This window comes from Ictalurus furcatus, chromosome 27 (assembly GCF_023375685.1).
Source record: "Ictalurus furcatus strain D&B chromosome 27, Billie_1.0, whole genome shotgun sequence".
Taxonomy (NCBI): domain Eukaryota; kingdom Metazoa; phylum Chordata; class Actinopteri; order Siluriformes; family Ictaluridae; genus Ictalurus; species Ictalurus furcatus.
This window is the reverse complement of record NC_071281.1, coordinates 6708200-6852378: the sequence shown is the minus strand read 5'-3', so window position 1 is coordinate 6852378 and position 144179 is coordinate 6708200. Positions and strand designations below refer to the sequence as shown.

Genomic DNA, 144179 nt, shown 5'->3' with positions numbered 1-144179 from the left:
AAAACAAAACAAAGGCAACCCGAGTAAACACACAATACAGTTTTAATCTATATTGTTTTAACTGAAGTAAAAAAAAAAAGTTATCTAATACCTATCACCCATGTGAGAAACTAATTGCTCCCTTAAAATTAAGATCTGGTTGTGCCACCTTTAGCTGCAGTAACTACATCCAAACGCGTCTGATAACTGGAGATCAGTCTTTCACTTACTTCTAGGGCTAGGATTTACTCCTATGCTTTGGATCGTTGTCTTGCTGCATAATCCAGTTGCAATTGAGTTTCAATTTACGGACTGAAGACCGGACATTCTCCTTTAGGATTTTGTGGTAGAGAGCAGACTTCATGTTTCCCCACAATTATTGTACATTGCCCAGGTCCTGAAGCAGCAAAGCATCCCCACACCATCACACTTCCACCACCATGCTTCACCGTAGGTCTGATGTTCTTTTTGTGGAATTCTGTGTTTGGTTTACGCCAGATGTAACGGGACCCTGTCTTCCAAACATTTCCACTTTCAACTCATCAGTCCACAGAACATTCTCCCAAAAGGTTTGAGGATCATCAAGATGTGTTTTGGCAAAATTCAGATGAGCCTTAATGTTCTTCTGGGTTAGTAGTGGTTTTCACCTCGCCACTCTTCCATGGATGCCACGAACGGTGACCTTTATTGATGCAAGAGAGGCCTGTAGGTCCTCTGATGATGTCCTTGGCTCTTTTGTGACTTCCTGGATGAGTAGTTGCTGTGCTCTTGGAGGAATTTTGGAAGGTTGGCCACTTCTGTGAAGGTTAACTACCATGCCGAGTTTTTCAACTTGGAGATAACGGCTCTCGCTGTGGTTCTTTGGAGTCCCAGAACCTTTGAAATAGCTTTGTAACCCTTCCCAGACTGATGTATTTCAATCACCTTCTTCCTCATCATTTCTGGAATTTCCTTCATCTTTGGCATAGTGTGTTACTGGGTAAGATCTTTTAACCAACTTCATGCTGTTGTAAAAGTTCTATTTCAGTGTAGATTTGATTGAACAGTGTTTGCAGTAATCAGGCCTGGTTGCATGTAGTCCAGCTGAACACCATTATGAATGCAGTTTCATAGATTTGGGGAATTAGTAACTACAGGAGCAAATACATTTTCACACAGGCCTTGGATAAGTTTTTTACTTCAATAAATATCATTTAAAAACTGTATTTCGTGTTTACTCAGGTTGCCTTTGTTTTATCTTGGATATTGTTTTAATTTCTGAAACAATTTAGTATGCGATATACACCAAAACAAGAAATCAGTACTTTTTCACAGCACTGTAGAAATCAATAGGTTTAGTTAAACTGCACTTTATTGATCATATATTGGCCATTTCTCAAATTCAAACAGTAGAAACTGCAATAGACATGTCACAAAATGTGGTTGGAGATTTATTTAATTAAGTAGTTAGTTAGTCGGTTAAATATAAACATTTTTTTGCATGTGAATGGGAACCATGTTTTTTAAAAAAAACCCAAAAAAACTCATTTATGTATAGAGAAGCATTTAGCTAGTGAGCAACTGTGAGTAAACAAATTTTCACATTCACTGCACACTGTGAAGGCACATGATGAAGGTGAATCCCGCAGACAGTGTGACTCAGGTTAATTTATGGCTGAAATGCTGTGGAGGAAACGTACACCGATTGTTAATAAAATGTTGTGATAAAATCACAAACCATTGTAAAATGCTCGAAATGTATTGTTGTATGAAAATTACATGTCACTAGTAGACAGGAAATACTGTTCTTTCACCACTGCCAGGGTTAAAAATGCATGACGTTGCTGGACACACACACACACACACACACACACACACACCAATCTCGCGCTGATTACAGGAAGCCCACATCAGGGACAGAGCAGCATGACGATCTAATTATAGCTTAAATTCTAATGAAATGCACACTGTGAGGGCAACCTCTTTATATCACACATATACACATACACACACACACACACACACACCCCTACACCTTCGGCAAACCATGCACTGGGGTCTTGTGCTGGTGTCACTCAGAGAAAAATGTACAGCTGAAATTGCTTTAGCAATCATGCTATATCTACTCTGTGTAACATGTGTGGTAAGTGTAGCTGAACTTGAACACATTTCCCTGCACTGAGAAATGAACAGAACTTGTTTAAACTCACTTAAAATGGACGTCTAATGAAAGGCTTATGTAGCACCAGTGTAATGTGGTTCAGCTTGGTTAAGACTTTGGAGGAAGTCAACAACTGCCCTTTGACATCCATTATAAGTGGGTTCTGCAGTTGTTGTTTTTTTCTTTCCTCAGTAAAAGGATGTGTATCAGAATTCTCTCCTGTGGTACTCACACATACAATTGGAAAATAAGTGTGTGTGTGTGTGTGTGTGTGTGTGTGTGTGTGTGTGTTTTTGGAAATGAGCAGCCCCAGAGAGGATAGAGTTCAGGACTGCAGCAGCAGGAACTTCTCCATGAGCACAGCCAAATGTTCTTACGCACTCGCTGCATGCGGACTACAGAAAAAATGGCATCATGAAATCTGGTGTAAAGACATGGACTAATCCAAATCCCGCTACATCAGATCCTCCATCTGTGGGAGGGAGGAACACATTGCTTAAAGCACTCACCTGCTTTACAATTAAATCTGCACTTAGCATCATGCATTCCCAAAGTAGTGATGGCTTAGTGGAAGAAGTGCCCGTTTAAGTGAGCTTCATCAGGCATGGGTCAGTGTGAGAATTTTCAATACTGATACTCAGCAGAGTTCTGCTTATACCGCTCAGTGTTCTGGGTAAAGGACTCTGTGCCTCAGTCCCAGTGAAGAAGGCGTGGTATCTGTGCCTCAGTCCCAGTGAAGGAGGAGGTGTGGCTTCTGTGCCTCAGTCCCAGTGAAGGAGGAGGTCTGGCTTCTGTGCCTCAGTCCCAGTGAAGGAGGTGTGGCCTCTGTGCCTCAGTCCCTGTGAAGGAGGAGGTCTGGCCTCTGTGCCTCAGTCCCAGTGAAGGAGGTGTGGCCTCTGTGCCTCAGTCCCTGTGAAGGAGGAGGTCTTGCCTCTGTGCCTCAGTCCCAGTGAAGGAGGAGGTCTGGCTTCTGTGCCTCAGTCCCAGTGAAGGAGGAGGTCTGGCTTCTGTGCCTCAGTCCCAGTGAAGGAGGTCTGGCCTCTGTGCCTCAGACCAAGTGAAGGAGGAGGTCTGGCCTCTGTGCCTCAGTCCCTGTGAAGGAGGTCTGGCCTCTGTGCCTCAGTCCCAGTGAAGGAGGTGTGGCCTCTGTGCCTCAGTCCCAGTGAAGGAGGAGGTCTGACTTCTGTGCCTCAGTCCCAGTGAAGGAGGCGCTGCCTCTGCAAGTGAGGTTCATTGTTATTTGGTCAGTCCCTTTACTAAAACAAGTACTTCACAAGATCACACCAACAGACACAGATGATGTACCATGGTGAAATCATCTGCTGCAGCGCCATCACAAATAAAATTAATAACAAAAAATGACAATTCGAATTAAAGCTGCGAAAGTAATACATGTACAATCTGCTTTCGTGTGATCTAGGAGTCCTCGCCTCAAGTGTTCATTCTGTCTTTGTGTTTGCATCCTCATTTATTTATTTGTGTAGGAGTTTAAACAGCCTGCACTGCTGCAATAAAATATACTTTCTTGGGTCAGCAAGAAGTGAGAGCTGAATCATAGACCTGATATCTCCATCTTCATTTCCCATTAAAAGCATGACCCGAATAAAGAATCCAATTATGTCTGAAAACGGCCAACTGTTCTCCAGTGGCTTTCACCCTCACGCTCTGTTCACTACTGAGCAGTGTTCCGTCCCACTGACCCTGGCCATCCCTCGGGTTTATAGCAATACAAATGTAACACTGAGTTTAAAATGTGCAAGATATCAGCTGCATCTGAGTTATTAACTAAAAGCTCTTCACCTGCTCAGGCACCCACCTGGAAATGAGAGAAAAAGGAAAACTGCTATCACTAAACCAGTCAGTTTAATACTTTTTTAACATTTAGCATTAGCTTGTGTCTTCCTCAGACCACTGATTCATAGTTGTGATATTTTTCAAAGATATATATGACAAACAACCCCTCCCTCATGTCCTATTGATTACATTTATTGTAATGCCATCCACTCAAATGACATGAATTGTTGTTTGAATAGTTTTCAGGGAGATGAAATGATGCATAGCAGATGAGTGATTGGTCAGCTTATTCTTCAAAGCGTGCATGTTTACAGGAGGTGTATCGTATTAACAAAAACATTGGCATTATTTTAATACATTGACAAATCCATCAATTTTCTATACTGCTTATCCTACACAGGGTCGCGGTTTGTCTGGAGCTTTTCCCAGGGAACTCAGGACACAAAATGGGGGACACCCTAGACGAGGTGCCAATCCATCACTGGGTGCAATCGCACATGCACACGCTCATACGGACAATTTGGAAATGCAAGTCAGCCTGCAATGCATGTCTTTGGACTGGGGGAGAAAACCCAGAGTACCCGGAGTAAACGGCCGAGCACAGCAGGACAGAGGCGGGAATCGAACCCCCAACCCTGGAGATGTGAGGCAAACGTGTGAGCCACTAAGCCACCGTGCTCCCCTACAGTGACGAATCAAAATAGCAAATTAAAGCACTATAACATAGATTATATCCTGTACAAACATGACCTCGATTTAGTTTCTCATGGCTTCATTAAGGCTGATATAAAGGTTCGCTATATTATAAAATAAACATAAAAAAAAATTGTGTTGGATCAAATCCTTCCAGCTAATGAGATTGGAAGCCATTTTGTTCAGTTAAACCAAATTTGCAGTGAACAATGTGACAATTGCAATTACGACTATTCATACAGCAGTATATTGGTCAGTGTACTAGAGTCCTATTCGATGTTTATTTTAAAGCTTGCCATCTTCTCATTCATAAATTGTCTTATCAATCTTTTTATTTATTTTCCATTTGTAAATTGTCTCTTGCTTTTACGCTACAGTATATTACAAAGCTATTTCCTTCTTCATTCTTTATTAACCATCCCTGATTTTATTTGGGCGTTATAGCGAATGTTTGTGTTTAAAGATGAGATGCTATCGAGAAACTCTGTCTCAGACACTTATACTGATGGAAAAATTTTGCAACCTCCCAGGCGAGAACCACACACTGGCAATTTGCATAATCTGAAGAGCGCACCCAAAAAAAATCGATTTAAGCAGCTGCATGGCCCATCTCTGAATACATGTAACATTCTCTGTGTAAATATTGACATAACCTTTGGATGCCAAATCTGAATCCAGCCCAAAGCCCTGACATTTTCTGTTCTAGTTTCCAAACCAGCAGCATTTTGGTGCTGGAACCGAACTGTTTTAGCCGACTGTCCTACGATAGAACAGTTTCAAATCTTACACAAGCATCAACAACTAGTCGAGTGAAAAGGTGTGTGTGTGTGTGTGTGTGTGTGTGTGTGTGTGTGTGTGTGTGTGTGTGTGTGTGTGTGCATGTGGCTCTTTATATCTGTTCTGCTGCGTTTTTATTTTTTCATATACAGTAGCCCACCCTCTGCCTAGTGCCATAATCTTATTACCTTTCTCTGTCTCTGTTCTTCTGTCTCTGTCCCCCCCCCCCCACACACACACACACTTACTCCTGCTTTGTGTTCCTTCTTTATCTCCCCCTTTGCCTGCTGTGATCACTCCAGCATTTCATCACCTCTCCCTCTCTCTTTATATATACACACACACACCTGCGCAGCTCCGAGGAGATTGGGATTTGGCTGAGTGTCCACGGTCTCACACACTCTGGATGCCAGCGGCTTGAGTTGGATTTGAGCTGTGTGTGTCCTGGCATGGTCTCCTCCTCTCCTAAACTGATCTGCATCATAACTCACACGCAGTCACTCGAAACCAAGCAATTAACATCCTGTCCAACTCTAATTACCCTTAAGCCTGTGCTGATCTTCAACTTCCACCTCACAACTGCCTAATCCTGTCTGATAGTTTATAACATTATTGCAAAACAATATTAAATCACTGCTTTACTAAAGAATGGTTCATCAGTTGAGAAACAGATTTGTCCACCATGTTGTTGTTGTTGTTGTTGTTGTTGTTGTTTTATTTAAGGCTCTGTCCAGTTTACAGAATTACGACTCTACCGAGAACGATGCACATGACACTGTCTTCAGATTTCTCTAAAATTAGGAAACTGGGGAGGCAGCTGTCCTTGTGCTGTTCTTTATTTCGGGAACATAAAATGCTGCCTACCTAGGCAACCTCCTACTAAATGGCACACGGGGGTAGTGGCAGAATTTGGAAGAAGCAGTGTTATATGTGCTGAATGTTACTATATATCCCATAACTGATCATTAGCACATGACTAATTATGGAAGTTTATATGAGAATACTTGTTTGTATTATAATAAAAATAATAATAATTATTATTGTTATTATTATATTAGGGCTCTCTAATGTAGAACTGGTTGAAATGTAAACAATTTTAACTCGATGCATATCATACTATTTTGGAGCATGACCCTAACATGTTTTAGGCTACGCTTATGTTTATATTCAGTCCCTCCAGGATTTTGCGATCGCAGAAATTAATGCAAAATTCAGTTAACTTAAATTTTATTTGTATAGCGCTTTTAACAGTGGACATTGTCTCAAAGCAGCATTGCAGAAATATATAAACACAAGACACAGATTTTAAATGTGTGAATTTGTCCCTATTGAGCAAGCCGGTGGTGAGGAAAAACTCCCTAAGGTGAAATGAGGAAGAAACCTTGATAGGAACCGGACTCCGAAGGGAACACATCCTCATCTGGGTAACAACAGATAGTGTGAAAGTAAAGGAAAGTTCATTATGGTTTTTAAATGAAGTCTGTTTTGTTGAACTAATCCACTGTTCACTAAAGGAGACCTGAGTGCAGAACTGTATGTGGTAATTGCAGTCCTAAGGCCATCGCAGCAACCGTAGTCCCCGCAACCACAGCAAAAATGTCCATGTGGAATTGAGGTCCAAGCAGCACCATCCTCAGCAATCTCCAGGCTGCAGTGCTTGGGGTCGTCCTCAGTGGCAGAATGTAGCCTCCAGTTGATGAGAGCTCCATCCAGAAGTAGGGCATCAGGATGCATCAGGCAGGTCTGGAGAGCAGAAAGGGTCAGGATCACTGGAATTTCCATAAAATCACGTGTGGCTCGACAGAAGGAGAGCGGGAGAGGGAGGTGAAGAGAGGGAGAGATTGTTAGGTATGCTTACTATCCCATATTGGATAAGACTGTATTTTACATAAAAGAAAGTCTATTCATGGAAAGCTTGAGTAAACAAATATGTTTTAAGCCTAGACTTAAACACTGAGACTGTGTCTGAGTCCCGAACACTACTTGGAAGACTGTTCCATAACTGTGGGGCTTTGTAAGAGAAAGCTCGTCCCCCTGCTGTAGCCTTCACTATTCGAGGTACCAACAAATAGCCTGCACCTTTTGATCGAAGTAGGCGTGGCGGATCATAAAAGACAGAAAGTTCGCTCGGGTACTGTGGCATGAGACCATTCAGTGCTTTATAGGTCAGTAGTAGTATTTTATAATCAATGTGAAATTTCACTGGGAGCCGCTGCAGTGTGGATAAGATCGGGATGATGTGGTCATATCTTCTGGTTCTAGTAAGGACTCCTGCAGCTGCATTCTGGTCTAACTGGAGTTTGTTTATGCTCCAACTGGAACATCCAGACACCAAGGCATTAATAATAAAATCAAGGAAATTCTGCAATATTTGCAGGAGCTTGCAATCTTTCAAAATTACTGCAGATTTTTTGCAGATTTGGGCCAAGACACGTCATTCAGCCAAAGCACTCTTCGATTTACGTGCGTCGAACATGTGTACAGCTAAATGGTCTCATTTACCAACAAACATCAAGGCGAAAGACCGTGCAAATTTCACCAATTCAAGTAGTTTTCCTCCAAAAAAAATCCCACAAAAAACTACACTAATTGCATCACAAATTTTGAAAAAAGCCACAGCAAAATTAAGCATTTTTGGCTGCAACAATCACAGAAAAACAACAACAAAGTGAAATCCTGTGTGGGCTGTATATTATGAAAATTACAGTGAGTTTGCAGTTTTCACACCATTTAGTTATGAGGAAACAAAATATATAGAAGACGTCTGTCTTTAAACTTCAGTAATTATGTGTGGTGTAAACTAGATAATGTCATCAAAACATCCTGATATCAGAAACAAGCAGACTGTATCTCTCTTTGCTTCATGGTTTTGTTTGCCTCTGTTATCAGTCATCTGTTATTTTGTTATGTAGATAAGCTTTCTTTGGGCATGATCTCTTTTGAATCATGGTTTTAATAGGTTGATGATGGCAGCGTGCCCAAACTAAAGGCTTTACATGATTCGAACAAGCAGTTTTTAGTTTTCTCTTCTTGCCGTTTTAGTGAAGTTATTTTCAGGCACCAGCCAGGCCTCCCACTCTCTCCTGGGTCCTTTGTGAGTGTCTTGCTTCATTTTATGTTGAGTAGGAAGCCATTTTCAGCCAAGCTCACTAATCTGACTTCTTCAGCATCAGGAGTATTTCTCCTGCTGAGACAAAATGTACACTAGGCAACCGGGGGCGAACGTGGAGTTGAGATGCGTCTTGAATTATTCACTACAGCAAAATGAGATGGCAACGTGTGAATGCTATTATGGAGTCAGCGAGTGTAGAGAGAGAGATGCTGATGAAGGTGGGGAAGAAAAGAGTGGCTTTGGTCACAGCACAGGTTAACTGAATATGCATTTAAAACTCCGATCCAAACAAGGTTGTTTATGGAGGCGGTCCTCAAGGGTGCCATCATTTACCACTTTATTTGTCCCGTTGAGCTAAATGATCCTCAGTTCAGCTCCTCTAATTAGAGCCTGCTTAATTCATTTGAAAAAAGAAAGCGATTGCATTTTGCTCATAGAGGAGACGCGACACTTTGGCATCTGCCACGCTGCTTTCCTCAGCTTGTGTACTGGCAAGGTTTTAAAAGCTATTCTCCATCTGTGCATATGCATAGGATGAAAAGCTCAGTGAGCACTAAATTAATCATCAGCGCACTAGTTGAACCTCATTTAGAGTCTGCGTGGAGCATAAACACACGCTTGTTTATCTGTTTATCAGCCCTGCTAATGTCTGTAATTAATTTATAGTTTTCAGAGAGCTGAAGGCCAGGATGTCTGTGAAGTGAGGAGAGAACATCAGAGTGGAGGAATACACACACACACACACACACACACACACACACACACACACTGTGGAAGCACTTATCCATGTGTATGTATATAATGCTGTGTTCTAGGGTTGCATGTGGTAATGGTACTGTAAAAGTATTAAGGAAAGAAAAATAGTGAAAATAATACAAATATACTGTATATAATATATGATCACAGAAAAAGTGGGAAAAGATCTGACACGGTTTAAACTTTATTTTTGATTCTTTTTTTTTTATATCCACTGTATATACTCTCACCAGCCACTTTAATAGGAACACCTGTACACATTTATGCAGTTATCCGATCAGCCAATCATGTGGCAGCAGGACAATGCATAAAATCATACCAATACAGCTCAGGAGCATCAGTTAATGTTCACATCAATCACCAGAATGGGGAAAAAATGAGACCTCTGTGACTTTAACCGTGGCATGGTTGTTGGTACCAAATGGGTTGGTTTGAGAATTTTAGAAATTGTTGCTCTTCTGGGATTTTCACACACAACAGTCTCTAGAAATCATGCAGAATGGTGCGAAAAACAAAAAAACATTGAGTGAGTGTGACAGAGAGTGAGTGTACAGTCCCCTCCGAAAGTATTGGAATAGCAAGGCCAATTCTATTGTTTTTGCTATGGTTTGAGATCAGAATATGAATATCATCTTTCATTTCCTCATATTTACATGTAGATGTCTTAAACAATTTAGAACAGGGCACCTTTTGTTTGAAACCACCCATTAAAATATATTGGAACATGTGACTGATAGGTGTTTCTTGCTGCCCAGGTGTGCCCTGTTAAATTGATTGTTTAAAGAATTCATATATTAATATAAGTAGACCTTATTTTAAAAAAAATAAATAAAATAACTGAATGTCTACTCTTGGTTTGAGCCCTGGGTATTGCCAGTGGAGACTGCATTTATAGTTAAAAACGATAAACCAACGTGAAGATCAGAGAGCTGTCTATGAGAGAAAAGCATGCCATTTTGAAGCTGAGAAAAGAGGGAAAATCAATCACAGCCATTGCAGAAGCATTGGGCATAGCCAGTGCAATCAATCTGGAATGTCCTGACAAAGAAAGAAACCATTGGTGTACCAACAACCAGACATGGAGCTGGTCGGCCGAGGGAAAACAACAGCAGCACAAAAACACTGTGAGAGCTGTGAAGTAAACCCAAAAGACTGTCTGTGACACCACCAGCAATGTATAGCAAGAGCAATAGAAGTTTCCTTGCTGTTCCAATACTTTCAGAGGGGACTGTATCTTCAGCTAGTTGTTGTTGTAATTGTCAGGTACAGATGTCTGATTTGGGCAGAATATTTTGCAGTGACAGTTCTCAATATTTTCAGTTCTCACCTGCATTTGTTTATATGAATCTCACTTTGCAAAAAATAAATGTAAGAAAAAATATGATGAACAACTTTGCTAAAAGAGAGCAATCATAATATTGTGTTTAGTCTTATGAGTCCACAGCAAAATGCTTATACAGCTCTAACAGTTGCTCAGTAAACAATATCAAAACTGTAGCTGAAGCTGCAGTGACCCAGAAACCTCAGCTGGGTGTCTGACAACTACCATATTACTCAACAGGAATGAATAAAGCATAGCGTACTGTATGCATGGAATAGTACTGCAAAGTGCTTGAGCAGCAGTAATGCAGGAATGGACACTTTTCCATCTGTTTAATACCATATGAGATCCAGTGAGTTTGCCTTCCTTGTTGTACATCTACGATGGGGTCAAAGATTCTGAGACCACTGGTGAAAAATGCTTTTATTATTCAATATAATGTTGATGTGTGTATGAAGGGCACAGGCATCAGCATAATGCTTTGCAGTGGTTACTAATTCACTGTTCTTTTGCTGATTCTGTATATTTGCAGAGGAAGAGGAAGTGTTTTTGTGGCCTGTCTGTCTTCTTCATTTTGCAAATGCCAAATAACGAAAAATAACACGCTGTTTTCAACCAAATGCAACATTATTACATCATCATTTAGTAAAGCTAATGAGGGACATTTAAAGATTGATAAACCAAATATTTAGTTTTTAATGAATGTACTTTTTTTTTTTAAAACTAATTAAGCAGTAGACTGTTGTTGAATTTCTTTTCTAAGACAAGTGCAAGTGGGATTTTATACTATTTAAAAAAAAAAATTCAAAATATGGGAATACATTATACTTTTCAGCTGTTCAGAGTGTGTGAGAGTGCTGTTGCTTGGTGTAGATGGTCTATTCCCATCTCCTGTCTCTGTCATGAACTGCACATAGAAATCCTGCCTTCAAATGGCTCTTTTCACATCTCTGCCTGTCAACCTTTCTCTCAGTAAAGCCTCACTCAGTAAGCAGTAATATTTTTTGGCTGACTGGTACAATGTGATGCAGTTTGCAAATCTGTTCATTATTCTCTCACTGTGAGGCATAGAGTGAGTGTGTGGTTGGGATAGTCTTCCACCATTGTTTCAACGTGGATCTGTCTTGCAAAATTGTGAGTTATTATAACTCCTCTTCGGGTTGTGCACTAGGAATGGGCCGATAATTGGTTATACCAGGGTTCTGGAAAACTTAGCTTGCAAAGTCAAATAACACAAAACGTCAGCGTGATAATCTATAATCCAGAGATTAAGCCGCACTTCGTTGTTGGTAGCTGGATCATTTTTTCTTCTTTACACCCATCTTATTACAGCACAGTGATGAGTAAGGAATAAAACCCGATGGTTTTGCTGGTATAAGAAAGTATTGACAGGGTGGTGTGACGCAGCCCAAACTGCAGAGACCTTACCTGAAGTTGATTTATTTTCCAATAAGAGCACATCTTAAAGTGTTTTATTCCTCTGATACCATAGCAATTTGCCATTTTATTTATTTATAATAAATAAAAATCAACACGTCTTGCATCTTATCCCTGTAGTTATGTTATGGAGAGTCCACCATACTGGTAATACAGTGATATTATATCAGCAATAAACAGTCATTTCGTCACCCTCTCATTTTTCATGTTACTGAGAAACCTCAAAGAACACAAATATAAACCTGTGATTTTTGCCTTGCAGTCAGCACTACTGTCCGAGCTGCTGCTATAGAAAATTAAACAATACCTTCAATCAATCAGATTTGAGAATTCAAAAATGCTGTGGTATGTTAAAAGTATTGAGCAAATAATGATAATGAGTCTTTTATTAATCACATACTTCACATACCCCAGCATGTCAGAAAGCTGGGGTCAGAGTGCAGGGTCAGTCATGATACAGCGCCTCTGGAGAGACCTTCCGATCAGTAACCCAGAGCCTTAACCGCCATGCCACCACTGCCCCTATAGCGGTGTATTGAGCAAATCCTGCAGTGTTAACGTAACATTCCCTGGTTTTGTTCAGGCTAGGCTCACATGGAATGTGTTATTTTTTGCCCTGTCAATCCTCTTGTAGTAATTCACAGTCCGCTTGAGTAGATGTTTGCACACGTACTTCAAACACCAGCTCTGATACGTTAAACATCATTGTGTCCTACCTTAGGCATGAATGAAGTCTGACTACACAGTGACCAGGCAAATGCTGGCAACCAATCAGGGAGACTGAGAGAGTCTATTATAATCCAGTAGAGAAAATGGATTCAGGACTGAGATTGAGCTATTTTCTTGTATTTGTTTTCTTCTCTAATTTGGTGGGAAGCTAGGGATTTATTCACATTTATGGAATTCATATCGTTACCCAGTTGGGAAATGGTTTTAGCTAGAGAAATTATAGTTGTCAAATGGAAAACTAGTTACATTTGGTATGTTTCTATGTATTTTTGTATTTCAGGCTGTATCTCACTCATGTGAGAGAGATCACATAAGTATGTGTAATTGTGTATCATCCATCTATCTGTGTCTTTTAGCGACCAGACATGATAGTTTTGTTCTGATAGTTTTAGCTAGCTAGAGTTAGTAGGCTAGCTTACTACTGGGGGTGGACGTAGCATAGGGGCAAGCCTTAATTATTCAATCCATGGATTACTGTTTGTGAGATTCCAGTAGACCAACACTGTAGACCAGTAGACCAAATTTTATGTTTTTTTTTTTTTTTAAATAAAGATTTTCCTTTTTTTTATATCCTAAAATACTATACTGAAATACTGCTGTACTAAATGGTACCATTTTCTCTTTCCACTCTTGCTCATTAGGATTTCTACAATGCTGCCTTGTGATAATGTCTATTGGTATAAGTGCTATACAGCTGACATTTAATGGAATTGAATACTGAGAAAGTAGACATTTGGTGTCCTTATTTACACATACTGCTTAATGTGCAGCATGATGTTTGGAACACAGCCTTGAATTCTCACTGAATGTGTATTGACTTGGCAGTCACGGCTGTGAGATTAATCTGCGTGTTGGACATGTTATGAGATGTTTTGACACAAGTCAATTGCAACAGCAATTTCTCTACCAGAAAATTTGCACATCAAACATCTTTAAGTGTGGACACAATCAACTTTCTCTTAACTACAATTTTGAGTCAATAATTTTAATTGAGTAGGATGTTGACATGATCATCAGTATAATTTTTCTGCGTTTGTTCTATCCCTAGCATATCACCTGTCTGAATAATATTGAATTGAATTGCATCTTTTGTTCTTTAAAGAGCATTTAAGGAAGAAAAGGTTTTGCCTGGAGCAGTGACGACAGCTCTGATTGAAGTGTGTAACTGGAGGCTGTTCAAAGGATGTGTGAGAAAGTGAGACAGAAATAACCTTCGAGACGTCTTTTCTGCCAGACTATAAATTTCCATTACTATTACTATTAATTTGCATGATTACAGCGAGACACATCCTCAGCGGTCTGTAGTCACTGCTCCACTGTGGCCTTGTGAGCCATGTTAGTGTGAAATTGATTGTAGGATTTAACTCTCACACTGCTCTTGCTTCATTAGCATACAGAAGGCATTTCCTCTAGTAATGAGCTCACAGTTTGGATCATTATGTTCAAAACTTTTGACTGGTCTTATTTCTTTCTTTGACTTCCTGAGTCTGGTTTGAAGATAACGGTTCTGTCTTTCCCTACCAGTTGCTACATTTAATGAACCACAAATATAATATTAGGGATCGTTCCTGGGATTAGTTGTTCACTTGAACTTTTTCCGTAAATAAATAATTAAATACATCTGATCAAAGTGATGGTTTATTGCAACAGTGTTTATATGAAGCTGACCTACAGTGATCTCCAGTCAGAGAGATGGAGGCCATTGTTATTTGTTGTTTTTTTAAAGAATGAGTTGTATTTATTTGCTTGCAGATATCCCGTTATATGCACGAGGGGTGCGACCGGCCATAGATATAGGAAAACAGTAAACACTGTATAGGCTGACGTAGGCTAAATGAACAGTTATACAGAATTGATTGTAAGCTATAAGATGAACCAGCCTTAAGCAAGTGCTTTGCTATTATTGATGCCTTTAAATCCGATAAAACACATTCGATAATACCAGTAATGATATAATACTAATAACAAATCAGCGACAGTTATATGTCAAGTCCGATAACAGGAATCAGCAACAGCAAGATCACTTAACATCAAAATAACTCATGGAAGATATTTTTACAACAGCAAATTTACCATAAACTATTTGAGTAACAACATTAGCTAAAGCTGAAGTGACAGACATGGCCTCGAGTCAGCTTTACACAAAAGCAAATCTATAAACTGAATTTGTTTAACCAGATGTACCACCACATATTAATTTAAAATTTTACTTACAGAGCGGAGATGGGAATAGGTGAAATGAGAGGGGGGGGGGGATAGAGAGAGAGAGCGAGCGAGCCCTGCCAAGCACCCAGTGAGCATGCCAGAAAACTATCATACAAGCGAACACTATATTTCCTGATAGAAAGAAATGTGGTTCAATGTAAAGCACACACGCATCAATCCTGTGTCCCTGCTTTTGCATTCAGCTGCAGAAGTATTACTATTTATTTATTGTTTGCACATCATACTTTCTTATAAGTGCTCAGCTGTAGTGTCGACCTTGGTGGACAAGGAGAGAGACAAGAAAAGCAATGGAAGCCCAATGAGGAATCAGTAGATTACGTATGATTAGCCACATTGGACATGCAAAGAAAAGTCTGAGAATGAGGTCTTAGTCCACAATAACTAATAATTTTTATTCTTTGGCCACACTAGTGTTTTCAGTTTGTTTCCCAAAAGGTTCCTATCCACAAGGAAATGCAAATAGAAAACAGTATGCTAGGCATGTGCAGTGTGTGTCTAACCCAGGAGCTTTGCACCAATTTATTTTTTAAAATTTTTTTTTGACAAAACATGTTTTCTTACACACCCTAGCATTGTTTGTAGTCCATATAAAGCAGTCAAACACGAAATTCCACCCATCCATCCATTTTCCATACCACATATTGTACACAGTGTCGTGGGGGGAGCCTGGAGCCTATACCAAGAGACTTGAGGCACCAGGCGGGGGACACCCTGGATGGGGTGGCAACCCATCACAGAGCACAATCTTGTGCACACACACTCACATACCCATTCCCACACTATGGACAATTTGGAAATGCCAATCAATCTACAGTACATGTCTTTAGACTGGTGGAGGAAACTGGAGTACCCGGAAGAAACCCCTGAAGCACAGGGAGAACATAGAACATGCAAACGCCACGCATACAGGGCAGAAGCGAGCCACAACCGCCCCCACCCACCCCAAACCACCCCAAACCACCATCAGCTTATACTGAAAAAAGCATCACAATAGGTTCTGTCATATTGAAAATTTGGTTGTGATCACAAATGTCCATTTTCTCTTATCCACATTGCAACACAGAAACATGTTTTCAGTTTTAGCCACTTTGGAGAGTGGATTTGAAACTATAGTGCATAGGATGAAAATGTTTCTGAGATGCTGTGAAGCAGCTTGTCAATTCTGTAATAGCCATTTACAGGCAGAGCCGTGTCAGGCGTGTCTGTCAAATGGCACATCATCATGCCCCAACTTCAGGCACAAAGAAGTCCAGCTACACAGTGATTGGCAGAGAGAGAGAGAATGAAGGAACTATAAACGAACGAACAAAGCAAATGCAAGTGAGGGAGTGGAAGAGTCTGAGATTACACTGTAAGAGAAAAATGGATTCAGGCCAGATTGAGTTTGAACTTTTTTCTGGCTGAACAAGTAATGATGCACAGGCTCTGCTGCTGGATAAGGCAGTCACAGTAAGCACTAACCGGCTTACCTACCGTACTGTAAAAGACAAGCTCTTGTTGAGGTCTTCCTCTGGTAAATGTGACAGTCACCTTGATTTTCACAATAAGGTTATGTTATTTACATAACACTTCTGTAATACTAAGCATTTGTGAGTCTCAAATACTTGCTGCATATTTTTGCACCAAATAGGCAGTCCCTCCAGGATTTAGCGATTTTGCGATCACAGAAATGAATGCAGAATCAAGCAAACTCCACAATATTCAGAGGAGCTGGAAATTTTTCAGAATTACCACAGATTTTCCCCAGATTTGGGCCAAGACACGTCATGTAACATCACAACATGCATTCAGCCAAAGCCCAGTTCGATTCACGTGCATCAAACATGAGTACAGCTAAAAGGTCTCATTTACCAACAAACATACTGCAAAAGACCGTGCAAAACAATTTTGGGCAATTGCAATTTTGCCAATTCAAGTAGTTTTCCACAAAAAAAGCACCACTAAATTTTCATCGCAAATTTTTTAAAAAGCCACAGCAAAATCACTAGTTACAGAGGTAACTGTGGTTCTGTGAATTCTGGATGACCACCACAGGCGGTGCTTAAGCACTAATGGATTATCACAGTGCCAGCTAGATTGAGAGAATATACCAACAAAGTCACGTGGTGACATAGGCTGAGCTTTGAGGATACTAGCCACATTAGCTCAGCATTCGGCCTTGGTACACCTTTCTCGCGCATTTAGAGTGAAAAGGAAATCTGGCGGTCATCAGGAATTCACAGAACCACAGTTACCTCTGTAACTAGTGTTCTTTTTCCTGACTGCAGAGGTGGTGCTTAAGCACTAATGGATGACTCCTACCAACATAGTCATGAGGAATGCCACTCATCAAAAAAACTATCACGGTTTCTCCTTAAGAACTGCTGAACTCACAGCATGCGTGGCAGCCACATTGACTTTGTAGAAGCGTGCAAACATGCATGGAGAAGCCCAGGTAGCAGCCGCGCTGATCTCTGCCATGGAGACTCCCCTAAAGGCAGCCCAAGACATACATATTGCCCTAGTAGAGTGACAGGAGATACCTCCTGCCACTTCCACAATCCAGTTCGACAGAGTTTGCTTTGACACCGCGCCACCTTTCTCTGCACCAGCATAGCAGACAAAGAGTTGATCAGTTTGCCTTAAACTGACGGTAGCATCCACGTAACACTTCAGGGCCCGAACAGGACACGAGGAGCTCCCTCGACCCGGTCGCTTCAGACGAGCCTTGAAATGCAGCCAGATTAATGGACTGATTTACAAATTGAGGAAACTGCACCTTAGGAAGAAAAGACAGATTTGGCCACAGCACCACGCCAGAATCCTCTGGCAACAACGCGTGCATAATTTACTAACCAGCAATGCATGTAACTCATTAACACGCTTAGTGGAAGCAATGGCTAATAGAAAGGCAGTCTTCAGAGACAACCACTTGAGGTCAGAAGACTGCAGGGGTTCGAATGTTGGCAAACATAGAAAGTCAAGCACAAGCGGTAAATCGCATCTGGGAAAATGGGGGTTGCGGGCCGGCCTTAAGCGCCTTGCACCTTTAAAAAACTGCTCACCAAGATATGGGAACCAAGGGAAGAGCCATCAACAGGCACATGATATGCAGAAATGGCCGCAACATATACTTTCAACATGGAAGCAGCCCTGTCTGCAGCCAAAAGATGTTGCAAAACACTCAACACCCCTGGAATATCGAAGCATGCAGGGTCTAACCCACGATTCTTACACCATGAAGAGAAAATATCCCAATGTGCAGCATAGAGCTGACGTGTGGATGCAGCTCTAGTGCTAATGACAGTATGAACAACAGCAGGTTCACAATCAGCCAGAAGAGGGTTGGACTCAGAGGCCAAACCTAGAGCTGCAGACTGGTCAGGTCTGGGTGCCAGACCCTGCCATCCACCTGTGACAGATCCTTCTGGATCAGAATCTGCTATGGTCTGCCCACCAATAGGCTCAGAAGCATGGGAAATCAAGGTCTGGCTAGCCATCTGGGTGCTACGAGGAGCATCCTATGGTTGCTCTGGGAAATCCTGTGTCTCTCTCCCACAACAATGGGATAGGAGGGAATGCATGAAGTAGGCATGTCGGCCATTCATGAGCCAGTGCATCCAGTCCCAGTGGGCTGGCCATCTCTGTCCTCGAGAACCACGACCGACAGTGAGTGGTCACTCATGATGCAAAAAGATTCACCTCTGCTTCGCCAAACTGACGCCATATGCTGGGCACCACTTCCGGGTAAAGCCTCCTTTCTCCCAAACACAAAAGGTCCTTTAAGAGAGTATCTGCTACCTGGTTGTTGGACCCATGGAGGTGCACCGCCCTCAGGGACGCTAGTCGGGGAAGAGATCAGGTGAGAATTCTGTGAGTGAGACGCAAGGAGTTGACCGACCTTGTGCCACCCTGATGGTTCAGGTGAAACACCATTGAGGTATTGTCGGAGCAGATGAGCACATGATGGCCTGCTGGAGCCAGCAAGGAGTACCGCAGGGCTAAGAAAGCTGCGCGTAACGCCAAGAGGTTGATGTGGTCCGTGGACTTCTCTGGAGACCAATGGCCACACACACCCCTGTGATTCCACATTGCGCTCCACCCAACAAAGGAAGTGTCAGTCATGACCACTTCCTGGTGAGACGGAATGGCCCCTATTGGTACACCCATCATTAAGAACGCATGCCAATTCCACTGTCAGTGCATGGACACAGTGGTGGGAAACATATCAACCCATGACGATGTCTGGTGGGGTTCAACTTCAAACTGTTGTTCCACCACTGGAATCACTGAAGTAGCAGCAGTCAGCATTCCCATAAGCTGCAGGAACACACTGTATGGCAACATCGCTCCCAGTCGGAAATGAGCACTGGAGCATGCCCTGTAAAGCCTCATCGGGCGACTCCACTAGAGCTGCAACAGATTGCTCAAGTTCTGGAGCTCGGGCCACTCCAATAGAATCTGCGTCAGAAAACCCAGGGTTAACATCCTAGGGGGAAGGTTGTACAGCACCATCCAGTTTTATTGTTGTCATGAAACAATGATTCGGAGGCACTTGTAGAGAGCACATCCAAGTCAGGCTGACATGAAAGAAAAGGAGAGTTAGGAGACTCATCCCCAATTCTACTACTTGCTCTACCCTGTTCCACCTGTATTATAGCTCGTAGTCTCTTCCATACAATTCCTCCGGGTATTTGCCTGTTTTCTGGATTGGGGGCACAGGCTGCGGCAGATGCACAACGTTTCCGAGTCCGTGTGGCGGGGGTAGCTCTGACCTCACAAGGCCCACCTCCAAACTGGGGCCCAATTCCACGAGACGGAGCCGTCTCTTCGACATGGGCACGGGACTACAGTGCAGGCACAGGTCTGTGATGGCATCTCATGGACTGAATAGTATGTCACTACATCATTGGTGTCATTACTAATTAGGCATATCAGTTAGTGTGTGTTGTGCAGTTTGAGATGCAGTTTTGAATTCTATCTAAATGTGCACACTCGCAGCTGTGAGATTAATGTATGCAGTGGAGGCACAACCCACATTACAAAATGTTCTTCCTGGAGGCACAATACACATTACAAAATGTTCTTAGCTTGTATTAGCACTAGATCTATATGTGATTTTTATGTGATCTATTTAGACCAATCACAGAAAAATAGGATTTTAATGGTGTTTTATCCTTGCAGATCCGGTGGCTCTTGCTCATGCTTCTGGTCTCACTTTTCTCTCATCCTCTACATTCCTCTCTTCTGTCTTTTTTTTTTTATTGGATGTTGCATAATAAATGTATACATATATTCTTGAAGACAGTGATTGAGGGGGCTGTGCCCAGTGCAAGCCCCAGAGTGAACATGCACATAAAACGCAGCACCCGCCTGGCAGGAAACCTGGAATAAATCTCTGCTTTAGCAATCCCATAAACCCCAGGCTCATCTGTCAGACAGAGAAAGGGCACTTGGCCTGCGCCCCCCTCCACTGACTCAGCCTCATAAAGGATCTGGTCCAAGTTCTACATACGCTCATGAACTTTGGCTTTGCGGGCGATTCGCAGAAAGGCTGTGCTTTGTTAAAAAAATACTTGCAAAGCACTTCGTCTATAAATCTGTAAACCTGGTTCTTACTGGAAGATTAACCATTTGTTATTGGAAATGTTATCGTATAGTATGAGTGTTGTGAAATAACCTCTAAAGTTAGTTATATTATCTAACAATTAACTATGCTGTCAGGCTTGGCAGGCTGTTGATTATAAAGAATGCCAAATCATATTGCTTGCTGCCAAGTAGTTGATTAGGTAACTAAATTATATAGGCTGAAACCGAGCAAAGTAATGATGATGATCCCTTTTCTAGTAACGATTTTTTTTTATAATGAGGTATCATTGTACACTGACCACATACTGAGTGTGACTGTAATAAGAGTGTAGTTATATCCTGTTTGTAGAGCATTCTTTTTTGAGACTTACTATCTATCTCTTGTGTGTGTGTAGGTTCTGTGGTGATTGCCTTCAGCCGTGTCTCCAGGTGACGTCTCCTCTCTGTCCACTGTGTCGCATGCCTTTCGACCCCAAGAAAGTGGACAAATCTTCCAGTGTGGAGAAGCAGCTTTCCTCTTATAAAGCACCATGCCGAGGGTGCAGCAAAAAAGTTAGTCCCTTCTAACGCACACGCATGCACGCACGCACACGTGGTTTTAACACATTTCCTTTTAACCCATATTTTGACCAGGTTATTTTTTTTAATGTTTTAAAACATTGTTTACCTTTGCTTTTTGGATATTCTTATTTACTTTTAACCTCTTTTCACTTCTTTTAAAATGCACTTTTTCCTTTTAAACCTTTTGTGTTTGAAGTTTTAATTTTTTTTATTCTTTTATCCTTTCTCACTCTTCTTCTCCTTCTGTCTGACCCTTATTTTAAAAAAAAAATTCTTTTAACCCTCTCATGAATAAATTATTTTAAGAGCATATCTAGATTATTTTTTTCTTATTAAAAATAATCGTATGAAGTTTGCTTTTTTTTTTAAAAAAAATCTTTTTTTTTTTTTTTTTAAGACTTCACTAATATAATTTAGACAACACACATGTAAATGGATTGTCCATGTGCAGTGCAATACAATGGTTAATTAAAGGATAAAATATGATACCAGAAATAAAAAGAAATAAAGAAATCACCCATTGTGTTCATAAACAAACGTTAATATTGAGGTCTAAAAAGATTTAATGTTGTGGGCCAAAATTATAGAAAATATCATAAAATATACAGTGCTCTCCACTAATATTGGCACCCTTGGTAAATATGAGTAAAGAAGACTATGAAAAATTGTCTTTATTGTTTAACCTTTTGATCTTTTGTTTAAAAAAAAAAGATCACAAAAATACACTGCTTTCATGGATATCAAATAATTACAAACAAAACACAAAAAACAAAACAAAAAAATGTCCATGAAATGGACATTTTCAATGCTTGTGCTATTTTCTTATAGCCACTTCCCATTTTGTGAAGCTCAACAACCTTTTGCCGCACATCACAGCTACATTCCTTGGTCTTACCCATTGTTATGAATGACTAAGGGAATTTGACCTATGTGTTACCTCATATTTATACCCCTGTGAAGCAGGAAGTCATGGTTGAACAATTTCCTGTTCCTAGGTGTACTAAAAAAAAATTAAAAATATTAATGGGAATATACTTCAAATATATTTTTCTCATATGAATTCATGGGGTGCCAATAATTGTTGCACACCTTTTATTCATTTTTTTTATTTTTGATAAACCTGTTTTGTTTGCAATTGTTTGATATCCATGAGGGCTTTTTTTCTTTTCTTTTCTTTTCTTTTTTTTTTTAAACAAAAGATCAAAAAGTTAAACAATAAAGACAATTTTTCACAGTCTTCTTTGTTCGTATTTTCCAAGGGTGCCAATATTAGTGGAGGGCATTATATGTAATTTGTTTCTATGAATCCCAGATCCATCAGGTGCAGGGTAAAACATCATTTCATTTTTTTCCCCCTTTACTTTCCTATTTAAACCTCTTTTCTTTTAAACTGACTGTTGTCTTTTATAATTATTGTCCCGATCCTCTCTGCTAACTATTTTAACTCTATCGTTAACCCTATCTTTTTTTTTTTTCTTTATTGAATGGTAGATCACGCTGGTCAAAATGAGGTCACACATCTCATCTTGCACAAAGGTGCAGGAACAGATGGCCAACTGCCCAAAGTTCATGCCTGTGGTTCCCACATCACAGCCGATTCCCAGGTAAGATCAATACACCTGGGTGTGTGCACTGTCTAAAACTGCTTTACAGTGAATGAGAGGGAGCTTGGCCCCGGAGCCCCAGTGCTGGAGATGAATGAGACAGTATGAGCCGTTTCCTCTAGCTAAACACACACGGGGTGTGTGATCAGTCACAAAATAACTGTAAAAAAATGGTGTTTGTGTTCACAGTCCCACCAGTGTTGTTAAACATCACAGCCGAGTGAAGAGCAGTGCCAGCGTCAGGTTTGTATAACTTCAGTTAAAGGGAAATCTGTTTTACGTCTGTTTTGTAAATACAATGTTTCCTTTTTTATGAATTTATTCTTCATATGAAAGTATGACGATTGCTTGAAATGGGATTATGTTAATGAGTCAGAAGAAACTGGAAGTCATGTTCCAGAGACGTGCACTGCTACTACAGTTCCTCAGAGTTCTTACTGCTGTAACAATCATCCCCTCAGCGTCTTCCAAGAGCTGAAGCAGATGTGTGAGAGCAGGAAGAGCATGAAGCAGTGCAGGGTCTGGAGTAGTAAATGTGCAGGGTTAAGATATAACGCCATTCATTAGCCCGCTAGGCAAGTCTGCTCGTCCAGTCCTATCTTTTGGAAGTCTGGTAATCTCTGGTAATGCTTACAGTTGACCCTATTAATCAGAAAATGTTCTACATCTGGGGAAATGCATATCTTCCACAAAATCCCGAGCATTACCCATAGGCTGAAGCACCACTTCGATGCATTTAACACAGCAGGCAATCGCTATCGAACATCAATTTAATATAGCGGTTTCATACTGTAACACATCAAAAGATCATGCTGATACATCCACAGGTTTTCGCTCACATAAATTTGCAGATAATTATCAAGCTGTTTCTTTTATAGCTTTTAAAATTGAAGATAAATTGGGCCAGGGATCCTCGTCTGTCTCCACTGTCTACAACATTGCAGCTGCAGACTAAACATGTGTTGCCTGAAGTGTAGCAAAGCTAAAAGTACTATGTGCTGTGAACAGTGAACTATGTACTCATGTACTGTTACAAGAGTATAGGTAGCATGTCACTTTCCACCCCTGCTGATTAGCAATCTGATATATACTCCATTTCCTTCCTCTGTACAGGGTTATATTTCATCATTCAGAAGGGATTGCTTCAAATACAAGCTACTTGCAACTACTCTGTTTCTGTTATGTTCCTTGCAACTGCTATGTATCTGTTGAAAAGTTTACACACCCCTTCTGCTGTGTGACAGTGATGCACACTTTAGAGTGTTGAGGATGATGGTGTGTCCAAGACAGTATTACAACATAAAGGTTAGAATCAGGATGTAATAAATGATGCTAATAGACATTTAATAGAAATCCTACCTACATGTTGATGAGAGTGTGTGCACGCACATATGTTCTAGTCCCCCCCCCCCCAATTTGGTCTTGCTCATTAACTCTCCCCATCACACAACAGCTACCAACGTGCAAAGGTGGCCAATGCTCTTTTTTTTCTGTTGCTCTTTTTTGCATCACCAGGATTTGAACTTGCGATCTCTGTATAATAGGACGAACGCTTTTCTGCCATTTGCGAGCCTTGCGTGTCAGCTTTGATCAGGTAACTGGGGAAAAAGAAACACAAAGGGGCAATTAGGTCTTCAAAGTTACTGTCTATGAATATGGTCTCTGTTGGGTTCTGCTATTTTTATAATTATTAAAATATTTAAAAGCTTAGTGTAGTAAGTGAACAATACAGTCACGTACAGGCTGCCCACAGTGCTGAAGCTCAGGGAGCTCATTATAGCATTAAACTATAAAAATACTACTCAAAAGCCCACCACATCTGTTATTGTACCTTTACAATGCAATTTACAGCTTTGAGTAGTACAGTTACACAACTAATGCCACTTGCTTAAAACAGATTTTAAAAAGTGTATTATGTGTATAAGTATGTTTATATTTCAACATAAAGGGTGATTTCCTACTAAAACATTTTCGTGTTTTAATCATGTAGCTATTAAGACATTAGTAAGTGTTATTTAGCAAATTTAAAAACAGTTTATATTTTATGGTAACACTGATTTGCTTTAACTGTGAAGTTCAAAACTGTCAGTCATAGCCAAATATTATCATAAACATTCTCAATATAAGGTACTAAAATGTTACTGGCATGCCACCTTCAGATGTATGCCTTTTTGTACATGTCCTTTATTTGTTAAAGGAAAATAACAGTATAGGAACATTTCGAAGTACAGTGCCTTAATGGACTTAATTGGATTTTTTTTTTTTAAACAATTTTTTACAACGTTTAACCAAAAAAAGCATTTGTTTGTTGCATAACTAGGCACAATACCTTGAAAGTACAGACAATACTTGGTAGAATAGGTTTTCTTCTAGGATTACCCTGTATTTGGCTCCTAGAACGCGATGCTGCCACCACCATGCTTCACTGTGAGGATGGTGTTCTCAGGGTAAGCACTGTTGGGTTTCTGCCAAATGTAGCACTAAATGCCAAATAGTCATCAGGCCAATGACCATATATATGAGTGGATGTCATGACAGGGAGACCAAAGTTACACCAAAATGTCTCTGAGGCCATCTAGTGGCTGGCTGCAGTATAATTTTTTAACCCGCCCATTCCCAGGTTACTGAATGGAGACTGAGCAAATTTTATTTTAAGTTTCAACTCCACAAATTTTTGGGAATAGAGTTCTGTAGTTTTTACTACAGAAGTTTTATTAGTACAAGTTAAAGTACACCTTAATATCGCCCCCAATATTTTCCCTTAATAGATAAATAAGGATAAATAAGGAATTATAGTAGTTCTTTGGTGATAAATTAAAGGGTATGATTGATGGGGTGATTGATGGTTTCGGAGCCTCATGGACATGCATGCATGAACCATAATCACTTCTGCAGCAAAGCCATGTCTTGTTCTTCTGTAAAATGTTCTAACAGACCATGTACAGGGACTTGTTTGCATTTTTTTCAGTATGTTGATCATTTTGATGCCTAAAAAACTGACGTGAGTAAATGAAGTGACGGCATAAACCAAGGCAGCTAAGACTAGCTAAACTATATAATAATGTATGGCCTGTATGACCACTCAAAATATCTTGGTGAGGTTAGCCAGTCGTTCCTTTATAAACAAACTATACTGAGAGAAGATGCGGAGCATAAAAGTGCACTTAACTTACTGCGTGTGTCTGAGCTAGATGGAAATCATGGCAAGCAGCCTTTTTTTTTCTTCTTCTTTTCTCCAAAATAGTTTGTGTTGAGTGTAAATGTTGACTGCTGTTTACCAGAATATTTTTAGTTGGAGCCTTGCATTGGCTACTTATACTTACATGACTTTGATTAAAAGCATGGATAATGTCAGCTCGCTAGCAGACGCTCAAACAGTCAGGACTCAAAGCTGTAAAATCTTTTCTTTCTTTGCACATCCCTTGCTTGCAACAATTGCATAAAGCCAGTCATCCACTGATATCACCAAACTGTTGCATTCTTCTTTTGTGATGCTTTTCCAGGCTTGTACCACAGCATCTTTCAGTTGTTGTTTGTTTTGGTGGGTTTCTCCCTTCAGTCTCTTCTTCAGGAGGTGAAATGCTGGTCAATTGGGTTAAGCTCTGCTGATTGACTTGGCCAGTCTAAAATCATCGCCCCCGCACCCCCGATGAAGTCCTTTGCTGTGTTGGCATTGTGTTTTGGATCTTCATCTTTCTGCATCTTGAAGTTCCCCCCGATTAGATTAGATGCATTTCTCTGTAAATTGGCAGACAATTAGATTATGTAGATGTCTGAATATTCATTCTGCTGCTACCATAATGAGTTACATCATCAATAAAGAGTAGTGAACCTGTTCCAGAAGCCGCCACGCAAGCCCAAGCCCTGACATTCCCTCCCGCATGCTTGACCGATGAGCTTGTATGCTTTTTGATCATGAGCAGATCCATTCTTTCTACACACGTTGGCCTTTCCATCACTTTGGTAGAGATTACACAACTTTTTAATAAAATTAGATTGTAATGTATTGTTTCCTGACAAACTCCTGACAAACTTGTGGCTTTTTGGTGGTGATGCGAGTGAGTTATGGACTTGAATGTGTTTTGTGTACACATACTTAGTTGCTGCTGATTTAACTGGCAATAAATCATTATGTGAGAATGAGTTTCACTTTGTTTGTGTAGTGTCAAACTTAATTTTCTGTGGCGGGAAAACAAATAGAGAAGTACCCTCACTCAGATTTTCTAGGGCTGAGAGCTGTTGAAAAGCTGACTCTCCTTTTTTCTTTTTTTTTCCTTGCTTGCAGCAATATTCCAAACCGATCGACATTTGTGTGCCCGTATTGTGGGGCGCGAAACCTCGACCAACAAGAGCTGGTGAAACACTGTATGGAAAACCACCGCAACGACCCCAACAAAGTGGTGAGTGTTAACACGTTCCCTGGTCTTCTACCGAAGTGAGCTGGGCTGCCGATGCTTTACCATCTGTACGTGTATCAATTTTACCCAAAGCCAATTACAAGTGAGACAACATCTAATTTATTCCAAGCATAGAGCTGTTTAACATGTTTACATAATACAAGTACAAATAAGAGATTCAGGTTTCCATCCTGTGTTCCTGCTCTGAGAGGGTTTCATATGATTCCCAGCATGTAATCCTGCCACGCTGTATTTTGCCATTTGGCTAGAGGTAACACTGCTGTGTGTGTGTGTGTGTGTGTGTGTGTGTGTGTTGATTGTGTGTGTGTATTGATTGTGTGCTTCTGTCCACAGGTGTGTCCCGTGTGTTCAGCCATGCCCTGGGGTGACCCCAGCTACAAGAGCTCCAACTTCCTGCAGCACCTCCTGCACCGGCACAAGTTTTCCTACGACACATTTGTGGTGAGCACTGAAACACACACACACACACACACACACACACACAGAGCTCTGTACCAGGAGGAAGTTAGTTATAATTTGAAGTAATTTTCTTATGTTTGATTGCCAGGTATGATTTAGGATTAAACTACTCCTGCACTGCTCAATTCTTCCTTGTTTGATTAAATTTTTTTTGTTCATTCTCTGTGCCTGTGTGTGTGTGTGTGTGTGTGTGAACACAGGACTACAGCATTGACGAGGAGGCTGCACTGCAGGCAGCACTGGCCCTCTCTCTGTCCGAGAACTGAGAGTCTTGTCCCAGTAGCCTCCACCAATCACCACCTCCTATCCAATCACCATCACTTACCCCAACCTCGTTAACCAATCAGTTATCTTTCTGCCTCCTTCATGCTGCAGACATGAACATAAAGGAGCATCATTTTCATTCTCTGTTCTGTACCTGGTGTTAGTCACATGATGCTGATCACATGATCTCCACAATTTTCTGCCCAGAATTCTTCTCTTACTTCGCTGATGGAGGCGGAGCATGCAGTCATTCATAACTGCTGCAGTCAATAACAACAGCATTACATTGTGTATCTCGCATCTTTTGGCAAAGAATACAGCAAGCTTCAGTTGATGTTTGAGGGGGAAAAAACAAAACTACATTTCACCATCAAACATTTTTCCTTCAATTCTGTTTTTCTCTCTCTTTCTGGGTTGCTCAAACATGGACAGATGGCAGTGTAAGTAAGAAAAGGCATCACATATCCCAGACTGGATGAGAGCATTATTCCAGGCTTGAATGATGTCGCTAGGCCAGCACCGATGTCCTTGGCTGAATACCCTATTATTGCCATGGTGACCGTATAAATGATGGACAACTCAGTACCAGGAGTCTCCTGTTGGCTAAATATGAGTAAGAGAGCGAGAGAGAGAGGGTGGTCCATCACTTTACTGTAAGCAGAAGGAAGCTGAGATGAATGATGATACCTGCCTTGTGGGAATGACTCAGCTTTAGGCAATACTCATACAGCAGAGAGAGATGATCCCATGTTCACACCATCACCAATATCACGACTTGGCCATCACTAAACATTCCCCCTTTCTTTAACGTTTGTTTATTTTATTATTTAGTTCGTCACGAACACTCACGATTTTCTACATGACTGAATTCTAGTTCAAATGTTCTTTTATAGTTCTCCAACAGGATACTAGTACTGCTTTTATCTTCATTCTGCTCTTTACTGGTTTACCTTGCTACAATAATATTTTTTACAAAGCATCAAATTAGAAGAATATCTATTTTTGGAAAAATGTTTCCTTTAAAATGGTGCACTAATACCGAGAAGGTGAAACGTGTGCTGATTTGTTCAAATGTCTCTATCTCAGAGGTGGAGAATAGGCCATGAGGCCGCGGAGGGGATGTAGACGCAAAGCTCGACCACTAGGTGGCACTAAGTGTTCGCTCCATGGGAAGTCTGGCCTGAACCATAGCCATTCAGAGCCCAGTTTCATGTCGTATTTGCATGATGTGTGTAGTAGATTTCATGCCCAGTGTTTGTTACCAGCAGGGAGTCATTATGTGGGTCTGGATATCAGACTGAGAGGATTTATTGTATGACAATATTACTCTCATGGTGATGGATATTATGTTGAATTAGGCAGTGTAGTATTGTGTATGGCAGTGTTGACATTTATTCCTTCAGCAGACAGAGGCAGAACGTAATCCAAGCATAGAGCAGTTGATGGTTAAAGGACTTGATTCAGAAGCCCAAGTGTGGTTCTGTGGCAGCACTGGGCTTTGAACATTTCCTGATCAACTACCACTGTCCCATATTGAGTAGCAGGTGAAAGACAAATTGAGAACTACCTGAATCAAAATTTGGTTAAAAATAAACTGGAATGGGATGTAACCATCTATTTTCAGATTAACAGTCGGTTGTAAAACAGACATGGGCACTGAAAGACAAATTAGAAAATGTCCGTCACTGGCAATTGGTGTTTTTCATCAGATCCTTTTGTCTTATCTTTTGTAATATATTTAATTTCGCTTTAATTATTCCAGCAATTTAAACCAGAGCGTTGATCACAATCATTTTGTATTGTTTGTATCGTCAGTTGATTGTGAAGTTATGAAATCAGTTTGTCCTGAACACTTTGGCAGCCTGGCTACATGCAGAGAGATGACTCACTGAGAACGTGATGGATTTAGAGAAGACGCAGAGTGTTGGCAGTGATTGGTGGGTGACAATATTCATTTTTATATTCGAGTTTCCAATCACGAGGGCATAATCGTTGTTATTTTCTTTTACGGCTGTAAAGTTTATTCTTTATAAAGTGCTTGATTAGATGTAATTTCTCCTGATGTGTCCTTGTCCTCCGTCTTGTGTGTCTATGACTCCTAACAGTGTGTGTAATATGAAGTTGTGCAAAAAACACGGGAGAAACGAAACCTCTGCCTTTGTGTGCTGGAGTCTCAGTCCAAGCGTAACAGTTTATAAGAGGCAGTTTAATGGAAAGAATTGAAACTTGTACGTGTGAATAGTAAGATTGTGACCTCGTTATTGGTGCAGGGTTTAAACCCTGACTGAGGTGAGGTCATCGTTACAGAAAGGGCAGGTAAAATGTTGCACTTTGGTTCTAATCAGTAAGGATTTTGTCCTGGTATGTTAATTTGCCTGTGTACTGTGAAGTAGGCATGTGCCGATCAATATTGTTGCGAGGGCACTTTAAATAATTATTAAATATTGTCAGGAGTAATATTGAAGTAGGAAGCCTTTTTAAGCAGCATTTGCTGTACTGTGATAAAGTTTCCTTTGTGGTTAAGATGCAAAAGTATTTAGACACAGAGTGACTGCAAAAGATTTTTGGACACGGACTGACAGAAGTAGCAGTGACACCATGTAATTATTATAGATAGTGTTGCATTTGCAGAATATCTGATTTGTGCAGAATAATTGTCAATTTAATGACGTTACTGTACTGGCTTCTGAAGTTTGGAAAATTCAAGGAATTTATACAAAATATCTTTAGAATATATACAGTGCTGCAATAAATCGACCTGATTCAGGCTGCATGCGTTGCATAGGAGTAATATACAGGGGATATAAAAAGTCTACACACACCTGTTAAAATTGCTGGGTTTTGGGATGTGTAAAAAAAAATTTTCACCAAAATTAATCATGTCAGATCTTTTCCCATCCGTTATGTGATATAGCATCCAACAAAATTCAAGTAAAGAACGAATAGAAACTTTTTTTTTTCCAAGGGAAAATTAGGCAAAAGTCAAAAACGTGTAATAACCTGGTTACATAAGTATACACACCCTTTTAAAATGTCTGTGCTCAGGATTAACCAATCACATTCATTAATCTGATGTTTAAAATTCTACTTCATACACGTCATTAATAACGATTCTGATTAACCCCAAATAAAGATCAGCTGTTTCTGTAGGACTTTCTTGACATCTTGTTTCATCCGACCGCTGAAGCCATGGTCCACAAAGAGTTTCAAAAAGCATGTACGAGATCTCATTGTAGAAAGGTATCGATCAGGAGAGGGGTATAAAAGAATTCCCAAACATCAGATGTACCATGGAATCGACAAGTAGAGAACATGGGGTACCACAGAGACATTACCCAGAACAGGATGTCTCGCAGAAATAGATGAAAAGACTAGACAAAAACTTACCAGGGAGTCTTCCCAGAGACTTACAGCAACATTAAAAGGGCTGCAGGAATATCTGGCAAGTACTGGTTACGCCCTGCGTGTGACAGCAATGTCGCCTATTCTTCAGATGTCTGGGCTGTGGAATGATTTGAAGAGGGCTGTGCACAGGAGATCCCCTCAGATAGATCTTTAATAGATCTGGAGAAGTTTTACATGGAAGAGTGGAATAAAATTGACAAATCAAGATGTGCTAAGTAGGTAGAATTTTACACAAAAACAGCGTGTGCTGTATTACAAGCAAAGGGTGTTTTAACAAAGTATCAGTTAAGGGGTGTGCATACTTATGCGACTAGGTCTGATGTTTGTTTTGTTTCTTTTTTTCTTTTTCCAGCCCCCCCCCCCCCTTCAAAATATTACTATTCGTTTTTTAATTGAAATCATGAAAAGATTTTTCTTTTTCTTGGTGTCATTTTTTACATCATTTTAAGTGGGGTGTGTAGACTTTTTATATCCACTGTACCTGTCAGATTTGGTCTGGCAAGGCTTCCTTGAAGGATTGCAGCTGCCACTGTGTCACCTGTGTGGCATCATTAATGATGAGAACAGGTGAAGGTAATATGTAGTCCTGTTTGTAATATTACTATAATATTGTAAGAGGTTATGATAAGAGGTTAAACAGTTGTCGGAATGAAAAAATTAAAATCGGTACATGCCTACTGCCAAGTGTGCTTTGTAACAGTCACAAAAAAAATTGCGCTTTGGAGAATAATCCTTTTTTTTGTGACATTTATGGATGACAGTATAATGGCAAATAATAATAATAATAATAATAATAGTAATAATAATAATGGCATTTGGTGTAGTTGTGTGCAGTAATGTGTTTATTTGGCTTTATAAGGATGTTAATAAGGATTGTAAGGGTTTTTAAAGCTGCAGGTGGTGCGACTGTTGCATGAGAATCCTGTTCTCATAATTAAACACAGAGCGAAGAGAGTATTTGGACTAAAAACTGCAGAAAACTTTGGACGTTTCTTTTGCTGTTCAAACTCAACGATGACCTGTGACTGCGTGACTCATTTCCCCAAACTTTTTTACTTATTTACTATCAATGCTATTTTCTAAGTGTTTGTAATATACCATGTGCAAATAATATTCATGTTCACTGCTGTAGCATAACACGTAGGTTTTTAAACTTTTTATATATGGCACTTTGCTTTTACTTTTTTCCTGGCTCCCTTTGTGAACGATACAAAGCGGATCATTTCCATACGTGTGTGTCTCCCGCATTGTGGGCCGGGAGTCCATGCAGGCTGAAGCATGAGCTGGAGAAATGAATCACTTCAGCATTCCCTTTGGGGCTCGACATGGAAGAACAAGGACTATATATGGATGTCAGTGGATACATGAGGACACGTGGCTTCTTGCTCAGGAGAGACTTGTCGTTTTCCTGTAGCTGTTAGCAGGAGCTTGCTTGTGGAGACAAAGGGGAGGACACCTCACAAGATAGCGGCTCCATCACTGATCCTGTGACTGCAAGGTGTGCGTGTGTGTGTGCGCGCGCGCAAAAGCTGTCTCAGTGGAAATATGCATTCATGACGTAATAATGATATAACAGTAATAACGATGATTGATATGATGCTAACACCAGTGTGGAGTGTTGAAGCTGTAACGCTGTTTGAGGTTTAATAGGTTACTTATATGATGTATTTGTAGCAGTTTTTCCCCCTCAATAAAACCACTGACCCATCTTACTTTCATTTGGTGGTGTGATTAGACTCACTGAGTTAATACATTGGAGAATGTAAACTACTGTGCTAATCTTGTCAAAACATATAGGGCGTCCCAAAAGTCTCTATACATAGGGGACTATGTACACCAGCACCACGTCGGTTGTGCCTTCATCAATGGATAGTCGTGGACGTCCACTACTCTAATCTTAACTCTGGTCCACAACACTTCCAGTCTTTTTGAGTTTGTTATACTATATTGTTGTAGTATATTGTTAGTGTCGTGTGTGATGTGTTTGCCATGTTTCCTGTTAAAGTCCATCGCAACCTTGCGACAGCTTCCCGATCCAGCCATGAGAAAGATTTCAATACGTGCTTCTTTTGTCAAAGGCATTCTTAAAGACCATCTGGGAAAAAAATAATTATATATATATATATATATATATATATATATATATATATATATATATATATATATATATATAAACCAAGTATGACACATTTTGCTAAAATAATAATAATTAATAAAGTATTAATTTTCCTTATGTTTGGAGACTTTTGGGACACCCTGTCTACTAAGCTAATTTCTGTACTTCAATACAAAGATTATATTCTAAATGATAAAGAGAACAGAGAGCTCTATAACAGTTATGAGAAGTGCTAAACTACTTTTAGCTTTAGTACTAGTAACATTCCTCTACTCTCATGTTCACTTAATCTATAAACTGAGCTCTGCAAAAAGAGAACTCCAAGCGGCAAAGATTTTTATTATTAATTCTTCTCCCTTCCTGAATTGCTTTTCTTAATATCCTTTTGGTGAACGGAAAAAAGTCCTTTACTGTAGGGCTATTTGTGATGTACAGTAACCTAATATGTTAACATCCCATTTGTTCTAACGAGTGATAATCCCAATAATACAGAACTAAAAAAGAGTATATGAAGTTGAGATCTAGACATGTATTTACATTTCCCTAGTCTCCTTTATCCCGTTCATTTCTATTCAAAACAATCTATTCAATTTTATATTTTTTACTGTGTACATCAATACTGTTTTTAATGTTATATCAACAGTAAAAGAAACCATTATGTAACATGCAACGCTGCCTGATCCAGACACGTTTAATCCATGCAAAATCCAAATCCAACATGAACAATTCACCATCTTATTCTAATGTGAAAGACTCATAACACATCTGTAATAAAAAATAAAAGATGTTACAGAAGAGTTTGCAAATAAGTGCAGGTTTGTGCGGGACTGCAGGTAGGCTAATATCACCATCAAATCTTGCTAATTATTCATCAATGGAAATGGGCAGAGAAAGAAAATGAATAAAATTATTCATCATTGTGTAACACGAATACCACATGCCCAAGGAACTTACACTGCTCGATCTAGTAAAAAAGGAGTGTATGGTTTTTTGGCGTGACACGTGACGTAAGTGACCAATTGTCATGGCATGCAATGCCCGGTCATGCAAAGACTTATAGACACATACACGTATAGAAATCAAAGATACACAAATTAGTGATGGGAATTCCAGCTCTCTTTATTGAGCCAGATCATTTGGCTCAGCTCAGCAATGTGAGCTGGATTTCAACTCCTACATGAACCTCTGTAACTTTAAAGTTACTTGCAAACCAGTTTCCCCTGTATTTTACTACTGCATGAACTTTAGCTCTAATTAACACTACATCAAAAGGATATGTAAATTCTCTGAATGACCATGTAGTCTATAATCTGGCCGAATACCTCCTTGTATACAAACATATTAAACAGAGATGTTAACTGCTTTTCTATTTTTTATTTTTTTAATCTTTGTGCTTGAGAGGCATAAAAAAATAAACCCTTAATTTATGGGATATAAATTCTCCACCCAAATTAATGACTTAATGACGCCTGACTCATTCATTTCTCACCAAAGGCTTACTCTCCTTTTTTGGATCACGATGACGACAACCAGAGAAATGAAACAAACGATCTTCAAAACCATTTCTTGTTCTAGTATTACTCACAGGAATGACACTTTTCTAACTTTCCATGAGTACTTTTCATTTTTAATCTAAAACACACTCAAACTTTATTTACTTTCATTTACTTTACAGTACTTACAGTGGCTATAAGTCTACACCTCTGTTAAAATGGCAAGTTTTTATGAAGTAAAAAATTGAAACTAAGATAAATAATGTCAGAAATTTTTCCACCCTCAATGTGAAGTTACAGTACAACATATAAAAATGTTGAATAACAATGGGGTAAAAAAGTGAAAAACAATCAGAAAAATTTATGGCGGGGGGGGGGGGTAAAATTTTTTTTACAATAACCTAGCTACATAAGTGTGCACACTCCTAAACTAATACTTTGTTGAAGCCCCTTTTATTTTATTTAACCACTCAGTCTTTTTGGGTAAGAGTCTATCAGCATTGCACATCTTGATTTAGCAATACTTTCCTACTCTTTTGTGTAAGGGCATCCATCTCCTCTGCACAGCCCACTTCAGGTCACCCCACAGTTTTTTTAATATTGGATTCAGGTCTGGACTCTGGCTAGATCACTGATGTTGATCAAAACATTGATCTTCTTTTGGTTAAAGCCATTCCTTTGTTGATTTGAATTTATGCTTTGGATCACTGTTGTGCTGAAAGGTGAAATTCCTTTTCATATTAAGCTTGCTAGCAGACGCCTGAAAGTTTTGCACTAAAATTGCCTGGTAGATTTTCTCTTCCCCTTTTGTAAATTTTGGAGAGACGACCTGTTCTTGGTAATGTCACTATGGTGCTCCATTTTCTTTATTTATTGACGATTGCCTTCATGATGTTCCATGGTACATTTAATGTTTTGGAAATCCTTTTATCCCCTTCTGATCGATTCCTTTCGACAGTGAGATACCATGCATGCTTTGTAAGCTGTTTGCGGATCATGACTTCAGCAGTCAGTTGAAACCAAGAAGATATGAAGAAAATCCTACAGAAACAGCTGGTCTTTATTTTGGTTTAATCAGAATAATTTAATTGATGACAGCTGTATGATAATTACTTTTGAACATGAGATTGAATGTGATCGATTCATTCTGAACACAGCCTCATCCCCAATTATGAAAGGGTGCGCACACTTATGCAAGCATGTTATTGTAACTTTTTATTTTTTTCTTATTTTTCCTTAAAAATATTTCTGATTGTTTTTCACTTAATTTTTATACGTTGTAATTTAATATTGATGATGGAAAAAGTTCTGACATGATTTATCCAAGACAAAAACTTGCCATTTTAACAGGGGTGTGTAAACTTTTTTTTTTTATATATCCACTGTATCTGTTCCTATCATTTTTCTCCCCTAAAAATTGGGTGGTTTGATACAAAAGATTCTATGTCTTACGTTGCTTAACACACCGCAATGTAAATACCAAGAAATAAAAGCTGAAATCCTAAACTCCTCCTAAGTCCCATATCATCTTTTGATCTCCAAACAAACTGTCTTTGGTGAAGAGCACAACAAATGAATTGGCCTTGCCATTCCGATAGTATTTAAGGGGACTGTATTTTTGTTCAAAAAAACAAAACAAAAATTCCGTCCACACTTTTTCAAAAAATGCCTCATAAAACCACAAAAACTATTTGAAAACACTCACCTGAGCATGCTAAGTAGGTGGTAATAGTATCATATATCATAAACTCTTAAATCAAACACATAAACAGGAACATTAAGAGCATGTATGTAAAACTGAAGATGATATGGGGGGGGGGGCATTAAAGAATGCATTAAGCAAGACATTAAGAAACATGTTTAAAAAGTTACTTTTTTTGTAGGACTATATAAACTGTTGAGGTTTGGTTGATCAGTTAATTGCAGTTGATTATTCTTACAAACTCATGTATGTTAAGTTGATGATAATGGCAGGGCATTTCTGCTCCTGTCCCTGTGTATATGTAGGGAATGGGGGATAAAGGGGAGAAGTGCGTGGTTTCGGGGTGCACTTTCTTTAGTGAGACTTAATTACTGCCACTGAATACACTCCTGACAATCTCTTAAAGTGGGGAGACTCTTTTGCTGAGGAGAATGGGGGGGGGGAGAGCAGGGACACAATTGCTGGTTGCCCAGGCAATAACTGGCTTTAGAGGTGCTGGAGCTGGAAGCCGACGAGGGTGTCTGAGAAAACCAACAGCCTCCTGGGAGATCGCAGCCTGCGCGGAAACATGCAGACGCTCCTGGACCCACATGCTGGCAACATCAGGTCTGAACGTGCCCTCCAGCAGCCGCAGGTGGCAGAGGAGCTGAATTACTGCACCATGACACAGTGCAGTGAGGCTAATAAATGGCCGTAAGTGATAACCATGAAGCCTACATTAGTTTGCAAATGGGAAAGGCTGGGATGCCGTACTTTGTCAAGCAGGGGCTTTGTGTTGCATGTAAACTTTTTTTTTGTGTGTGTGTGCCCAGTAGTACATTGCAAGTAAGCCTACCAGTTCTGAATGACTTCAGCGTTTATTTCCATTAGACAGGTTTATGAGCTTTTATAGCCTGTTGCATCTTCATGTCCTGTTCAGGATTGGTTCAGGAGTCTTCCACTTACTTCAAATGTAGTCAAAACATGTTTAGTGTTTAAAGTTAACTTATTCAGTTGTACTGGAGCTTCAAGGATAATATAACTGACGAGTAATTGATAAATGCAGAGTTATATCTTTATGGTGTCTTGGTGGAAGAATGTCACCCTTAAATCTCACTGTGTCCTAAACCACTTCGAATGGTCTACTTGACAGTACTGAACAACAGGATGTGGTTTGAGAAAGATACACTATATGGCCAAACATACGTGGACTCCCGACTATCACATCCACATGTGGTTCTTCCCTAAACTGTTGCCACAAAAGTGGAAGCACACAGTTGTATCGGATGTCATATAGGATGTGGTTTGCCAAGGCTGGAGTGGAACAACTGGAAGTGGCCTACACAAAACTCTGACCTCAAGCCGACTCATCAGCTTTGGGACGAATTAGAACGCAAGACTCCTCGCCCGACGTCAGTGCCCGACCTCTTGTGGCTAAATCATCACAAATCCCCACAGACATGCTATAAAATCTAATGGAAAGCCTTCCCAGAAGAGTGGACACTAATATAGCAGCAAGGGGGGACTAACTATGGGATGGGATGTTGAACAAGTATGTATGCATGTGATGGTCAGGTGTCCACAAACTTTTGGCCATATAGTTTATTCACATTTTGTAACCATGTATGCCTAAAAATAGTTTCAGTGAGAATTCCATTTTAATGAGATTTTTTTGCAATGCATTCCTTAAGCAATTTTTTACAGTTAATCTATTTCCTTTCTTAAGGAAGAACTTTTGGTCACTAAGATCCTGAGATAAATAATAAATTAAATTTTGACACTGAATGACATCCTTTACGCATATTGTCGGTGCCCTGCGTTGGACTGGTGTATTCTCGCAAAGTTTTACTTTGTCAAATGTGAATAAACTTCATCTATGTGCCACCTTTTTCCTCATTTATGTTCTATTCTCAGTTTTCTTGTGTGAAGCTCTTCACACAAGAAACCTGACTGAATGCTAATCAGCCGCTGGTTTAGTTTAATTAGTGCAGTGAATGCCAACGCCTCTTCTTCTCCACCCTGACCTTCATGTGGAAGGTTAGGCTCTGCTCTTGCTGCTCTGGGTGTGTATTCAGACACACACTATAGGCACTCTATCCACAAGGGTTTGTGAGAGTGAAGTGTGTTGCCCCGTACTGAGAGGAACAGGTGGAAGAACTTCTTTTTAAATGCAGGAGAGAAAAAAACAGCAGATACACATTGAATTGGAGGGTAAATACATCCTTTTTAAAATGTTATCTGTATGCCTCTCTTTAATATTGAAGAATACGTCAGCTATAATAATAATAATAATAATAATAATAATAATAATAATAATAATAATAATAATAAGTAAATAGAATTTGGGACGTTACATCACTCGACATGTACAAACACAATGCGCTTATTTTACTGATTTTTGCCCCATTGATTTTGAATGAAGTAAGACATTACATTTCACATTTAAAAACATTAATCCTGTGCTATTTCAAGTGTTCCTCAATGAATATTTGATTAAGTAGCAAAAGGAATAATTAAAAAATCAGTTTAATGTCATATTCACCCTGTCCCACTAGAGGGTGGTGTAACATCCTCAGCACCCCCACTAACACACCCCTGAATGTAATCACATTTACTGCATTTATCAGACACCCTTATCCAAAGTGATTTACATTTATATATCTGAGCAGTTGAGGGTTAAGGGTCTTGCTCAAGGCCCAACAGTGGCAACTTGGTGGTGCTGGGGTTTGAACTCATCACCTTCCAATTAGTAGTACAATGTCTTAACCACTGAGCTACCACTACCCTACACACATTAAACAATCACACTTTAAACAATCGCAGTATTCATGTGAAATGTCAGTGGCATAATATTAGAGTTTTAGCAACAGATTTCTCCCTTTGAGTATCAGAAATGCTCAATGAAGCGTAATTATTTCTATTTTTGTTCCTGTAACAATGATGTAGAGCTCAGTGCTGAGTGATAGCAAATGAGCTTTACACACCTAGGGAAAGTGAACAGTATGTTTGACAAGCCAGGTCAACACTAGAGGCGCCTACTCCAGAGTGGTGCCGCTACTTAACCCCTGGGGTTAAAGGCCACAGCATGGAAAGCAAAGTGCAGGGAGCAGGCCACAGACATCCAGCTACAGAAAACAGATTTCACAGTAGGGTGGAAAAACAGGGTGGGGTGGATGGAACTGGAACAGGCCATGAAATGTTAGCACGCTGCACCTGTTCTGAGGCTTTTTTCCATAACAAGTGGACAGATATAAGCAGCAGACCCCCTCCTCATGCCTGGTGGCACGGTTTGGGTAACAAGTGCAATGCATTGCGTTCATGAGGTGTGTGTCAACAAGTCGCTGGAGCTTGATATTTATATGCAGCCAACACTCACTGTGGAAAATATTCCACCAGCTCCAAGGTCGACCACCGAAATATCCCCCTTAGGTCGGATAGCATCCGCTGGGTGGCCTAAATATAGACCAATTTTGTCTTCACTGGGCTAAAAGTGGCAACTAGATCGTAATAGTTTGCCACGACGCAATGGAGATGCAATGGTTTGCTTATTATAAATACATTGCCCTGTATTTATAGACAGACAAGACTGTATTAATATCCCAGAATTGGTAGCACTGAATATCTTATGAAGCCCATTGATTATTTTTGCACATCTCATGTCTCATCACATGCTTGGGTAACTTTGTCCTGTAAGGCTTTTGAGACTAATTATGATTAGTGTACTAGGGGGAAACAAATCAACTTTGACCTACGAGCTAGTCAGAATCTTGAGACTAATGCTAAGAAACCTTTTTTAGCTGTCACTCCGTTTATTCAGTTATTTTTCCCCAAGCTTTTTCACTGGCACTGTTCTTTATTCGCAGATTTCTTTTTGGAATTTGCCATGTTTCTGAAAATACAAAATACCAGCCTTACTTTGAACTGATTAAGTTCAGTTTTGTAGAGTTTAGAGAGAAGGCTCTTGGAAGAAGCATGTGTAATGATCAGAATTCCAAGGATATTTTTCACTATCTAAATTAGTTTTCACCTACCATAAGCCTTCATGATAAACCTTCATGACAACTGGCTTAAACACAGGCTTCACAGGTGATGTGAATAACATTGATTATCTCTTTACAATGGCACCTGTCAAGAGGTGGGATATATTAGGCAGCAAATAAACAGTCAGTTCTTCAAGTTGATGTGTTGGAAGTAGGAAAAATAGGTAGGGTAAGTGTAAGGATCTGAGCAACTTTGACAAGGGCCAAATTGAGATGGCTAGGTGACTGGGTCAGAGCATCTCCAAAACGGCAGGTCTTTTGAGTTGTCCCCAGTATAGAGTGGTTAGTACTTAACAATAGTGGTCCAGGGAAGGACAACCGGTGAACCGGCGACAGGGTCATGGGCACCCAAAGCTGGTCCAATTGCACAGAAGAGTCAGTACTCACAGTGCATACCAGCTTGCTGCGTATAGGGCTGCATAGCCACAGACCAGTCAGAGCTCCTACAATGGGCACATGAACATCAGAACTGGACCATGGAAAAATGTAAGAAGGTGGCCTAGTCTGATGAACCACGTTTTCTTTTACATCATGTGGATGGCCAGGTACATGTGCATTGCTTATCTGGGGAAGAGATGGCACCAAGATGCACTATGGGAAGAAGGCAACCCACAGAAGCAGTGTGATGCTCTGGGCAATGTTCTGCTGGGAAACTTTGGGTCCTGGCATTCATGTGGATGTTATTTTGACACGTACCACCTACTTAAACATTGCTGTAGACCAAGTAAACCCCTTCATGCCAACGGTATTCACTAGTGGCAGTGGCCTCTTTCAGCAGGTTATTGCGCCCTGCCATGCTGCACAAATTGTTCAGGAATGGTTTGAGGAACATGACAAAGAGTTCTAGGTGTTGACTTGGTCTTGAAATTCCACAGATCTCAATCTGATCAAGTATTTGTGGTATGTGCTGGACAGACAAGTCCGATCCATGGAGGTCCCACCTCGCAACTTACAAGACTTAAAGGATCTGCTGCTAACGTCTTTGTGCCAGATACCACAGCACACCTTCAGAGGTCTTGTGGTGTCCATGCCTCGATGGATCGGAGCTGTTTTGGCAGCACTATTGTCAGAGTCATGCTGTTATAGAAAATTAATTAACAATTTCTGACTAATCAGATTCGAGTATTCAACATCACATTGCTGATTGGTCAGAAATTGTTGATTAATTTTCTATAACAGCATGGCTCTGTCTGACAATAGTGCCAGCTCTAATACAAATGTTCAAATGTTTATAAAAATGGATCAATGGTATGTGGTACAGCAAAGTGTTTACATAATATAGCAGATACCACAAGTGTGGTTTCAGAAGAACCCTTACCGTTAGCTCTCATCCACCAGAATGCTAACATTACTTTTATCAACTGCTGTGGCTGATCTCATGCCCCTTACAAAATGTATTTCTGCATTTTTAAAATGGCAAATTGCTGTATGATATTTTGATCACAGTATTTCGTATACATTTTTATATATTTCATTTGAAATACTTTGTAACAAAGTACATTTGGACATTGCCCTTCTTTGACAGAGTTCATACTGTCATAAAAAAAAAATAAAATCATCATCTTTTCAGTACGTAGTCTCAGTGAACCCAATGACCTCGAGGACAAACTGATTGAAATTGCAGTGTGAGTTACTGTGAGAGATGCTTTGGGCTCTGTAACTTGGAAGATGGAAGAAACAGTCAGCAATAAATGAAGCAGGCTCCAGGATTGTTATCTAAAGAAGAAAAAGCACAGGTGTCCACTGTGGAATCGGAGGCCGTTAACTCACTCGCAGCAGTGGAAAATGAGTTCCACTCCTCTGTGCCAGGAGCAAGTGAGAGATGGAAGCCCCGGTTGCTGCTTCTGCATTGCTCTTGGTCAGAAATAGCCTTCCTGCCTCTATTTTTGACTCAGCATGGAGTTTGGGGAGTGGGTTCATGCCTGCCTCATGCTCGCTATAGCATATTTTTAGGCCCATTTCACTCTTTTGTGGAGTCACAGTGGCTATAGATAGGAGCCTAGGACATCAGCTGATGTAAAGATATCACAGCTCAGTCACAGGAAATCATGAGTGTCTCCACCATTGGTCATGTTTAACTTGCTGATCAACCTTTATGCTCCTTTTAAGCCCCAAACCAAAATCAGCAGCCAGGTGGCGGGAACCACACCCAAAAATTGACTATATTCCCAAAATGGGCAGTGTGTACGTGACACTGCAGGCAACAGTAAGACAGATTCCTCAGAAGATCCCGTCTGGCCATCAGATCACAGGTGATGGTGTCTTACTGAGTTCTGACTGGAATTTAGAAGAATGCAGTGGGTGTAATTTCAGAGTTTCAAAGGTGAAGGATGGACCATGCGGGATCTGCCAAGGAATCTGCCTGGCTGGTGCCTGCGGTGTCATGACTCTAGTAAAACTGCAGGGAGTCTCGCAGACGGAGCCTAACTCCTGACCCCTGATCTCTGACCCCTAGACCTGTCCTTTTGCATACAATGTTACCCCTTTAGAGGGTCTGATCTGCTCAAACATATGGATTTGTCATGGCTCTTGAGATGCTCTCTAATTATTGCTTTGGAACAAAAATATACAGTCATGTCCATAAGTATTTGGACAGTGACACAATGTTTGTAATTTTCGCTCTGTACACCACCACAATGAATTTGAAATGATACTATCACTGATATTTCTGAAATACATAAATCACAAAAACAGATTTTCAAAAACCCAATTTTCCACTAGTTTAGAAACAAGTTTACCTTAATATACTTTCTTACAAAAAAGAGTTCTTCATATGATTCTTTAGTGAGTTAAGGGCTCTTAGCTTCCTAAAAGCTCTGTAGGTTTCTACATACAAATTTCAGACTGACAACTGAAGAACTCATAATGGTTCTAGATTTGAAATTTTTTGTGTAAGAAAGGACTAAATACTTTAAAAATAGAACGCAGCCTTTTTCTTCTCATTGCATTATACATTATAAGGCTATATATAATATATACTATAATATATTCCTCCCAATATATTAATTTCTGAATCAGAATAATAATTGTCCCGTTGCTGCATTTTTTATACACAGTCAGCTCCAGAATTATTGGTACACTATTACTGGCACACTGGAATACTGGTGTCACAATCACTGGCACCCTAAAAATTCACAAGAACAAAATGTAACCGAAGCATTTTCCGTTTATATTTTAGTTTACCTTGAAAAAGTGTTTAGGACTTTTAACCAGACATCCATGACTTCCTGTTTCACTGGACTAGCATTCTGTCATTCAGCAATATGAAATGAGTCAAAAGTGGACAATTAATTGGACAAGAGCTACATGCCTGAAGATGCACATTTCCACGAATCCACTATTAGAACTATTAATCCACTATTAGAATAATTTTAAAAAAGAAAAGAAAAGAAAAAAAGATCCTGTCTAGAAGATGATGCAAGATCTGAGGAGGATATTCAGAGAGGCAGAAATAAAAGGCAAAACTAAATGCTTACTAAATTTAAAATAATATACAAATGCATTATATAAATATTATTGAATTGAATTGATATTTGGTGCTAAAACATAGGGATGCTTTATGGTTTTATTTAAAAAATTATTGTCAGTAGTACATTTTTATTGGCACCCCCACAATGTACAAAACGGTTGAGGACACTTGAAGATGATGTCAGCTCCGCCATGCAGAACATTTTAAAACTCATTTAATATTATAATGGTGTGTGGATTTTGACTTTCCTCTTCGATTTAGGAATCCTCTTCCATACAAATAGTCTGTTCTGATGCTTTTAAAACTCTTTTATTATGGCCCTGTGTGCATTTAATGGATTTTTAATTGTCCATTACCTGATGTGTGCAGATCAACAATCATCTGTCACTTTTGTTGAAAACTTATGTTGATTATTTTTGTCATTTTGATCATTTAGTGAATTTAGCAAAATGGCAATGGCAACGGCAACAACAGAGCTTATGGCCCAGTTTGTTTGTTTATTTTAGAGCTTAGGGTTAACCCTAACCCCAACCCTAACCCTAAATTTTGCCACATAGGTATTAAGAGAAAATGCTATTATTTAAAGAGGTTCTTGAGAATTGTGAAACATATGAATGATTGTGTTTATTTTATACAGTCATTTTGATCATTTTCATATAAATTTGGAACTGACAGTACGTCATGTGGCGGTTTTAAACTTAAACACCTAAATGCTACACAGACGTTTTTACATTCTTCTGTTGTGGAGCTCTTATACATATCAGCTTGTAACTTTAGGACAAGTGTGTTTGCCGTGACAGGTGGCTCACTTGGTCCAGCAGCGTGTGTGTGACTGCTGTGTGTTTGTGTGTGTTTAACACTCTGTGGCTCCGCTGCTCTGTCTGTGTGAACTAAATCAGGCAGCTCAGAAGCTCCAACCTGCATTTCAGCCATGACTGACATTCTGCAGGAGAAAAGGGCATTTCTGTTAGGAGTGAGTAACACCTTCATCTCTTTGCTCCTTCCTTCCTTCCTTTCTTTCTTTCTTTTCTTTTCCTTTATAATTTTCTCTGTTTTCACTTCCTGTTCTTTCTTCATTCTTTGCCTGTCTTTTTTTCTATCCTTCTCTCATTCTCCATTTCTTTCATTATTTTTTCTTTTCCCTTCTCCTTCTCCTCTCTCTCTCTCTCTCTCTCTCTCTCTCTCGCTCTCTCTCTCTCTCTGACCCTCAAACCACCCCCCAGCCCCCCCGGCCCTAGCACGGTGCCACCTCGGCATGCAGCTGGCCCACATCCACCTGCCAATAAACACACATTTATATGAGGAATTTTCCATGCCCCATTACTAACGGGAAGCATTGTGGGGTTTTATTTAGACTTGTAAAATTCTCCCTGTGCACAGCTGTCCCCCAAATAGACATATTAATTAGCTAAAGAAAAAGCAGAGCTGTGAAGTACAATCCTTGTTAATGGCAAGTGGGGTCAAATGGATGTGGCTCTTCTGTCTATTGTGCCCTGCTGTCCAAATGAAGAAATGATGTGCCTAAACAAGCAGCTTAAATCTCTTAATTAGAACTGAAACAATGGCTGGAAAATTCACTGTGTAACAATCGTCCAACCTAATATAACAACAGTCTGTACCTCTGTACATTTAATGCTGTATAACATGCATAATTGTGTAAAAAAATATTTGTTAGAGTAATATTTGTTGGACTGAAGATTGATGAGCTGTCTTATTTTGCAAGAAAGTAAAAAAGGGGGATATTACATTTCTGAAATGGCATACTTCAGTGTCAATTCTAATAAAAACATAAAAACAATTTTAAAAATTGCGGGTTACTAATCTACACTATATGGCCAGTATGTGGACGCCTGACCATCACACCCGTATGTGGTTCTTCCCCAAACTGTTGGCACACAGTTGTATAGAATGTATTTGTATGCTGTAGCATTGAGATTTCCCTTCACTGGAACTAAGAGGCCCAAACCTGTTCCAGCATGACAATGCCCCTGCGCCCAAAACCATCTCCATGAAGCCAAGGATAGAGTGGAAGAACTTGAGGTTCCTGCATAGAACCCTGTCCTCAACCCCACTGTACACTTTTGGGATGAACTGGAATGCTGGCTGTGCAGCAGACCTCCTCATCATTACGCAACCTCTTGCGCTCTTGTGGCTGAATGAGCACAAATCCTTAAAGCAACCTTCCAAAATCTAGTTGAAAGCCTTCTTAGAAGAGTGGAGGTTATTATAACAGCAAAGGTGGAACAACTCTATATTAATGCCCATGGTTTTGGAATGGGATGTTCCATACTATTTACCTTACCTTTACCTTTGGCAGGAGAATCCTCCTGAGATAGGAGAAAGGTGCCCTTGTCAAGACCAGGTACGGGATTTTCAATGGCTTAGATGTGAAATCTACTCTTCAGTCATACTTGTCTGGTGGGGATTTGAACTACTTTACCTCAGCTGTCGTTCACAGCCACTGGTTTATAAAATGGATTAAACCTGTAAACCTTAATTCTCATATTTCTAACATTTCAGTGCAGTTTGCTTCAGGTTTGTGTAAGGGAGTGTGAGAGTGTGAGGCAGTAAAGGTGTTTAAATGTCAGCATATGTGAGAGTCTAGTATAATCTGTTATAAGTAGTACTTCTACTATATATAAGCCAAAGAAAGTTTTCAAAGGCATCTGTAATTTAAGTATTTCTCTTTTTTCTCTCTGTTGTATCGTTCCTACTGTCATTTCTGTATGCTGTTAAACAGTCTGCTTTGCCAACTAACTTTGGACGGAGTGAAAATTTCACAATAATTTTTCCAACTAGTGTTTTGTTTGATGTGGGCTAAATAACTTCTGTAGTCATGTCATTGACATGATGAGATATTACTACCACATGTTAACAACACAACCAGGTGACAACCTAGAAAGAACCTAATAAATCACAGATGATAGGAAGGACAAAACAGGTCAACAATGACAAAGCAATCAGTGATCACCTTTGACAAAATATTGTGTGCAGTAATTTTGCCACTGAAGGAGCATCATACATTGACTCAGGATTGGAGGCTCTTTCATGAGCACGTGTGTGTGTGGATATCAGTGGACCTGGCGTCCTGGGTCAGGAGGGTTAATGCAGGGAAAATGACAGTGAGGTATAAGAAAGCATCAGACAAATGAAGAAAATAATTTTTATTTTAAAAACGTTGCTTATACAAAATCCTGAACAGAAAACAGTACAAGTGCCACTGACTTTTCATACAGTCGCAAAACAAGTCCTAAAATTTGAAGTAGACCTCACAATACATGCAAGTCACTTAGCACAAACACTTATTCAGTCCCTAACAAACACACAAATCTTAAAGCAACAGTGCCTCGAAAATGAGTTAGTACAGTGCATTCTCCTCTTGTATATAAAGATCAGCATGGAGCGGTGGACCTGAGAGAAACCAGGGCCTCAAGTGTCATGGTATGATGATAGAAAAGTAACGCTTGACCATCAGGATGACAGACAACAGCCAGCCTCCTCGTGTTTGGATAGAAGTGAGATTCTGGAGAATGTCTTCGAGCAGCTCCTGCACTGATACTTCTTAACGTCTGAGTGTGTCTGCAGGTGAGCACGCAGGTTAGAGCGATCAGCAAATGCCCGACTGCAGTGAGGACACGAGAATGGCTTCTCACCTGAAGCAAGAGCACATTACTACATTATCATATACTTCTGAGACTGCTAGACAGACAGACACACAGATAGTCCGACTGACCAACAGACAAACAGAAGGATAGATTGACAACCAGACAGACAGGCAGCCAGACAGACAGACAGACAGACAGATAATACATTTTAATACATAATACATAGTTGATTAACTCTGCATTGTGTGACTGTGTGTGTATACCTGTGTGTGTGCGTATGTGCCCCTGAAGTAGCCAGGGCCTGGAGAAGGCTTTCCCACACAGCTTACACACACAGGGCAGTGTATGTGTGCGGATATGCATTTTCAGAGCACCGAGGCTCACATACTCCTTGTCACAGTACTTGCAGCTGAAGTATTTCTGACACGGCCACTCACACTGGAGCTGTCTGTGTTTGGCCAGGCCAGAAAAGGTGAAATAGGTTTTATGACAGTCAAAACACTCAAAGTGCTCCTGGATGTTGCCCTTCGAGGCAAGTCCTAACAGGGAAACAGCAACGTTGGACACCACACTGTCCTGCAAAGCTCTGTCGCTATGATGACGCTGAGGTGCTGCAGGCTCAGAGGCTCTCAGCTGGGTCTGACTCACGGCTAGGGTGTAAGTGTGTCCTTCTGAAGGCAGTCTGGAGTCCTGTAAAGGCTGCGGTTCAATCACGGCACAAATGGAGCTCATCTGTGACACTGACCTTATGGCTTGGTTCAATAGGCATGGACCAGGGAGAAAACTTTCATCAGGATGAGGAGAGGTGAGTTTGGAGCACGAAGACAGCACAGGGATCACTTGAGTGTGAGGATCTGTAAAACGATCAACAAAGTCTCTGTGACGGTTTTTTTATGTTTGAAAAATATCTTATAAATAAGTAAGAATATGTTTGTTGGTACATCAAATATTAGAATAAATTCATTGGTAGATCACCCTTATAAAAAAATCACATGATTCTATGTTTTTCACATGTGCCTGTGAGTAATATGTGAACACGTGAAAACATGTGAAGGCGTTATTCATATGTTACATATATGAACAAGTACAAATACATTTGTGACATGAAAATGAAAAACACAAGCACATGATGTTATAAGTCTACATGTGAAAATGTGTCAAACATAACGTGTGAAGTTTTTAATAAACCCACATGTGAATCATGTGATTATTCAGGAGGTACATTCCTGTGACTTTTCCTTAAGGGAAATGGTTGCGGTCCTGAACAATTGACATGATGGTTGTGAGTTCAAATCCCAGAAATACCAGTGACCCACTTTTCGGGCAAACACCCTTTTACCCATACCCTCAGCTCTATGCTTGGGTTGGCTCACGAGCCAAATGAATAAATGTGATTAAACAATTATCACAGTTTGTATAGCTCTGATCCTTAACCAGAAAAACATGATTAAACGTCTAAGTTAATAATATAACTTAGAAATGGGGAAATTAAGAGTAAGTACATATATTTTGTATTTCCTCATTGAAAAAAAATGGTTCAATAAAACACAATTTCTTCCATCAACAAGACCTGGGATTACAGTCACACTGTGTCCTAAACTACGTCAGCAGGTTGGACGTCATCCCTGAAATACTGGATGTAGTTGAGACAGATATTTCCTGAACAGATTTTGGGTGTGATAGCCATCCATTACCTGTTACTATAAAAAATATTGAGTACATTTGGAATAAGGACAAAAAAAAACAAATCTTTTAATTTTTTTACTTTAACATTTTGCTTAACTACTCCATTAATGAGTGAAATACTTGCCACCAAAATACCTATAAAGTGACTTCTTGTTCTAAGTGAATGTCAGACATGTCTTAAACCTGTACAATGGCTTGCTCGAACTGTAGTCCAGTTATTTTGAACACTTTTTTCAATGAGTGTTTTCACTGAATTAGTGTTAGGGATGCAATCTAAGAGAACTTCCCGACCATTTTTTTTTCTCGGCCCAGCTGCTTAATTGCAGATAAGTTCATTGCTGAATAGTAAAGCATGTCCTTTACTCAGAGGAGGTTAAGGGGCTTGTTTGCTTAAGAGAAAGCATGTGAACAAAACCCACAGGTTTCAGGCGAATCATGCTCTAGCGAGCCCCCTTCACCATGTTTAATGGGACCCTTCAGATCTCCAAAACAAGGGCTGACAATAAAAGCTCCTCTCTTTTTTTTTGAGAAATCCTGCACCTGCTAAACGCCAACTGGGCTTGTTGGATCTGTCGCAAAGGTTTGCTTCACTTCTGTCATGACTGAGTCTTCTCTGATGCAGAGCATCACCAAAACTAGCAGCTCATCAATCTTATAGCCTGTTCATACAGACAAAACGAGTAGATAAAATGAAGCATGTACTATGTCAGAATTTTTTTAATGTTTCAAAGTTGATAATAATTCGATAATAAAAAAGTCAAGTCGATGATAATTTGTAAGGGTTATCAGTTGGTTATCGCTTAACTAGCAGGGATTCTAATTTCTGTTAGAGCAGGCTATTCACCAAAATGTGCTGGACTCCACTGGACCAGGTCTGAACTCCGGCCCCTTTGGTCTACAGTCTACAAACTAAAACGGATCATTAATCCGTTTTTCCTGCATGGCCCAGTATAAAGCTATAACAAGAATGTGAAAATTACTCACCACCACTCTGTGAATCCAGCGTGCCATAGTTGGGCTTCTTGTGACTGAGGTGTTTTTTCACCAAGAAAGATCGAGGCATCTTAATATCCTATGATTCACTTTTGGAAACTTTTTTAAGCAGATGTGATTCCTGTTTCAGCATGCCAGCATGGGAAGAATCACTGTTTATGCCCAGAGACAGAGATGGCAGGTTTAAATAAGTCTAGCTGATGCTTGAGGGCTGTCTCACAGGGAGTCAGGTGCAGGGGGCAAGCTACTAATTAGCATAAACATCCCAGAGAGCCAATAAGAATAAAAGAACAAGTGGAAGAGGGGTGGAGTCATGTTTTGAGCTGCATACCCCAACAAAACAGGTGCATGTGGGCCTGTGGGATCAAAATAGCAAAACATAGCCACATGTGGCACTATGGTGTGGTAGTTTACATACAGTGGGACTATTGAGGTTTATGAGGTTTACACTGTTTGATAGATAGATATTTAGAAAATCTGCATATACATATTATTGAATGGATATGCTTGGGCTATTGATAATTAATGAATTTTCTATTATTGAGGTTTTAGCCACCAAAATAAAGTTTGTTATATAAAAATGATTGTAAAAAATTACAAATATAAATTTGTGTGTATCAATTTTTTATTGATATTTATGCAGTATAATGTCTCAATGTACTCTGCAGTTAAAGCATAGAACAAATAAACAATTGAAAAAAATGGAATTGTTTTGTTTTATAAAATTGTAGCACAATTTTTGCAGATATAACAGCGCGCAAGGAATTCTTTCTACAATGGAAATCAAACATTGTTTGGAAAGTTAGCTGTTGTCCTTTGAACTTAACCCTATCAGCTGTTGAAGCTGACTCCAATACTATTGCAAATGGGTTGCACTTGTAGCTTGCTTTGGTTTCACCTTTCTGTCCAGTTCATCCCAAACCAGCTCAATATGTTTTAATTCTGGAGACTGTGCTGGCCATTGCATGATTTGAAGCCTACTGGCATATTCTTGTCTTCTAAGGTAGCTCTGACACAGCCTGGAGGTATGTTTTGGTTCATTATCTTGCTGTAGGATGGACCCCTGACAAATTAGGCATAGACCAGAGGATAATAAATGGTGCTGTGGTAGACCTTTTAGTCCAAAATGCTAGTCACTCTGTGAAAGTTACCAGCACTGGATCCAGCAAAAGAGCCCCAGATCATCAAGCTTCAAATCAAATTTTGATTCATTGGTCCATTAGATCTTCTTCCAGTCTTCAGTAGTCAATTGGCTGTGCTGCATGGCCCAGGCAAATCTCTTTTTCTTATTTTTCCATTTTAGCAATGGCTTTTTCTTACTGCCACTCGATCTGTCTAACCTGCAGTTCGAAGTCTTCTCTCCATAGAAACTGAAACTTGTTTACTTCAAACAGCGTTCAGCTGTGCTTGAAGGTGTTGTCCTGTGAGCCACCTATCATGCAAGCTGTTGACTTTCAGAGACTTGTCTTCTGATTTTGTTGTACCTTTTGATGGTTTAGGAAACTGAACTCACTGACACCATGGTTTTCTTTGCAGTTCCTCTAAAGGAAAGACCTACACGTTTAAGGGTTATAATGTTCTGCTTTTCTTCCTTTTGTTGGAAAATGAAGAATGCTGCATCCTGCAGTGCAATGCTGTCTAAAAACTGCCCTAGAGGGTGTAGTAATACAGTCTGTTCCAACACTGCTTCTATACAGACAGAGGGTTCGTAAGTTTTGACACCTGTAGGAATTGCTTGCATCAGCTTGCAAAGCCTAATTTACTTACTTTGCAGCAGAACAGCTGTAATTTGTTTAGCAGTCGTTGTTTTTATAATCCTGAAATGTGCATTATTTTTCAGTTTTCAGTTTATTGTTTAGTTTTTATTTAATTATTTTAAACCTCTGGCAGTTTACCATTTACTTTTGCATGACTTCAGGTTATTCACTGGACTTGAAGTGCACACACACACACACACACACACACACACACACACACACACACACACACACACACACACACACACACACACACACACACACACACACACACACACAGTCACTCACTTACTTTTTTTTCCTCACCACATTCACCTCATTGGGATTATGGAAAACCGATCTTATTGTTAGAAGGAGCCGTTGTGATGTATGTGTGTGAAAAGTACAGCTTTGGTGCTGATGAATTGGGTTAACAAAACATGAACTGAAACTCAAAGCATTTACATCTGAATAGATGAGCTATTTTCAAACAAGTCAAAGTATCATTTTAATACCAAAATGACTATGTGAAATAGAGGTTAGGCTATTAGACTAACCCCCAAATGACAATATTTCCATTTGCTGCTTACAAGTCAATGAAAGTTAAATGTACATTCTAAATATGTTTATATGTAAATGTAAATATAAATATATAAATATGTAAATATGTATAAGTAGGTGAAAGAAATTGTTTTGTTCTATCTATCTGTTCTATTTGAGAACGCTTAAAGTTTATAAATTAAGTTAATAAATGATTATTATGCCTCACAGCTCCATGGTCCTGGACTCGATCCTGAGCTCGGGTTACTGTCTGTGTGCAGAGTTTCTGTGCTTATCCTCCCCGTGTCCTTGTGGGTTTCTTCTGGTATTTCTAGTTTCCTACCATGTCCCAGAAACATGTCAGTACATGGACTGGCTATGATACCTTGCCTCTAGGTGTGAATGAGTGTTTGTGTGTTGGTAAATGGAGCCCTGACATGGACTGGCATCTCCTCCAGGGTGTATTCCCACCTCACCCCCAGTATTCCCAGATGCTCTGGCAGGAGTCGGACCAAAAGGTTAGAGAGGGATAGACATGTCCACAAACTTTAGCAGCTCCACAAACTTTAGTGTTATCCTTGCATGAGACATAGAGGAGCATCTCAAACTAATGAAGTGAAGAAAGTGTGTGCGCCAGTAGGACCTGTTAAGAGAGCGTTGAGTTTTAATATAGTTTAAAATTTCACAAATATTTACATGATATTATCTTCCTAGAAATAAACTCACTTCTTGTTTAGCACGTTAAATTAATTAATAAAAAATAACTTATTAACAACAATTTCAAAAACTGTCTTTCTATTTGCTGACAGTCATCATGACTTCATATTGAGGGTTTTTTTTTTCTCTCAGAATGTTTCATCATGTCCCGTCTTGTCTATTTTAAAAAATAATGTATATATACAGTTGTAATCAAAATTATTCAACTCCCATTGCAAATCAGGTTTACTGTAAAAAATTTACAGACTTTCAGCTGTTTGCAATGAACAAATCAAACAAAAGCAATTGAAATAGTTCGACACAAAGAATGCTTCAAGTGGTTTCCCCAAATTCAACTTAAAATGCAACTTATAATGACTTCTCCAATTTCAAAATTATTCAACCCCTTCATGGTAAGCATGTTAATACTTAGTAGATCACTTTTTGCTGTTATGACCTGCTGCAGATGAGATGCATGTCTGGCTACACAGCTTCTGGCAGCATTCCTGAGGAATCTTAACTCATTCCTCATGAGCATTGGTCTCCAGTTCAATAATATTCTTGTGTTTGCATGCTGCAAAGGTGACTGTGATGGCCCTGTAGAATCTTCCAGGACTTCTTCTGCAACCAAGCCTTGGTGGAATTTAAGGTATGCTTGGGATCCTGTTGGAAAGTTCAATGACGCCCAAGCTTCAGCTTCCTCATACACAGCATGTCGTTTTCTCCTAGGATTTCCTGATACTTCAGAGAATCCATCTTGCCTTCCACACCCTGCAGGTTTCCAGTGCCAGAGGATGCTAAGCAGCCCCAGAGCCACCACCATGCTTGACTGTGGACAGAGTGTTCTTTCTTCATTCTTCTTTGCTGATCCATCGTGCCGTAAAGTTCCAGTTTTGTTTCATCACTACACAGAACAGAATCCCCAAACTTCTGTGGCTTATTTATATGATTTTGAGTGATGTTTTTTGTGCTTTTGGGTCAGTAGTGGTGTACGTCTTGGAGTTCTTGCATGGAAATCTTGTGCGTTTAATATGAGCCTTACTGTGCTCACTGAAACCTCAGTGCCTGTTGCCACCAAGTCTTGCTGCAGGTCTTTTGCAGTCACTCGAGGGTTTTTCACAACCTGCCTTCTCAGAAATCTGGTTATAGCAGTTGATAGCTTCCTTTTTCTGCCCAGTCTAGGTAGTGTACACTCAACAAACCCCTAGCCAGTTCAGGTATTTTATATATTTTCTGACACTAGCCAGTTCAGGTATTTCATGTGTTCCAGCTCAAGCACACCTGGTGCAACTAATGAAGCCCTTTATTAGTTGCATCAGGTGTGCTTGAGACAACACCTGTTTTGCATATTTGTGCTGTTGTGAGGGAATCTATTCAGGGGGTTGAACATTTTTGAGAGTGGAGAAGTCATTATAAGTTGCATTTTAAGTTGAATTTGGGGAAACCACTTGAAGCATTCGTTGTGTCGAACTATTTCAATTGCTTTTGTTTGATTTGTTCATTATAAACAGCTGAAAGTCTGTAAATTATGACAATAAACCTGTTTTTTCAATGGGGGCTGAATAATTTTGATTGTAACTCTGTGTGTGAGTGTGTATGTGTGTGAGTGTGTGTGTGTGTGTGCGTGTGTGTGTGTGTGTGTGTGTGCGTGTGTGCGTGTATAACAGAAACTAAGGAACTACTATCCTTTCAAGAAGTAAAAAATAGTTACAGATTTTATATTAACCTCATATTCACTACCAGAAAAAAGTAAAATTCAACATGGCAAAATGGTTGACCTTACTATTGGATCAAGTTGGAAAGAGGAAAAGATCTGTGACTGAAAGAGGCTTCATTATTGGTGCACAAGACTCCTCAGATGTTATTTAAGTAGAAACAATGATTACAATGACATCTGCAATTAGATCTATGGGAAAGACATCAGTAAATAAGGTTTGAAATTGTGGCTGAACGTGCTTTCACAATAGCCTTGTGTTATGCCATATATGTTATACAGTGCTCTCCACCCCCCTCATTAAAACACCAACTGGGTAAATATTGGATTTCCTGTTTCTGTTTTTGTTTTGTCTTTTGTTACCTTTCTATACATCTGCATATAAAATGCCAACAAGACCATGTGTCTAAAACGCAATGGCTCCATCTAGTGGACATTTTTTTTCACCGTACTCTTAAAAAGATATTCCACACTGGGTTAAAATTATACATCACATACTGTATATCTTACATATCATCTAGGTTAAAACTCATCAACAAGAATTAAAACCCTAAAACACAATGACACAAATACATTTTCATTTTCGTTTTGAGCCTCTTGGTTCATTGCTCACATTTAGAAACCATGTGTTAAAACCCTATTGTTTGAAATGTGCCAATATGTGGTCCAAAGAGGTGTCAATGCAAATGAAGGTGGCCATCATTAATCAAAAAAACAAAAACAAAAAACAAACCCAAACTAGACCTATCAGAGAAATAGCTGAAACTTTAGGAGTGGCCAAATCAACAATTTGGTACATTCTTAAAAAGGAGTGCACTGGCATGTACGGCTGCTAATGGAACTGGGTCACTGGTGTTTATTGATGATGAGGCTGTTGATAGAAGCAGCAGGATGAATTCTGAAGTGTATAGAGCTATACTATCTGCTCACATTCCATCAAATTCTGCAAAACTCATAGGACAGAACTTCACAGTACAGATGGACAATGACCCAAAACGTACCACAAAAGCAACCCAAGAACTTAAGGCAAAGAAATTAAATATTCTTAAATGGCCGATGACCTCAACCCAACTGAGCATGCTTTTCACTTACTGAAGACAAAACTGAAGGCAGAAAGACACACAAACAAACAGCAACTGAAGGCAGCTACAGTAAAGACCTGGCAAAGCATCTCAAGGGAGGAAACTCAGCATTCGATGATGTCCATGGGTTCCAGACTTCAGGCAGTAATTAACTGAAAAGGATTTACATCCAAGTATTAAAAATAATCCTAATATATTTATGATCACTAGCTTGTCCAATTACTTGTGAGCCTGTGAAAAAGGAGGGACTCTGTTAAAAAATAGGTGTATTCCTGAATGGTTAATGCCATATTTTTGTTAACCACCTTTAATTAAAGCTGAAAGTCTACACTTCAATCACATCTTGATTGCTTCATTTCAAATTCCTTGTGGAGGCAAAATTACTCTGTCCAAATACTTATAGACCTGACTGTATATACACCTACCAGCCATAAAATTAAAGTCACTGTCAGGTGACATTGATTATCTCTTACAGTGGCATCTGTGAAGGGGTGGGATATATTAGGCAGCAAGTGAACAGTCGGTTCTCAAAGTTTATGTGCTGGAGGCAGGGAGAATGGGCAAGCGTAAGGATCTGAGCAATTTTGACAATGGCCAAATTGTGATAGCTAGACAACTAGGTTGCCACTTCATGGCAACAGTGTTCCCTAATGGCAGTGGTCTCTTTCAGCAGGATAATGCGCCCTGCCACACTGCAAAATTTGTTTAGGAATGGTTTGAGGAACAAGACAAAGAGTTCATGGTGTTGATTTGGCCTCCAAATTCCCCAGATCTCAATCCAATTACCACAGCACACCTTCAGAGGTCTTGTGGAGTCCAGGCCTGGATGGGTCAAAGCTGTTATGGTGGCACAAGGGGAACTACACAATATTAGGCAGGTGATTTTAATGGATGGATGGACCGACAGACTGACACAGACATACAGTATCTCACAAAAGTGAGTACACCCCTCATATTTTTGTAAATATTTGATTATATCTTTTCATGTGACAACACTGAAGAAATGACATTTTGCTACAATGTAAAGTAGTGAGTGTACAGCTTGTGTAACAGTGTAAATTTGCTGTCCCCTCAAAATAACTCAACATTAATGGCTGTGTGTTGAGTTATTTTGAGGGGACAGCAAATTTACACTGTTACACAAGCTGTACACTCACTACTTTACATTGTAGCAAAATGTCATTTCTTCAGTGTTGTCACATGAAAAGATATAATCAAATATTTACAAAAATATGAGGGGTGTACTCACTTTTGTGAGATACTGTACGTACATACACACACACACACACATCAGTGCAAGTGCTAAGCCGTGTTCCATTACAGCACAGGTTCCCAACCTTGGTCCTAGAGTATGCAGTCTTGCACCCAAGTGTTTTCCCTGTTCCCATCACACATGAATAAATGAATCAGCAGCTAATTAACAGCTCTTCCTGAGATGAAGTGGGTGTGTTAAGGATCGGAGAATACTAAAATGTGACAGGGGTACTCCAGGACCAGCAGCGGGAACTCGTACCTTACAGGAATATAGTACAAGGTAGTTGGCCGTTAAAAGACTAAACTCCAGTGCAATAACAATAGCTTACAGGTACCATCAGTGCAGAAAGTACAAGATACATAAGAATGGAGAAATCCAACACTGCACAACATACAATTTCATGCAACAATGTCATTCAGTAAGGTCCAAGCAAGAGAGCAATAGGTTACCCCTCTAGTTCAAGTTTGAGAACAAACTTTGACATTGGCTTGATAAAGGCAGTCTAAAAAGTTTAATATAGTTATCAGCTTGAAATGTGATGGTAACATGCAGTTTTAAGAGAAACAGGTAGATAGGGTGCCAGTACTTCCAGAGTTGGATAGATAGAGGGTGCCAATACTTCTACAGTTGCATGGATAGCTAAATAGATTAGCTTTTATTAGATAGCCAGGGTGTCAATACTTGTAGAGTTTTTTTTTTTTTTAGGCAACTAGATGACAAGAGTCTGTTACAGGAACACTGAGAGAAAAAGGGCTTCTGGCCACGTGTGTGTGTGCGTGCACAGGCCCCAGTCTGAGCCATGCTCTGAACATTGTCAGCTTTCAGGATTTTTGATCAACCGCTTCAGTTGAGGAGAAAAATAAATAGTTTGCAGGTAGAAGTACAAAGTGTAGTGTGTAATTATCTGATCTAGTGCGCAGGAGTGTAGGAAGCTCCCTGTGTAATGTAGTGTACTGTATACAGTAACACTACATAGGGTAGTAATACTGTATGTGCCCATTGTTTTACACTGCAGCTTGAAGTAAAAGTCCAGAGTACTGCAGTGTAGGGAGCATTCAGGACTTCACCAATTAATTCTACTCATGCAGACAATTAGCTTGGGCCTAAAATAATAATAATAATAATAATAATAATAATAATAATAATAAATCCCAGATATTTTATGCTATTTTAGCCTATTTCACTGTCCATAGCATGCCCTTGCAGAACCACAGCATGTTGGTCTCCAATAAGAAGCAGTCCGCTTGTTTATTTAGTCTGTATGTTTAATAGTTTCTCACAAAAATATATGATTTTTACACTTAATGTCTGAGTAACTTATCCACCGACTTGTGCTTTTTTGATCCGCTGACACAAACATCACATTCAGATTAATAAACCTTGGGTCAGATATCATCCATGACTATTAGTTATTCAGGAAAGAATTCAAATGAAACCTTATTGACGGCTGGCTCCAAAGGGATGTTTAATGGCACAGCCAAGACCATGAGCCATGTTTTTAAGGGAAAAGAAGAAAATAAAAGAAAAAAAAAAAAGGGAAAAAAAGGCTACACAGTATATAAAATTTTATATAAAAAAAGTGAAACGCATACATACAACAAAGTCTATACAGAAAGAACAAGTTACATGGCATGACAAATATTTTTATTATCTAAAAACCATTAAAAACCAAATGGGGTACTAACACTTCATGAAACTTTATTGATGGTTAAACATTGTACCTCAGTGCTTTGAAAACCATGCAGTAAAGGTCATCCAATAATAAATGATCCACAAAAAAAAAATGCAATTCTTTCAGCGATGGCTTTTGACCAGTGCTGTTCCAATTTTACTCACAAGCTAACATGGAAACTAAAACTGTCCCATATTTACATCCATCCTTGTGCTTCATGCCTCACCAGACTTTCCCAGTCCTTAATCATCCTCTCCACCTCCATACATATCAGCAAGTTTCTTGAAGCGTGGTCCCCACTCACTGAGACGGTCATAGTCCTGATCACCAGAGCTGGAGGAGTTCAGGGAGCTGAGGGATCCTGCCTCTGATCCACCACCCTCATAATCAAACACCAGCAGGGAATCATAGGGGGGAGCTGTGGGGTCATTATCCGCCGCCTTCAAGTTCTACAGCACAAAGCAGAAATGCAGATGTAATGGGCAAGAGGCCAAGTGTACAGACACCATGATGTCTGTGTAATGTGTGGAAACGCATATGAAATCAAGTCACTTTTATATGCATACACAAACAGGCTGTTCTGAAGTACAGCCACACTCCACAGCACACACAAAAAAAAAGTATGTCTTACATCATCAATGAAGGTGCCAATCTCCTCTGGGTTTGCAGGCCGTGGCCGATATTGTGGAGCAGGCATAAAGGTGGGAACCACATCATTACGGAACACATCAGGGCGGTTGTCGAGGCCCCTGTGCAGAACACTTAGGTCGTAGTCCTGTTGAAAAGCAATAATGCCAAAAGGGAATGAGACCACTGATGTAATGAAAAGAAAACAGGATTTATATTTAAAAAAAGTTTCAAAAGAAAAAAAAACAAAAAAAAAACCTGATCATCCTCTCCACCACCCTCTTCATCATAATAGTACACGTTGTCACGAATATCATCATCATTGATGAGGGGCTGCTCCTTCTTGGTGCCTTTTCTTCGAAGGAACAGAAGCAGCAGGAGGACCAGCACTACAGAGTGGGCACATCACATATACAACACCAAATTCATATTACTAGTATTTATAACTATTCAACTCTAAATTATTTAGGGTTTATTTATTCATTGTGATTTTTTTTATAAACCTTTACAATTGTTGTACATATAAAAGAATAGGTATGAGGGGGGAAAAAACAAACCAAAAACTTACACAACAGAGCCAAAATAGCCCCCAAAATTCCAAGCACCCCGGAGAGGCCAAATCCTGCTACGGATTTGTCCGAGCATAATGCTTCATCTCCTGTGCAGTCGCATACAGTGGCCTGGACAGTGTTGTCTTGGGAGAGTTGGCTGTTGTCGAACACCCTCAGAATAATATTGTACTCTCCCTGCTCGAGTGGAGTCTTAAGTGAAAGTATAATCCCTGTTTCTACATCAACAGCGGAGGAAGAAAAAGAAGCAAAAAATGCATTTATGTACACAAACGCCACAGATGCTCACTTCAAGTATAAAGATTTATTTACTTTAGGTCTATGTACCACGACCTTTATTTACGTTTTGAGGGTTCTTTGTTCGGAATATAGTCAGCAATTTTAAAGAAAGTTTGATACATTTTATTGGTTGTTTTACAGATTAGGACTCAATACAGGATATGATACTTCAAAAAATGTATTCATTATTTTAGACGCCATGTTTGACAATTTCTTTAGAAGTTCCCGAGACTCTCACAGTACTGCATAAATGCCTAATAAACCAATGTGGAGTTGAAGTTGAAATGGTCTGTGGGTTTGCAGCTCAATATTATTTCACTACTATAACAATAATTCATACAATTAGCAATGTGTGGTAAAGTGAAAGTGCCTAAGAATGAGAACATAAGACATCCAGTCGTCTTTAATTTGTCTTTCTGTGGAGAAAATCAGAAATCTCCCAAACTGACCTCTATATGGTTAACTTATACCCATTAGCACTGTATCAGAAGTAAACTTAATAGTTGAGTAAAAGCCTACTTGTATCGTTCATCCTGGCAGTCCAATTGTTCTTGCCATCTCCTTGCAGCAACACACTAAAAGGAGCACCAAAGCCAGGCCCATCCTTATCAGTCACAGACAGGACCAGTGGAGATGAATCCTTATTACATATTTTGATGACCCGGTCTTCAATTATTGGACCATTATCGTTCACATCCTGCAACTCAATTACAAGGGTACCAGTACCAGTTGCTGGAAGGTCATCTGCAAACACATGCAAGAACTCATCAGAAGGAGTGCTTTTTTTAAACAATACTTAATAAATAAATAAATAAATAAATAAATAAATAAAGGTTGATGAGGGGGTTTACCATTATCCACAGCTAGGATTAGGGCTCTGTATTTGCCATCTTTCACATAAGGAGATTCTCTGTCCAAAAGACTCCTGACTGTGATTCGTCCAATGTCAGGGTTTACAATTTTAAGCCAGCCAGCAGGATCACTGCCTATACGATACCTGAAACACAACATAATACCAAAATATTATACCAGAGCCTGAGGGAATCCCAAACATCCAACATTGAGGTATGCACCGAGGAAGCTCTTACGTCACTTTCTGGGACTTCCCAGTGTCCGGATCAGTGGCAGTGTACACGGTCAGTTCACTATCAATCGCTGCATCTTCCGGTTTGGAAATGAACTTCTCCACTGGGTCGAACACTGGAGCCTCGTTCACGTCGATAACATTTACAATGACCGTGGCAGTAGAAGTAGGCAAAGGTTTAGCAAATGGAACCTCGTTTTCCACAGCTACTAGCAGTGTGTATTTGTTGTTGTTCTCAAAGTCCAATGGCTGTGAAAATATGTACAAAGTTACAAGAGTATATAAAATGATTAGAAAACACCTAACTGATGAGATTTCAATCCGAGTTGTGCAGTACCTTCACAGTAGTAATGATGCCCTCTTGTTTGTTTGGTCCTGTGCTAATGTTGAAAAGTCCACCACTGTTTCCACTAACAATCTTAAACTTTGCTGCCCAGGCAGATGACTGTGGTTCATCATTGTCAGTCACTGACATTTTCACCACCAAAGCTCCCACTTTATCCTCTGGGACAGACACATTGTACTGGAAAAACAAATACTTGCATTATCATCAATAACAACAACAATAAAGACAACTTAATTTAATCAAACTTGGTAACTGCTTTATCATAATTTGGGGATTGAAAAACCAAAATAAAGGTCATACATAAACATCTGGAGCAAAGATTCATTTTAAAAGCAATAATTTACTGCAAACCATGAATTAATTTAAATTAAAACCTTAACCATTAATTGCCTTACCAAGTTTTTCAGAAATTGAGGTGCATTGTCGTTGCTGTCTGTTACAGTAATTATAGCTTTTCCGATTACTGGGCGGCCATCCCCCTGCATATCTGCTGCTTGAATCTCCAAAGTATATTCAGGATTTACCTTGAAAAAGAACAAAACATTTTATAACTTTAAACCCACTTTCAACATCAATTGTGTGTTTCACATGCAAAAATGTGTTCATCCAAATTCATTTAGACTCTACAATTGTAATACATTCACAGTTTACATCTACCCCAACAGTTTAAATAAACAGTTTACATGCTTATTTTACTCCAATTTATGTGAATACAGCAAGTTAACATTTGGTGTTAACATTGCCTTATTAGAAAGCACACTGGCGTAATTTAAAAGTAGCTATGGTTCAAAACTTACTTTCAATGAGCCTCATTTATCAATCTGTTACTACAAATATTTGTGCAAACCAGACCGGACTAAACATTTTTTTTAAAAAGTAACAGCACCTGAAAATGTTAAAGCCATATTACAGAAAAGGTGATTCAGCTGCAAATTAGGGTAAAAAAGAAAATGGCTCCACATGATAAATGGAGCACAATAATACATCTATATCCAGATAATCATGGACACCATGCACATGACAAAACTGCTACAGTTAATCGTCTTTCTTTTTTTCTTAACAGTGTTTCAGGATTTCATGAACACAAGTCTCTCCCAGAACAATGCACCCTGAAGCAGTGTTGGAAAAGTGTTATAAGGAAGAAGCCAATGATGACACGCAGTACATTAGGAAGTACACTGCATAGGCTCATTGCAGCTTGAGACATAACAGTCATTCACTAATAATGTTGCACAAAATTTCATAGCAAACAGAACAGACCTGCACATCATTTGAGCCATTGCAGCTCACCCTCCTTTTATGCAACTTGAATGACTGGTCTTATATTTTTTGTGTGTAAAAACTCTAGTGTATAAAAAAAAAAAGGATTTACAAATAAATCTGCTCCTATTCAGCTTCATAAAATGAGGCCCATTAATAAAATAAATAAATAAATAAATAAGCAAGCCAGGAACAATTTGTATCCCTCATTATTATGCACCAAGTTGACTGGATGCCCGTTACATGCACCATCCAACCTTATTTAAAATCCTTATTTTGGTCAACATGCACAGAATTCCAACAAAAAAAGGATAAATAAAAAAAGTTTACATTACTTAGTAGTAAGTTAGTATTCTATTTAATAAATTATCTCTCTTGTTTGATCAGACATAAATTTCTACCAGCCAGACGTGACAGTTAGACTGGATGTAAATGTAGTTAGTGAGAAATCTGATTTGTGCACTCACCTCTCTGTCCAGGCCATCAGCATTCACTCGAATCGCTCCAGTGATCGGGTTGATCGCAAACATGTTTGGACTTGGATTTGTTGGAATCTGACTGATGATGGAGTACCTGACATCAGCGTTGTAGGTGTTTGGATCGTCTGCATCAGTGGCAGTGACGGTCATGAACTCGAATCCTTCAATGAGAGAGTAATAAGACATGAAATTTTGAACACTGTGATTAAGAGCAATAGTAAACTATATGGTCAAAGGTATATGGACACCTGACCATGACACCCTTATGTGAGTGTTGAGCATTATTTTCCAAAAGCATAGCATTACTATGGATGGATACTATGGATAGGGTTATAAAGGCTTTAATAAAAAGTTACCTATTTTTGAAGCTTCTGGTACACTCCCGATGAATGGATTTTGGGTGAAGATAGGATGGTTATCATTCTGGTCCGTCACTACGACTATAACTTCCATGGGAGGTTCTCCAATGTTCGAATCAGTAGCTGATCTAGCAAGGGCTTGCAGCTGGAGTTCACAGAAAAACAACATGGTAAATTACTAAAACCAATATTCTTGTGTGGAAGCATCTGTTGGCATCCATCTCAAGCAGTTATAATATTTGCCAAACACTTGACAGATATAGCCAAAGTGAAAAAAGTCTCACCTCATATTGATCTTTTTCTTCCCTGTCTAGAGGCCTTGACACATAGAGCTCTCCAGTGTTTTTGTCTATTGTGAAAAGTCCCATTGGAGGCCGGTCTGCTCCTTCACCACTGATACTGTACACCATCTTTGTTTCTTTGGCATAACTGGACTTAATCTGGGCACAAGATGTGACAACTTGATATAAAGTAAAAGATGCACAGGGAAGATTCTGTGCATCTATAAATCAGCTCTACATACCTGCACCATCCTCAAGGGGAAAGGGCCTTTTGAATTCTCTGCGATTGAGACTGGAGGAATCACCCACTCTCTTTTTCTCCTCCGCAACCCACCTGATTTTGGAAACTCCAGAACTAAGAGAGCTGAGGGGGATTCAGTCTATATAAAGCAATCAACAAAAGAACATAGCACACTATTCAGTAACATGCCTCCAATTTGTAGTTGCTCCAAAGGCCCACTGTCTATAGCAAGATAGACTGCATAAATGAGTGTTAAAAATATTAGCTTCAACATCTCAGAAAAGCATTAACTACTCATCCAGCTGTAACTGTAACACCAGCATTAATGAACTTTTTTAAAGGAGAAATTGTTGTTGGATAAGATCAGTTAATACAACTTCAGTAGATATAAAAAAGGTCCAAGGTTTTTTGTGTGGAAAAAAGAAAAGAAAAGCAAAGACATGAATAAAATAAGATGAACATTTTAACTTGAAGATGGTTGTGTACAGGAGAGCCCCTCACAATTTGAGATCGGAAGAATTTTTGCAAAATTTGCCAAATCATAAGTTGGGAGATTCTTACCAAAAAATAAAATACAGAATGCTGTATTACAAGCAAAATGTACTTTAACAAAGCACTAGTTAAGGAGTGTGCACTGTAGCTAAAATATGGCGTTAAGGGTACACACTTGAAGTGTTAAAAACTGTACAACAATTAGCTCCGGTTTATTAATTTGATTGGACATGCAGCATTCTGGCAGAGTTGATATTTAGTATAACAGCACAGGTACATTTCCATGGTTTGAATCACTCCTCTTGTTCATGTCCACCACAAAAATATCCAGTTCTAGCATTAGTGTGCTACATTACTACAGGCGGTCAGTCAGTCTGTGCGCTGCATGACAACACAACACTATCCAGCTGTGGCTTCTTTGGGAACCATTTATCAGGACAGAGCAAAAATAAACAAAATATTTGGTCATATTGTGTCTGAATGTTACTCAATCTTACTTTTTTGTTTAGAAACAGAGTTTGAATAGAACTGTTGCATAAAAGCAATATCACACATGCAATCGTGTTCATGTCAGGACATTGCTTAAATAGCAGCTATACGAAACTTTCCTGCTTACTACGATAAGTGGCCAAAAGACAATGAACTTATGCTCCTGAACTCGTGCTCCCCCTCTCTGTATGAATCAGGTCATTGTGTTAGCAAAAGTAAATATTGCTAAGACATCGGAGTATTGTGATTTCTATTTGCCATATGGGTCACCCATGAAGGCAAGTAAGCAAGTTCTGACTATTCACACTTCAGGTGAGAATCAAGTGAAGAAAAAAAAAATCTGTTCACAGCTTTACAGTTCTTCAAAATACATAGTACATACACTTCAATACAGAAAGTTCTGCAGTTTGTCCAGCAGAGGTCAGACTAGTTAAGAGGTGTACCTGCACAGGCTCAACTGCCCAATCTTCTTCCTGCTGCCCATGATGGTGGCCGGCCCGGCCCTGATGTTCCACTCTCACATACGCAGTGTGTTTCTGTCCTCTGGAGTCCCAAGCATGGATCGAGAACATCTTATGGCCATCATGAAGAGTGACCGGTCTCTTCAGCTTTACTGTGCCATCAGAGTTTACATGAAACCTCGCATCAGCAGAGTCAAAGATGGTCCGTGTTCTTCCACCGCAGTCGTTGAAAACAACTGAACAGGAAACAGGAATTAATAACATTTATTTATTAAAATAAATAAAAATTAGTTCAATGTGCAGAAGCATCCTGAAATCTCTGGGCACTCATCTGGTCTGAAACACTGGTTGTGCAAATTACAGTCAAGACTGTAGTTATGAGCATCTAGCTGGGCATTAAACTGAGCAACAAAAAAAAATAAAATAAGCATGAATAAAAACAAATTTGATGGACCAACATGCACTTTGTCTGGACCTCAGTAGAACAAAACCCACAGGATAACGTTTTGCATAACACACACGGATTGTTGGGGACTCCACAGGATCATAAAAACCAGCAAGGTAGAAGACTCCGCATTAGGTGTTGAGCTATTAAAGGCCTGTAATAAGGACATGGTGAGTTAAATCAATGTCAAAGCAAAAATAAATTGCCACTGGGCAGGCAGCAAGACATGAGTGTGGACAATTTCTTCATGATGGTATTTCAACTCACTCTGAAACAAAATCCAGTAGTTTATACCAGTGGTTCTCAAAGTGAGGTCCAGGGACCCACAGGGGCCTGTGAAGCAGGGAGTCCCTGAACTTTTGTTTTAGTTACAGCAGTGGAAATCACAACCTATCAAAGTTGCATGTGTAATAAGTTCTTATTAACCTGATCTTATAGTTGCTAACCTGACTAAACATTCTACTTGATTGGTCACTTGAGTTGAATGATTTTAGTTTAAACGTGAATAACTCAAAATAATCAGGACTTTAAATTATATCAACTTGACTTAAATGTGTTCGGTCAATGGAAAGTTCACAAATATTACTGTACACATTTTAAATTATGCTCATGAAAGCAACCTTATTTATTGAAAATAAATAAAGTCTAAGCATCCACATGAAGTTTAACAAGCTTCCAGTCACTATAGTAAACAAAAAAGTGAAATGAATATTAGCTTAAACACATATGGTCAGATAAATGACAAAGTCTAGGTGCCAGTGCCTCAACAGTATGGGTGATTTTAGTCAGGCTGGAAAAATGAAACTAACCTCTGTGGAAAGTACCTAAATATATATATTTGCTGAGGCTTGAACTCTGTCGCCATATAAACTTTGCGGAAGTAATCATTTGCTCACCTGGTCTTGTTCAAGCTTGTATATCCACACCCACAGAAACTCAAAGGCAGTGAAAGCACAGACTAAAGCACAGTTCGACTCTGAATCAGCCACACACACACCAACACACACAAAGGCCAAAATGAAGCAGAACACTGCAGAAGCACTTGATCCATTCTAATACAAATCAAGTAGCACCTCGAAGGAGATGTTAAAAGCACACCATTTTCAGGTAATTACGGAAAGGACCATTCTTATTCAAGCTGAACATGAGGAATGAGCTGCTGGGTGTTTAAACACAATACAAAATGAAACCAGAAGAACAGAAAGCAGACATATAAGCAGCTGTAGTTTACCAAGCAAGGCTACAGTCCTTATCAAACAAAGCAGCTCCAAGTTTCAGGAACTCAAGGTAACAATACAGAGTCACTATAGTACATTTATCTAAAATTGAGTGGCCTTCAGTTACTGAGATCAAACACACACCCTACAAAGACTCTACAAGACATACTCAATTAAAACAGACTGATTCTCTAATCATTTTGATCAGAAATAAAGCATGTCCCAGGTGTGAAAACTGTAGTAATGCAAACCAAGTTGAATAAGGAATTAAACCAGATGTTAAATATTTAGCAGAATTATCTGAAGCACCTCAAATGGAAGTTAATAATAAAGACCAAAGTAAAATAGATGCAGCTCAAATGTAGCTCCTAAACATATAATAATTTAGAAAAACAATTACAAACTAAACATAATCCAAAACCAATCTTTTTTTAGCTTTACTTTTTTCTTTTCTGAAAAAAGTGAAGGTGTGGTAATGTTGTCTAACCTGTGCCGATCCTTGAGCCCTTGTGCAGGTGTTCTCTGTGAACTCTGAGGAGGAAAAGATCAGAAGCAAAGCCAGGGGAACATGGCGTCGACTCCACAGATCCACCGCAAAGGACCTTAGTAAGGAACAAAGATTGGGTTTGTTTCGCTTATAGCTTTTTAAAAGCGAAGTGAGTTAAATAGGTGATTTTATGCGTTAGAAGAGAAAACGAGGAACAAATATGTCGATATTTCAGAAAACTCGCTTTTCTGAACTTAGGAGGGGAAAAAAGCGACACGTCCGTAAATTCAAACAAGAGCAAATATGGCATGACGCCAAGAGGAAAAAACACAAATATATATCTACCTGCAGTAAAACAAACAGAACTCCCAACCGTGTGTCCCATTTAGTCTCCATTCGACGCAGAATAAAAAATAAAAAATGTAATCCTTCCAATTTGAGAGACCAAAGTGCGCCGCGACTGCGTGAAGATTTTAAACTTGTCTGTGTCGACGGGAGGAAATGAGTTTCAGCAGGTAGTTTCGGCGGTGACGCAGCCGCAACCAGGTGACCTCGCCCATCCGCTCGCGCGCGCTCCAAATATGGACACTTGCCTCAAAGCTCCGCCCACCGGCCAGGTAATATCTCCTGCACACATCCGAGAAAACTCGATCAGCATCTGCAGCGATTAAAAACCAACTTTAATAATACTAAAAAAAATACTAGTACCTGTAATAATATATAAAATGAAGAGAAGACCCTGCGTGCCCTGCTTCTTGTAGTTTCAGAAAGGATGCTCACCACTGGAATGAAGCTGGTGTGACGTTGGATGTTCGATATTCGCGGATATGCGGAAATTAAGGGACCGTCTCTAAAGTTACATACGACATTGGTATACACGTTTCTAACTTCAATAGCATTTGAAGGGAATGACTTACAGTCATATAACCCACTGTAAAGTGTTCATCTAGGTGTCAGGTATGATGCACACCTCTTAGATTTCTGATATTTAATAAAATAAAGTATTAAATCATATATAAAATTTTCCATGTATTTTATTACTACATGGGCTCAACTGTGAAGTGTTGTTAAACTAAACTATTAAGTCACATTTAAATTTAAATTTGAGTATTTATTAAAATAAGCTATTAAATCACATGTAAATTAGATCTGAATTTCACTAGAGAATGGGCCCATACACAAAATATACCATTATTTAAAGCTCAATAGCATTTGAAGGGAATGATGTACAGTCACACAACCAACTGTAAAGTGTTCATCTAGGTGTCAGGTATGACGCACAACTTTTAGATTTGTGATATTTGTTAAACTAAACTATTAAATCACATTTAAATTTGATATGTATTCCATTACTGAATAGGTCCATACACAAAATATATCATAATTTAAAGCTCAATAGGATTTGAAGGGAGGGACGTACAAACATGAAGCCAAGTGGAAAGTGTTCATCTAGGTATCAGCTATAATGCACACCTCTTATATTTTTGATATTTAACAAAATAAGCTATTAAATCATATGTAAATTAGACATGAATTTCAGAATGGGGTCATACACAAAATAGCCATAATTTAAAGCTCAATAGCATTTGAAAGGAATGATGTACAGTCACACAACCAACTGGAAAGTGTTTGCTTAGGTGTCAGGTATGACGCACACCTTTTAGATTTTTGATATTTAACCCTACAATGCATGAACCAAAAAAAACTTCATGAATGCATAAAGGGGGTCAAAATGACCCATACTGGACTGAATGGTCTTCTTCAAAAAATAGATGTCCTATTACTGAAATAATGAATATATATATATGTATGTATGTATGTGTGTGTGTGTGTGTGTGTGTGTATGAATAGCATTTATATATATATATATATATATATATATATATATATATATATATATATATATATACGTGTGTGTTTATATATATGTATATATATATATATATATATATATATATATATATATATATACACACAGTATCTCACAAAAGTGAGTACACCCCTCACATTTTTGTAACTATTTGATTATAACTTTTCATGTGACAACACTGAAGAAATGACACTTTGCTACAATGTAAAGTAGTGAGTGTACAGCTTGTGTAACAGTGTAAATTTGCTGTTCGCTCAAAATAACTCAACACACAGCCATTAATGTCTAAACCGCTGGCAACAAAAGTGAGTACACCACTAAGTGAAAATGTCCAAATTGGGCCCAAAGTGTCAATATTTTGTGTGGCCACCATTATTTTCCAGCACTGCCTTAGGCATGGAGCTTCACAGGTTGCCACTGGAGTCCTCTTCCACTCCTCCATGACGACACCACGGAGCCGGTGGATGTTAGAGACCTTGTACTTCCGTTTGAGGATGCCCTACAGATGCTCAATAGGCTTTAGGTCTGGAGACATGCTTGGCCAGTACATCACCTTCACCCTCAGCTTCTTTAGCAAGGCAGTAGTCGTCTTGGAGGTGTGTTTGGGGTCGTTATCATGCTGGAATACTGCATACTGATCATGCTCTGCTTCAGTATGTCACAGTACATGTTGGCATTCATGGTTCCCTCAATGAACTGTAGCTCCCCAGTGACAGAGGCACTCATGTAGCCCCAGACCATGACACTCTCACCACCATGCTTGACTGTAGGCAAGACACACTTGTCTTTGTACTCCTCACCTGGTTGCCGCCACACACGCTTGACACCATCTGAACCAAATAAGTTTATCTTGGTCTCATCAGACCACAGGACATGGTTCCAGTAATCCATGTCCTTAGTCTGCTTGTCTTCAGCAAACTGTTTGTGGCTTTCTTGTGCATCGTCTTTAGAAGAGACTTCCTTCTGGGACGACAGTCATGCAGACCAATTTGATGCAGTGTGCGGCGTATGGTCTGAGCACTGACAGGCTGACCCCCCCACCCCTTCAACCTCTGCAGCAATGCCGGCAGCACTCATACGTCTATTTCCCAAAGACAACCTCTGGAGATGACGCTGAGCACGTGCACTCAACTTCTTTGGTCGACCATGGCGAGGCCTGTTCTGAGTGGAACCTGTCCTGTTAAACCGCTGTATGGTCTTGGCTACCATTCTGCAGCTCAGTGTCAGGGTCTTGGCAATCTTCTTATAGCCTAGGCCATTTTTATGTAGAGTAACAATTCTTTTTTTCATAGAGTACTTTGCCATGAGGTGCCATGTTGAACTTCCAGTGACCAGTATGAGGGAGTGTGAGAGCGATGACACCAAATTTACACCTGAGACCTTGTAACACTAACAAGTCACATGACACCAGTGAGGGAAAATGGCTAATTGGGCCCAATTTGGACATTTTCACTTAGGGGTGTACTCACTTTTGTTGCCAGCAGTTTAGACATTAATGGCTGTGTGTTGAGTTATTTTGAGGGGACAGCAAATTTACACTGTTACACAAGCTGTACACTCACTACTTTACATTGTACCAAAGTGTCATTTCTTTAGTGTTGTCACATGAAAAGATATAATCAAATATTTACAAAAATGTGAGGGGTGTACTCACTTCTGTGAGATACTGTATATATAAATGATATTTTTTGTTAAATATCAAAAATCTAAAAGGTGTGCATCATTGCTGACACCTAGATGAACACTTTACAGTGGGTTATATGACTGTACGTCATTCCCTTCAAATGCTATTGAAGTTAGAAACGTGTTTAACAATGTCGTATGTAACTTTAGAGACGGTCCCTTAATTTCCGCGAATATCGAACATCCAACGTCACACCAACTTTATTCCAGTATGCTCACCTTCCTGGAAAAACAAGCAATAAAGAAATGCTGGAGCCTAATTCTAATCGACCTGTTTGTAAAAGCTAAATCATATCTAACTCTCAGACTATATCTACACAAACATTCAAGCAGCGTGTGTATCATTCAAATTCCTGGCTTTGAAGACCATCAGCTATGAGCTGCAGTGTGTTTATACTGTACTGTGCCGATGAGCAGGTCAGGCTGAGAGGCTTGATAATGTTACTCCAGTGAAACACACCACTCATATGAGAAAGATCCACAGCCTCTGTCAGGTTCAGAGATGGAGTGGAGCTGAAAGAAGCGTTTACACTTCATGGTGCAAATAAAATGCCTTTATAACTACTTTATCTATTCACTGAGTCTGTGTCCTACTCGCTGATTCTAATAGTGTTTATGTGTTACACCAGTTCTGTTAATGAAGCTTCATTTGAGCTCTTTATCAAAGACATGTTGGTATTACAATGGGCAAAATATATTTATATGTTTATTTATTAAAACTATTAAAGCATAAACATGGCTGGAAGTGTAAAACAAATGAGAGATGAGTTCCCAGCAAACATTATTGAACAGTCTTCACTGGCAGCTTACTCATGATTTCTTTTCTTACTCATCATCTGCAGTACAGACTGGTTAGACATCCATTAATAATGCACAGTAGACTTTATGGACCGCTGTCGCTTCTTTAGACCACAAAACAAAATCTAATAGCTAGCTTTGTAGTTAGTGATATTCTACCTATTCATATATTTAGCCTATTTGTTTACAATTTAAGTATTCAGTCCAAATAACTAATCTATGTGTTGATCTTGCCTTTATTTTCAACAATAGCATAAATAGCAAATTTGTCCGGTTGATGTACAGTACATAAGTAGCACTGTAGCATGCAAAATAGTGGTTAATATCCAAAACCTGACTTCCTGGCTATTGCTCCTCCAGTCTGATCATGAGTCATGAGGTTTCAGTGTGATCACACACACACACACACACACACATTCATCCCAGTGCAGCTCATACTCTCTCTCTCTCTCACACACACACACCCAAAATGGCCTGCAGTTTATTTCTGACACTCAAGAGAAATGAGGGGCAAAATCTTACTGTCTTTCCGCCCAAATAAATGGCAAATAAATTCCCTCAATCGAAAGTAAAATATCAAACATTAACACAGTGCGATTTCCTTCCCATTTTTACTAGCTACTAGCTAGCTACTTTGGCTAAAGAAAAAGGGTATTTTTCCAAACCAGCTATAGCGTATAAAAACTTTTTGATTATATATATATATATATATATATATATATATATATATATATATATATATATAGCTGTGCTAGCTAGCTACCTATTTGAACATATGGACACGGCTAATACAGCTAATGTACGCGACATTAATCTAATGAGCTAAAATTTACGCCAGGTTAACTAAAACAATTCACTTCGTTGCTCTTTGTTGGCTTTGGTAAGCTTAAATAGCGTGTCTTTCTTTCTTTCTTTATGTATTTATTTATTTATTTAATTTATTTATTTATTGCAATCGTACTTAGCTGTTGCACGTGCAGCCATAAACGAACAAATTACCTCAGGGAAATTTTTTCTTCTTCAGGGTTGCCAGGTCTGCATAAATAAGCCACACTGGGGTCAGTGTAAATCCAGAGAAATCGCTAAATATTAAAAATTCACAGAAATGGTTTTGTACAGCATATAATGAAAATAATAAATAAAAAACGATAAACACGACTAGTAAATTCGCTGATATGTACAGGGTTAATGTTGAGAACAGGACCAAGAGATGCTTTTGAGAGGAGACGGCCGCACATGATCCCTGGTGCAGGTTTAGTTGAACAGATTAAATTTAAAACAAATTGGAATTAATTTAAAAACAAATACAAAGAATATATATATATATATATATATATATATATATATATATATATATATATATATATATATATATATATATAATTATCAAAACCCTTACAGAAGATTAAGAAATCCCACGGGTTCAAAGGTTTCCACATTACAACCGCGGACCTGGCAACACGGCTGTCCGTTACTTGTTCTATTTCCAGTTCCTCTGCAAATTTTGGTTTAATAAGTGTTGTCATTTTGCTTATTTATATGTTTTTAGTTATTGTATAGTGTTATATTAGGATTATCTCAATTTGTAGATACATATATAATGATTATTATAAAAGAAAAATAATTCTTGTAAACTATTTGTTAAAAAATAATTATGAAATATAACAAAATGGGAAGCACGATGGTGGCAGGTAGCATTGCTGCCTCACAGCTCCAAGGCCCAGGATGTGATCCTCAGGCTGGATTATTGTCTGTGCCAAGTTTCACATGGTTTTCTCATGTCTGTGTGGGTTTCCTCTGGGTACTCTGGTTTCCACCCAATGTCCAAAAACATGCCAGAAGGCAACTGGCTTCATTAAATTTCCCCTCGGTGTGAACGTGTGTGCATGATGCCTTGTGAGACAGGTGATCCATCCAGGACTGTCCCCACTTTATTGCTGATAGGCTCAGATCCACTTTAGACCTGAATAGGATAACGTGATTACTGAAGATGGATTAATTAATAATTTTTTAAAAATCTAAAAATCACCATATTTTCCTCTGAAACTGTATTTATAATATATTTTTGTCATGACTGCATTTCATCTGCCAACTGCAAAATACACTTCATGACATGTGGACCACGCTCAAATAAACACTTTCCTGACAAAACTATACTCAGCAAAAAAAAAAAAAAAAAAAGAAACATCCCCTTTTCAGGAGACTTTATTTTAAAAATCCAAATAATTAGAGATCTTTATAGGAAAGGGTTTAAACAATGTGTTTCATGCTTGTTCAGTGAACCATAAACAATTATTGCACATGCACCTGTGGAACAGTCCTTAAGACACTAACAGTTTACAGGCGGTAGGTGATTAAGGTCACAGTTACAATAACTTAGGACACTAAAGAGACCTTTCTACTGACTCTGAAAAACACCAGAAGAAAGATGCCTAGGGTTCCTGCTCACCTGCGTGAACATGCCATCGGCCTGCTGCAGGGAGGCATGAGGACTGCACATGTGGTCAGAGCAATAAACTGCAATGTCTGTAATGTAAGACGCCTAAGACAGTGCTACAGGGAGACGGGAAGGACAGCTGATCATCCTTGCAGTGGAAAATTACATGTAACCATGTAACCCAGACGTGATTGAGAACTTGCAAATGCCCTGGTGGAAGAGTGAAGTAACATCTCACAGCAAGAACTGACACATCTGGTGCAGTCCATGAGGATGAGATGCACTGTAGTACTTAAAGCAGATACTGACCTTTACTTTTAATACCCCCCCCCCCCCCCACATTTGTTCAGGGACTTTTTATTCCAGTTCTGTTCATCAAATGTCTGTGAAACTTTTTCAGTTTATGTCTCAATTGTTAAAATCTTTTTATGTTCATACAAATATTTACAAATGTTAAGAAATTTGCTGGAAATAAAAGCAGTTAAATGTGAGTATATAAATAAAATATGTGTACAGGTAGACCAGGCTTGATGTATGTTCTCAATAGAATAATATTCAACAAAGCCTAAAATTGTCTTTCAGTCTTACAAGAAAATCCTTTCAGCTGCTGTGCAATGTAATGTAATCTCCCTATGTCACTCCTCAACTCTACGATGTGTGTAAGTGTTACTGTAAGAAATCAGATTTTTCGGAGTGCTACTTCAAAATGGCTTTCATGTAAGCATTATGACCTCATTGCACATCCAGGACAGTTTCACTGTGACTATAGGAGACAGTGATAAACTAAGTTGTGTATTTTGACCTATTCTTAATGGGTGTTCAACAGTTAATAAAAAGTTTTCTAGTGTAAGATTATAACCTTATAAATAATGTTTTCCCTATTGTGTACCCAGTGTAGTAATTTAATAGTTCTCCTAGAATTCTCTATTTTGTGAACAGAGTCTGCTTCTCAAACTTCTCTACAACAATGGATTGAATACTAGCACCCACAATGTACTTGGCTTTGCTAATTACCAGTCTCAAATTCCTCTGACCAGCAGGGAGTGAAGAGAGAGGCTTGTGTTAATCATTTGTTTGGATTCTGTGTATCTGTGGTTGTAGATTAGCCCCAGAGGACAACTACCCCAGTGGGGTTGAACAGTAAAGTTTATGCTAACATGTGAGCATGAGGAGGGATTGTGAACTGTCTCTGCACAGTTTTCCCAGACTGAACCACGAGGTCATTGAATACATACTAGGGGTGAGATCTTCACTTCAGCATTGACAATCATGCCTCTATTTAATATCTCAGCTATGTCTGAAATATTTCACTGGTATTTTGTTATAAAGAGAACCTTGAGTGGTTTGTTTTGGTGCCTTTTTATCAACTTGAGATTGTATCATTGTAAATATGATTTGTGTGCCAGGGAGGAATCCTGGTTTAGCTGCTACACTAAAGAACAGAATGTTCTTTCATTTAAGCCCCAAATTTCAGAGCTTTGTAATTTATTAGTTTACTTTATAGAAAAAGCACGTATTTAATGACAAAGGTTAATAATAACTCTAGTACAAATTATATACAAAACACACACACAGTAGTACATCTAATCATGCTTCCAGTAAGTGAAATGAAAGTACATTTTTACTGTTAACCTGATAATCATTTCCACTGATGTAATTGTTTAGCTGATACAACATCCCTTGAAGACACTACACCAATCCATATATATATATATATATATATATATATATATATATATATATATATATATATATATATATATATATATATATATATGTATGTATGTTTAATGTATGTATTTTTGATATTTAATTTAACATCTTGAGCTTCCCTAGTTTGATCCTGAGCTTGGATTACTGTGGCATATTCTCCCACTGTCTACTTGAACATCCATTTTTTTCAGTCTCCTCCCATAAACCCCCATCAGGTAAAATGTTAGGTAAATTTGCTACAGTAAAACGTGCCTTTAGGTGTGAATTAATGTATGTGCATGGTGAACTGTGATGGACTGTCACCTTATGCAAAGTGTATTCTCGCCGTGTGTCCAATATTTCCAGTACTCTCCCCGGATCTCGACCCTGATCAGGATAAAGCAGTTACTGAAGAGGAATGAAGGAATATTTCATGTATTAATGTAGGAAGAGAACATTATAACATTTGGGTATGTGGTTACACTGTTATCTCCCTGTTTAAAATGTCATGGTGATAATTTTCTTTTTCTGAAAGAGAAAGAAAGTTTTGCATTGTATGACAGGGTGAAAGGTACTGGCAGTGTTACTCATACTACATTTGACTCAAAGAGAATGCTCTCATGCACATTCTACATTAAGGTGTGTCGTGTGTCCCATAATGCATAAAAAATTGCTATGTTTATCTCTCTGCATCTCTATGACTAATTTTCTCTTGGTCATAACAATGTCAGCCACATTTTACATATATTTTGAGGGTTGGGGTAGATTGGCAGTATATGCTGAAATCCATTATAGACTTCACTGAAATTAACAAATGTATTTGACATGCATTATAATATATTTATATATATATATATATATATATATATATATATATATATATATATATATATGCTCCTGCATTTGGTGTCCCTGTGGGTTATAATTATATAGCATGCTTTTGAACTGACTGCATCACCCTGCAGTGGCCTGTGTTTTTAGGCTTTGAACTAAGCAAGTGTTTTGTATACAGCAGCTAAGAAAAAAGGTGTTGATTATGTGATGAAAGACATTTTGGTTAGGGAAGGCAACAGCAACAGGCTGTATTGTGAAGGACCTTGCTCTTAGCCACCACCTTTAGTGTGGTCCAATAATGATTAACCAGCTGTATTTCTTTTTAGAAAGTAAACATTGCAATTACTGTATGGTGCCAGGTTAAAGAGTTAACAATACACAAAGTTGAGATTCAATAAAAAAAATAGGACATTAGAATAATAGCCTATGCACTATATTATTTAAAGCTGCCCCTTATAGTATTTTTAATGTGTTGTTCCCTAATTTTACTCTAAACTTCCTCTGAAGTGCCTTTACCAGCAGACAGATGGGAAACGTATTTGTTTTGACCATGAATGATAGATGCGGACTGTATTGTGGTTGGAGAACACGCCATGGGAGATTTCTGAGTGAGTGTTGAGAGAGTGCTGTGAACTAGGCGAGGCTCTGTAGCTGACAGTAGGGGGAAGGGAGCTTATCTCTTCATGGACAAACCAGTTCTGTGTTGCGCCATCAGAGCTTCCTACTTATCCACTTCAAAGTTACACATTGTGCTTTTGACAAAACTGTCCCACTCAGACCAAGACTGCAATGGACAAGGGCAAATGTTGGCTATTACATGAGCTTTTACCAAGCATAATGCGCTGCATGATGTATGGTCAGTAATGGGTCTGGACTCTAATGAACACTGATGATAAGGACTAAAATGCTGCCCTCAGCCAATATCCCTCCCCTTCTAGCAGCTAAAATGCAACCATCAGCCAATATCCGTCTACTCCTTCCAGTGATTGACTCGCAGCATTTAAAAGCCCATCATAGACGAAAGCTGCTTTTAGATTCCATGAAATGTTTATGCTTACGCAACTTTAAGAATCATTTAGCTTGCGGTGTCAAGTTCCCGAACAGCGTCATCAGGAAGATGCAACTTAAATCATGCTCTCAGAACAGCTGACACAAGGTGGGTTTCATAGCCAGAAGACGTGTCCTATCTTGTTTTGCCCTATTTCTTGAGGCTTTTGTTCCATGGAATGTGTGAAACCTCCTAGTTCCCGCTAATCCAAGTGTATGGCTCCATGGCTGTTGGCTTGTCATGGTCTGTGACTGTGTAGATGAAACACTTCCTCTTGCCAGTCAGTACTGCGTGCCAACTTCATTCAATCTTGTGGCTTGATAAGGCTGAGTTTCAGGATTGACTTCTACCCAATCTGCCCTTAGTGATACCACAGTTGGTATCAAGTATCAGGCAGAAACTGCAGAAATGGGCAGTGACGCTTCAGTGAAAGGTCTGTAGTCTTGTCATATGAAGTACACACAAAAATCCCCCAAAAGTAAAAAAAAAATTGAGTTTCCATTGTGAAATACACGTTAAGCAATACCTTATTGTGGGGGTGGTCAAATAAAAAACCCTGAATCACATCACACTAGTTTTATAGGAATGCTCTTCTGGAGTTAAATCAAATTTCTCATGATTGTTTTTGGGTGTTTGCTCAGGAGTTCACCTTGTGGCACACATCACATTATTTGCTGTCCCACAGACAGGTTTTCTCTCAGCTCAAGCTTTGTTTACAATATTCTCTCTGGTCATCGTCTTGTTCATCAGGACAAACTGGCCTCAGTTGGAATTGTGTCACCTGGTCAGTCATGGGTGGGGGAAAAGAGGGGGTTGCTGATAATGACACTCCCAGGGCTAGATGGCCTGTGTTTAGCTCTGAACAAACCCACCACACCCAAAATCTCTCACCAGGTCAGTCAGTCTCTTACCTTAACTGCAACTGTCAACAAAGTAAGTGTGCTGTGTGCACTGCATTCCTAGTGCTTACACCTTCAATGGACTACAAAAGATTCATTAATCCTCATGCACTCTGAATTTGGCAGAAATAATAATAATAAAAAAATCAGAACACAATAAAAAAAAGCCAATTTCAGTCATTCTGTGCTAAAGAAAGTTTCTGATAGTACACAAGTTTGTATATAAAAGAAATCTTTAAAAAGTTGAACATTGATCATAAAAGCAAAATTACAAGAATATCCATCCTCCAAAGACTGTGGACAGGTTATGATTTTATGAACAGTGTGAATGCAAATTGCATGTGGAAGGTGTGTTATCACGCTCTGTATAAGCAGGTATTTCAGGCTAAGATGGGCTTAAGGGCACAGTGGAGCTTCACATGCATGACAGTTGCTGATTAAAAACACCTTTTTGAAGCCATTTTGGGTTTTTTAAATGAATCAAATGTAAAAAATTAAACAGCTGCTTCAAATGAAAACGCACCAATGAGGCTGCATTTTCAACTGGTTAAATGATACTGTAAATCCTGTTTTATAAATAAGAAGCAACGGATATTTAGTGAGCCATCTATCGTATATTACATCATATTACTTTGTTTTATATATATATATATATATATATATATATATATATATATATATATATATATATATATATATATATATATATGTGTGTGTGTGTGTGTGTGTGTGTGTGTGTGTGTGTGTGTGTGTGTGTGTTAAATATATGTGTGCAACATTTATTGGCACCCCTGTGAATTCATATGAGAAAAATATATTTCAAATATATTCCCAGACATTTTACATTTTGTTTGTACACCTGGGTGACTAGGAACAGGAAATTATTCAACCATGACTTTGTGATTCACAGGGGTACAAATATGAGGTAACACATAAGCCAAATTCCCTTAGTCATTGATAACAAAGGGTAAGACCAAGGAATGTAGCTGTGATGTGCAAAAGGTTGTTGAGCTTCACAAAATGGGAAGTGAATATAAGAAAATAGCAAAAGCATTGAAAATGCCCATTTCACCATCAGGGAAATAATTAAGAAGTTCCAGTCAACTGGAAATGTTATGAATCAACCTGGAATTGGACGTGTGTCTGTATTGTCTTAACACACTGTGAAGAAGATGATTCGAGTGGCCTAAAAATCTCCAAGGATCACAGCTGGAGAATTGCAGAAGTTAGTTGCGTCTTGGGGTCAGAAAGTCTCCAAAACTACAATCTGAAGTCACCTACATCACCACAAGTTGTTTGGAAGGATTTCAAGAAAAAAGCCTCTACTATCCAAAAACAAACTCAAGCATCTTCAGTTTGCCAGACACTACTGGAACTTCAAATGGGATCGGGTTCTATGGTCAGGTGAAACCAAAATAGAGCTATTTGGAAATAAACACCAGAGGTGGTTTTGGCACACAGAGAGGTAGCCATATGGAAAAGTACCTCATGCTCACGGTTAAATATGGAGGTGCCTCTTTAATGTTTTGGGGCTGTTTTTCTGCCAGAAGACCTGGACATTTTGTTAGGATACATGGCATCATGGACTCTATCAAATATCAAAAGATATTAAATGAAAACCTGACTGCCGCTGCCAGAAAGCTTAAAATGGGCCGTGGTTGGATCTTCCAGCAGGACAATGATCCAAAACATACATCAAAATCACACAAAAATGTTTTACTGACCATAAAATCAAGGTCCTGCCATAGCCATCCCTGTCCATTGACTTGAAACCCATAGAAAACCTGCGAGGTGAACTGAAGAGGAAAGTCCACCAGCGGGGACCTTGAAATATGAAGGATCTGGAGAGATTCTGTATGAAGGAATGATCTCAGATCTCTTGCCATGTATTCTCCAACCTCATCAGGCATTATAGGAGAAGTCTCAGAGCTGTTATCTCTGCAAAGGGAGGTAGCACAAAGTATTGACTAAAAGGGTGCCAATAATTGTTGCACACCTATATTTAACAAAGATATTTTTTGATAAACCTATGTTTTGTTTGCAATTGTTTGATATCCATGAGATCAGAATTAAAATTTATTAATTTTTTTAACAAAATGGTACAAGCACTTATATTGCACATTAATTAACCTTACACTCTTTCTCGTTTAAACATTCACACACATCAGTGGTAGTAGAGCTACTAGTTTGCCATCAGGAGCAACTTGGGGTTCAGTGTTTTGTCCAAAGACACTTCGGCATGTGGAATCATGTGGGCTGGGAATCAAACCGCCAACCCTACGATTATTGGGCAACCCGTTCTACCACCTGAGCCACAGCTGCCCACAAAAACGATAAAGACAGTTTTTCACAGCCTTCTTTGCTCTAACTTTTACAAAGGTTGCCAATATTAGCAGAGGGCATTGTATGTACTACTCTTCATGCATGCACTCTGTTTTTTTACAGTTTAACAATGCCTACATGTCTGACTTCCTGTCTGTCTGCAGATGAAATGAGTAATCTATAAGAAAAGAAACTAAAGCATAAATGTGAAAGCCGTGACACATTGTAGTGTCACAAAACCTGTTCTTGGCGTGTTTACGCATGCATAAGACACAATGATGAAAATGATAACACACAAGCTGGAACATGAGTGTACAGCAAAGCTTCACAAGCCAGCTCACCAAACAGTTATGTAATATTTTATGAAGGGGATTTTTAATGGGGACTTTTTAAATGTTGCCAACATTACTAACATTCAACTAATTTACTCTGTCAGGAAAAATAACAAATGAATTCAATTCTGTTTTATCTATGGTCCTTGCCGTCATTTCAGAATCCAGTTTAACACAGTCATATAAACCTTTTTAAACATTCATATGACAGATCATGTTTAAAGTCAATAAGTCAACAACAATGGTTATCTTTTTTTTTTTTTTTTTTTTACATGAAAAAGGTTATTTCTACAAATATAGGTTTAATTTTCATCCACATATTTATATGAAATTTATTGGCTATGCCTTCCTGTATAAAACAAGAAGGCATTGTGACTGGTTGATGAAAAAATCTGTTTACACCAATGACTATATACTGTATGTATGTGTATGAAAGAGAGAGAGAGAGAGAGAGAGAGAGAATGAATCACTCATAATCTGTCTAAATGATCAAAGGGACTTTCCAGCCTTTCAATAGCATTTTCTATCAAAGAAAGTACTGGAGAAGTGAACTAATTTGTATTTAGTTAAATTTTCACATTATTATTGAAGACAGAAAAGTGTTTCTATGTAAAGATAGTATGGCTAGCAATATTATACTTTATTAAAAGGTTGTTCAACCTTCGGGGGCAGCAAAAACACTTATTGCCTTTCATTTTGCTGCTTTACGTGACTTAGAATGAAATGATAGACAGTCAGGTGGATCGACAAAAAGGGTCATTTCAAAATTTGTATGTAACTTAACATATTACTTTACAACAAACTGAAAGGCAAATTAAATGAAAACGACGACTCTATTATGGTGTAGGGGCATTTAACTGGCGTGGTTTGTGTCCACTTATCCCCTTAGAGGAAAGTGTTACTGCAAATCAGTACAAAGTTCTTTTGACTAATCTTTATCTTTATCATATGAAACATTTCTATCCTGATAATAGTGGTCTCTATCAGGATAACCCTGATCCCATCCATTGGGCACAAAAGCACACTGAATGGTTTGCTGAGTAAGAAAATAATGTAAATCATATGCTGTGTCTTCACACTGACCAGATCCACTCTACTATTGAACCCTATTGAACACCTGTGGTGTAGGTGTAAGAGACCGCACTCTTCACCACCACAATCATCAAAACAACAACCGAGGGAATATCTTTTGAAGGAACAATGTTCATCTTCCCAGTACAATTCCAGAGACTTGTAGAATCTATGTCAAATTGCATTGAAGCTGTTGTGGTGACTCCTGATGTTGCAACACCTTACTAAGATGCTTTAGGTTGCGTTTTCCTCTAATTTGTCACGTGTCTATAAAGTATAATTTTAGGATTAGGTGATTATTATGAATTACAGGACAGAGGGAAATTCTGTCATCTAGTGGTTAGATTGAAACAAATATTATTAATTTCAGTATGAAAAAAACTTCTTTTCATCTGAGTGAATGAACATCTGTGCCTTTGAAATGAAGATGAAATTATATTACAGAATTTTAGTTGTGACACTGGAGCACTTCAGTGATGTTTCCCGGGCAGACCTTAAAATTTTCGTTGACGAATGAGTAAGAATTATTAGATTAGTCCTTGTATTTATGTTTATATTGCATTCCAAAATGCAATATGCTTCTACTGCATGTCAAAAATGAAAGTTAATGATAGACAGAAGATTGTTAGGATAACTTTGTCGCTGTTGAAGGAAGACAGTTGGTGAATTTGCATTTTTTGCATTTTTTGCAAAAACAAAGGATGCTGTGGTCAGTACACCTCTAGGTAGCGCTTCATGTTTATGTGCAAAGAGAGGTGGTTTTGTAATCTGACAAGAATCTTTTTTTTGGAGTAACCGTCCACTTGATTTTTTCAAAATTTTGTTTTTAATGTACTAATTTGTAAGTTTGGGGTAATCTTTTCGATAATAGGAGAAATGGAACCTGTCTTGAATTATTCTATGGGATTTCTGAAGAAGCTCAAGCAATCTACTCCTCCACTAAGCCCTTGGTTTAGAAAGATCTTAAATAAAGAAGGAGTAACACAGATACCAACCAAGAAAAGAGGATGAAGAGGGGGTAAGAATATTTTGTGCAAGATTAAGACTGTTGTTGGCAGAAGACTTGACCGCATTAGACCACAATTAGTTAGATTGAGGAATGTGGACAAACCAGAACCGAGCCGGATTAAAGTCAAGGTAGAGCATAAAAGACCATATAATCATGCTATGCTACAAACGTTTTTGATGACGAAACCCAGATCTCTTGTAAATAAGGTTGATGAGTTTCAAGCCATCTTGATGAAAAACCATGTGGATTTGGCTGCAATTTCAGAGACTTGGTTTACTCCCCACATGCCTGAGGAGTTATTGCGTATTGATGGATACACTTTATTTTCTAAATGCTGAACCATACGCCAAGGTGGAGGAGTTACATTGTACATCAGAGAACATGTCCCATTATATCCTTTAACTTGTATTAGTGTTGCAGACATTCTTGAAAATTTGTGGGTGAAGTTAAGACCTTTGAGACTTCCGCAGCATATATCATCTATTGCTGTGTGTGTGGTGTATTCAACGCCACAGTCATTACATCAGGATGAACACATTGAGCATTTAATAGCCTCATCTGATCTGCTTTGTACTATGTACCAGAGTTTGGACTTATTATACTTGGAGATTTGAATTATCTCAGAGTCCATGATATCTGTTTTGATAACAAACTCTGCCAAGTAGTCCAGAACAATACTAGAGGTGAAGCGATTCTTGACATGATTATCATCAATATGAAACCAGTGAACATGAAACCTGAAATTCTCCCTGCCGTTAGCCCAAGTGACCATAATTCTGTCCTTTCGAGCTCTAAAGCACAATTAAGACCACCCCAGTGCATTAAGAAGGTAGTATGACCTATGAGTGAGTCTAGCCTGAATGGGTTCGGTAGATGGATTACTACTCATTCATGGGAGGATGTAAACGACGCAATCAATACCAATGAAAAAGCCAACGCCTTTTATAATTCTATCATGCCTGAAATTGATAAATATTTCCCTTTGAAGACAGTAAAAATGTATCCTTCGCCTAAACCATGGATCACACCTAAGATTAACCGCTTAATCCATCTGAAAAAAAGCCTTTAAGGCTGGAAAATCAAGTTTCCTGACTAAGTTTTATAGAAACAAGGTCCAAAGAGAAATATATGTGGCAAAAAAAGCACTTTTACAAATCCAAAGTGGAAGGCATGATAAAAGGGAATCCTAGAGCCTGGCACAGTAGAATTAAATCGATGTGCACAGTTGAAAAGGCGGATCGAATTGATGTTCCAGGAATTGATCCTCAGGACTTGTGACAATTGCTAAAGTATCCCAGTCTTTTCCACCCCTTAAATGTACAGATTTACCGTCTTCCATCCTTTCTTTTGCATACTATTTTAGTATGGGATATGTATAGCAGATTATCTTCTATTAATTGCTACAAATCCCCTGGCCCAGATATGATTCCCCAAGAAAACTGAAGGAGTTTGCATGTGAAATCAGCAATCCTATTTGTGACATCAGCAACAGCTCTTTTGTGGAAGGGGTTGTTCCTAGACAATGGAAAGAGGCTACTGTCATTCATATACCAAAATCTTGTCCCCCGAATATTAAGGAATTGAGGCCAATCTAACTAACACCTCAGCTTTAAAAAAATTGTGGGAAATTTGCTGCGCAAAGGATCTTGAATTATATTACACCAAATCTAGATCCTGTGCAGTTTGGCAGTGACAAAACCATTCCACAACACACAATCTAGTCAGCTTAATGGGTTTTGTGTATAAGGCCAGCAATGTGTCAGATTCTGTGTGCAAATTAATCACAACTGATTTTGTTTGATGCTGTAGAAAATACAGTAGCAATACAATACCTTCTTGATCTTGGTGAGACCTGGCTTTATTCCATGGATTTGTAGTTTTATGACCAACATTCGTCAGAAAGTGCGTTATCAGGGATATTTTTCTGATTGGGAATACTTCTCATGTAGAGTCGCACAGGGAACTATATTAGGGCCCATAATCTTTCTATCACTGATCAACAGTGCTCTCCAGGATGAAATAGACCACTGGAAATATGTGCATGACATGACCACGGCTCAGAGGTGGAATCCTCAATTGAATGGTCTTCATGTTTGGGTAAAGGAGTACAAAATGAAAGTCAAGCCAAAGAAATGCAAGGTTTTACATGCCACTAGTATGAGACACGTACCCGCTTGTCCATTAAAGTTCTGGGGGTCACCATCCAGAGTGACTTGATATGGGATAGTCAAGTGGATCACATGTTGACCTCGGCAGGCCAAAAGCTTTTTGTTCTCCATCGGTTAAATAAATGTGGTGTCTGAGACTCTAAACTGGTTACCATCTATACAGGATATGTGCCCCCTGTGCTGGAGTATGCAGTTCCTGTTTGGCACAGTTTAAATAATGAGTGTCCAATTTTTCCAATTTTCAGGTCACCTCTTTTCTTCATTCTTTTAATTGAAGATTTGCAGACTCCACGCAGACGATAAGCAAGTTTAGTCAGTGTGGAAGAGCTTCCAGTGATGCCTTCCTGTAGCATGTCCACTTGCTGTAACCCGAGTCCTTGTGAAAATCTGTAGTTTAAAATCAAACACATATTATACATAGGATAATACATCAGGATCATAACACATTTCTCAATACTCAATCCACTATCAATGAAGTTATGATATTATCAGCTTGGGTAATATACTATAAAATAGTTTCCTCTCAACACAAACGCCATAATTATTACATAATCACAAATAGTTATTATAACATTATTAAAACAACCATCATTAAGTTACAAACACAGATGATATATATTTACGTGTAAATGAAATGCATCCATGTCCGGAGGCTGAGATGAGACTTGGAAAATATTGAGCCACTTCAGATGCTCTTGCTATAAGATTTCCTGTGGCATTTGTCTCGACACACCGTAGCAGAGGACAACAGAATTAAAATGAGCATACTAGCTTCACAACACCAAAATGATTTAAACATGTAATACTTTCAAAGCAAATACGTAGTTTAAAGACAGGTGATATACTGAATTAAGAATATTGAATAAGAACGCAAATTATATTTAATAACAGTGTTTCCTGTAGAACTCTGAATCAAGTCTGAATCAGCATGTTTGAATCTTTGAGTTTTAATAGGCTTGAATTATTCTAACAGCTGAATAACTCAAAGAATCATGCAGCAATTAGGGTTGCATTCTCAACATTAAACTGAACAAATAAATTCCTATTAATAAAACATTACACTAAAATTTCATTTAAAACTACTATAATACTGTACATATAATGTATTATATACATATAATAATATAATATACAAAATATTATATGATATAATAAATAATATATATAAATAATATAGGCCATTGCTCCAAATCACATGGCAATACAGTACATTACATTGTAAACAATTAAGCCAATAATAAGGTACTAAAGTAGGGCACTTTGACATTGTAAATTGAGACAGAGAGAAAGAGAGGCTACCCCACTGACCCATGCACTTCCTGTCCAATCAGACGCAGCAATCAATCAGTCAAGAACGGACAAAGAAAAGCTTCAAGCTCTTGAAAAATAAACTTTTTCATGGTTAAATTTCAGCTTTGTTGTTGTTGTTTGTTTTAAAGGTAATTTACATCCATATAGTGTTTCAATTAGTCTACACATCCTTAACTAATGATAGCTTGCTTGCATCTAATCAATGCAACCAAGAGTGCCCAAAATTTGCATCACTTGTTTAGTTAAAAAGATTTATTTATTTATTTATTTATTTATTTATTTGAGATATTTAGGTATAAAACATTCTATGGTCCTGGTGTTTTAATAACCAAGTTGTTATGTATTTGATAACATACACTCAGCCTGTCATCACAAAATAAGCAGGGTGATTAGAATCAAGCTGATTGTACATTATTAAATACTTGTATTGATTTAAAATTATGCATGAATGATGAGACAGTAGACTGATATAAGAAATGTAAAACGACTAGAGTATTCCATAGAGTAAGATTTACAAATATTTTATACTGAAGGTGATGGTCTAAACTTAGCAGAAAGGACTGTTTGACAGTTGTATAAGTGTTACAGTAACTTGCCAACCCACTGGCAATTAAAATGAGATTAAGACAAAACTTTATTGCTTAAGTTATATATTTACAAATACAGTTAAATTGGACAGTGAAAACATTGGAATTTTCTTTCTTTTTTTGCACCTTTGTCAGTAAATTAAACATCCAATAGAATAAACAAATCACATATTTTTGTTTTTTTTTATTGCATTTTACAAAATTTCCAAACTTTTCTGGGGTTATGAGGTAATAGGGTTAATAAAATTAAAGTAAATTCCTGTGACCTTTTATACAGCTAAAATGCAAGTTTAAGCAACAGCACAAGCAGCAGGAGTCCATTCTGGAGAGCTCCAAAAGTGCAACACCTAATGATCTGGAGGAAAATGAACCTTCTTTACCAAGCTGCAGCAGCCAGGGTTCTGATACTAGTATGTTGTCATTTTGTCTATGTCACAAATAGCAATTAACTACTTGTATTTGTGTCCAGTATTAATTGTTAGTTTGCTAGTATTCCTTTTGCATATTTTGTTTCTAGGCATTTTTCCTTGAAAATGAAGGTAGAATTTCTGGAAGAGAAAATAAAGTGGCAAGAAAATAATAACCGGAGAGCTAGAAAATCAAAGCGATTTTCTCTGAGAACAGCTTCTTGGGAAAGCCAAAGGACAAGAAGTTGGTGAGTATAATAATATGATGTTCCATGCTGTGTGTGCAATATTTATTACATACAAGCAATGTACACATCAGACTTTTTAAATTTCCTGCATTTTTATTGATTTCACTTGTATGGATGCTGAGTGCTATTAGCTTTGGTTAACAGCTTTAGTTATTTTTTAAACACTGGCTCATTGTGACAGCATTACTCTGCCCATGCTTTTGCAAAACGTGTCAAACCTGACTGTATGTACAATTTGAAATTTCCAAGTGAAATGAGCACTAGAGGTGCAACTGTGCATTTCATTTGCTTTCAACACAAATCACGAGTACAGTAGCTGATTCCAACTTTGTAAACACTTATTTTTCACTCTATAGACCTCAGAGCAATGCCATGACAGGTATGAAAGCGAGGCTGGCGGGATAGACTTACCATTTTTTCAGTGCCATTCGCTGTAAAAAGCTGTGAGGCTCCTAAATGACTTAAAATTTTCCATCACATTCCTAAAAAGTGATGATAATTAAAAAATGCAATGCTACACTGTTGTTTATTTATTTTTAGCGAAACAAGAAGTCCACCACAATGATCACAATGATAACACCACCCCCTCATCACCAAGATTGAGTGAATCTGATGAGCCTGAACTAATAGACAACAAAGAGAAGAAAAGGAAGAAGGTGGCACAACATTCCGTTTGACATCACATAGGAGGTAAATGGCTTTTCTACATTGTTTATAATGTGTACATTATATCATATAAAGGTATATTGCTGTTGTTGCCCCATATACCTGAATTTGCTTTCAACTGTGTTGTTTTAAGTTCAGGGGAAAATCACATTAGTCATGATCTGGTCCAGAGCTGTTAAATGGACGACTTTCTACTATTAATAGTAAATAGTTGACATACATTTACATTTATTCATTTAGCAGACACTTTTATCCAAAGCGACTTACCAATGAGAAAATGCAAGCAAATCATTCATTTCACTGCTTTCATGTATTCCTTTTTCATGGCTTCTTTTTCAGTTTACAGGTGGAAAAGTCAAAACCTTTTCCATAAAGGGGCAGTATTTTCTCACTTAATTAGATTTTCTTTCTTCCTTTTTTCCCAACATTATTTTATTGCATTTTGGCTTTATCTAACAGCAGAGATAATGACAGGGGAGAAGAGTGTGATTGGGATCAGGAAAACACCTCACAAGCTAAGACTTAAACTCAAGTCACCGTCACTCAAGTCAACACCATATTTTAGAGCAAGGCTATGACTCTAACTGAATTTGATCTTCTTTTTTTTTATACCATTGTGAGTGTGTATGTTCTCTAATTATTGAGATATGTTTATCATGTTTATTTAATGTTAAATATTTCTATTTAATTTGTTTTGTTAAATGAATAGTTTAGCCAAATGACAATCCTCTCATCATTTACTCACCCCTTTGCCATCTTAAACTTGTATGACATCGTTACTTCTGTGGAACAAAGAACAAAGATTTTTTGATGGAGATGTATATCCTTAAAACACACGTGAATAAATCACATAAAGGCAGCATAAAGGTTCAAGTCAGTGGTTCAAGTAATTTCTTCGGAATAATGTGATTGGATTTGGTTGAGAAACACTTTCCTTCTTGACATCTCCAGTGTTTTTGGAAAATACTATAAATTCTACAGTGTTCATGGCACAATGCATGGATTAAGTATGAGGCATTGTAAGTGAGTTTCAAATAATGATCACACCTAGGAGGCTGAAATGGTAAGATATGCTGTAACTTGGGGGTTATATTTTGGTCTATTTCTTACCTACCCTACACTGTTCAGATACCAAATATGGATTTGTAGAATATGGGGATGGAAACTACTGAAGACATATAGAACAGAATACATTTCTACTGCATTTACCTATATTTTTTTAGTACCCATTGACTTGTAAATAATATCACATCTCCATCAAAATATCATTTTAATATAATGTAATATAATATAATATAATAAGATATAATAAACACAAATCATCTTACCTTTTTTTTGTGTGTGTTTTTTCTTTGAATGTTTGTTTGTTATTGTCTTTTGTTTCCCCCTTTCTTTTGGTTTTGGCTGTGGTTGTTTTGTTGGGGTTGTTGGGTGTGGTGTTATAATGTGTAAAATGCAAATTTCCAATAAAAATTCTATGATCAAAAGAAAAAAAAAAATTCATTGTTTGTGTTTTGCTGAAGAAATGAAATATACAAATTAATAATAATAAAAATCTTACATTTATATAGCGCTTTTCTAGACACTCAAAGCACTTTATACTGTATGGGGGGGAAATCTCCTCAACCACCACCAGTGTGTAGCATCCACCTGGATGATGTGACTACAGCCACAGTGCACCAGAAAGACCACCACACACCAGCTGTTGGTCCAGAGGAGAGATTGATGTAGCCGATTCAGGGATGGGGGAATTTTGCCAGGACACAGCGTTATACCCCTAATCTTTTACGATAAGTGTCCTGGGACTTTTAATGACCACAGAAAGTCAGGACTACCCGACATCCAACATCTCATCCGAAAGACAGTACTGTTTTTACGGTATAGAGTCACTATACTGGGGCATTAGGCCCCAAACAGACCACAGGGTGAGCGCCCCCTGCTGGCCTCACTAATACCACTTCCAGCAGCAACCATAGTTTTCCCCAGGAAACTCCCATCTCCCATCAGGATACTGGCCAGGCTCAACCCTGCTTAGCTTCAGTGGGAAACCAGGCGAAAGCTGCAGGGTGACAGCATAAGACAGCGTAAGTCAGACAGCATAAGAGTGAGTAAATAATCATTTTTATCATTTATGGAAGTATTATTTTGAATACAAATTCTCACAAAGATGCATATGTAGAAATACATACATACTGAAAAAAACATTGAGAAATGATATTACATATCAAACACATGGGTGTGTTTTTACACCCAGTTTTGTTGATTCAATTCCAAATAAATAAAACTGGTCTGAAATAATTGGTTTCTCAGTTACCATCACAATATGCAAGAAGCCTGTACTTTTTGTCTACTGTTTTTCTTTATGTACTTATGTATAATTTAACTATGTAGTGACAATAGATCTTTCATTATTATTTATGCAAAGTTAAAGGTCCAGAAGAGGTCATCAGCCACTACCACAAGTCCTCAAAACATTCAGGAAAGTTCGCACCATGTCAGAGGCATTCCATCGGCACAATGTTGACACAGGCACCATTACAGCATCAATAGCAGAGCTTCAGGCTGCAGACCCCAAGACCTATAACACCCTGGTGTTTGATGTAGATATGGAAATACTGCTAGATTTTGCAAAAAAGATGTGCCAGTACTGTTAATCCTGAAATTAAAAGATCCATTGAAGATCTCAACACTCGAGGGCATTTATCATCATTTTGATCAAGTATTGAAGTAAGTATGTGGTGCTGCAGGATTTTGATCAAGAAAGAAAAAGACTGTTCAGTAAATTTTTAGATAATTGTTTTAGATTAAAGACAATATATTACCTGATGTTTATAATTTATTATAAACATATAATTTTATTTATTCTACATGTTAAAATGGCTTGTTGGTTAGCGACTTTTTATGCAGTGTTGACAAAAAAGGACCTGAAGGAGTCCTTTAACTTTAAATTGTTTAAGTTTGTTACACTTAAAAACATAATATGTTAATTGTTTGGCAATTGACTGATTATTCAAGATGTCCCTCATCTGCAGTTGGTTCTCTTGTTGAACCATAAAACAATAAAGACAATATTTAATGTCTCTTTTTTTTGTTGGGAAACAACAAATGTTTACTTTAGAACAGGGAACATACAGTACTCTGGAGTAATATTGACTTAATATGCATTTATTAGCGAGAAATGTGCTTGTTACATGAATAAATTTGGGGAATGTTTCAGTTATAATTTGTTAGTATAGAACAACTAATAGAAAAACTGTGCTTTTGTGTAACATCATAGTGCTTTTTCTGCTCATTTAAATGTGTGTTGAAATGCCCATTCTATATTTATTTCAAACTTATAAACTACACATTCACACAGTGTACTGAGAACCTATAAAATATTTTGTACATTATTGTTAGCTAATAAGTTCATTGTTCTGACAGAAACAAGTGTAAAGTAGCTATAAGACAAAAATAATAATTTATAAGCCTTATAAATATCTTGTAATGGCATACAATCCATAACTAGACACTTACAAATGCAGTTATTAGTCATTAATTACTGTCTTAATTTCAGATCCTTAAAAAAGGTGTCACTGAAAGAAGCATCAAATGCTTCTCTTCTGTACACTTCCGCTTATCCTACACAGAGCCTGGAGCCTATACCAGGGATCTCAGGCCACAAGGCAGGGGACACCCTGTACGTTGTGCCAACTCATTGCAGGGTACAATCACACACACATTCACACACTACAGATAACTTGGAAACACCAATCAGTCTACAATGCATGTCTTTGGATTGGGGTAGGAAACCGGAGTACCCGGAGGAAACCCTGGAAGTAAGGGGAGAACATGCAAACTCCGTGCACAGGCTGGAGACAGGATTTGAACCCTGCGAGGCAAACATGTCAACCATTAAGCAAAGAATGAGCATAAAATAAAAATTAAAATAAGACTGAGGGAGAAAAAGGAGACCATCTGGGTAACATTACACTTTTTATTGGCATTTATTGAAGTTTATCACTGAGCATTGGTTTAATTATTTATTTACATTTTGAGAACACGATTCTGACTTTCAAGAGAAAGTAAATTGCTGCCATCTTGTGGTTACGTTCTCACTGAATTGACTCCATGCATGAAAGGATTTGTTTCAACAGACAAACAAACAATCCTTAAAAATGTCTGTTCGTCCAGACATTTAAAACCTTTTTGAAATGCACACTCAAACAAATGTATCACAGCAAAACCATATATGCCTGAACTTACTACAGTAACACTTAAAACAGCAAACAGCTGAGATAAACAACTGATTTGTCTTCATGAGGACAAAAAGGGGGAGAAGGCATGAGATACATGGGCATCGCAACTGCACTGAAAGACACCGTTTCACTTGAATAAATGTAAAAACAACTTTAAAATATCCAAATGTAAAATGTGTTAAAATGTGTCTTTTTCCTGAAAAGGGTTATAGATATGAAGGCAGTGACTTCATGACTACTAACACAAATTCATTCACAGCATGTTTCAGCATGCATGACGGAGAAAAGAAAAACAGACAAGCTAGAACAAAACATCACAAACCAACTCACCAAACACAGAAGAAATTTGATATATGAAGAGTCTCTTCTAGACGTTGCAGGGATTACTGAATCAGTCATGATTAAGATTGTGGTCAAACTTCTGGAATTATTAAAATTATTAAAAGACTTCCATTAAATATTCCATTACATACCTCTGTTTCATCCACATTCAAGATTTTAAAAAATATTCAGACACAGTCCAGGTATATATGGTGAATGTGTGGGTATCCCAGGCATCCTCTGTGAATGTGTGGGTATGTTTGCAAGAACTGTTTCTGAGCCCTTTGGAATGACTTGGATTTCTGCATTAATTACTTATAATATATAGAGTGATATTCATTGATCACAGTAAAAGACAAACACATTATACCTAAGCTAATACACAAACAATTGCACCTTTCTTTATTGAATACACTGATTATTAATCATTTACTGTCTAGGCAGGAAAAAATACAGGAATCATTATATTTAATTACTGGTAGAACCTCCTCTATTTTTTTTTTTCAGTTTCAGTTCAGGTTTCAGTTATTAATATTGCTAGCATTTCTGCATGAACAGCCCTCTTCAGGTCATACCCCATCTCCTGTGCAGTCCCATACACTGGCCAGGACAATGTTGTCTTGCGAGTGGTGGTTGTTGTCGAACACCCTCAGATAAATACTGTACTCTCCCTGCTGGAGTGGAGTCTTAAGTGTCAATATAATCCCTGTTTCTACATCAACAGCAGAGGAAGAAAAAGAAGGGAGAAATGCATTTACATAAACTCCACAGACGCTCACTTCAAGTATAAAGATTTTGCTTACTTTAGGACTATGTACCATGTCCTTTATTCAAGTTATAAATATAGTCAGAAATTTTAATGGACGTTTGATACTGCTAGCTGTTCTGAAACTCAAAATCCAAACAAATGGGTTTCCTCAAAACCAGAAAGGGTTTATGGCCAAGCTTGTGTCTGGGTTGTGCTTTGGGTCACTATTCATTAGTTGCTTGTATGATTATTTGAACACTATTTCAAATGATACATCCCATTTTAGCAATACTAGAGAAGTGCTTTACTTTAAATATTTCAACATCTGCCATTTACAAATTACACCAATAACATGATCAGACATCAATTTTTCCATCCAGTGCAATTTATCTGACTGCAAACCCAGTGTTTTAATGATCACAAAGGCAGGCGGGGGCACTGGGTACACTGATCATAATCACATTACTTCAATTTTTGAAAATTTTAATTACTCAGCCATTTAGCTTAGACAACTACACAACACGGTTTTTTAAAACTGTATACTTTCTCTTGGATACAACATTTATTATGCAATTTTATTTTTTTGTTTTACAGATTAGGGCTCAATATAGGAAATTATTTTGATACTTCAGAAAATTTTATTATTTTATTCAGTCTTTTAGAAGCAATGTTTACTAACAGAATTTCTTTAGAAGTTCCCGAGACTCTCACAGTACTGCATAAATGCCTAATAAACCAATGTTGAGTTGAAGTTGAAATGGTCTGTGGGTTTGCAGCTCAATATTATTTCACTACTATAACAATAATTCATACAATTAGCAATGTGTGGTAAAGTGAAAGTGCCTAAGAATGAGAACATAAAACATCCAATCATCTTTAATTTGTCTTTCTGTGGAGAAAATCAGAAATCTCCGAAACTGACCTCTATATGGTTAACTTTAATATCCATTAGCACTGTATCGGAAGTAAACTTAATAGTTGAGTAAAAGCCTACTTGTATCGTTCATCCTGGCAGTCCAATTGTTCTTGCCATCTCCTTGCAGCAACACACTAAAAGGAGGACCAAAGCCAGGCCCATCCTTATCAGTCACAGACAGGACCAGTGGAGATGAATGCTTATTACATATTTTGATGACCCGGTCTTCAATTATTGGAGCATTATCATTCACATCCTGCAACTCAATTACAAGGGTACCAGTACCAGTTGCTGGAAGGTCATCTGCAAACACATGCAAGAACTCATCAGAAGGAGTGCTTTTTTTAAACAATAATAACTAATAAATAAATAAATAAATAAATAAATAAATAAAGGTTGATGAGGGGGTTTACCATTATCCACAGCTAGGATTAGGGCTCTGTATTTGCCATCTTTCACATAAGGAGATTCTCTGTCCAAAAGACTCCTGACTGTGATTCGTCCAATGTCAGGGTTTACAATTTTAAGCCAGCCAGCAGGATCACTGCCTATACGATACCTGAAACACAACATAATACCAAAATATTATACCAGAGCCTGAGGGAATCCCAAACATCCAACATTGAGGTATGCACCGAGGAAGCTCTTACGTCACTTTCTGGGACTTCCCAGTGTCCGGATCAGTGGCAGTGTACACGGTCAGTTCACTATCAATCGCTGCATCTTCCGGTTTGGAAATGAACTTCTCCACTGGGTCGAACACTGGAGCCTCGTTCACGTCGATAACATTTACAATGACCGTGGCAGTAGAAGTAGGCAAAGGTTTAGCAAATGGAACCTCGTTTTCCACAGCTACTAGCAGTGTGTATTTGTTGTTGTTCTCAAAGTCCAATGGCTGTGAAAATATGTACAAAGTTACAAGAGTATATAAAATGATTAGAAAACACCTAACTGATGAGATTTCAATCCGAGTTGTGCAGTACCTTCACAGTAGTAATGATGCCCTCCTGTTTGTTTGGTCCTGTGCTAATGTTGAAAAGTCCACCACTGTTTCCACTAACAATCTTAAACTTTGCTGCCCAGGCAGATGACTGTGGTTCATCATTGTCAGTCACTGACATTTTCACCACCACAGCTCCCACTTTATCCTCTGGGACAGACACATTGTACTGGAAAAACAAATGCTTGCATTAATAATAATAATAATAATAGTGAAGATGACTTAAATAATTTAATCAAACTTGGTAACTGCTTTATCATAATTTGGGGATTGAAAAACCAAAATAAAGGTCATACGTAAACATTTGGAGCAAAGATTCATTTTAAAAGCAATAATTTACTGCAAACCATGAATTAATTTAAATTAAAACCATAACCATTAATTGCCTTACCAAGTTTTCCAGAAATTGAGGTGCATTGTCGTTGCTGTCTGTTACAGTAATAATAGCTTTTCCGATTACTGGGCGGCCATCCCCCTGCATATCTGCTGCTTGAATCTCCAAAGTATATTCAGGATTTGCCTTGAAAAAGAACAAAACATTTTATAACTTTAAACCCACTTTCGACATCAATTATGTGTTTCACATGCAAAAATGTGTTCATCCAAATTCATTTAGATTTATTGCAAGTAAGTAAGTAAATTTTATTTATATAGCATGTTTCACACAGCAAAGCTGACCAAAGTGCTGAACAGAGTAAGGAAAGTAAAAATAGAAACAGAATAAGACCAAATAAAAACAGACAATAGTAAAAATTAGCATAAATTAGATTAGAACGCCTGGGAGAAGAGATACATTTTAAGCCTCTTTTTAAAAGTGGTAATAGAAGGTGCATGGCGGATGTCCAGTGGCAGTTAATTTCATAGATGAGGGGCAGCAACTGAAAAAGCTCTATCTCCCTTTGTTTTTAACTGGGAACGAGGGACATGCAAAATCAACCTATCAGAAGATCTTAGAAGTCTGTTCGATGAATGTGGTGTAAGAAGATCCTTGAGATAGGAAGGAGCTTGATCATTAAGAGTTTTAAAAACAAACATCAGAATCTTAAACTGAATCCTAAAACGGACTGGGAGCCAATGGAGCGATGCTAAAATTGGGATGACACGATCAAATTTCTTTGCCCTAGTCAACAGCCTTGCAGCTGCATTCTGAACCATCTGGAGACGAGCCAGAGATGACTGAGGAAGACCCAAGTATAATGAATTACATTATAATTGTAATACATTTACAGTTTACAGCTACCCCAACAGTTAAAATAAACAGTTTACATGCATGTTTTACCCCAAACCAAATTTATGTGAATCCAGCAAGTAACAATTGGTGTTAACATTACCTTATTAGAAAGCATACTGTTGTAATTTAAAAGTAACTAGGGTTCAAAACTTACTTTCAATGAGCCTCATTTATCAATCTGTTACTAAAGATGTGTACAAATATTTGTGGAAACCAGAGCAGACTAAAAATTTTTTAAAAGTAACAGCACCTGAAAATGTTAAAGCCACATTACAGAAAAGGTGATTTAGCTGAAAATTAATTAAGGTAAAAAAGAAAATGGCTCCACATGATAACAGCAAAAAAAAAATATATCTACTATATCCAGATGATCCAAACACATGACATATGAAAGCTGCTATGTGCATTTATTTATTTATTTTTTAGACTCATAGGGTTTTGTGATTTCTTGACCAGAAATCTCTTCCAGAACAATGCACCCTGAAGCAGTGTTGGAAAAGTGTTATAAGGAAGAAGCCAATGATGTCAAGCAGTACATTAGGAAATACACTGCACAGGCTCACTGCAGCGTGAGACATAACATAACAGTCATTTGCTAAAAACATTGCACAAAATGTTGTAGCAAACAACAAACGAATAAATCTGTTCCTATTCCTCTTCATAAATGAGGCCCATAAATAAAGAAAAGCCAGGAACAATTTGTATCTCTCATCTTTATGCAAAATTTATTGGCTCCCTATTCCATGCGCCATCCAACCTTACTATTATTTTAAAACCTTTTAAAATGTTAAAAATGTATCAAATCAAAAGCACTTTGTTATTTTGGTCAACATGCACAGAATTCCAACAAAAAAAGTGTAAATAAAAGTTTACGTTATTTAGTAATAAATTAGTATTAGTAGAATTAGTATTCTATTTAATGGACTATTTAATAGATTATCTATCTTGTTTGATCAGACATAAATTTCTACCAGCCAGACTAGTGACAGTTAGACTGGATGTAAATGTAGTTAGTGAGAAATCTGATTTGTGCACTCACCTCTCTGTCCACGCCATCAGCATTCACTCGAATCGCTCCAGTGATCGGGTTGATCGCAAACATGTTTGGACTTGGATCTGTTGGAATCTGACTGATGATGGAGTACCTGACATCAGCGTTGTAGGTGTTTGGATCGTCTGCATCAGTGGCAGTGACTGTCATGAACTCGAATCCTTCAATGAGAGAGTAATAAGACATGAAATTTTGAACACTGTGATTAAGAGCAATAGTAAACAATATGGTCAAAGGTATGTGGACACCTGACCATGACACCCATATGTGAGTGTTGAGCATTATTTTCCAAAAGCATAGCATTACTATGGATGGATACTATGGATAGGATTATAAAGGCTTTAATAAAATTACCTATTTTTGAAGCTTCTGGTACACTCCCGATGAATGGATTTTGGGTGAAGATAGGATGGTTATCATTCTGGTCCGTCACTACGACTGTAACTTCCACGGGAGGTTCTCCAATGTTCGAATCAGTAGCTGATCTAGCAAGGGCTTGCAGCTGGAGTTCACAGACAAAACAACATGGTAAATTACTAAAACCAATATTCTTGTGTGGAAGCATCTGTTGGCATCCATCTGAAGCAGTTATAATATTTGCCAAACACTTGACAGATATAGCCAAAGTGAAAAAAGTCTCACCTCATATTGATCTTTTTCTTCCCTGTCTACAGGCCTTGACACATAGAGCTCTCCAGTGGTTTTGTCTATTGTGAAAAGTCCCACTGGAGGCTGGTCTGCTCCTTCACCACTGATACTGTACACCATCTTTGTTTCTTTGGCATAACTGGACTTAATCTGGGCACAAGATGTGACAACTTGATATAAAGTAAAAGATGCACAGGGAAGATTCTGTGCATCTATAAATCAGCTCTACATACCTGCACCATCCTCAAGGGGAAAGGGCCTTTTGAATTCTCTGTGATTGAGACTGGAGGAATCACCCACTCTCTTTTTCTCCTCCGTAACCCACCTGATTTTGGAAACTCCAGAACTAAGAGAGCTGAGGGGGATTCAGTCTATATAAAGCAATCAACAAAAGAACATAGCACACTATTCAGTAACATGCCTCCAATTTGTAGTTGCTCCAAAGGCCCACTGTCTATAGCAAGGTAGACTGCACAAATGAGTGTTAAAAATATTAGCTTCAACATCTCAGAAAAGCATTAACTACTCATCCAGCTGTAACTGTAACACCAGCATTAATGAACTTTTTTAAAGGAGAAATTGTTCTTGGATAAGATCAGTTAATACACCTTCAGTAGATATAAAAAGATCAACACATCCTCAAAAAAAACATCTGTAAAAAAAGTAAAGAAACCCAGATATATCCTGATTAGATTTTTCTCCACCTATGGAAGCCCAAAGCGGCCATGCATTATTAATTTTTTTCTTTCTCGTGATCTCGACATAATTTTTCTGTGTATTCGACATCCATCGTCCCGAAGTCAATGGGCTTTTTGAGTGGGTTTTTGGTTAAATGCCTGAAATAAGGTTTGTGGTTAACACAAGCTCAAGATATTTTCATGTTTTATTCTTCAACATAAAATACATCAGTAATACCCAACTCAGGATTTTGTTAAGATTTTACGTGTCTTGAAAAGTGCGGTTGCTTACAAGTGGCTAAATGGGACTACAGAGGTTATCAGGATATTAAACTTCATCACGCCGATCTACTAAATCTACTAAAGCCTACATCTACTAAAGCCTCGTCCTGTTTATACTTGCGCACTTGCAAACTATTCCAACTCAAACTTTCCAACTTGTAGATTTATCAATTTATATTATTTTCCAATGGTAGCGTTTTTTAAATAAAGGCTGAAAGAGCTGTCGGAAGCTTAGTGATGGTGACGTTGAAGTCATGCGACCGTGGTGTAGTTTGTTTATATCCTTACATTAGCTTTTTACTTCTAGCGATTGTATTTAGGCTTTAAAATTCATGAAAGTTGTGTTCATTTGTGAATATTATATTGCTGAACAAAATGTGTAAGAATCATAAACTTTTGTTGGTCACAGAGATTATTTTCTGCAGTAATCCAAAAGCCTATGGAAATGCAAAAAAAGCAAATGGAAAAATCCTATTGGTTCTTTGTGGAGGGAACCAGGGTGATGCTAACTTCCGGGTTGGCCTACACAAAATACGTCATCCCTGCAGGATTGACGACTTCCACATTAGTGTCCGACACTAGGTGAAGGTGACACTCCTCTCTCTTAATGCCGAGATAAAGTCCATCTCTACAGCGGGCAATTATTACATTTATGATGGCGAAGATGCCAACGTGCATGTAGCACCAGTCCCATTCACAAGGTGCGAGGATTTTCTCAGGATAACATCGTGAGAAAACAGTTTTTGTTATGTCAAGATCAGAAGAAAATGAAGTTCAGATCAAGAAACAACAAAGAAAAAAGAATAATGCATGGCCGTTTAAGGCTTCCGTATTAATGTGATAAAGCAACCAATAAAATTCAGCTTTCAGCATGAAAGTGACCCAAAACACAAATCCAAGTGAACAAAAGAATGGGTTCAGAAAAAGATGAACATTTTCACTTGATGATGGTTGTGCACAGAAGAGCACCTCACAATTTGACAGAGCTGAAGCATTCTGCAAAGAAGAGTTCAATAAAATTGTTAAATCATCATAAGTTGGTAGACTCGTATCAAAAAATACAGAGTGCTGTATTACAAGAAAAAGGTGCTTTAACAAAGTTAAAGAGTGTGCACTGCAGCTAAAATATGCAGTTCGGGCTACACAAATAAAGAAGTGTTAGAAACTGTATAACAATTAGTTCCGGTTCATTAATTTGATTGGACATGCATACATTCTAACAGAGTCGATATTTAGTATAACAGCACAGGTACATTTCCATGGTTTGAATCACTCCTCTTGTTCATGTCCACCACAAAAATATCCAGTTCTAGCATTAGTGTGCTACATTACTACACTTACTACAGGCGGTCAGTCAGTCTGTGCGCTGCATGACAACACAACACTATCCAGCTGTGGCTTCTTTGGGAACCATTTATCAGGACAGAGCAAAAATAAACAAAATATTTGGTCATATTGTGTCTGAATGTTACTCAATCTTACTTTTTTGTTTAGAAACAGAGTTTGAATAGAACTGTTGCATAAAAGCAATCTGTACGCAACTTTACAGTTCTTCAAAATACATAGTACATACACTTCAATACAGAAAGTTCTGCAGTTTGTCCAGCAGAGGTCAGACTAGTTAAGAGGTGTACCTGCACAGGCTCAACTGCCCAATCTTCTTCCTGCTGCCCATGATGGTGGCCGACCCGGCCCTGATGTTCCACTCTCACAAACGCAGTGTGTTTCTTTCCCCTGGAGTCCCAAGCATGGACCGAGAACATCTTATGGCCATCATGAAGAGTGACCGGTGTCTTCAGGTCCACGGTGCCATCAGAGTTTACATGAAACCTCGCATCAGCAGAGTCAAAGGTGGTCTGTGTTCTTCCACCGCAGTCATTGAAAACAACTGAACAGGAAACAGGAATTAATAGAATGAACAATGGCATTATTTTTTTTTTTTAAAAGAACATTTTAGTTCAAAGTGCAGAAGAATTCTAAAACCTTTGGTCACTCACTTTGTCTGAAACACTGATTGTACAAATTACAGTCAAACTTTAAAACTGTAGTTATGAACTTTTAGTTGGACATTAAACAGATCCGCTAAGAAACCAACTAAAAGTGTAAAGACAAATTCTATGGACCAACATGCACAGCACACACATGCACTTTGTCTGGACCTCAGTAAAACAAAACCACAGGATAATGTTTTGCATGAAACACACAACAGGATTTGATAGGGAATCCACAGGGTGATAAAAAACCAGCAAGGTAGATGACTCCACATCAAGTGTTATGAGCTATTAGAAAGGACTGTAATGAAGATGTGGTGAGCTAAATCAATGGCAAAGCATAAATAAATTTCCATCAGGCAGGCAACTTAGCAAGACACATGTGTGTGGGTGGGATGGAAGGTTTCTACAGGTTTATGATCTGCTACGCCTATGAGCACAGACTGAGCTTGACTCTGAATCAGCCACACACACATTAACACACACAAAGCCCAAAATGAAGCAGAACACTGCAGAAGCACTTGATCCATTCTAATACAAATCAAGTAGCACCTCGAAGGAGATGTTAAAAGCACACCATTTTCAGGTAATTACGGAAAGGACCATTCTTATTCAAGCTGAACATGAGGAATGAGCTGCTGGGTGTTTAAACACAATACAAAATGAAACCAGAAGAACAGAATGCAGACATAAAAGCAGCTGTAGTTTACCAAGCAAGGCTACAGTCCATATCAAACAAAGCAGCTCAGAGTTTCAGGAACTCAAGGTAACAATACAGAGTCACTATAGTACATTTATCTAAAATTGAGTGGCCTTCAGTTACTGAGATCAAACACACACCCTGATGTGCTAAACTTAAAGACTCTACAAGAGATACTCAATTAAAACAGACTCATTCTCTAATCATTTTGATCAGAAATAAAGCACGTCCCGGGTGTGAAAACTGTAGTAATGCAAACCAAGTTGAATAAGGAATTAAACCAGATGTTAAATATTTAGCAGAATTATCTGAAGCACCTCAAATGGAAGTTAATAATAAAGACCAAAGTAAAATAGATGCAGCTCAAATGTAGCTCCTAAATATATAATAATTTAGAAAAACATTTACAAACTAAATATAATCCAAAACCAATCTTTTTTTAGCTTTACTTTTTTCTTTTCTGAAAAAAGTGAAGGTGTGGTAATGTTGTCTAACCTGTGCCGATCCTTGAGCCCTTGTGCAGGTGTTCTCTGTGAACTCTGAGGAGGAAAAGATCAGAAGCAAAGCCAGGGGAACATGGCGTCGACTCCACAGATCCACCGCAAAGGACCTTAGTAAGGAACAAAGATTGGGTTTGTTTCGCTTATAGCTTTTTAAAAGCGAAGGGACTTAAATAGGTGCTTTTATGCGTTAGAAGAGAAAACGAGGTGGTACACCGGAGTATAGAGATAATTAGTTTGCGGTTTGAAATTCAGACTTATTTCGGCTGTAAATGTGAATCCACTACTGCAGACATGTAAACATGTCTCTCATGAGTTGTGAAGTCACGTGACGCGCGTTTATTCTACTGCGATTATTTATTTCTATAACGCGTACAACTCAAAACGTTAATCAGGTAGAAGACTGAAACTACGAGGCTTTCATCTTCACCAGTTTAATGTGTGAATTTCTTCACAGCAAAGTTTTTGTCCGTCAAACTTATTAAGTCGGTGAGTCGGGAAGGTAAACAAACCAACAAAAAAAACACGGTCTTCAGGTTTAACAGCTGTTTCCAATAAACACGCAGTCTGAGTTCATGTTCTTGTTTTAGCCAGAGCCTGACTTGTGAAAACTTTCATAAACACATTTGGTCGCATTTGATCTGGTCTTACAGCTCTATCCCCATGACACTGTGTAATAATAACATGCAGGCTGTGTCCGTGGATAACGGTCCATGCCATAAGATAAACAAGATAATCGCAAACTATTGTGATAAGTGAAAAGTCCCACTTTCCCCCCGACCTTCTTGAAGAAAAAAAAAACCGACACGTTCGTTAAAAAAACAAAACAAAAACAAGTGGAAATAGCTAATGCATGACACCAACAGAAAAAAAAAACACAGAAAAGAAAAGATATATCTAGTCCTACCTGCAGTAAAACAAACACAACTCCCAGCCCTTTATCCCATTTAGGCTCCATTTGATGCCGAATAATAATAATAATAATAATAAACAAAATAAAATCCTTTTAATTTGAGAGACTAAAGCGCGCTGCCACTACGTGAAGATTTTAAACTTGATGAAATGAGTTTCTTCTTATTTTCAGATTCAGAAGTTTTCTTGGCATGTTTTCAGGTTCAGTTTGTTGGTGGTTGGAAGACCAGCTTTTGGTGCATTACCGCCTCCAACTGAACTTGAGTGTGGAGTATTCATGGAAAATAATAATAATAATAGTAATACTACTAATGCTTATTATTATTATTATTATTATTATTATTATTAGTAGTAGTAGTAGTAGTAGTAGTAGTATTTTAAAAAATAAGTCACTAAAAAGAATAACTATATTCTTGACCTAACTTTCATGGGTTTTCTCTCAGGATTTTTTTTTTTTTGCCAGAAGATTTTCTAGTGACGGAATTAATTTCCATTTTTAACTTTGCCTGTAATATTTGCCTTCCATTATTAGATGCTGTACAGTGTGTCATATATCAAGGAGGTAACTCTGGACTTCAGTTCCCATCAGCCACTGCACTGTACTACATGTCACATGACCACCTGCACCTGAATCACGTTTCTGTTAATGAGCACACTTATATATTGCCATTGTTTGCACTGCTTCTCTGTCTTACGTTTGTCTTAGGCTACCGTGTTTTAGTTCTTGCCACAGTATTTTGCCAAGTTGTGTTTGTTTGGTATATCTGCGATTGCTTCCGCCTCAACCTTGGTATGTGATCGAACGTAAGACCTTCAACGGAAGCAGCAGATCATTATGAAGTACCTGGGCGTCACTATGCCACCTATGTTCGCGGAGTACTTTGCTACGCAATGCCAGCAGCAGTAGGAGGATTCCGGGTACAAGTGGGAGTCTGTGGTTGGGGCTAGTACCATTTTATTTCTTGCCACAGTATTTTGCCAAGTTGTTTTTGTATATCTGCGATTGCTTCCGCCTCAATCTTGATACGCGACACAATGTAGAAGGATGTGTTTCTAGAACTGCTTCTAGTTTATTACACTTTACTGCATACATTTACTGTAGGATGTTTATATGTAAATTGGCATTTAACACTGTGTCCAATTCAGATTCTGGCAATTATTGCTTATTCCCCTTCTTGATACTGAAGTCAAATATCCTGTTCTCACATTTCACAAATCTGTTCTCAGAGTCTTAGTCACCTCTCTTTCTCAAAGATTCTGCCAGATGTTTACCACTTTACAAATACAAGTCTTGACTTCTGATTTATTCATGATGATCTCTACATTACTGCCTACAAGTGAGTTCTTTGCCCTCCAAACCTACATGCGCAGGAACCCAAATGAATCTAATAAATTCCTCTGTTATGTATCCTACACAAAAATGGCAAGATTTCAAATATAAAATCTTGCCTACTATCTGAATGGTGAGACTGCAAGCTTTTCAGGGCTGCCAGAGAATCTGTACATATACAGTGTCTCACAAAAGTGAGTACACCCCTCACATTTTTGTAAATATTTGATTATCATTTTTCATGTGACAAGACTGAAGAAATGACACTTTGCTACAATGTAAAGTAGTGAGTGTACAGCTTGTGTAACAGTGTAAATTTGCTGTTCGCTCAAAATAACTCAACACACAGCCATTAATGTCTAAACCGCTGACAACAAAAGTGAGTAAACCTCTAAGTGAAAATGTCCAAATTGGGCCCAATTAGCCATTTTCCCTCCCTGGTGTCATGTGACTTGTTAGTGTTACAAGGTCTCAGGTGTTAATGGGGAGCAGGTGTGTTAAATTTGGTGTCATGGCTCTCACACTCCCTCATACTGGTCACTGGAAGTTCAACATGGTACCTCAGGGCAAAGAACTCTCTGAGGATCTGAAAAAAAGAATTGTTGCTCTACATAAAGATTTCTTAGGCTATAAGAAGATTGCCAAGCCCCTGACACTGAGCTGCAGCACCATACAGCAGTTTAACAGGACAGGTTCCACTCCGACTAGGCCTTGCCATGGTCGACCAGAGAAGTTGAGTGCACGTGCTCAGCGTCATATCCAGAGGTTGTCTTTGGGAAATAGACGTACCAGTACTGCCAACATTGCTGCAGAGGTTGAAGGGGTGGGGGTCAGCCTGTCAGCGCTCGGACCATAAGCCGCACGCTGCATCAAATTGGTCTGCATGGCTGTCGTCCCAGAAGGAAGCGTCTTCTAAAGATGATGCACGAGAAAGCCTGCAAACAGTTTGCTGAAGACAAACAGACTAAGGACATGGATTACTGGAACCATGTCCTGTGGTCTGATGAGACCAAGATAAACTTATTTGGTTCAGATGGTGTCAAGCGTGTGTGGCAGCAACCAGGTGTGAAGTACAAAGACAAGTGTGTCTTGCCTACAGTCAAGCATGGTGGTGGGAGTGTCATGGTTTGGGGCTGCATGAGTGTTGCCAGCATTGGGGAGCTACAGTTCATTGAGAGAACCATGAATGCCATCATGTACTCTGACATACTGAAGCAGAGCGTGATCCCGTCGCTTCAGAGACTGGGCCGCAGGGCAGTATTCCAGCATGATAACGACCCCAAACACACCTCCAAGACGACCACTGCCTTGCTAAAGAAGCTGAAGGTGATGGACAAAACCCTATTGAGCCTCTGTGGGGCATCCTCAAATGGAAGGTGGAGGAGCACAAGGTCTTTAACATCCACCAGCTCCGTGATGTCATGGAGGAGTGGAAGAGGACTCCAGTGTCAACCTGTGAAGCTCTGGTGAACTCCATGCCCAAGAGGATCAAGGCAGTGCTGGAAAATAATGGTGGCCACATAAAACATTGACACTTAGGGGTGTACTCACATTTGTTGCCAGCGGTTTAGACGTTAATGGCTGTGTTGAGTTATTTTGAGGGGACAGCAAATTTACACTGTTTCACAAGCTGTACACTCACTACTTTACATTGTAGCAAAGTGTCATTTCTTCAGTGTTGTCACATTAAAATATATAAACAAATTTTTACAAAAATTTGAGGGGTGTACTCACTTTTTGTGAGATACTGTAACTCCTCTATCAACATTCATTTCCTCCACTCACTGGAGAGCAAAATGAAGTGCATCTAATTCCACAGTAAATACCGATAAATTGTCTGATGTTCTCTTTCTGATGGATATATATTTAGGAACAAAAACAGCTGCTCCAGTTTTCCCTGATACTGGATCTTTCGATCCATTTGTAAAGACATGTATCATGTGACTATACTTCTTTTCAATATACTGCTGAACAACATATTATTCCGATACTACTGAATGTCTATGCAAGGCTTTGGAAACATCCATGGAACTGTGGGCAATGGCACAATTTGACTGTAGTTCCAATGGTCCAGTTCCATTGACTTGGCTAGTCTATTCCCTATCCACCCCAGACTACGGCTGTTGCCTCGATTATGCCCCCAGCACTCAGACACAGACTTGGTAGGGTGTAAATCCTTTTGTAAACCCTTTTAATGATACCCAGTATATCACGTCTCAAGACGTAATGAAGATGGGGATGGATGCAAATGCAGTTTAATAGTTTATTTAATGTGAGACACAGGCAGGTAAATCCAAATCATGATCAGAAACGTAATCCACAAACATGCAAAGGTCAGGCAATCGACAAACAGGCATACACGGGGCAAAGCATGAATCAAGGTCACGGTCACGGAATACAGGGTCGATATTCAAAACAAGAAACAAAGTATGACTAGGAACTGGGAGCGGAGAAACCAGCATGGACCAAATGCATTAATCTAACATGATACATAACATGGACAATAACTTAAGACTATGACTGTGGTGAACTATCGTATGGAATCTAAACTAATCTAATCTACTACATCTAACGTAAGTATCTTATTTATTCTAATCTACTCTAATATTCTGCCCGTGTGCTGGGAGGCGCGCAGTATATATACAAACATAATCAGTGTCAATTGCTGACGGCTGACACCAATCTAGACACACGTGAAATAACAGCCAATGACAGAACAGGGAGGAGACATAACAGAAACATAATGAAAGCACGTGTCCAATGTACACGATGTCACGATTGTCAACATACGAAAAGCAGGTGCTTGCGCACCTTGTTCATGCACGCGCGCCCACATGCTCTCCAGCGTGCCGCTTAAAGGGGAAACCGTGACACAGTACACCATGGACAATTGTTGATGTCTCACTGTTAGTGGCATTTCACTCATCTCCACTTGCAGAGCTGCTTCAGGAGATGTTTTGAAAGCTCCACAACATAGTCTAAGTGCCTGAGTCTGCACTGAATCAATTTTATTAAGAAGTGTTTCACATGCTAAACTGTAAGCCATGCAACCATAATTGATTGTGGATCTAATAAGGACACGAGGTGTTGTTGAGTGAATGCGACTCGCATCCCACACATCCTCCCAGGCATCTCATGACATTCAGGACTTTCTTGCATTTTTTCTTACAATTTCTCCAGATATTAATTTTTCATTCAGCCATACTCATGCTATAATTCATCTTCGGATTGCCCTAGAGATAGCTCTCTTAAGTTCAAATAGATAAAATGTAACATCTACTGAGCTTTCATTTGTTCTACATTTCTTCGATACTCCAGGATTTTCTCTTCTGACCGATTCTCTACTTTTTATAGTTTCCTTTGTTAGATTACTGTTATTATGCAGCTTAACAAAAAATAATCTGCCAACATTTCTGCTTTTTCTTAATTTGAAATGGCCACCTCCTCCCCATTATAGACAGCAGGCATATTACTCTTCTTTCTAATACCTCTCATCACCCATATCATGCCCCATATCTGAATCTGAGTTTCCCATCCTATAGTATTGAAGAATTCTCTCAATTAAGTCCACCTTACGATTCTTATAGTTTTTCTGACCGTTGTTTGTGCCCTCCTTAAATTAAATCTGGAAATGACTGAGATGTTTTTACCTTCCTAAATGCACTGTCCCTGTTTCTAACAACTATTCTACACTCATTATTCCACCATGGAACTGCTGTCTGTTTATTAACTTTTGTTAATGCTTATTAATTAATTCTCCAGGTACTCTTTTTTGCCAAATCCTCAGAGACTACAGTAAGGTCAAGCACAGTTTCGCCTCCTCGTGTTACATCCAGTTTGCCATCATTAAGACATACTAATCCAAGTTCATCTATCACTTCCTCAGTTGTATTACTACCAAAATAAATGAAAGCGCTCTCCCATAAGGTGTTATGGGAATTAAAATCATCTTATTATCATTAGCTCCCAATATTTTCAAGTGTCTCTTTACTGAGTTTATTACATGGATTATAAAAATTGCAGTAATACAGTAATACTCCTATTAGTATACCATACGTCCACAGATAACACATCTAACTCATTATTATTTATTTTCCTGAAGGTCATGCCTTGCTTTATTAAGGAAGCTACTTTTCCCTCATTTCCTTATTTTGTATCCTTACGTAATTACTTCAAATCCATGCAATACAAAATCAAAATGTGGTTTGAGCCATGTCTCTTGTAAACACACACTACCTAGTTTCTGCTTTAAATCCTGAATAAAAACTTGAAACTCTTGTCCATTTGCAATAAGACTTTGTGCATGCCACTAAAGTATAACCCCAATTCTAAAAAAGTTGGGATGCTGTGTAAAAGGTAGATAAATGTAAATAAAAACAGAATGATTTGCAAATCTCATAAGCCCATGTTATTCACAGTAGAACATAGAAAACATATCTTTGTAGATGGGCCGAAGCACTCTTAAATTTCTTGTCACCACCCCTAAAATATTAGTGTCATAGCCTGGGCTTTTTATATAAGTTATTGTTTACATTTGGGATGTATGTATTTGGAATAATATTACTATGAATTAAATTATGTTACTACAAATTTGATTAATTTGAAGAAATGTCACACCATCTCTACTGACCACTCTGCAGACCGTTGAACGCAATGCACCACAGATGCACACAATGTGTACGTAGCTTGTGGAAGGACTGCATGCTAGCACATCTCTCTAGCACAGAGTGTCAGCCTGTGTCAATGCAATAAAAAAAATGAAAGTAGTACAGTAGTACCCATAGTGCACTATGTTACAGTTACATACATACATAGTATCTTACATACATGTGCACTTAGCTCCAAGCCCATAGTGGCTTGAGAATCAGTATAAATGACAGCTAAAACACTTTACAAACATTACATATCTCTCTTTGTAACTACTGACCAAGTTTCTGTTTGTAATAAACATGTAGGCTAACATAACTGTGGATATAATACTTATCAAGCTATGATAATGAAAATAAATTAAGATTTATAAGGGTGTTAAACCTGGATCATTTCAGGTCCGTGTACGCAGCACTATCTATATCAAAGTTTCTGCTATTTCATCTGTTAAAGTAACTTTGTGTTAAGATTTTCGGCTCTGTTAAGACTCTGTTAACTTACCTGAGGTGGTCTTATCGGTCCTGTGAGGACGCACGCTGACAGAGAAGCGTTCCCATTGGCTGCAGCCTGTAGGTATTATGGGCAATCAGGAGAGTCCATATTGAAATTCAGTGGACCCAAAACTCAGAAAATTATTTTGATAACTTTTGTGAGGCTTACTCTGAAGATAATGTGTGCCAAATTTAGTGATGCTTGGACAAAATTTTTAGGAGGAGTAGTGAAAAAAAAAAAAAAACAGTTTTTCACCAAATCCAAGATGATGGAAATTCTGATTAGGTGGAAATTGACTCCAGGGTTTTTAAATTTTGAACACACATTTCAAAAGTTTTGACCATAAAAGTACTTCCAAGTTAAGCCCAAATTTGACCCGATGGTGTTGTTAGAGCATTGCCAGCACTTAGCCCAAATTTGGTCAGAATGTTCCTTAGACCCGCCCCAATCAGTGTGCCAAATTCAAAAGCAAGTGCGGAATCAAATCTGAAGTCTATCACAAGAAGAAGAAATACGTGCTATTACATACTCTTGCCTTCCAAAGAGTTGTCATACATTACATATTTTTATTACATGTATTATATTAGATATTTTATTATTATACCTTATGTTTTTGGTGAAATTATTGCTTGGGGTAAGATGGGGTTGGGTTAAACACAGCATTTATCATCAAATTTGGCAAGACCATGATTTGTAAAACAAATTGGTATAAAGAAATAAACAAACAAACAAAAAAAAACAAGCTTTGTCCATTGTACTGTATAATCTTTCAGAAAGCACAAACTTTTTCACAAACGTTGCTTGGCATGCAGCACCTTCATACACATTTTAAAACCCACTGTTTGTTTATTTTTTGGTTTGCTAGTTTTCCATTTGGAAATAATGGTGCTCACTGTGGTTCCTTGGAATCCCAGAGCCTTTGAAATAGCTTTGTAACCCTTCCCAGACTGATGTATTTCAAATCACCTTCTTCCTCATCATTTCTGGAATTTCCTTCAACTTTGGCATGGATTGCCTTTGTTTCATCTTAGATTTTGTTTTAATTTCTTAAACTATTTAGTATGAGAGACACAAAACCAGAAGAAAACAGGATGGTGCAAACACTTTTTCACAGCACTGTACATAACTCAATGGATGGCTCCTCAAGTCTTATTTATCTGAGTTATTGAGTTTAAATGATTAAACTAGTGACTCCAGTCAGACTTGAACTTTGAATTAAGATCTGATCTTCCAGTATGATCCATTGCATGATATACATACACATAACACAAATACTTTTTAAAGCAGGCATTGCAAGAACCCCATCCCACTTTCATCCCTCAAATTTCTAAACAAGGACCGTGTCATATGCAGAGTACTGCCAACAGACCTCCAACTACACTTTTTGATTATCTCCCTCAGATGCCCAGACTCTAAATTAGGTCCTTATTTTGGAGCATATGAAGCCTGGGTGAATATGTGAGTGAATGAGCAATAATGCAGGTTCAGGAGGTGCTTCAAATAAAACAAAACCATCCAGAGAAGCTTTGCTTCACAGGCAAGACATTTCTAATTTCTGAATATTTTTAATGCAACACACAAAATAGCTATTATATCAAATCATATTTCCACAGACAGGAAAAAAGATGACATTCGTAAGTTTTGTTTCATGCATTGTTTTTAATTTTGTTATAAGCAGTATAAAGAAGCAAAATAATTGGTATGCTATTACTAGTTTTTGCAATAACTATTCTTTACTATATTTGCACAATTTGGTGTCATGCAATTCATGCGAGATAGATAACACTGTGTTTGGCAGTTGATTCAAACAGACTTTTTATCCAAGCACAATCTCTTGAAATTCTCTCATCACACTATGCAATTCTGTATGCCTGTGCTGTATCCTATTCTACATTGACACTGCACCAGTGGAAATGTGGTATAGTACATCTTGATATTTGTTTGGTTATGAGCAATATGTTCTTTATCAATATACTACCTACATGCCAATAATGTCAGTGAAAAAATTAGGTCTTAGTTTATTGGTCCTTGCTGTCTCACAGATCATTGTGACAGGGATGTTGATATTTGCAAAGATTAGCACAAGCAGTAATGTTGAAATCTTGTCTTCTCCTGAAGAACGCTTTTTATCCTGAAAAAACAAAACAAATATATTACAAATAGAAATGAGCCATCATTATAGTTGGAAGATAAGGTTGAGTGATGCTGTTAAACAGATTTTTTTTTTTGTCTCAGTACCTCAGCAAGTCATATTTAAAAGGAAATAATGACTTTCAAGTGAAAGAGAAGAATTTCAGTTTGAATGCAAGGTTGTTTTATACATGAAGTGTATATATAGCATATATAACTCATTCCTTTCTTTCAGCTGAAAAAGATCCTTCTTGTGTCACTGATCTGCTACATGGTGAAGCACCAATCATCAACAACAAGCAGCACTGGCAAATGTTTCCCAAATTTCATTCTTTCAGCTTCATTGGTAGTGATGCTTGTTTAGTACTTGTGTTGAGAGCCAACAGCAACAGACTCCAGGTGCAAACGCCACATCTAAACCTATCTCTAGAGCTTTTGTTCGCTCCAATTTGCATGAACTAAATATGCAATGAAAAACAGCCAGACAACAGAAACAACAGAAACAACTGAGCAGCTGTTGCATGTGTGCTTGACAATGCATTTGCAATGCTCAGAATTTCCTGTATATTAAGACTTTTAACTTGTTTTGCTAACATTACATTTAATTGTGTTTCATTCACCAGATTTGTGCTACAAGACTAATGCATATAGCTAAAGAAAATCAGCCAGCTCACCTATAGATGGTCCACTTGTAAAAGATAATCAACAAACACAACTAAATAGCAGCTTACACGTGGCCTTACAGATAGCAAATTTGGCTTCATAAGGGGATGCAAGCCACTTCCCCTATTGCTGGGGATTCCAAACTGGCCGAACCAGATACAATATATGGCCAAAAGTATGTGGACACCCGACCATCACACCCATATGTGGGCCATAAGTTGAAAGCACACAATTGTCTAGAATGTCTTTGCATGCTGAAACTTTAAGATTTCCATCCATCCATCCATCTTCTATACCGCTTTATCCTTTTCAGGGTCATGGGGGAACCTGGAGCCTATCCCAGGAAGCATTGGGCACAAGGCGGGGTACACCCTGGACAGGGTGCCAATCCATCGCAGGGCACAATCACATACACACTCTCACACCCATTCATACACTACGGACACTTTGGACACGCCAATCAACCTACCTCTTTGGACTGGCGGAGGAAACCCGCCAGAGAACATGCAAACTCCACACACACAGGGTCACGGTGGGAACCGAACCCCCGACCCTGGAGGTGTGAGGCGAACGTGCTAACCACTAAACCACCGTGCGCCCGCTTTAAGATTTCCTTTCACTGGAACTAAAAGGCCCAGACATGTTCCAGCATGACCGTGCACCTGTCCACAAAACGAGCACCATGAAGACATTGTTTGCCAAGGTTGGTGTGGAAGAACTGGAGTGGCTTTCACAGAGCCCGCACCTCAACCCCACTGAATACCTTTGCAATAAAAATGGAATGGAATGCCAACTGTGTGCCAGGTTTTCTCACCCAACAGAAATGGTAAGAAATTTCCATGGCCATGTTTCAAAATCTAGTGGAAAGCCTTCCCAAAATAGTGGAAGTTGCTATAACGGAAAAAGGAGACCAACTTTGGAATGGGATGTTCAAAAATCACATATGGGCATGATGGTCAGGTGTCCACATTCTTTTGGCCATATAGTGTATAAGATATAACAATCTTCTCAGTCCTCTCATCTGTTGACATACTCATTATAGCAGAATTAGGGTATTGGTTACAACTATTTGGAAAAGTAGGGGAAGAAAACCTAGTCCTGTTACTGACTCACTATTCTGTTTATGCCCATGTTTGATCATCTGAAGTTGCTAGAAATTCTTACTGAACTACTGACAATCCCACAAGGTAGTAGGACAACACCACATTACATGCTTTTATATGGGAATCTTACTGGCTTTGGGAAGATCTGGAAAGAAAACAACATGGGTTCCCACTATCTGCAGTTGAAATGGATACTAATTTAATTTAAGTTAATTTCCCACACTATTACAGTATTCTTTGATTGTCAGGGCATGGAGATGGCAGGCTGGTCCCCAAAATGTATCTATCTGTTCTAGAACCAACAAGGTTCACCCCATCACTACCTCCAGAACTGAGGTACTGTTCAGCTGCGTGGTTCCACACCTCAGCACCCCTGCATTTATCCTCTAGCAGTTAAAGACACAGCAGCTATGGAGGAATACATAGCAAAGACCCTTTTTCATGTCGCCATCTCTGATAAGATTGTCTATGTTGAAAAGAAAGATGGAAGTCTTAGACAAAGCATTACCAATGTAGTGACAATCTGTGGAAGATGAGTACATAATTTTTTATGTTTATAACAAGGAATTGTGTATCTTTGCAGTTCATTCCCAGTCCTCCATCTTCCCAGAGCACAAACTAGTAATAATTCATCATTTTTTTCTTTTTTTGGGCCGTGTATTGTCGTGGTAGAGCAGGTAGAGAATTACTGAGCTGTGTGTTTCTTCGATTTGCTCTGTCTGAACTATTTTTCTGTATTTTAAGTTACAATCTCAGTTTTATTATCGGTACTGATTTGCATATGTATTGATACTGTATGAGCCACTCACTTTGAGCCAGCATATATGTACATACCATGTACTTTCTAATGATCATTTCAGTTCAGTCCTGCCTTCCCAGGTATTCACAAATATTCATGGATTTACATTTGGTATGAAAAGAAATCGGCCTTACCAAAGTTTTCTTAAACCGTTACAGAAATAACAGCCTTTCCTCTAGTTTGGAGGCCATTCCCCTGCATATCTGCTGCCTGAATCTCCAAGGTGTACTCAGGGTATTTCTGAAAGAAATAGTGATTACAACTGAAATCTCTTCTCCACAACTTGAGTGAGAAACCTTGTTTCTGACCTCACCTCTCTGTCAAGTCCTTCAGACTTCACGTGAATCACTCCACTGATGGGGTTGATCTCAAACATATTTGGCTGTGGCAGTGCAGGATCCTGACTGATGATTGAGTATCTGATATTTCCGTTTTCAGTCTTGGGATCATCTGGATCAGTTGCTGAGATGGTCATGAACTCAAATCCTTTAGCAAGAGGGTAATAAAGATTGTGAAGCATTTCACAGACTGGAATACATAATAAAGATATTAGCTTTATCAACACAGTATTGATCTATTGATACTGTAGCTACCGATTTTTGATAGTTCTGGTACACTGCCACTAAATAGATCCTGGGTGAAGACAGGCTTATTATCATTCTGGTCAATCACGCAGATGATGATTTCAGTAGGATCCTCATTTATACCTTCACCAATTGCATGGGATTGGAGCTAGTTAGAACAAAAATAAAAATGGTAAATGTCTAGACAATGCCTTATATGTCTTAATTTTTTTCTAGACAATATCTGAAAGTTCCCTAGTGATTTAAAAAATGAAGTTAACTCCAATGTTTCCTTACAAACAATTTAAGAAAATACAGTACTGTGCAAAAGTCTTAGACACTCTGTTTTTTTAAAATACAGATTTTGTCTTAGATATGTATTTTGCATTATTGAATCACTTTGTATTTCAGTAAAGAAAGTAACATTGTCTAACAGATAAAAAAAAAAAAAAAAAAAACCCACACACACAATGACAGCTGTCAGGGATTACCCACAAAAACAGAAACAAAAACAAACTGTGCAGATTCTCCAACACGCTTAGCCCAATTTACCAGCCATTTTTGTTATAAAACTGAATGAATTGTACCCGAGAATACTGATGCTCCTCATGTGCCTAAGCCTTTGTACAATATTGTATATCAAGACAGATACAGACCAACCTTTCTAATGTTTATGTGGCTGCAACAACAAAGACAAGTTTTTAAAACTTCCTCTTACCACATACTCGTGTTTTGTCTCTCTGTCTAAAGGCTTTGTTACAAACAGCCAACCACTATCTTTATCTATGATGAAAAGTCCCACTGGAGGCTTGTCTGCTCCTTCACCAGTGATGCTGTACACAATCTTAGTTTGCTTAGCATGACTGGACTTAATCTGAAAACAAGGGGAACAGTTTAACTTAAATAAAAGATACATATGGAAGTTTATTGGCTTTAGTCTAAGATCAACAACACACCTGTGCTAATTGTATAGGGAAAGGCCCTCTGGCGTTCTCTGGGAAGCAGATAGGATGAATCACCCATATCCCAGGGGATAGACTCTTTTAGGAAAAACAAAATTAAATAGCATTCATGTATGAGTCAGTAAAATGTGCTTGTTTCAATTTGTATTTTAATGAAATCAGGTACCTTTTCAGAATTAACAAGCTAGACCTCCCCACTGTATCATTAAGGCTATAATATTGTCTTCTACTGACTTACTTATTAATGCAGTTAATTAACGCTATGCCTACACCTTAATTGACCCCAAGCCTTAACAACAGTAACCAAAATAAAACTGTTTGTTCGACTAGCTAACACAACCCCCCCCCCGCCCGCACTACATGCTTAGCATTTTTAGAATTATAGATAGCAAAACATGAAATAGCATGTGGAGTTAACATCTGGCATGACCAAAAATGTTTAACAAATTGTCTTATATTTTAGGTTAATCAAAGTAGCCATCCATTGCTGTTGATATGGTCCACTTGGTATTCTTTCAGTTTTACATAAACTAGGTACTCAGAATCCTCTCCCAGCTGTATTCAAGCGGTTCCCAGATGGTTTTACTTTTACTTAACATTCCAAATTATCCCAAACCACTTTTAATAAATTTATGGACAGTTGAGGCCAGGATATTTTATGCAACTTCATACCTGGTTTAGAAAGAACTAGTCATTATTATAATAAAAAGGGAAATATAAAGCAGATACACATGGTGTTAGTTGCAAGTGGAAGTAGCTAGCATATTTTTGGTATTTTCATGAACATCAGCATAACCGATATTCTCCTGTAGTAGAGCATAATTGTACAAAGGAGATAACCCCATTCATAATCCCAGCAGTCACAATTTTTACCAAATTTTTTTTTTTGATGGTGTTGGTTATAGCAAGTATATAAAAGGTGCATGCAGCAAGTATATTAAACCAGCCAATCTCCCACATAATGGCATAATTGTAACAAGCGGTTAGGTTAGAATTAATACATTATCAAGGCGTTCTGCAAAACATCCAATCACATCAGTTCCTCTCATTCTCTTAAAAATCCAGTGTGTACCATGAGCTCAGAGCAGTGACATTTTATAATGACATAAAATATATTATTTCTATTGATATAAATTTCATGATACCAATTGATTATTGGTAAAACAATAATCAGTTGCCTGACATACACAAAAATATGTTTTGAGAGAATTTACATGTTCAAGCAGTGTAAGATATTAAAGTCCTATCTTATATTTCTTGGAAATGTAAACGTCCACAAAACATATGTGTCATGTCAGTCAGTATTATCTGATTCATAATTTGTGTTTGCCACTGGTTTTGTTCAGAAAGTAGAATCCAGAGATGTGTCTGAACTTTTGACAGGTGTTTAATAGGGAAGATTTTCAGCTTAAGTCAGAGATCAGTTGCACATACCTGCGCCATCACCAAAGGAAAAGGCCCTTTGGCATTTTCAGTGATTCGGATTGGAGGAATCACCCACTCCACCTCCGTCTACATTAAATGAAAACAAATAATAGTGATTCAGGAGCGGACCTATGATATATTTCATTTAATATTCCTCCACTCTAGTTTTGTACACCACTCACAAATAAAATTCTGAAGAGATATAAACAACTGATCAAATATACTGGAATTAGTCTTCTCTTCTCCTGTAGGAGACCCACGAGGCGATCTCATCCCCAGAGTTTCAGCCTGAGACCCACGAAGTTGTCTCATCTCCAGAACTCTAGCATAAAGTCAAGTTCCTGTCCGAGGTCGAAGAGGCGACCTCTCAAGCCAAGTTCCTGTCCGAGGTCGAAGAGGTGACCTCTCAAGCCAAGTTCCTGTCCGAGGTCGAAGAGGCGACCTCTCAAGCCAAGTTCCTGTCCGAGGTCGAAGAGGCGACCTCTCAAGCCAAGTTCCTGTCCGAGGTCGAAGAGGCAACCTTCCATGCCACGTTCCAGGCTGAAATCAAGGATGTGACCTTCCACGCCAAGTTCCAGTCTGAGATCGACATTGTGACCTTCCACACCAAGTTCCAGTCTGAAACCAACACCACGACCAACCGGGCTCTGCTCACGCATGAAACTCGACGTCACGACCAACCAGGTTCTGCTCACGGCTGAAGTCGATGTCATGACCAATCAGGCTCTGTTCACACCTGAAGCTGACGTCAGGACCAACCAATTTCTGATCACACCCGGGTCTGCTGACACAACCAACCAAGTTCTGCTCATGCCAGAGTCTGCTGACACAGACCACCAGGTTCTGCTCATGCCTGAGTCTGCTGACATGGACAACCATGTTCTGCTCACGCCCGAGTCTGCTGACACAACCAACCAAGTTCTGCTCACGCCCGAGTATGGTGACAAGGACAACCAAGTTCTACTCATGCCTGAAGTAGCCATCATGACTAACCAAGTTCTCCTCATGCTCAAGACTGATGACACAGCCAACCAGCTGTGCGTACATCTGAGTCTGCTGACACAGCCAACTGATTTCAGCCTGCAACGTCGATGGAGAACAACGCTCAGACTCTCTGCGTGACTGAGGACGCCACTCAGCATCCCTATACAGCTGAGGATGCCACTCAGCCACCCGGTTCTACTGAGGAAGTTTCTCTGCCTCCCGTTGTAGCCAAGAACTCCGTTTTGCTTCCCTACTCTGCTGTGGATACCACTACGTCAAGGTTCTATGCCACTACATCCTTCCTGCGCCACTAAGGACATCGCTCTGCCTTCTTGCTCCGCTGAGGACGCCGGTCAGTCTCCCGGTTCAGATAAGGACATTTTGCCCAAAGGGCCAGGACTGCCAGGGGAGGGGAGTGTATTCTGGCGCTTCGGGAGGAGCGCCCTGGCGGGGGGGTTCTGTCACGATTTCCCCTTGAGTCAGCGCTGCAGTATTACAGCGTGCTCGGAAAACTGAAGCGCAAGCTCGTGCACGAGCCCGTAGTATGAGTCCTTAGCGAGCGCACGCTTTTTCGGTCTTCATGACATTGACTTTGTTTACGTTGGACAAATGCTTTTGTTATGGTTATGTATTGTCTCCGCCCCGTTTTTGTAACTGGTTATTTTCCAAATATGTGTCGTCATTGTTTTCAACTGTCCTGTGTTTAACCCATGATTACGTTTGTTATATAAACCCCTCGTGTCTCTTAGCACTTTGCGTAGTATTGAGTTTCTCTCATTACCAAGCGGTTGTTCCATAGTTCTCGTTCTTGATTCCTGTTTACTGACCTTGTTTCTCGTTTTGTGTTTTGCCTTGCAAACACAAACGGGCATAAACAGGGCATAAACCTTGCCCTGTTTATGCCCGTTTGCTGATTGCATGACCTTTTACATGTTTTTGGACCATGCTTTGGATTACTGTTTTGGATTTGTCTGTTTGCCTCTCTCGCTCTAATAAACATCTTTAACTGCACTTGCATTTTTCCTAACCTCCATTTCATCAACCCCCCCCCCCCCCGCACTTCATGCTTAGCATTTTTAGAATTATAGATAGCAAAACATGAAATAGCATGTGGAGTTAACATCTGGCATGACCAAAAATGTTTAACAAATTGTCTTATATTTTAGGTTAATCAAAGTAGCCATCCATTGCTGTTGATATGGTCCACTTGGCATTCTTTCAGTTTTACATAAACTAGGTACTCAGAATCCTCTCCCAGCTGTATTCAAGCGGTTCCCAGATGGTTTTACTTAACATTCCAAATTATGCCAAACCACTTTTAATAAGTTTATGGACAGTTGAGGCCAGGATATTTTATGCAACTTCATACCTGGTTTAGAAAGAACTATAGTCATTATTATAATAGAAAGGGAAATATAAAGCAGATACACATGGTGTTAGTTGCAAGTGGTGGTACTGCGCATATTTCTGGTGTTTTCAGTTACATCAGCAAAACCAATATTCTCCTGTAGAACAGTGTAATTGTACAAAGGAGATTATGTTTGATGGTAATGGTAATGTTTCTGTTGTTGAAGAAGATCCTTCATATCTGGCCAAGAAACTACTTGCCAGAGACACAACCACGAGTATGTAAATGTAATATTCACTGCCCTGCAAGGTACATGTGTTATTTGAAAAACAAATAATTAATGAATAATTATTAGGTTTATATGAAGACTTTTGATTTATATGAAAACTCTGCAGACTGTTAACTGGCTTACCGGGGACTTGTCATTGCTGTCTGTTACAGTAATAGTAGCTTTTCCTGTGACTCGGAGACCGAATCCCTGCATATCTGATGCTTGAATCTCCAGGGTGTATTCAGGATATTTCTGAAAGAGATGATCGTATTTTCTCTTCTCATTCTAAATCAACTCAATAATTGTAAAAACTTGATTTGTGTACTCACCTCTCTGTCCAGTCCATCAGCATTCACTCGAATCACTCCACTGACAGGGTTGATCTCAAATATGTTTGGATGTGGCTCTGGTGGAATCTGACTGACGATGGAGTACCTGATATCAGCGTTGTCAGTGTTCGGATTGTCGGCATCAGTGGCTGTGACGGTCAAGAACTCATATCCTTTAGGGAGAGGGTAATGCAGATTGTGAAACCTTGTGATTGCACGTAGAGTGGGATAGAGAATAAATGTGTTTTCTACATTAAATTATTGATATAGCAACCTATTTTTGAAGCTTCTGGTACGCTGCCAATGAATGGATTTTGGGTGAAGACAGGACTGTTATCATTCTGGTCCAGCACTTCGACTATAACCTTAATGGCAGGTTCTTTAATGTCATCAGTAACAGAATGAGCATGGACTTGCAGCTGGAGTTAACAGAAAAATAGAAACATGGTAAATTACTAAAACCTGAACCAATATTCTATTGTGAGAGCAGGATTTCTCTTGGGTTTTACACAACTGATAGTAGATTCTACTGTTTGCTAACAAACACTTCAAATTAGATATCAGCAAAAGAGAGACTGAAAAAAGTCTCACCTCATATTTATCTTTTATTTCTCGGTCTAGAGGCCGTGACACGTAGAGCACACCCGTGTTTCTGTCTATTGTGAAAAGTTCCACTGGAGGCCGGTCTGATCCTTCACCAGTGATGCTGTACACCAGCTTTGTTTCTTTGGCATAACTGGATTTAATCTGGGTACAAGATGAGACAATTTATGTAATTTATAAAATGTTGAAGATTTTAAACAGTTACAAATATTCCATTCCTATTCACTGAAAGACACACCACCTACCATTATGTTCACCACACACAGACACAGTAGCAATTATTATAATTAAAAGCGAAATATAAAGCAGATACACATGGTATTAGTTGCAAGTGGAAGTAGCTAGCATATTTTTGGTATTTTCATGAACATCAGCATAACCGATATTCTCCTGTAGTAGAGCATAATTGTACAAAGGAGATAACCCCATTCATAATCCCAGCAGTCACAATTTTTACCAAATTTTTTTTTTGATGGTGTTGATTGTAGCAAGTATATAAAAGGTGCATGCAGCAAGTATATTAAACCAGCCAATCTCCCACATAATGGCATAATTGTAACAAGCGGTTAGGTTAGAATTAATACATTATCAAGGCGTTCTGCAAAACATCCAATCACATCAGTTCCTCTCATTCTCTTAAAAATCCAGTGTGTACCATGAGCTCAGAGCAGTGACATTTTATAATGACATAAAATATATTATTTCTATTGATATAAATTTCATGATACCAATTGATTATTGGTAAAAAAATAATCAGTTGCCTGACATACACAAAAATATGTTTTGAGAGAATTTACATGTTCAAGCAGTGTAAGATATTAAAGTCCTATCTTATATTTCTTGGAAATGTAAACGTCCACAAAACATATGTGTCATGTCAGTCAGTATTATCTGATTCATAATTTGTGTTTGCCACTGGTTTTGTTCAGAAAGTAGAATCCAGAGATGTGTCTGAACTTTTGACAGGTGTTTAATAGGGAAGATTTTCAGCTTAAGTCAGAGATCAGTTGCACATACCTGCGCCATCACCAAAGGAAAAGGCCCTTTGGCATTTTCAGTGATTCGGATTGGAGGAATCACCCACTCCACCTCCGTCTACATTAAATGAAAACAAATAATAGTGATTCAGGAGCGGACCTATGATATGTTTCATTTAATATTCCTCCACTCTAGTTTTGTACACCACTCACAAATAAAATTCTGAAGAGATATAAACAACTGATCAAATATACTGGAATTAGTCTTCTCTTCTCCTGTAGGAGACCCACGAGGCGATCTCATCCCCAGAGTTTCAGCCTGAGACCCACGAAGTTGTCTCATCTCCAGAACTCTAGCATAAAGTCAAGTTCCTGTCCGAGGTCGAAGAGGCGACCTCTCAAGCCAAGTTCCTGTCCGAGGTCGAAGAGGTGACCTCTCAAGCCAAGTTCCTGTCCGAGGTCGAAGAGGCGACCTCTCAAGCCAAGTTCCCGTCCGAGGTCGAAGAGGCGACCTTCCATGCCACGTTCCAGGCTGAAATCAAGGATGTGACCTTCCACGCCAAGTTCCAGTCTGAGATCGACGTTGTGACCTTCCACGCCAAGTTCCAGTCTGAGATCGACGTTGTGACCTTCCACACCAAGTTCCAGTCTGAAACCAACACCACGACCAACTGGGCTCTGCTCACGCATGAAACTCGACGTCACGACCAACCAGGTTCTGCTCACGGCTGAAGTCGATGTCATGACCAATCAGGCTCTGTTCACACCTGAAGCTGACGTCAGGACCAACCAATTTCTGATCACACCCGGGTCTGCTGACACAACCAACCAAGTTCTGCTCACGCCAGAGTCTGCTGACAAGGACAACCAAGTTTTGCTCACGTCAGAGTCTGCTGACACAGACTACCAGGTTCTGCTCATGCCCGAGTCTGCTGACATGGACAACCAAGTTCTGCTCACGCCCGAGTATGGTGACAAGGACAACCAAGTTCTACTCATGCCTGAAGTAGCCATCATGACTAACCAAGTTCTCCTCATGCTCAAGACTGATGACACAGCCAACCAGCCCTGCGTACATCTGAGTCTGCTGACACAGCCAACTGATTTCAGCCTGCAACGTCGATGGAGAACAACGCTCAGACTCTCTGCGTGACTGAGGACGCCACTCAGCATCCCTATACAGCTGAGGATGCCACTCAGCCACCCTGTTCTACTGAGGAAGTTTCTCTGCCTCCTGTTGCAGCCAAGAACTCCGTTTTGCTTCCCTAATCTGCTGTGGATACCACTACGTCAAGGTTCTATGCCACTACATCCTTCCTGCTCAGCTGAGGATGTCGCTCTGCCTTCCTGCGCCACTAAGGACGTCGCTCTGCCTTCTTGCTCTGCTGAGGACGCCAGTCAGTCTCCCGGTTCAGATAAGGACATTTTGCCCAAAGGGCCAGGACTGCCAGGGGAGGGGAGTGTATACTGGCGCTTCGGGAGGAGCGCCCTGGCGGGGGGGGTTCTGTCACGATTTCCCCTTGAGTCAGCGCTGCAGTATTACAGCGTGCTCGGAAAACCGAAGCGCAAGCTCGTGCACGAGCCCGTAGTGTGAGCCCTTAGCGAGCGCACGCTTTTTCGGTCTTCATGACATTGACTTTGTTTACGTTGGACAAGTGCTTTTGTTATGGTTATGTATTGTCTCCGCCCCGTTTTTGTAACTGGTTATTTTCCAAATATGTGTCATCATTGTTTTCAACTGTCCTGTGTTTAACCCATGATTACGTTTGTTATATAAACCCCTCGTGTCTCTTAGCACTTTGCGTAGTATTGAGTTTCTCTCATTACCAAGCGGTTGTTCCATAGTTCTCGTTCTCGATTCCTGTTTACTGACTTTGTTTCTCGTTTTGTGTTTTGCCTTGCAAACACAAATGGGCATAAACAGGGCATAAACCTTTATGCCCATTTGCTGATTGCATGACCTTTTGCATGTTTTTGGACCATGCTTTGGATTACCGTTTTGGATTTGTCTGTTTGCCTCTCTCGCTCTAATAAACATCTTTAACTGCACTTGCATTTTTCCTAACCTCCATTTCGTGACGGTCATAATGAACAATTTGGAGCAAAGATTCATTTTAAAAGCAATAATTTACTGCAAACCATGGATTAATTTAAATTAAAACCATAACCATTAATTGCCTTACCGAGTTTTTCAGAAATTGAGGTGCATTGTCGTTGCTGTCTGTTACAGTAATTATAGCTTTTCCGCTTACTGGGCGGCCATCCCCCTGCATATCTGCTGCTCGAATCTCCAAGACATATTCAGGATGTGTCTTGAAAAAGAATAAAACATTTTATGAATTTAAAACCACTTTCAGCATCAATTGTGTGTTTCACATGCAAAAATGTTTTCATCCAAATTCATTTAGATGCCATGATTGTAATACATTTACAGTTTACATCTACCCCAACAGTTTATATAAACAGTTTACATGCATGTTTTACTCCGACCCAAATTTATGTGAACACAGCAAGTAGCAATTTGTGTTAACATTACCTTATTAGAAAGCATACTGTCGTAATTTAAAAGTAGCTGATTTAGCTGCAAATTAATTAAGGTAAAAAAGAAAATGGCTAAACATGAAAACAGCAAAAAATATATCTGTATCCAGATGATCCAAAACATGACATATGAAAGCTGCTATGTGCATTTATTTATTTATTTATTTATTTATTAGACTCATAGGGTTTCGTGATTTCTTGACCAGAAATCTCTCCGAGAACAATGCACCCTGAAGCAGTGTTGGAAAAGTGTTATAAAGAAGAAGCCAATGATGACATGTAGCACATTAGGAAGTACACTGCATAGGCTCATTGTAGCTTGAGACATAACAATGCATCCGGAAAGTATTCACAGCGCTTCACTTTTTCCACATTTTGTTGTTATAGGCTTATTCCAATGTGGATTAAATTCATTATTTTCCTCAAAATTCTACAAACAACACCCCATAATGACAACGTGAAAGAAGTTTGTTTGAAATCTTTGCAAATTTATTAAAAATAAAAAACAAAAAAAAGGCACATATACATAAGTATTCACAGGCTTTGCTCAATACTTTGTTGAAGCACCTTTGGCACCAATTACAGCCTCAAGTCTTTTTGAGTATGATGCTATAAGCTTGGCACACCTATTTTTGGCAGTTTCTCCCATTCCTCTTTGCAGGACCTCTCAAGCTCCAACAGGTTGGATGGGGAGCATCGGTGCACAGCCATTTTCAGATCTCTCCAGAGATGTTCAATCAGGTTCAAGTCTGGGTTCTGGCTGGGCCACTCAAGGACATTCACAGAGTTGTCCTGTAGCCACTCCTTTGTTATCTTGGCTGTGTGCTTAGGATCATTGTCCTGTTGGAAGATGAATCTTTGCCCCAGTCTGAGGTCCAGAGTGCTCTGGAGCAGGTTTTCATCAAGGATGTCTCTGTACATTGCTGCATTCATCTTTCTCTCGAGCCTGACTAGTCTCCCAGTTCCTGCCGCTGAAAACCATCCCCACAGCATGATGCTGCCTCCACCATGCTTCACTGTAGGGATGGTATTGGCCAGGTGATGACTGGTGACTGGTTTCCTCCAGACATGATGCTTGCCATTCAGGCCAAAGAGTACAATCTTTGTCTTGGTCTGAGAGTCCTTCAGGTGCCTTTTGGCAAACTCCAGGCAGGCTGTCATGTGCCTTTTACCTAGGAGTGGCTTCCGTCTGGCCACTCTACCATTCAGGCCTGATTGGTGGAGTGCTGCAGAGATGGTTGTTCTTCTGGAAGGTTCTCCTCTCTCCACAGAGACACGCTGGAGCTCTGTCAGAGTGACCATCGGGTTTTTGGTCACCTCCCTGACTAAGGCCCTTCTCCCCGATTGCTCAGTTTGGCCGGGCGGCCAGCTCTAGGAAGAGTGCTGCTGGTTCCAAACTTCTTCCATTTACAGATGATGGAGGCCACTGTGCTCACTGGGACCTTCAATGCTGCAGAAATGTTTCTGTACCCTTCCCCAGATCAGTGCTTCGATGCAATCCTGTCTCGGAGGTCTACAGACAATTCCTTGGACTTCATGGCTTGGTTTGGGCTCTGACATGCATTGTTAACTGTGGGACCTTATATAGACAGGTGTGTGCCTTTTCAAATCATGTCCAATCAACTGAATTTACCACAAGTGGACTCCAATCAAGTTGTAGAAACATCTCATGGATGATCAGTGGAAACAGGATGCACCTGAGCTCAATTTTGAGTGTCATGGAAAAGGCTGTGAATACTTATGTACATGTGCTTTTTTTGTTTTTTATTTTTAATAAATTTGCAAAGATTTCAAACAAACTTCTTTCATGTTGTCATTATGGGGAATTGTTTCTAGAATTTTGAGGAAAATAATGAATTTAATCCATTTTGGAATAAGGCTGTAACATAACAAAATGTGGAAAAAGTGAAGCGCCGTGAATACTTTCCGGATGCACTGTAACATATCAGTCATTCGCTAAAAACATTGCAGAAAATGTCGTAGCAAACAACAAACGAATTAATCTGTTCCTATTCCTCTTCATAAATGAGGCCCATAAATAAAGAAAAGCCAGGAACAATTTGTATCTCTCATCTTTATGCAAAATTTATTGGATCCCTATTCCATGCGCCATCCAACCTTACTATTATTTTAAAACCTTTTAAAATGTTTAAAAATGTATCAAATCAAAAGCACTTTGTTATTTTGGTCAACATGCACAGAATTCCAACAAAAAAAGTGTAAATAAAAGTTTACGTTATTTAGTAATAAATTAGTATTAGTAGAAGTAGTATTCTATTTAATGGACTATTTAATAAGTTATCTATCTTGTTTGATCAGACACATTTCTACCAGCCAGTCTAGTGACAATTAGACTGGATGTAAATGTAGCTAGTGAGAAATCTGATTTGTGCACTCACCTCTCTGTCCAGGCCATCAGCATTCACTCGAATCGCTCCAGTGATCGGGTTGATCGCAAACATGTTTGGACTTGGATCTGTTGGAATCTGACTGATGATGGAGTACCTGACATCAGCGTTGTAGGTGTTTGGATCATCTGCATCAGTGGCAGTGACTGTCATGAACTCGAATCCTTCAATGAGAGAGTAATAAGACATGAAATTTTGAACACTGTGATTAAGAGCAATAGTAAACTATATGGTCAAAGGTATATCAGGTCAGGACACCTGACCATGACACCCTTATGTGAGTGTTGAGAATTATTTTCCAAAAGCATAGCACTACTATGGATGGATACTATGGATAGGATTATAAAGGCTTTAATAAAATCACCTATTTTTGAAGCTTCTGGTACACTCCCGATGAATGCATTTTGGGTGAAGATAGGATGGTTATCATTCTGGTCCATCACTACGACAATAACTTCCATGGGAGGTTCTCCAATGTTCGAATCAGTAGCTGATCTAGCAAGGGCTTGCAGCTGGAGTTCACAGAAAAACAACATGGTAAATTACTAAAACCAATATTCTTGTGTGGAAGCATCTGTTGGCATCCATCTCAAGCAGTTATAATATTTGCCAAACACTTGACAGATATAGCCAAAGTGAAAAAAGTCTCACCTCATATTGATCTTTTTCTTCCCTGTCTACAGGCCTTGACACATAGAGCACTCCAGTGTTTCTGTCTATTGTGAAAAGTCCCACTGGAGGCTGGTCTGCTCCTTCACCACTGATACTGTACACCATCTTTGTTTCTTTGGCATAACTGGACTTAATCTGGGCACAAGATGTGACAACTTGGTATAAAGTAAAAGATGCACAGGGAAGATTCTGTGCATCTATAAATCAGCTCTACATACCTGCACCATCTTCAAGGGGAAAGGGCCTTTTGAATTCTCTGCGATTGAGATTGGAGGAATTATCCACTCTCTTTTTCTCCTCCGTAACCCACCTGATTTTGGAAACTCCAGAACTAAGAGAGCTGAGGGGGATTCAGTCTATATAAAGCAATCAACAAAAGAACATAGCACACTATTCATTAACATGCCTCCAATTTGTAGTTGCTCCAAAGGCCCACTGTCTATAGCAAGGTAGACTGCATAAATGAGTGTTAAAAATATTAGCTTTAACATCTCATAAAAGCATTAACTACTCATCCAGCTGTAACTGTAACACCAGCATTAATGAACCTTTTTTAAAGGAGAAATTGTTCTTGGATAAGACCAGTTAGTAATACACCTTCAGTAGATATAAAAGATTTACACACACTTAAAATTGCAGGTTTTTTTGAGGTAACAAAAATTAAGAAACCCAGATATATCCTGATTAGATTTTTCTCCACCTATGGAAGCCCAAAGCGGCCATGCATTATTAATTTTTTTCTTTCTCGTGATCTCGACATAACAAAAGTTGTTTTCTCGTGATCTCGACATAATTTTTCTGTGTATTTGACATCAATCGTCCCGAAGTCAATGGGCTTTTTGAGTGGGTTTTTGGTTAAATGCCTGAAATAAGGTTTGTGGTTAACACAAGCTCAAGATATTTTCATGTTTTATTCTTCAACATAAAATACATCAGTAATACCCAACTCAGGATTTTGTTAAGATTTTACGTGTCTTGAAAAGTGCGGTTGCTTACAAGTGGCTAAATGGGACTACAGAGGTTATCGGGATATTATACGTCATCACGCCGAACAGGAAAAACACATCTACTAAAGCCTCGTTCTGTTTATACTTGCGCACTTGCAAACTATTCCAACTCAAACTTTCCAACTCGTAGATTTATCAATTTATATTATTTTCCAACGGTAGTGTTTTTAAAATAAAGACTGAAAGAGCTGTCGGAAGCTTAGTGATGGTGACGTTGAAGTCATGCGACCGTGGTGTAGTTTGTTTATATCCTTACATTAGTTTTTTACTTCTGGCGATTGTATTTAGGCTTTAAAATTCATGAAAGTTGTGTTCATTTGTGAATATTATATTGCTGAACAAAATGTGTAAGAATCATAAACTTTTGTTGGTCACAGAGATTATTTTCTGCAGTAATCCAAAAGCCTATGGAAATGCAAAAAAAGCAAATGGAAAATTGGTTCTTTGTGGAGGGAACCAGGATGATGCTAATTCAAGGTTGGCCTACAAAAATACGTCATCCCTGCAGGACTGACGACTTCCACATTAGTGTCCGACACCAGGTGAAGGTGACACTCCTCTCTCTTAATGCCGAGATAAAGTCCATCTCTACAGCGGGCAATTATTACATTTATGATGGTGAAGATGCCAACGTGCATGTAGCACCAGTCCCATTCACCAGGTGCGAGATTTTCTCAGGATAACGTCGTGAGAAAACAGTTTTTGTCATGTCAAAATCAGAAGAAAATGAAGTTGAGATCAAGAGAAAACAACAAAGAAAAAAGAATAATGCATGGCCGTTTAGGGCTTCCGTATTAATGTGATAAAGCAACCAATAAAATTCAGCTTTCAGCATGAAAGTGACCCAAAACACAAATCCAAGTGAACAAAAGAATGGGTTCAGAAAAAGATGAACATTTTCACTTGATGATGGTTGTGCACAGAAGAGCACCTCACAATTTGACAGAGCTGAAGCATTCAAAGAGTGGAATAAAATTGTTAAATCATCATAAGTTGGTAGACTCATATCAAAAAATACAGAGTGCTCTATTACAAGAAAAAGGTGCTTTAACAAAGTTAAAGAGTGTGCACTGCAGCTAAAATATGCAGTTCGGGCTACACAAATAAAGAAGTGTTAGAAACTGTATAACAATTAGTTCCGGTTCATTAATTTGATTGGACATGCAGCATTCTGGCAGAGTCGATATTTAGTACAACAGCACAGGTACATTTCCATGGTTTGAATCACTCCTCTTGTTCATGTCCACCACAAAAATATCCAGTTCTAGCATTAGTGTGCTACATTACTACACTTACTACAGGCGGTCAGTCAGTCTGTGCGCTGCATGACAACACAACACTATCCAGCTGTGGCTTCTTTGGGAACCATTTATCAGGACAGAGCAAAAATAAACAAAATATTTGGTCATATTGTGTCTGAATGTTACTCAATCTTACTTTTTTGTTTAGAAACAGAGTTTGAATAGAACTGTTGCATAAAAGCAATATCACACATGCAATCGTGTTTATGTCAGGACATTGCTTAAATAGCAGCTACTTGAAACTTTCCTGCTTACTACGATAAGTGGCCAAAAGACAATGAACTTATGCTCCTGAACTCGTGCTCCCCCTCTCTGTATGAATCCACCACTGTGTTAGCAAAAGTAAATATTGCTAAGACATCTGAGTATTGTGATTTCTATTTGCCATATGGGTCACCCATGAAGGCAAGTAAGCAAGTCCTCCTGACTATACACACTTCAGGTGAGAATCAAGTGAAGAAAAAAATAAATAAATCTGTACACAGCTTTACAGTTCTTCAAAATACATAGTACATACACTTCAATACAGAAAGTTCTGCAGTTTGTCCAGCAGAGGTCAGACTAGTTAAGAGGTGTACCTGCACAGGCTCAACTGCCCAATCTTCTTCCTGCTGCCCATGATGGTGGCCGACCCGGCCCTGATGTTCCACTCTCACAAACGCAGTGTGTTTCTTTCCCCTGTTGTCCCAAGCATGGATCGAGAACATCTTATGGCCATCATGAAGAGTGACCGGTGTCTTCAGGTCCACAGTGCCATCAGAGTTTACATGAAACCTCTCATCAGCAGAGTCAAAGGTGGTCTGTGTTCTTCCACCACAGTCATTGAAAACAACTGAACAGGAAACAGGAATTAATAGAATGAACAATTGCATTATTATTATTTTTTTTTAAAGAACATTTTAGTTCAAAGTGCAGAAGAATTCTAAAACCTTTGGTCACTCACTTTGTCTGAAACACTGATTGTACAAATTACAGTCAAACTTTAAAACTGTAGTTATGAACTTTTAGTTGGACATTAAACAGATCCGCTAAGAAACCAACTAAAAGTGTAAAGACAAATTCTATGGACCAACATGCACAGCACACACATGCACTTTGTCTGGACCTCAGTAAAACAAAACCATAGGATAACATTTTGCATAAAACACACAACAGGATTTGATAGGGAATCCACAGGATGATAAAAAACCAGCAAGGTAGATGACTCCACATCAAGTGTTATGAGCTATTAGAAAGGACTGTAATGAAGATGTGTTGAGCTAAATCAATGGCAAAGCATAAATAAATTTCCATCAGGCAGGCAACTTAGCAAGACACACACGTGTGGGTGGGATGGAAGGTTTCTACAGGTTTATGATCTGCTACGCCTATGAGCACAGACTTGAGCTCGATTCTGAATCAGCCACACACACACACACACATTAACACACACAAAGGCCAAAATGAAGCAGAACACTGCAGAAGCACTTGATCCATTCTAATACAAATCAAGTAGCACCTCGAAGGAGATGTTAAAAGCACACCATTTTCAGGTAATTACGGAAAGGACCATTCTTATTCAAGCTGAACATGAGGAATGAGCTGCTGGGTGTTTAAACACAATACAAAATGAAACCAGAAGAACAGAATGCAGACATAAAAGCAGCTGTAGTTTACCAAGCAAGGCTACAGTCCATATCAAACAAAGCAGCTCAGAGTTTCAGGAACTCAAGGTAACAATACAGAGTCACTACAGTACATTTATCTAAAATTGAGTGGCCTTCAGTTACTGAGATCAAACACACACCCTACAAAGACTCTACAAGAGATACTCAATTAAAATGGACTGATTCTCTAATCATTTTGATCAGAAATAAAGCACGTCCCGGGTGTGAAAACTGTAGTAATGCAAACCAAGTTGAATAAGAAATTAAACCAGATGTTAAATATTTAGCAGAATTATCTGAAGCACCTCAAATGGAAGTTAATAATAAAGACCAAAGTAAAATAGATGCAGCTCAAATGTAGCTCCTAAACATATAATAATTTAGAAAAACAATTACAAACTAAATATAATCCAAAACCAATCTTTTTTTAGCTTTACTTTTTTCTTTTCTGAAAAAAGTGAAGGTGTGGTAATGTTGTCTAACCTGTGCCGATCCTTGAGCCCTTGTGCAGGTGTTCTCTGTGAACTCTGAGGAGGAAAAGATCAGAAGCAAAGCCAGGGGAACATGGCGTCGACTCCACAGATCCACCGCAAAGGACCTTAGTAAGGAACAAAGATTGGGTTTGTTTCGCTTATAGCTTTTTAAAAGCGAAGTGAGTTAAATAGGTGCTTTTATGCGTTAGAAGAGAAAACGAGGTGGTACACCGGAGTATAGAGATAATTAGTTTGCGGTTTGAAATTCAGACTTATTTCGGCTGTAAATGTGAATCCACTACTGCAGACATGTAAACATGTCTCTCATGAGTTGTGAAGTCACGTGACGCGCGTTTATTCTACTGCGATTATTTATTTCTATAACGCGTACAACTCAAAACGTTAATCAGGTAGAAGACTGAAACTACGAGGCTTTCATCTTCACCAGTTTAATGTGTGAATTTCTTCACAGCAAAGTTTTTGTCCGTCAAACTTATTAAGTCGGTGAGTCGAGAAGGTAAACAAAAAAACAACAACAACACGGTCTTCAGGTTTAACAGCTGTTTCCAATAAACACGCAGTCTGAGTTCATGTTCTTGTTTTAGCCAGAGCCTGACTTGTGAAAACTTTCATAAACATATTTGGTCGCATTTGATCTGGTCTTACAGCTCTATCCCCATGACACTGTGTAATAATAACATGCAGGCTGTGTCCGTGGATAACGGTCCATGCCATAAGATAAACAAGATAATCGCAAACTATTGTGATAAGTGAAAAGTCCCACTTTCCCCCCGACCTTCTTGAAGTAAAAAAAAAAAAACCCGACATGTTCATTAAAAACAAAACAAAAACAAGTGGAAATAGCTAATGCATGACACCAACAGAAAAAAAAACACAGAAAAGAAAAGATATATCTAGTCCTACCTGCAGTAAAACAAACACAACTCCCAGCCCTTTATCCCATTTAGGCTCCATTTGATGCCGAATAATAATAATAAACAAAATAAAATCCTTTTAATTTGAGAGACTAAAGCGCGCTGCCACTGGGTGAAGATTTTAAACTTGATGAAATGAGTTTCTTCTTATTTTCAGATTCAGAAGTTTTCTTGGCATGGTTTTCAGTTTCAGTTTGTTGGTGGTTGGAAGACCAGCTTTTGGTGCATTACCGCCTCCAACTGAACTTGAGTGTGGAGTATTCATGGAAAATAATAATAATAGTAATACTACTAATGCTAATTATTATTATTATTATTAGTAGTAGTATAGTAAGTAACTAAAAAGAATACCTATATTCTTGACTTAACTTTCATGGGTTTTTTCTCAGGATTTTTTTAGCCAGAAGATTTTCTAGTGACATGAAATTAATTTCCATTTCAACTTTGCCTCTAATACTTGCCTTCCATAAATTAGATGCTGTACAGTGTAGAAGGATGTGTTTCTAGAACTGCTTCTAGTTTATTGTATTTACTGCAGACATTTACTGTAGGATGTTTATTATTTATATGTAAATTGGCATTTAACTCTGTGTGTCCAGTACAGATTCTAGTAATTATTGCTTCTTCCCTTCTTCTTGATACTGAAGTCAAATCTCCTGTTCTCACATTTTTCTGAGTCTTAAAGTCACCTCTCTTTCTCATAGATTCTGCCAGATGTTATTTACCACTTTACAAATACAAGTCTTGGCTTCTGATTTATTCATATTTATGGTGATCTCTACATTACTGCCTATAAGTGAGTTATTTGCCATCATTGCCCTCCAAACCTACATGCGCAGGAACCCAAATAAATCTAATGAAAATTCCTCCGTTATGTATCCTACACAAAATTGGCAAGATTTCAAATATAAAATATTGTCTACTATCAGAATGGCGAGACTGCAAGCTTTTCAGGGCTGTCAGAGAATCTGTACATATAACTCCTCCATCAACATTCATTTCCTCCACCCACTGGAGAGTGAAAAGAAGTGCATCGAATTCCACAGTAAATACTGATAAATTGTCTGATTTTCTCTTTCAGATGGATATATATTTAAGAACAAAAACAGCTGCTCCAGTTTTCCTTGAGACTGGATCTTTTGATCCATCTGTAAAGACATGTATCATGTGGCTATACTTCCTTTCAATGTACTGCTGAACAACACATTATTCTGATACTACCTCATTTTCCTTTTCTTGGAGTAACTGAATGTGTATGCAAGGCTTTGGAAACATCCATGGAACTGTGGGCAATGGCACAGTTTGACTGTAGTTCCTATGGTCCAGTTCCATTGACTTGGCTAGTCTAGTCCCTATCCACCCCAGACTCCAGCTATTGCCTCGATTATGCCCCCAGCACTCAGACACAGACTTGGTAGGGTGTAAATCCTTGTGCCCTTTTAATGATACCCAGTACACATGGACAATTGTTGATGTCTCACTGTTAATGGTATTTCACTCATCTCCACTCGCAGAGCTGCTTCAGGAGATGTTTTGAAAGCTCCACAACATAGTCTAAGTGCCTGAGTCTGCACTGCATAAATTTTCTTAAGAAGTGTTTCACATGCTGAACTGTAAGCCATGCAACCATAATCTGTTGCAGTATAGATTATATATAATAGATGTTTTTGAGTGAGTTGCGACTCACATCCCACACTCCCAGGCATCACATGACATTCAGGACTTTCTTGCATTTCTTCTTAGAATTTCTCCAAATGTTAATTTTTCATTCAGCCATACTCATGCTATAATTCATTTTCAGATTGCCCTAGAGATAGCTCTTTTAATTTCAGATAGTGTCATATCTCAACCCGGCCAGGACTCAGTTTCCCAAGAAGCAACACTCACCTCCCATGCACGCATGCGCTCACCACCCCGGAGTTCTAATCTCCCACACCTGTCACTAATCACACACACACTCTCTCAACTAGTATTTAGAGAGTCATTCGCCAAATGTTCATTGCGAAGTATATGTTCAGTAGACTTGTTCTCTGCGTTTCCAAGCCTTTCACATTCATTTGCTATCTTTGTTATCTCGACCTCTTTTCCCGTTTATGACTACGCTTTCTACCTGTCCCCTTGTGCTTTGTTTGTCCACTCGCCTGACCCTTGCTTGTTTTATGACTACGTCTTTGGAACTACCCTTTACTACGCACCTGCTTCTGCTTCTGTGCCAACTCCGGTTCGTGACAGAATACTTCGCCCCCCAATGGAAGCAGCGGGGGATCCAAGTTGGCCACAAGCCATCGAGGGACATGGTCGGATGATCAGCGACCACGACCAATGTCTAGCCAACCTGACTGAGCAGGTAGCTAGGCTAACTCAAGCCACGCCATTTGCTGCGGTGGCGACAACGCGTTTACCTCCCACACCGGCACCGGAGAAGTATGACGGAGATCCGGCACGCTGCTGGGGTTTCCTCCTACAATGCTCCCTGTTCTTATCAACCTACCCAGACATGACGGAGAATCGTAAGATCATCCATTTCATGGAGCTTTTGACCGGGAAAGCTCTCCTCTGGGCCACCGCAGAATGGGAACAGGGAGGAAACGTCACAAACACGTATGATCAACTGACAGCGCGATTCCGTACAGTCTTTGATCATTCGCCAGACAACAGAGAGACTGGTGAGGAATTATTGTCCCTGAAGCAAGGATCACGCTGCGTGGCTGATTACGCCCTCGAGTTTCGCACTGTAGCAGCAAGAAGTGGATGGATTCAACCCGCTCTCAAAACTGTGTTTCGCCAGGGATTAAATGCTGACATCGTGACCGAACTGGCATGTCGCGATGATCAGCTAACACTCGACTCGCTGATTGATTTAGCAATTCGCCTGGATCGTCTACCACGAGGCCGCCGCCCCATACGCAGCGAGGTGGAAGTACCAGTGTAGGAGTCTCCGGTGGAACCCATGCAGCTGGGTCAGATACGGGTTAGCATGCAGGAGAGAGAACGAGGGCGCTGTGAACATCGCTGTTTTTATTGCGGCGAGGAAAAGCACTTTGTGCAACAATTTCCACTCAAGCAACGCCCCGCCCGATAGGACAACGCAACTGCTAAGCAACAGCAGCCAGGGGTGAGTTTGGATTCCACAGTCCAACACTTGATTCAATCTGCATTTTTAATGCCAGTCATATTAGAGTACTCAGGCGTATCTTGTATTTTAGAAGCGCAGATCGACTCAGGAGCAGCGGGGAATTTCATCGATCAAGACATCATACAGCAGCACAACATCCCCGTTTGTCCCCTTATCACACCCCGCCATGTTCAAGCCATTGATGGAGCCCCTATTGGAAAGGGGCTTATTACCCACTGCATCCGTGCAGTGGGTAATAAGCCCCTTTCCAATAGGGGCTCCATCAATGGCTTGAACACGGCGGGGTGTGATAAGGGGATTAACCTCCGCACCAGTGCTCTCCATCAAGAACGGATAATCTTCCATGTCATTGTATCTGCCCGTCATCCAGTGGTCCTCGGTCTTCCCTGGCTCGAACATCATAACCCACAAATTTCTTGGACTCAAAGGGAGATCACCCACTGGTCATCGCATTGTATCAACCACTGCCTTCAACTCCCTGTGACAACATTGGGTACCACTTCCATAGAGAGCCCTAACAGGGCTGACACCGTTCAAATACCCAGTGAATATCACGACCTCATTGAAGTATTTAGTAAAGAGAAGGCTAGCGGGCTACCACCTCATCGACACTACGATTGCGCTATCGACCTGCTTCCGGGCACTACACCACCTCGAGGAAGAATATATCCGCTAACACTAACTGAACAAAAGGCCATGGAAGAATATATTCAAGAAGCATTACACCAGGGTTACATACGACCATCCATATCTCCGGCATCAGCAGGGGTTTTTTTGTGGAGAAGAAAGGAGGAGGTTTGAGACCATGCATAGACTATCGAGGGTTAAACCAGTGCTGCATCAAGTATCGATACCCACTGCCTCTGGTACCAGTCGCTCTGGAACAACTACGCACTGCCACCATCTTCACTAAGTTGGATTTATGTAGTGCCTAAAACTTGATCCGGATTCGAGAGGGGGACGAATGGAAGACGGGTTTCAGCACAACGTCCGGTCACTATGAGTATCAGGTCATTCCGTATGGGCTTTCTAACGCTCCCTCAGTCTTCCAGTGTCTTATTAACAACGTCTTACGGAACATGCTGGGGCATCATGTAATCACCTACATCGATGACATCCTAATATATTCCAACTCCAAAGAGGAACATGTCCACCACGTCCGCCAGGTTCTACAAAGATTACTCCATCACCAGTTGTATGTCAAAGCTGAAAAATATGAATTCATAAACACACCATTTCATTCCTGGGATACATCATTAGCCCCGAAGGGGTCTCTATGGATCAAGAAAAGGTCAAGGCAGTAGTGAACTGGCCCACACCCACAACGGTGAAGGAATTACAAAGATTTCTGGGTTTTGCCAATTTTTACAGAAGATTCATTCGAAATTTCAGTACCATCGCCAATCCCTTGACGTCCTTATTAAAAGGGAAGCCAAAACACCTGCCGTGGAACCCAGCTGCCCAAGTAGCCCTGGACCAGCTCAAGAAAGCCTTCACAACCGCCCACGTTATCAAGCACCCAGACCCATCTAGACCGTTCTTCGTGGAAGTCGACGCGTCAGAGACCTGGGTAGGAGCTGTATTCTCCCAGCGTTTCGGAGAAAGGCCAAAGCTCCATCCAGTGACCTTCTTTTCACGAAAGCTTTCCCCCACTGAGAGAAATTATGATGTGGGCAATCGAGAACTCTTGGTCGTCAAATTATCCCTTGAAGAGTGGCGGCACTGGTTAGAAGGAACTACACACCCCTTCGTCATCTTCACTGACCATAAAAACTTGGAGTATTTACGCACTGCCAAGAGTCTCACACCCCGTCAATCCCGATGGTCCCAGTTTTTCACCAGGGTCCACTTCACCCTATCATATAGACCAGGATCCAAAAACACAAAGGCCGATGCCCTGTCTCGTCTGGACCACACGGAATGTGTGAATGACCACGAGGAATATATCATCAACCCTTCATGTATCATCAATGCTCTAGAATGGGAACTAGATCAAAAATTTGAAGACATTCCCCAGTCACAAGTTCCAAAAACTTGTCCCACAGGCAAACTATTTGTACCCGAAGAATACCATCAGGAGTTCGTTATCTGGGCCCACACAGTAATCAGTACAGGTCACCCAGGGGCGCAGCGCACATACCATCTCCTACGGGAAAAGTACTGGTGGTCCAACATGGAGAGAGATATACACAGAGTGGTGGCATCCTGTTCATCATGCGCACAGAGTAAGGTACCTCGGACACTCCCCGCTGGAAAGCTCAAGCCCCTACCTGTACCGGAACGCCCATGGTCACACATATCTGTCGACTTTGTAACTGACTTACCAAGATCCCAGGGAAACACAACTGTTCTTGTCACAGTGGACCGATTCTCTAAATCAGTACGCTTCATTCCATTACCCACCCTGCCCACCGCCTTTACGACAGCTGAACTCCTTTTCCAACACGTGTTCAGATATTTCGGCATTCCAGAGGAGATTGTCTGCAACAGGGGTCCTCAATTCACATCCAGAGTATGGTCCAGCTTTATGGAGTTACAGTGAATCTCACCTCAGGTTATCACCCACAAGCCAATGGCCAAGTTGAACGAGTAAATCAGGAATTAGGCCGATTCCTCCGAACTTTCTGTGCCGCTAACCCTGAAGCTTGGAGCAAGTTTTTGCCATGGGCCGAGTACGCCCAGAATTCTCTCCAACATTCTGCGACTAATCTCACCCCATTCCAATGCGTACTTGGATACCAACCCCCACTATTCCCATGGAATGCAACCCCCACAGAATCACCTGCCATTGACCAGTGGTTTCTACGTAGTGAACAAGACTGGGCTGACACGCACCAACGTCTGAGACAGACCACATACATGTACAAACGCAAGGCTGATCGCCACCGCAGTAAACATCCAAATTACCAACCCGGCGATAGAGTATGGTTGTCTACCAAGGACTTAAAGCAACCACATAGTTGTAAGAAGCTAACTCCAAGATACACTGGAACATTCAAGATCCTCAAGCGAATCAATGAGGTTACTTATCGTCTAGAACTACCACGACACAGCCGTATCGCCCCCTCCTTCCACGTATCACGTCTTAAACCAGTTATCAACAGACCTTTAGCCACAGAAGTGCCCTCTGAGACCCCCCTGGTTCCTCTGGAGATTGATGGACAACCAGCTTACTTAGTCAAGAAGATCATCAGCTCTAGACACAGGAGGGGCAAGCTGGAATATTTAGTCGAGTGGGAGGGCTACGGACCAGAAGAACAATGCTGGGTCCCTAAACAGGACATACTGGACCCTCAGCTTATTAGAAATTTTCATGCAACTCATCCTGATCTCCCGGGTCCACGACCCCGGGGGAGACCAAGAAAGAACTCTGCTCCCGGAGTGAGCCCTTTGGGGGGGGGGGGGGTTCTGTCATATCTCAACCCGGCCAGGACTCAGTTTCCCAAGAAGCAACACTCACCTCCCATGCACGCATGCGCTCACCATCCCCGGAGTTCTAATCTCCCACACCTGTCACTAATCACACACACACTCTCTCCACTAGTATTTAGAGAGTCATTCGCCAAATGTTCATTGCGAAGTATACGTTCAATAGACTTGCTCTCTGCGTTTCCAAGCCTTTCACATTCGTTTGCTATCTTTGTTATCTCGACCTCTTTTCCCGTTTACAACTACGCTTTCAGCCTGTCCCCTTGTGCTTTGTTTGTCCGCTCGCCTGACCCTTGCTTGTTTTACGACTACGTCTTTGGAACTACCCTTTACTATGCACCCGCTTCTGCTTCTGTGCCAACTCCGGTCCGTGACAGATAGAGAAAAGGTAACATCTACTGAGCTTTCATTTGTGCTACATTTCTCGGATACTCCAGGATTTCCACTTCTGACTGATTCTCTACTTTTTATAGTTTCCTCTGTTAGATTACTGTTGCTATGCAGCTTAGCAAAAAATAAACTGCCAAGATTTCTGCTTTTTCTTTATTTGAAATGGCCACCTCCTCCCCATTATAGACAGCAGGCATATTACTGTTCTTTCTAATGCCTCCAATTAATTAATTCTCCAGGTACTCTTTCTTGCCTCAATCCTCATAAACTATAGTAAGGTAAACCACAAGTTCTCTTCCTCATGTTACATCCAGTTTGCCATCATTAAGACATACTAATCCTAGTTCATCTATCACTTCCTCAATTATATTACTATAAAATAAATGAAAGCACTCCCCAATAGGGTGTTAATGGGCATTAAAATCATCTTATTATCATTAGAACTCCCAATATTTTCAAGTGTCTCTTTACTGAGTTTATTACATGGATTATAAGAATTGCAGTAATACAGTAATACTCCTATTAGTATACCATACGTCCACAGATAACACATATAACTCATTATTTATTTTCCTGAAGATCATGCCTTGTTTTATTAAGGAAGCTACTCTTCCCTCATTTCCTTATTTTGTATCCTTACGTAATTACTTCAAATCCATGCAATACAAAATCAAAATGTGGTTTGAGCCATGTCTATTGTAAACACACACTACCTAGTTTCTGCTTTAAATCCTGAATAAAAAATTTAAACTCTTGTCCATTTGCAATAAGACTTTGTGCATGCCACTAAAGTACAACCCCAATTCCAAAAAAGTTGGGACGCTGTGTAAAATGTAGATAAATGTAAATAAAAACAGAATGATTTGCAAATCTCATAAGCCCATGTTATTCACAGTAGAACATAGAAAACATATCTTTGTAGATGGGCCGAAGCACTCTTAAATTTCTTGTCAGCACCCCTAAAATATTAGTGTCATAGCCTGGGATTTTTTTATATAAGTTATTGTTTACATTTGGGATGTATGTATTTGGAATAATATTACTATGAATTAAATTATGTTACTACAAATTTGATTAATCTGAAGAAATGTCACACCGTCTCTACTGACCACTCTGCAGACCGTTGAACGCAATGCACCACAGATACACACAATGTGTAGGTAGCTTGTGGAAGGACTGCATGCTAGCACATCTCTCTAGCACAGAGTGTCCGCCTGTGTCAATGCAATAAAAAAATGACAGTGGTACAGTAGTACCCATAGTGCACTATGTTACATTGTTACATACATGTGCACATAGTTCCAAGCCCATAGTGGCTTGAGAATCAGTATAAATGACAGCTAAAACACTTTACAAACATTACATATCTCTCTTTGTAACTACTGAGCAAGTTTCTTTTTGTAATAAACATGTAGGCTAACATAACTGTGGATATAATAGTTATCAAGCTATGATAATGAAAATAAATTAAGATTTATAAGGTTGTTAAACCTGGATCATTTCAGGTCCGTGCACGCAGTGTTATCACTGTTTCTGCTATTTCTATTATCTCTTAAAGTAACTTTGCGTTAAGATTTTCGGCTCTGTTAAGACTCTGTTAACTTACCTGAGGTGGTCTTATCGGTCCTGTGAGGACGCACACTGACAGAGAAGCGTTCCCATTGGCTGCAGCCTGTAGGTATTATGGGTAATCAGGAGAGTTCATATTGAAATTCACTCCATGGACCCAAAACTCAGAAAATTATTTTGATAACTTTGATAGCAGGAATCTAGGTCGTTAAACAAAACAAGACACGAACTAAGGCGAGGGACTGGGAGCGGATAATCTAGCGCGAACTCGCTTATGGCTATGGCTATGGCTATGGCACGAACTAAACTAACGCTAAACACTTACTTACTATATACGACTTCTTAATCTTCCGCATCATGTGCTGGGAAGCGCGCGGTATATATGCGGACATGATTAGCGTGTAAACTGCTATCAGCTGGGAGCAATACAGACCCACGTGAATTCCCAGCCAATGACGGAACAGGGAGGAGACATGACAAACATAAACAAAACACACGTGTCCCAATGTCAGTACGGTCGACAGCGGAAAAGCAGGTGCTCGCGCATTTGCGCTTAGAGCACACTGCTTCAAGGGGGAATCGTGACAGAACCCCCCCCAAGGGCACTCCTCCCGGAGTGCCATGAGTCATCCCACTTCATTGGCGGCCCCGGCCCCCTGGGCTGAATGTCCTGAGCAGAGACATGAAACTGCACGGTGTTCTTGGCGGCGTAGGGAAGCAGAGCGACGACCTCAGCTGGACAGGGAGGCTGAGCGACGACCTCAGCTGAACAGGGGGGCTGAGCGATGACCTCAGCTGGGCAGACAGGCTGAGCAACGACCTCAGCTGGGCATGAGGGCAGAGCGACGTCCTCGGCGGAGCAGGGAAACAGAGCACTGTACTCGGCGGAGCAGGGAAACAGAGCACTGTACTCGGCGGAGCAGGAAGGCAGAGCAATGTCCTCGTCGGAACATGAAGGTAGAGCGACGTCCTCGGCGGAGCAGGAAGGCAGAGCGACGTCCTCGGCGGAGCAGGGAAACAGAGCACTGTACTCGGCGGAGCAGGGAAACAGAGCACTGTACTCGGCGGAGCAAGGAAGCAGGGCGACGTCCTCGTCGGAGCATGAAAGCGGAGTGACGTCCCCAGCTGAACTGGGAGGCAGAGCGAAGTCCCCTGTAAGGCCAGGGAGAGGAGCGTGGGTCTCCGTGCGGCCAGGGAGAGGAGCGTGGGTCTCCGTGCGGCCAGGGAGAGGAGCGTGGGTCTCCGTGCAGCCAGGGAGAGGAGCGTGGGTCTCCTCAAAGCAGAAGGGGGGAACGCTATTTGCCATGGAGCA

The 144179-nt window shown here is 39.3% G+C and overlaps 4 protein-coding genes across 7 annotated transcripts in view; 1 reads left to right on the top strand and 3 right to left on the bottom strand.

The window, feature by feature from the left end:
* LOC128602804 (E3 ubiquitin-protein ligase RNF166) overlaps window positions 1-32961 on the top strand; it is a 35504-nt gene extending 2543 nt beyond the window's left edge. For 2 of the 3 annotated variants that reach the window (XM_053616859.1, XM_053616861.1), the window contains 6 exons: window positions 20928-21084; window positions 22585-22697; window positions 22887-22940; window positions 26983-27097; window positions 27449-27556; window positions 27775-32961. In XM_053616859.1, coding sequence (XP_053472834.1) covers window positions 20928-21084; window positions 22585-22697; window positions 22887-22940; window positions 26983-27097; window positions 27449-27556; window positions 27775-27840 — 613 coding nt within the window. In that variant the 3' untranslated portion in view covers window positions 27841-32961. The remainder of the gene's footprint in view (window positions 1-20927; window positions 21085-22584; window positions 22698-22886; window positions 22941-26982; window positions 27098-27448; window positions 27557-27774) is intronic. The other variant, XM_053616860.1, reaches the window with a different exon arrangement.
* Window positions 32962-47070: 14109 nt separating this feature from the next.
* snai3 (snail family zinc finger 3) lies at window positions 47071-50908 on the bottom strand. 2 transcript variants are annotated; one of them, XM_053616863.1, is made up of 3 exons: window positions 50318-50908; window positions 47911-48501; window positions 47071-47695 (listed from the first exon to the last, which is right to left on the bottom strand). In XM_053616863.1, exons 1-3 carry the CDS (start codon window positions 50394-50396, stop codon window positions 47514-47516), a joined length of 852 nt encoding a protein of 283 aa, XP_053472838.1. In that variant the 5' UTR covers window positions 50397-50908; the 3' UTR covers window positions 47071-47513. The 2 variants fall into 2 exon arrangements, with proteins under 2 accessions (XP_053472838.1, XP_053472837.1); XM_053616862.1 differs by having other exon boundaries at window positions 47610-48501.
* Window positions 50909-58897: 7989 nt separating this feature from the next.
* On the bottom strand, window positions 58898-68763 carry LOC128602796 (B-cadherin). Its single transcript, XM_053616841.1, has 16 exons — window positions 68483-68763; window positions 68138-68252; window positions 65971-66224; window positions 64548-64685; window positions 64309-64464; window positions 64022-64169; window positions 63654-63826; window positions 62322-62450; window positions 61918-62103; window positions 61585-61829; window positions 61348-61493; window positions 61016-61240; window positions 60217-60435; window positions 59907-60037; window positions 59653-59796; window positions 58898-59470 (listed from the first exon to the last, which is right to left on the bottom strand). Exons 1-16 carry the CDS (start codon window positions 68531-68533, stop codon window positions 59264-59266), a joined length of 2667 nt encoding a protein of 888 aa, XP_053472816.1. The 5' UTR covers window positions 68534-68763; the 3' UTR covers window positions 58898-59263.
* Window positions 68764-93484: 24721 nt separating this feature from the next.
* LOC128602810 (cadherin-1) lies at window positions 93485-134576 on the bottom strand. Its single transcript, XM_053616867.1, has 24 exons — window positions 134333-134576; window positions 133419-133533; window positions 131868-132121; window positions 129200-129337; window positions 128961-129116; window positions 128674-128821; window positions 128301-128473; window positions 125544-125672; window positions 123401-123478; window positions 122372-122527; window positions 122055-122199; window positions 121781-121953; window positions 121593-121703; window positions 118858-118935; window positions 117418-117501; window positions 117180-117335; window positions 116492-116630; window positions 116212-116384; window positions 97134-97262; window positions 96726-96911; window positions 96393-96637; window positions 96156-96301; window positions 95821-96045; window positions 93485-94790 (listed from the first exon to the last, which is right to left on the bottom strand). Exons 1-24 carry the CDS (start codon window positions 134381-134383, stop codon window positions 94648-94650), a joined length of 3531 nt encoding a protein of 1176 aa, XP_053472842.1. The 5' UTR covers window positions 134384-134576; the 3' UTR covers window positions 93485-94647.
* Window positions 134577-144179: the final 9603 nt, after the last annotated feature.

Bases quoted from the DNA above. Each gene is read 5' to 3' on its own strand.
- snai3 (XM_053616862.1), bottom strand. From the start codon at position 50,396: ATGCCTCGATCTTTCTTGGTGAAAAAACACCTCAGTCACAAGAAGCCC. The intron at 48,502-50,317 runs GTGAGTAATTTT...ATCGTTTTACAG, and splicing joins GCTGGATTCACAGAGTGGTG to ATCCTCACACTCAAGTGATC.
- LOC128602796 (XM_053616841.1), bottom strand. From the start codon at position 68,533: ATGGAGACTAAATGGGACACACGGTTGGGAGTTCTGTTTGTTTTACTG. The intron at 62,104-62,321 runs GTAAGGCAATTA...TTGTTTTTCCAG, and splicing joins CTCAATTTCTGAAAAACTTG to TACAATGTGTCTGTCCCAGA. The intron at 61,830-61,917 runs GTACTGCACAAC...ATATTTTCACAG, and splicing joins GCATCATTACTACTGTGAAG to CCATTGGACTTTGAGAACAA.
- LOC128602810 (XM_053616867.1), bottom strand. From the start codon at position 134,383: ATGGAGCCTAAATGGGATAAAGGGCTGGGAGTTGTGTTTGTTTTACTG. The intron at 97,263-116,211 runs GTGAGGTCAGAA...TTCTTTTTCAAG, and splicing joins CTGAAGGACTTGACAGAGAG to GCAAATCCTGAATATACTTT. The intron at 94,791-95,820 runs GTAGGCTTTTAC...CTGTTGATGTAG, and splicing joins TGCCAGGATGAACGATACAA to AAACAGGGATTATATTGACA.